Source organism: Manis javanica, chromosome 12 (assembly GCF_040802235.1).
Source record: "Manis javanica isolate MJ-LG chromosome 12, MJ_LKY, whole genome shotgun sequence".
NCBI classification, from domain to species: Eukaryota; Metazoa; Chordata; class Mammalia; order Pholidota; family Manidae; genus Manis; species Manis javanica.
The window spans coordinates 27268324-27412502 of record NC_133167.1 but is presented as its reverse complement, the minus strand read 5'-3'; the positions used below and the strand labels follow the sequence as shown (position 1 = coordinate 27412502).

The 144179-nt window shown below is 41.5% G+C and overlaps 2 protein-coding genes and 1 long non-coding RNA gene across 23 annotated transcripts; 1 reads left to right on the top strand and 2 right to left on the bottom strand.

Annotated features, from left to right (window-relative positions):
- Positions 1 to 47033: 47033 nt before the first annotated feature.
- On the bottom strand, positions 47034 to 71990 carry LOC140844980 (putative malate dehydrogenase 1B). Of its 7 annotated transcripts, XM_073218271.1 has the most exons (11): positions 71865 to 71990; positions 67984 to 68096; positions 63614 to 63748; positions 63269 to 63411; positions 60835 to 61331; positions 57574 to 57715; positions 56047 to 56210; positions 53781 to 53920; positions 53431 to 53482; positions 50760 to 50837; positions 47034 to 47198 (listed from the first exon to the last, which is right to left on the bottom strand). In XM_073218271.1, exons 1-11 carry the CDS (start codon positions 71884 to 71886, stop codon positions 47176 to 47178), a joined length of 1509 nt encoding a protein of 502 aa, XP_073074372.1. In that variant the 5' UTR covers positions 71887 to 71990; the 3' UTR covers positions 47034 to 47175. The 7 variants fall into 7 exon arrangements, 6 of the variants coding, with proteins under 6 accessions (XP_073074372.1, XP_073074373.1, XP_073074374.1 ...); XR_012123593.1 differs by lacking the exon at positions 53781 to 53920; XM_073218272.1 differs by lacking the exon at positions 50760 to 50837.
- Positions 71991 to 72154: 164 nt separating this feature from the next.
- Positions 72155 to 103747, top strand: LOC118970215 (FAST kinase domain-containing protein 2, mitochondrial-like). 15 transcript variants are annotated; one of them, XR_012123591.1, is made up of 12 exons: positions 72158 to 72255; positions 72895 to 73702; positions 74076 to 74196; positions 75926 to 75992; positions 76678 to 76786; positions 77096 to 77219; positions 77483 to 77622; positions 78721 to 78893; positions 81810 to 81973; positions 89993 to 90124; positions 90340 to 90391; positions 91224 to 92331. XR_012123591.1 is itself a non-coding variant. In XM_073218261.1 (11 exons), exons 2-10 carry the CDS (start codon positions 72989 to 72991, stop codon positions 90112 to 90114), a joined length of 1734 nt encoding a protein of 577 aa, XP_073074362.1. In that variant the 5' UTR covers positions 72158 to 72255; positions 72895 to 72988; the 3' UTR covers positions 90115 to 90124; positions 91224 to 92331. The 15 variants fall into 15 exon arrangements, 11 of the variants coding, with proteins under 11 accessions (XP_073074370.1, XP_073074362.1, XP_073074364.1 ...); XR_012123590.1 differs by lacking the exon at positions 81810 to 81973 and adding an exon at positions 99178 to 103747 and having other exon boundaries at positions 90340 to 91435; XR_012123589.1 differs by lacking the exon at positions 81810 to 81973 and having other exon boundaries at positions 90340 to 91435; positions 91575 to 92332.
- LOC140844981 (uncharacterized) lies at positions 93289 to 98225 on the bottom strand. Its single transcript, XR_012123594.1, has 2 exons — positions 94306 to 98225; positions 93289 to 93908 (listed from the first exon to the last, which is right to left on the bottom strand). It is a non-coding gene; the product is annotated as an uncharacterized lncRNA (long non-coding RNA).
- Positions 103748 to 144179: the final 40432 nt, after the last annotated feature.

Below are 144179 nucleotides of genomic sequence, written 5' to 3'. Positions count from 1 at the left end.
AAGTCAGGTGCCTTCCTCCCTGGAACTCTGTGCCACAGGTTCAAGTCAAAGCCGAGAATCAAGTATATCAGAGAACAGCAAGCCACCGGACTAGTCTCTCTCCTCACTCACTCACTCACTCACTGGCCTGTCCGGTGCTTAAGTACACCAGTAGGGCCCTTATGACGTGAGACAGGGTTCCGTAGCATTCTGACCCGTGGATCAGGGCGGACCACTGACGGGTGGGGACCCTTTTACCCAACACAAACTCTACCATCGACTTGAATTTTTATCTTGCACTTCATATCCAAACTTGAGAACCAATGATATGGATTAAACCAAAGACAATTACTGTATGTATGTATGTATGTATCTAGGGGAACCACGTCACCAAATCTCCCCAAGGGTGAGGATAAGGCATCAGGTGAGAGAACCAGGCCTAGACCCATGCCTGCCCCATGGAACATGGTGAAGTGTCCTATCTTACGGGTACCATGTAACTTATGCACACATGTAAGGCTCCCCAGAGCCTTCAGCGAAAGAGGAAGCCCCTGAAGAATAGAATGTTCAGAATATCACCTTTTAGAGTAGCCCCAGATAGAAAGTAACCCCAATGCTCGTAAACGTTATTATCAATAAAGACACTATTTGTGTGCCAAGAATGAAGGAGGTACAGTCACAGATAACACGGATGATGAGTACAAACACAAGTACAGAGAGTGAAAAGGAGTAGACGCGATGCATGTATTGTGCACTCGTGTTCACATAGCATTAAAACACAGGGCAACTAATGCAGCACTTTTGTATGGTCGGGACTGAAACAGAGTAGAGAACTTGGGTGCATGTGGAAGATGAGAAGGAAGTGAATGATGAGGATCGCGGGTGCAGATGGGTCTGTGTAGGGCTGAACTTGAGAACATCGGCTATGAAAAGATACCGTTGTGCTGGGGTCTCGGTCCAGGTATGTCTATCCTCAGGTCAGGACCTGAGGATCCCGCTACGTTGGGCCTGTTTTAGGCTATTGTTGCGGTCACACCTTCCTGGTAATATAACCTGTCCTTGCCCAGCTCATACTGACATGTTCCTCCATGTTTCTCTTCCACCATTTCCTCAAATAACTCTCTGCCCTCCACTTGTCTCCTTGGGCTCGCTCCAATCCTAAGGATTTTCCCTTGGAATTTACTACTTCCGCTGTGGATTGTATTAATGAAGATGGAGAAGCATTTTGAGTTTCTTTCTGTACTGGGCAGCCTTGTGCTGACTGATGAGCAGAATCACTCAGCTCATCTCTGGGCTCTGCCTAGATCCCCACTGTCCTTTGCATCCCATTCAATAGTCCCTTCTTACGAGTGCCGGCAAGCGTGTCCTCACAAGGGACGCAGGAGAGGCACTCTGAAGAAGCAGCAGCAGCTTGCATTGTTGTTTTCTGGCCTTGGGTTAGGGCCACTGTCCTGTGTCCATGCTGTAGAGCTGCTTTTGTGGAAAAGTTAAATAAAAATGATAGATGTGGTCTGTGCTGGGTGTTTGTGTATTTATCCATCCATTAATAAAACAATAAGAGTCTGCTATGGAATGTCTTCAGTGATTCCAGGTAGCCTCCATTTACGTGGGTAACCTAATGGGGCTTTCCTTTGAAAAGTTTAAATGTGTGGCAGTATTGGTTGTGCCACTATAGATCATGAGCGACTGGATTTTCACAAAGTGTGTCTTTGTAAATGGAACAGAGATTCGTAGCTAGCTCTAAGGAGGGAGGTAAAACAAGCTCCCTGTGTGAAGGGGTGTACTTTATTTATGGATTAGTGTGTAGACAGCTGAGTCTGAGAATGATTGCCTGAGGAGGGAAGGTGGAAGTGTGTATCTGGGTAACGCTCGTAGAGAATCTGAAGGACGCATCTGGAATGAAGGCATGTGTATATGGGAGAAAAAGTGAAAGGAAGGAATAATGGGGCTGTATCTGGTATGAAGGAGTATAGGGTGTGTGTGTGTGTGTGTGTGTGTGTGTGTGTGTGTGTGTGTGTGTGTGTGTGAGTGAGTTTGTGCTGATCTGAGGGAAGAGGTTGTACTTGAGTTCCCACACTGTTATCATCACAGCCCACTGTCTCACAGCTGTCCGCGTGTTCATATGGGGGAACTGTCCTATCCTTGAAAGCACACCCACCGGTTTGTCCCTCTGCAGAGGCTTCAGTCTTAGTTCCTCTGCCCTGAAGCCCTTTCCTGTTTTTTGAAGGGAAAGTGAAATACGTAGGGATTGGGCTGAGCAGCTCAGCTCTTCATCCTGCCCAGCCTCTGTGATCTGATCTCGCTTACCATCCTCAGCAGCGGCACGAAGCTTTCCTGGTGTCTCAGTGTGGCCTGCGACCACCACACGTGCTCCGGGCTGAGGAGAATCCTCTGAGGTGTTCTCGAATTCTGAGGAATGAATACAAAAAAACAGATGTGGCATTTTCTGGGATCTGTATCCATTCAAAAAAGACATGTTGAGTAGACAATCGTGTTAGGCATTGAAACCCCCCCCATGAAATTAAGCACTTGAAACTTCAGTTGCTCCAAAACATAAGGAAACAACAATGATGAAAATTGTGTGTAGTAGATGTCAGTGATATTGGGTATCTTGTATGTGATATATCCAAAGATGTACAGAAAATATCGAAACTGCTGACTACAATCTAGTTATTAGCTCCTTTTTCCTCATGAGAAATTATATAATCAGAGGACATGGGGTACAAGATTTAAAAAGAATTCTGTGTGTCTACCTGCCTACCTGTCTATCTAGATTAGTATCTATATTGATGTAGATATATAGAAAGGTAGAGAATATCTGTATAAATACCGAGAGGTGGACAGATACAGCATTTCGCAGGGAATTCCTGGACTGTAGCCGTGGTGCTGGAGATGTTCAAAGGAAGACCTTTCACACTTGTCCCAGACTCCTCTCTTCTGGGAATTGGATTTGTGTATTTCTCCAAGACTGTTAACCTCCCTATTCAGAGCTTTTAAAAATCCTCTTTCATAGGAGGCTTACACACACCACATGATACATTTCTGCCCATGGATTGGAAGTCGGACACCCCTGAGCAGGTCTCTGGGCAAGAGTTCGCTTATGGCCACTGCTGAGGGAAGAGACTCAGGTCTGCGCCTGGGCCATCGTGGTGACCCCCGTCTGCCCACCTGGCTCTTCCTCAGCCCCTTCTTGCTCTCGGCCCGCCACCATAGTGAGTAAAACTTGTCTCCAGCAGCGGTGGTGCAAGCTAGTGTGTGTGCCCGGCCGGGGGAGCGTGAGCCGCCAGTGACTGCAGAGAGGAAAAGCCTTTCTCTCAACCACCCCTTTTCCTGGATTTATCGTCCTCTCACTGGTGTCACAGGGGGACTGGGCCCTGGGCAGGGAGCGCGCTTCCTCCAGAGCTAAGGTAGTTCTGACTATGTGATTAACTTTACTGCAGTGGGAAATGAGTGGCAGCCAGGCATAGGCATGAAGTCCTCCTCTGTGCCCCGCCATGTCCTTCCCTTTTCTAGCTAACTGGGATGTTGATAACCTGGGGTCTATTTGAAAGCTGAGTGTTAATGATAAAAAGTTTCTATCAGCAGGGAGACTTGCCTTATTCCTTCACATACACTAATTGTCACATAAGAAATAGATTCCTTCGTGTATTAGTTACTAAGGCCTCTTCTACTCCAACTAAGGATTCTGCTCCATTAGTGAGGTAATGAGTTTTGAGAAGCAAATAGTTGGACCTGGTACGTATTAAGCAAGCCATTATCTTCGAAACTACTCTGTGTCTTCCCTTGCCTTATGTATGCTGTATATGTGTGTAGGTGTGAATTGGTGTGAATGTGTTTTACGTGTCTTATAGTTTACACTAAAAATATCTCCGATCATGCACTGTTTGTATGGAAGCTGAGTTGAAGACAGACTCACTTTCCAAGCCTCTCTCCAAGGCCCCAGTGGAGTGTGCTGAAATCCCAAACATTGTTGGAAATGTCACGTCCTCTTCATGAGCCACCACTGGGACCCTCAGTTTTTGTCCTGACCCGTCCCCTCCCACCTCTGAGCACCTGGTCTTCCTATGAGGTTTTTAAAACCTCACTGTCACCACAACTATTTCAGTTTCCCGCTTTTCCCAAAAGAGCCGCTTTCTCAATCCAGCCATCGTGGTTACATGGTATTGTGTGTACATGTGTGTGCAAGTGTGTGTGTGTGTGTGTGTGTGTATCCTGCTGGTTTTTTTCTAACATTTCATCAAGGAGCCTCACATTTACATCTCTATAGTCTGAGGCAGTGAGAGAAAGGTCTCAATGTCTGAGATGATCTAAGAAATCAATTCATTTTCTGTATGACTTTACACCCTCATCCCTGCACCTCCGATTTTAGGTAGTCAAAGTTTTTTCCTAATTTTTCATTTACCTCTTTGAGCCACACTTTTTTCATTAACTGGAAAAAGTATCACTGGAAAATTTGTAACATTGTAGAAAAGGAAATAAATGGAAATACATTCTATAGGAGATATTATACCAATCAAGCACTCCCATCTGTGGTAGAGGAACACAGAGCGGCACCATGTGGGGAGCACAGGTCCTGAGCCACAGAGACAAGGACCTGGTCTCGGGAACCTCCTCTCGCCCGGCCCGCGGGTGATCTGTTCCTGAGAAGGAGCGGTACACCCACGCCTCCTCCTCCTTCCCGCCTTCCTGCCCGTTCTCTCCCGTAAGTAGGAATCCTCGCTCCTTTTTTCTTTAGAAGACCGTTTCTAGCTCCCCAGTGCTCAGAGAATATCACTGACACAAACCTCCTGACATCCTGGCCGCTTTGGGGGCACGTGTGGTTTCAAGGTGTTTCGTTTTTTGTTTGCGCTTCATGGCTCAGCACCTCAGAGAGTGACCGAAGGCAGGTGCCTTCCTCCCTGGAACTCTGGTGCCACAGGTTCAAGTCAAAGCCGAGAATCAAGTATATCAGAGAACAGCAAGCCACTGGACTAGTCTCTCTCCTCTCTCCTCACTCACTCACTCACTCACTGGCCTGTCCGGTGCTTAAGTACACCAGTAGGGCCATTATGACGTGAGACAGGGTTCTGTAGCATTGTGACCCGTGTGTCAGGGCAGACCACTGATGGGTGGGGACACTTTTACCCAACACAAACTCTACCATCGACTTGAATTTTTATCTTGCACTTCATATCCAAACTTGAGAACCAATTATATGGATTAAACCAAAGACAGTTACTGTATGTATCTAAGGGAACCACATTAGAAATCTACCCAAGTGTGAGGATAAGGCATCAGCTGAGAGACCCAGGCCTAGACCCATGCCTGCCGCATGGAACATTGGAAGCTTCTCTTGCTCCTTCTATAAGAATAGCACAGTTATTAAAATTGTGTGTAGTAGATTTCAGTGATATTGGGTATCTTGTATGTGATATTTCTAAAGATGTATACAAAATATCAAAACTAGTAACTATAATTAGTTATTAGCTCCTTTTTCCTCATGTGAAATTATGTAATTAGAGGACATGGGGATACAAGATTTAAAAGAATTCTGCATGTCTACCTGCCTGCATGTCTATCTAGAAAGTCAACAAAATATTAGCAAACTGAATTCAAAAATACATCAAAAGGATCATACACTATGACCAAGTGGAATTCATCCCATCAATGAAAGGATGGTACAACATTCTAAAATCCATCAGCATCTTCCACCACATAAACTAATAGGAAGAGAAAAACCACATGGTCATCTCCATAGATGTTGAAAAAGCATTCGACAAAATTCATCATCCATTCATAATAAAAACTCTCTGTAAAATGGGTATGGAGGGCAAGTACTTCATCATTATAAAGGCCATATATGATAAGCCCACAGCCAACATCATACTGAACAGCAAAAAGCTGAAAGCTTTTCCTCTGAGATCGGGAAGAAGACAGGGATGCCTGCTCTCCCTACTGTTTTTCAACATTGTACTGGAGGTCCTAGCCACAGCAATTAGAGAAAACAAAGAAATACAAGGAATCCAGATTGGTAAAGAAGAAGTTAAACTGTTGCAGATGACATGATATTGTACATAAAAAACCCTAAAGACTTCACTCTAAAATGAGTAGAACTGATAGTGGAATACAGTAAAGTTGCAGGATACTTAATTAGCACACAGAAACCTGTGGCTTTCCTATACACTAACAATGAACTAATAGAAAGAGAAGTCAGGAAAACAATTCCGTTCACAATTGCATCAAAAAGAAAAAAGTTCCTAGGAATAAACCTACCCAGGGAAATGAAAGACCCATACCCTGAAAACTATGAGTCATTCTTAAGAGAAATTAAAGAGGATACTAGCAAATGGAACCTCATCCCATGCTCTTGGCTAGGAAGAATTAATATCATAAAATGGCCATCCTGCCCAAAGTAATATACAGTTTCAATGCAATTCCTATCGAATTGCCAACAACATTCTTCAACGAACTGGTACAAATAGTTCAAAAATTCATGTGGAAACACCAAAACCCTGAATAGCTAAAGCAATCCTGAGAAGGAAGAATAAAGGGGGGGGGGAATCTTGCTCCCTAAGTTCCAGCTCTACTACAAAGCCACAGTAATCAAGACAATTTGGTACTGGTACAAGAACAGAGCTACAGACCAGTGGACCAGAATAGAGAGTCCAAACATTAACTCAAACATACATGGTCAATTAATACACAATAAAGGAGCCATGGACATACAATGGTGAAATGACAGTCTCTTCAACAGATGGTGCTTGCAAAACTGGACAGCTACATGTAAGAGAATGAAACTGGATCACTGTCTAACCTCATATCCAAAAGTAAATTCGAAATAGATCAAAGACCTGAATGTAAGTCATGAAACCATAAAACTCTTAGATAAAAACATAGGCAAAAATCTCTTGGACATAAACATGAGGGATTTCTTCATGAACATATCTCCCCAGGCAAGGGAAACAAAAGCAAAAATGAACAAGTGGGACTATATCAAGCTGAAAAGCTTGTGTACAGCAAACGACACCTTCAATAGAACAAAAAGGCATCCTACAGTATGGTAGAATATATTCATAAATGACAGGTCCGATAAAGGGTTGACATCCAAAATATGTAAAGAGCTCACACACGTCAACAAACAAAAAGCAAATAATCCAATTAATAAATGGGCAGAGAAGCTGAACAGACAGTTCTCCAAAGAAGAAATTCAGATGGCCGACAAACACATGAAAAGATGCTCCACATCGCTAGTCATCAGAGAAATGCAAATTAAAACCACAATGAGATATCACCTCACGCCAGTAAGGATCGCAGCCATCCAAAAGGCAAACAACAACAAATGTTGGTGAGGTTGTGGAGAAAGGGGAACCCTCCTATACTGCTGGTGGGAATGTAAATTAGTTCAACCATTGTGGAAAGCACTTTGGAGGCTCCTCAAAAAGCTCAAAATAGACATACCATTTGACCCAGGAATTCCACTTCTAGGAATTCACCCTAAGAATGCCACAGCCCAGTTTGAAAAAGACAGATGCACCACTATGTTTATCGCAGCACTATTTATAATAGCCAAGAAATGGAAGCAACCTAAGTGTCTATCAGTAGATGAATGGATAAAGAAGATGTGGTACATATACACAATGGAATATTAGTTAGCCATAAGAAGAAATCAAATCCTATCATTTGCAAAACATGGATGGAGCTAGAGGGTATTATGCTCAGTGAAATAAGCCAGGTGGAGAAAGGCAAGTATCAAATGATTTCTCTCATGTGTGGAGTATAAGAATAAAGAAAAACTGAAGGAACAAAACAGCAGCAGTCTCACAGAACCCAAAAATGGACTAACAGTTACCAAAGGGAAAGGGACTAGGGAGGATGGAAGGGAAGGGAGGTATAAGGGTGTGGAAAAAGAAAGGGGTCATTATGATTAGCATGTATAGTGTGGGAGCGTCATGGGGAGGGCTGTGTAACACAGAGAAAAGAAGTAGTGATTCTACAGCATCTTACTATGCTGATGGATAGTGACTGTAATGGGGTTTGTGGGGGGGAGTTGGTGAAGGGGGAGCCTAGTAAACATAATGTTCCTCATGTAATTGTAGATTAATGATAACAACAACAAGAACAAAAATACTACTCTCTTTTTCAATTGCAAACCTGCATGAAGCCAGGTTTCTTCATATCCTTTAACTAAAACATCTTGCAGCATATTGAATGAAGTAGTTATGAAAATACAGCTTCCTTTTTTTAAGCCAGATATTAAAGAGATATGTAAAAAAAAAAAAGTAATACAATGCCACTTTTGTAAGTTTTTTTTAAAGTATCTACTGTTTAAAAATGTTATATATGTAATGGGTTTATACTTTTCATTTTAAAATTCATTAATAAAATAAATTTAAACCACTTCTCAGTTTTAATTTTGATTATGGTAAATAAGCAATAAATATGACCCATAAAATCTCCTTAGGATCCTCAAAAAACTAAGAATGTAAAAAAACAAAACAAAACGCTAAACTAGAAGGTTTAAGAATCAATCCTATACACTATTCACAATATCCTAGACATGGAAGCAACCTAAGTATCTATCAGTAGATGAATGGATAAAGAAGATGTGGTACATATACACAATGGAATATTATTCAGCCATGAGAAGAAAACAAATACTACCATTTGTAACAACATGGATGGAGCTAGAGGGTATTATGTTCAGTGAAATAAGCCAGGCAGAGAAAGACAAGTACCAAATTATTTCCCTTGTTTGTGGAGTATAACAACAAAGCAAAAACTGAAGGAATAAAACAGCAGCAGATGCACAGGCCCCAAGATGGGACTAGTGGTTACCAAAGGGGAGGGGTGTGGGAGGGCGAGAGGGTGGCCTGGAAGAGAGGGAGAAGTGGATTAAGGGGCACTGTGATTAGCACGTAATGTAGGGGAGACACGGGGAAGGCAGTATAACACTGAGAAGACAAGCAGTGACTCTATAGCATTTTACGACACTGATGGACAGTAACTGTAATGGGGTATGTGGGTAGGACTTGATAATAGGGTTGAATGTAGCCACAATGTTGCTCATGTGAAACCTTCATAAGATTGTATATCAAAGATACCTAAAAAGAAAAGAAAGGAATCAATGCTGTAAAGATGCTTTGTCCCAAGTCTGTTGTTTCTAAATGGTACTAATACTGTTTTCTTTGAATGGCACTGCCTCCATGAAGGGGAAGGATTCAGTGTAAAGGAATGAAAGTGGGAGGAGGTCTGCATATGGAGAGAAAGGGGAAAGAAGACGTGATCAACGTGAGGTGTGAAGCTTTGGGCTACTGTCCTCCCTTGGCCAGAGGATTCAAGGTCAAGCTTCCAGATGGTCCAGAGGGCCAGTGTCTCCCACATTTTATACCTGTAGATGCTGTCCCATCTACTGGAGCTTGGTTCACAGACTATCCTGGTTGGTTGTGAGTTCCTGAATCTTTGTTTCAGATATGTAAATTTTTTCTCTCTGGGAGGTGTATATGGCTTGCAGTTTGTCTTTGTATTGATTTAACTGTTTTTTAAGGACCCTGCAAATAGCACAGGTTTGAGTGGGTTTGGAGGCCAGCACACTAACTAGAAGCCTGGCGAGATGTACCCTGGTTCCACCCTGTGAGAGAAGATGATGGAGAAGCCTTTGCCTGAACTTTTATCTAATATTGATCAGTAGTGTTTGACTGTTTGCCATGCACAGCTGCCCTTTGTGCCCATTATACACATAACTCCACTAAGAATCTCACTGGCTTTAGAGGTGTTTTAGAAACACATCATGCATATGATGGGTTACTTTTGACAGCGTATCTTCACAAGCTTCTTAAATTTGAATATTGGTGTTACTAATTTCCCTTTTGTCTAGAATGACTCCATTTAGAATAATAGTATACACATCATGGCTAAACACCTACTACCTAACCAGGACCACAGAAAAGGAACAATGCTGTCTTTCATGAATTGTGGGTCTGTTTTGGCTTCTCAAGTCTAGCTCTGCATTGGCTTAAGAATGAGCTTAGCAGTCAGGGCAACTCTTTTATTACATAGCCAAATCATGTCACACCTCTGCTCAAAACACTTCAGTGGTTTTCCCCGTTTTATTTAGAATAATCCAAGGCCCTTACAGAGGCAGACAAGGCTTGACAAGATGGCCAAGACCCCCTTTCCCTCTCTGACCTCCTCTCTGCTTTCTCCTCTCCCTCACTGCCCTTCAGCCACTTGGAGATCTTGGCTACAGAAACCCACAAGGCATATTCTCAACAGACTGCTCTTTGGCCACTCAGCCTGCAACCCTCCTTCCCACAGTCTCATGCTCTCCTCACTCCATCACCCCTTCAAGTCTTTGTTCACTGTCATATTTCCAACAAGGCCATCCTTAACTACCGACCTTGAAATTGCAAACCAGAATCCCCAACCTCACCTCCAGCACCTACCATCTCATTCTCTAATTTGTCTCTCCAGGTTTTTTTTGTTTTTTTTTGAGAGGGCATCTCTCATATTTATTGATCAAATGGTTGTTAACAACAATAAAATTCTGTATAGGGGACTCAATGCACAATCATTAATCAACCCCGAGCCTAACTCTCAACAGTCTCCAATCTTCTGAAGTATAACGAACAAGTTCTTACATGGTGAACAAGTTCTTACATAGTGAATAAGTTCTTACATGGTGAGCAGTGCAAGGGCAGTCATATCACAGAAACTTTTGGTTTTGATCACGCATTGTGAACTATAAACAATCAAGTCAGATATGATTATTCATTTGATTTTTATACTTGATTTATATGTAAATCCCACATTTCTCCCTTATTTTTTTTCTTAAATAAAATGCTGAAGTGGTAGGTAGATGCAAAAGAAAGGTAGAAAACATAATTTAGTGCTATAAGAGGGCAAATGTAGATGATCAGGTCTGCGCCTATAGACTTAAGTATTAATCCAAGCTAGGCAAGGGCAACAAAACATCCACAGATGCAGAAGATTTCTCTCAAAACGGGGGGTGAGGTTCTAAGCCTCACCTCTGTTGATCCCCAGTTTCTCACCTGATGTCCCCCCTGCGACTGTGCCTGTCTTAGGTTGTTCCTCCCTTGAGGAATCTTACCCGTCTCTGGCTGTCTCTCCAGGTTTTTGCCACTCATAATTGCTACAGAACTTGAAGAGGTCAGATTTCAACATCAGCCTTCAAACCTCTGGACAGTCACATTATGTGACTCACTACATGTTTTACTTATTATTTTATTTACATGTTACTTATTCGATTTCTTAATAATTGCTTATTATTTCTTTATTCTGGCAACTTTCTTTTTTCTATTTTGCTTGTTGCCATGTTTCCAGGCCCAGACCTAAAATAGTCCTGTTAAGAGTATGTATGCAATTAAAATTGGCTGACTAAAGTACAGCCTTATCCTTTCATCAGTGCTGTTAGCCTATTTGTAGAAACTGGCTTTCTGGTAGGAAATGCAGCAATAGTTCTCAAATGTTATAACATTTGGAGTTCCTCATTGCTATAGATCTTGGAGAGGTCTTGGAATTTAGTTTGGGCTCCCATCCAAAGTGGGCATCTCCAAAGGATAGCCTCAAACTTCTAGATAGTCACACTCAAGTTAAACAGGAGCCTGACGCTGAAATCCTTCATTGTAGTTGGAGTTTCAAGTGAGTCTTTATGGTGGATTTGTCAGAGAGGAGGCTAACCGGGTATTTCCTAGCAGACAGCAAGGATACATTCTCAAGAGTTCTTTAGATTGCATTGTATACAGTGTTATGCTTGTTGTGAACACTGTTGATATCAGTTTCGCTCTTCTTCCTGTGCAGTCCACCACTACATCCAAAATGTAATATAATTAGCTAGGTGATTTATGTTGTATGTAAGTACTCAAACTGAGTCAAAGCACGCTTTCCTCTTCATATTGGGCATAGTATTTCTCTGTTTAAGGAATGTCTCCCAAATTATAAAAAAAGAGTATTGTAGAATCTTTGTAGACACTTTTCCTACAAAAGCAAAGGGAAATGTTCTTGATTTGTCTCTGTCAGTGTTTGTGTATTCACATGTGAGTTCCGCCTTCGTTCCTTGTAGAGACCATTACTGGGCTCACAAGTCCTCCGCAGTTCATGCTGATGCTGACAATGGCCTAGAGAAGCAAGAAAGAGAGAAAGTAAGTTTTTGGTTTAGATTTAACCCATGTTCCTAAAAATTCATTGTAAGAACACAATAATGATATAATTTTTAAAAATACAGTCTACTTTGAAAAGTGACTGGTGTTTGGGTTTACATCCATCTACAGTCATGTGATATTCATGTGCTCAAAGGGCAGTCACATAATTTTGTTTTTGCACAACACTTTTCTTTAAAGAGATGTGAATAGAAGCCAGATTTTTAGGTTTTAAAAATAAGTTGCATTAGTCTTTTGCCTGAGTTAGGTCACTGCCCAGAACACCTACAAAGAGCAATTGGGTCACTTTCTTTGTGGCTCAATAAATGACTTCTACCTTTCACCTTTCTCTTAAACATTCTTGTCTTCCTTTGCTTTGTACTTGGAGCCATCATTTCTCTTTGAATTAATTAAATGGTCAGCTCAGCTGTCACTTAGGACTCTCCCACCAAACCTTGTCTTTCCCATCACACTCTGCTCCCTGAACTGCAGCCCAAGTGCAGGTCCTGACCTGACCCAGCCTGGCACAGACTTCTGGGGCACCATGTACCAGCTCCCTACTTCTGGATGGGAGATTGAGCAGCTGTGGCAGTAGTCTGTGGCCTTCTCTCCTTCCTGCAAATGATCTGAAGAGGGGCTAGCCACCTTGGAACATTCTTCCATAAGAACAGCCTGAAAGAGGAAGAGGGAAGGGCAGGAGGAAACCAAGCTATAGATATAATGTCACATTCTCTGGTTGGTGTGCTGTCTTTCTGTCTTCTTCTGACCTGTGCCTGTCTGCCTCTCCATTTGCATATTCAAAAAACTTCCACATTCTTTTGAATCAGTGAATTTCGTATTACTAATATCGTTGTTATCATATTGTTCTGCAGTTGAGAAGCACTTTCAGGTTAGCATGTATTGACCTACCATGGTATATCCATAGATAGGTACCATGGTTTACTTAGTCATTCTCAATTGAAGGACACAAGGCTGTTTCCAGTTCTTCAAATGAACAATCAGTACTGCAGTGAACAAAGCGGTACATGCTTCCTTGCACATACATGTTCTCAGGTTTTAAGTTTAATAGATACTGACCATTTGCCTGCCCTCTTTGGGTACACACATACATGTGCAATACATATATGCATATTTGAAAATGGATAGAAAAAAGTCTGCAAAGATATACCCCAAACAGACTGCCTCAGACTTCCTAACTACCTAGGTTGGGAATTGTGGTTGAAAAGGACTTTCTCTTTATCTGTAATATTTTAATGTTTTTATAAGGCAAACAGATTCAGGTCTTGTTTGTATAACTAAGTATTTTTTTAATTAAAGAGAGCAGTGTACTATATACCTAAGATAGGCTGAAGCAATTTTAAAAATGAAAAAGAAGTGAGAGGGAGTAAAAGTGAAATAAAGAAGGGAAACCAAAACAGCAAAACCTGCTTTAACTTGTTCCCTCAGAACAAATACGTGTGAAGGTAAAAAAAAAGTCTGCACTGTGAAAATGGCTCTTCTTTTATTCGAAGCAGAAAATAAAGCAACCTTTCATTTGTCCCCAACTGAGTACCTGCAGCCCTCTGCCAAGCAAGCCAGTAAGAGGTGTTGTTAGGTGTGAGTGAGGGTGTGGGTGGCTCTGTCTATATGAGCTGATGATGAAAGTGCACACAGGCCTGAAACTACATCACGTTGAGGAGCTCACACAGGCCATCTGTCACTTCTTCACTCGTACTTCTGCTGAGAACAACTGCAATATGGGAACTATTAATTTCTCCTTGATGATTGAAAAGCATTACAGATATTGAAGACCTTCCTTAGGATCAGACTGTCCTGATTACAGTGACTGAGGAAAGCCTGCAAGTGGGGTTACACATGGGAGGGCAAATAAACAACTGACTGAAAACATGATAGAGTATTTGCAGGATGTACACTGAAGAAAAACAGCCATGAGAGCCTTTTTAACCCCTTTGATGAAAATATTTCATTGGGATTTTCTGTAGTTTTCTCCCTCATTTTATTTTTCTTTCACCTCCTCCTCACATCCCTTCCCTTGTAAAAATTCTTGGTATTTTCCTTATGTATGGATGCACTGGTTTTCTTTTTATATTTTTCCAACTTTGTAATAGCATCAACTTGAATGACACTGAGTTACCAAGTGAAGGCCCTATGGTCAGAAGAAAGTTTTTTGGTAAATAAGTTATATTCAGAAGTTTTGGGCAGAGACTTTATATCTATGGACACTGGAGTAGTTTAAGATCAAAGTTGAAAGCAGTTTGCCTTTAGGATGTAGACTTAGGCAGAGTTCCCTCAAATGCAAACTTCATCAACTAAGGCAGTGTACAGTTCATATTGCTTAACAGAGGTAGTATTTTTTTATTGGGTTAGAATTGCCCACTCTTTGGGAGCAACAGGTAAGAGAAAATTCATGCTGCTCAGCTACGCGTAAATGAGGATAGATTTGTGTCTTCTTAAGGATGTCACTACTGAGTTCTACAAAGCTTGCCACAAATGAACAATACAAATTACAATTACTCATGTGTACCACTGTCACTATTAATTCATAGTTCCTAACAATGAACTTTATCCTTGCCAACATCAGGTTAACCCAATGTATTCTACTCTTCAGGAAAATCTATGCAATTGATTACAGTAAATGCATCAAAGTCTGACCTAGTAGTTTTGTATTTTGAGAATTTTATAGGTTTTCTTAACAGATACTGATTTGATACTAATGATATAAATGTGACTGTTCTTTTGGGGTAAAACTTGAGCATATTTGAGTTGAATTAAAGTAGAAATTTGAAGATTTAAAAGAATGAATAAAATGATAAGCTTAAAATACCTTAACAACTAAATTTGAAAATGTTGATGTAGATAATTTTCTTAAGAAAATTAAACTATTAAAGTTAACTGAAGAAAGCATGAATAGACCATTAAACTTGAAGAAATAGAAAAATTTATCTAAATATTATAAAGGCTCCAGTGTCCCTAGGGTTTTACTCTTAGATTCTGACAATTGTTAATTGTTAAATAAGTAAATAGTTCTTATGTTGGATAAATTGTTTTAAACACAAGAAAAGATAAAAAAATAACTAGTTGTGTAATGTAACCATGAAAACTTAAATGCTCAAAACTAACAAAGATATGGTATTGAGAGAAAGAGACTATTTTGACTCATAAATGTTGTAATTCTAAATAAAAGATGAGCATATCAGATTTAAGGTGTATTTAAGGAATCATCCACTACAAACAAGACGTGTTTAGTTTCAGCAATGCCACGAATATTTATTATCAGGAATTCTATAATGCAATACTTCCAATGAGAAAATGTGATCATTTCAAATGATGTTAAAAAGGGATTTAAAATAAATAAATTCAAAATCACTTCTGGTTGCATAAATCCCCCAGAATGTTAAAGGAATAGGTAAAGAAAATGACTTCCTTTGACAATAAAAAGAATCTCAAACCAACAGCTAGCACCATAATATTCAAGAAAACCTAGAGAAATGCCCCCGTTAAATCTAATCACATTTAAAATAAAATAAGCTGCCCCATCATCTTCTGCATTATTCAGTATTTTTATGAAAGATCTGGAGTCTCTCAGGAATGAAGACATCAAACAGAAATGAGTGGTTTAAATATTGGAAAGAAAGAGACTAAAGTACTTTTTTTCCCAGACTGCTTGATTGTCTCTCTAGAAGCATGATTGATATTTGAAATTATTAAGTGAGTTCAGATAGGTTTCTTTTTATAAGGTAACTCCAAAACTTTCCAATAGAATATCATCAGTGATTAAGGAAAAGATTCTACAGGTAAAGCCTTTATTCACAATAAGAACAACAAACATAAAATACCCAGTGTTCCCTCTGTGAGAAACATAGAAGAAGTAAGCGACATACAGCCTCTTACTGACAGAGATAAAAAGTCTTGAAAAAAGCAGAGAGACTTAAATACTGCAAAGATGACAGATTATTTCCACCTCAGCATGAAGGTTTAATGCAAATCACAATGCTAATATGATTAATTTGGCACCTTACAGATGATTTGAAGTTCTTCTAGAAGAATAATTGTTTAATAATAGCTAACACTTTAAAAGTAAGAGTGATGTCAGCAAAATGGTGGAAGAGAAAGCCCTGACCTCCACCCCTACTCCTTGCCACCAGACACACTGATTAAACAATACAGAATGAGCTCAGCTTCTGCCTGGGGGAAGTGGGAAAGGACAGGACCATATGTCTAACATTCTGATTCTTGTACCTGCACAGGTAGCCGCCTTTTGGTGGAGCCCCACAGATTTCTCATGAACAAGGAGAGAAGCCTGAGTCCCTCAGTCATGACCTGGAGTGTAGGGACTAGACTGAGGAATGAGAGGTTAAGGAGAATGGGAGTTTGCAGACCAAAGTAACGCAAACTAAATAGACACAGGACTCTTGCTTCCCCCTCAAGGCTATAGCTAAGCTCTTGACTCATGTATCCTTGAGATGTTTTAGAGGAACTTAGATCCCTACCAGGTGGGTCACCTCCTGACAATAAGCACATAGACCCCAGACTGGGTGGAGCCAGAACACTGATACCTAAGTTTCAGGAAACAGTCCCTTGTCATCTCACCACTGACCAGTCAGAAGAATGTGCATGAGCTGATCACTCATCCTACAGCCCTTTCCCATGGTTTTGCCCTTAAAAACCCCTGCTTGTTACCCTAAAGGGAGTTCGGACCTTAAGCAATAGCTACCCATTCTCCTTGTTTGTCACCCTGCAATAAATGCCCACTTTATTTCACTACATCATTCTGGGGGCTGCCCAAGGCACAGATTTCTATCTCACCTGTCTTGGAGCACTGACAGGACCCAGCATACTCTAGATACGTGGGGGCCACTGAGGACAAAGTCAGAAGTTTGAGCTAGCACAAAGATTTGATAGGTCATGGGGGAAAAAATAAGGTTTTATATATATATAAATAACACATATAAAGAACTCCTACAACTCAATAGCAAAAAATGAACAGAAGATCTGAACAGACGTTTTTTTTAAAAATACAAACAAATGGGCTACAGGTACATGAAGACGCTCAGCACCACAAATCATTAGGGAAATGCAAACCCAAATGACGAGACATCCCGTTCGCACCTGTTACAATGATTATTACCAGACAGACAAGAAATAACAAATGTCAGTGAGGATGTGGAGAAAGGAACATGGGCACTGTTGGTGGGAATGTAAATTGTGCAGCCACTATGTGAAACAACACGGAGGTTCCTCAAAAACTTAAAAGCAGAAATACCGTTATGATCCAGCAATTCCACTTTTGGGTATTTATCTTAAGGAAATGAAAACATTAACTTGAACATGTATCTGCACCCCAATGTTCATTGCAGCATTATTTACAATAACCAGGACATGGCAGCAACCTAAGTGTCCACTGATGGATAAATGGTTTTTAAAAATGTGGCATATATCTACAATGGAAGTTTATTCAGCCCTAAAAGAAGTAAATCTTGCCATTTGCGACAACATGGAAGGACCCTTATTATGCTAAGTGAAATTAGTCAGAGAAAGATAAATTTCATAAGAACTCATTTATATATGGAATCTAACAAAAGCAAAAACCCAAAAAACAGGCAGGTCACAGATACAGAGAATAAATTTGGTGGATCCCTGAGGCAGGATAAAGGGTGAAAGGGGTACAAACTTCCAGTTAAAAAATAAGTTGTGGGAATGTAATGTACATCCTGGTGTCTATGGTTAGTAATACCATATTGTACATTTGAAAGTTGTGAAGAGAGTAGATCTTAAAAGTTCTCATCACAAGAAAAACAAATTCTAACTATGTGTGATGATGAACGTTAACTGGCTTGCTGTGGTGAACGTTTCACAATACATACAAATGTTGAATCAGTATGTGGCACACCTGAGACTAATAAATGTTTCATGTCAATTTTATCTCAATAGAAAAACACAAACAGAAAACTAAACTAGCAACTTTGGGTTACTTTGTGAATGAGCCTATATGAATTAAATCGATGGGGTAAAAGAACATAAGGAAATTCAGTTCGGATAGAAAAAAAGAGGAAAAGAGAAAACTTGCTCTATAATATATTAATTAGTATCACACAGCTAGAATAATTCAAATAATGTTCTTATGTAAAAATAAAAAGAAATTGAGCTATATAGAAGGCAGTAAAGCACACCCTAAAATGGTGAAAATTTTAGTATCTACTAAAGGAATTACTACACAGAAATAAAGGAAAAGATTTATTTGAGAAAATTAGCTATTTAAGTAAAAAGGAGGGGAACGCCCTTCCCTGCTAACATGAATTACAATAAAAGCCAGGTAGATTTAAATGTTATATGTTGAAAATAATCAAGCCACAATACAACAAATACAGCTAACAAATCATCTGATTTCTTAATGGAGAACATTTTCCAAGCATAAAACTGTGGAAGAAGTCAGAAAGGAAAAGATTGATAGTGTTTTTGTAAGAATTGGAAATGTCTCTATAGCAAGTCATATTATAAAGAAGACTAAAAGCAAATAACTGAAGAAATGTTTCCCAGAGTTAAAATTGGAAAGTTCAAATACATTAATAAATCATTAGTAAAAATGGATAGAGAACACCAACAGAAAAGAAAATATAGTTGCATTCTAAACTGTGTGGGGAGAAAGAACTTTCACCCCCTAATCAGAGTGGAAATTAAGGCAAATAAAATATATTCTGCTAATAGAATTGACAAATTTTAAGATATGGTAAGAGTCAACATTGGCAAAGATCAAGTGATATAGTTACTCGATTTCACTAGGAATGTAATTTGGTAAATCCTTTCTAAACAGCAATTTTGCAGTAAGCATGAAGAGTCTTAAAAATGTTCCTATTTCTCATTCTAGTGATTCTACTTTAAGAAATATGTCCCAATAAAATAATTGGGAAAACATGTACAAAGAATCACATGCAAGGATTTGAATAGTGAATTTTTTAAATGATAGCAAAAATTGGAAATAACCCAAATATTCAACAATAGAGGAGGGGCTAAATAAATGATGTTACATTCATTTAAACAAAAAGTACATGACCATTAAGATGTTTCTGAAGAATTGTAATGGCAAAGGAAAATGCTCACATTATAACTCACACTGATACAGAACTATATAATCAGATTTTGCCCTGTGATATACAGGATATTAAAAATGTTTGCAGAGAAGGAAGTACACCAAAATATTAATATCATGACTTGGTTGTAATACTAATTTTGTTCTTTGCTCTTTTCTGACTTTTTCAGATTTTCCATATAAATATGTCGTATTTTATGAATGGTGATAAAAAGTTATTTTTAAAAATATTTAAAAATATTGATCACATTAACATATAGAAAATATTACCCAAACTAAGGAATAGTTCACCAAATCTCACTGCACCATTACCAAGTGGTCTGGATTCATTGTACCTTAGCAATGGTTCCTTTCTCTTTGGCCTCACCTGATCATGTGGGCTGCTATCCTTGGCCGGCTGAGCATGAGATTTTCCTTGAGGTACTTGTTTGGAGACCTCTTGGCTGCTGATCCAGTTGGACTTCCATTTGTTGGTACTCTAGAGCTATTGCACTGAATGGAGAGCCTGTTACAGAGTTTTATAAGAAGTTGTAATGACTTTTAATTAGCAGGTGTGATGCTGAGGGAAGTCTTTTTAGAAAATGTTATATCAGATAATTTAATGTCCAAAAAATGGCAGTAAAGTAGCCCAACTTTTTTATTTGTGCTCTTCCAACTACTTGGGTGATAGGGAGTTAGTTAGCCAAGGAGAGGAATGAAAATTCCATTTCTCTCTCCCCTGCTCCCCACCCCGCATTTTGACAATCTAGACATGAGAATGCAAAGAAAGTCAAGGATAACTCAAGAAGATCCCCCAGGTCATCTTGTCCAGGTCAGATAGTAAGGATTCTAATCCTAGGTGTATATTTATTGTGTCATATCTGAAAGAACACAGAATACAGCAGACTCATTTAAGGTCAGACATACTCCATTTTATACAATTTGGTTTAGTTTCATTCCTTTATTCAAAAACTATTTTTAAGGCATCTTACCGTCTTAAGTTATTGCAGATAAAAAGATTACAAATAAAAGCAGAGAGCTCCTTGTTCAAGGAGACTTCACGTTTAATGAACAGACCAATACACAAATAATCATTATTGATGTACTGTGACGATTTCTACAGAATGCAGTGAAAGCACAGGGAAAGAAGTGATTATGCTGTGACACACTTAATTACGTGTTTAGGCAGAGGGCATTTGCAGGTAGAAAAAGAAGGTAGCTCATAGCTTGTTTGTCATGCATTTTATTAGTGACACACTCTATTCCTAACCCCATCTGAGATAATTTTAATAACTTTGGATTGTTTCACCCCATTTTCTGTACTAATACAAACATCGAATACTTATTTAATTTGTTTTTGAAACAAAACGGCATCATTTTGTATACATTATTCTGCCACTTGCCCTTTCTCTAATGTAAGATGATGAATGCCTTCTAGTATAACAAGTATTAAAATTTGTTCTTTTAAGTAGATTCATTATATTCTGTTGTATATCTGCATCACATATGTTCCAGCAGTTTTCTACCAGTGGACTCTTAGCTTATTTCTATTTTATTGTGCCCCACCCTCCAATGTGACAATGTTTATCCTCATTTACTATGTAGTGATGCTTTTATTCCTATAGGATAGAACTCCAAAAATGGAATGAAGGGACAATTCTGCATGTATTTGTTTTTATTTTGGTATCATTAACATACAATCACATGAGCAACATTGTGGTTACTAGATTCCCCCCATTATCAAGTCCACACCATGTACCCCATTACAGTCACTGTCCATCAGCGTAGTAAGATGCTATAGAATCACTACTTGTCTTCTCTGTGCTATACTGCCTTCCCTGTGCCCCCCCCCACTACATTATGTGTGCTAATTGTAATGCCCCTTGTTCCCCTTCTCTCTCCCTTCCTGCCCCCTCCAGTTCCTTTCACTTTGATAACTGTTAGTCCATTCTTGGGTTCTGTGAGTCTGCTGCTATTTTGTTCCTACACATTTTGCTTTGCTGTTATATTCCACAGATGAGTGAAATCATTTGGTACTTGTCTTTCCCCGCCTGGCTTATTTCACTGAGCATAATACCCTCCAGCTCCATCCATGTTGTTGCAAATGGTAGGATTCATTTTCTTCTTGTATCTGAATAATATTCCATTGTGTATATGTACCACATCTTCTTTAGCAATTCATCTATTTATGGACACTTAGGTTGCTTCCATTTCTTGGTTATTGAAAATAGTGCTGCAGTAAACATAGGGGTGCATATGTCTTTTTGAGACTGGGAAACTGCATTCCTAGGAGTGGAATTCCTGGGTCAAATGGTATTTCTATTTTTAGTTTTTTAAGGGACCTACATACCGCTTTCCAAAATGGTTGAACAAGTTTACATTCCCACCAACGTTGTAGGAGGGTTCCCCTTTCTCTGCATCCTCACCAGCATTTGTTGTTCCTAGTCTTTTCTATGTTGGCCATCCTAAGTGGCATGAGGTGATGTCTCGTTGTGGTTTTAATTTGCATTTCCCTGACAATTAGCGATGTGGAGCATCTTTTCATGTGCCTGTTGGCCATCTGAATTTCTTCTTTGGAGAATTGTCTCTTCATATCCTCTGCCCATTTTTTAATAAGGTTATTTGCTTTTTGGGTGTTGAGGCATATGAGTTCTTTATATACTTTGGGTGTTAACCCATAGTCAGATATGTCATTTACAAATATATTCTCCCATACTGTAGGATGCTTTTTTGTTCTACTGATAGTGTCCTTTGCTGTACACAAGCTTTTTAGTGTGATTTAGTCCCATTTGTTCATTTTTTATTTTGTTTCCCTTGCCCGAGGAGATGCGTTCAGGAAACAGTTGCTCATGTTTATATTCAAGAGATTTTTGCCTATGTTTTCTTATATGAGTTTTACTGTTTCATGACTTACATTCAGGTCTCTGGTCCATCTTGAGTTTACTTTTGTGTATGGGGTTAGACAGTAATCCAATTTCATTCTCTTGCATGTACCTGTCCAGTTTTGCCAACACCAGCTGTTGAAGAGGCTGTCATTTCCCCCTTGTATGTCCATGGCTCCTTTATCGTATATTAATTGACCATATATATTTGGGTTTATATCTGGGCTCTCTAGTCTGTCCCATTGGTCTCTGGGTTTGTTCCTGTGCCAGTACCAAATTGTCTTGATTACTGTGGCTTTGTAGTAGAGCTTGAAGTCAGGGAGTGTAATCCTCCCAACTTTATTCTTCCTTCTTAGGATTGCTTTGGCTATTCGGGGTCTTTTGTGGTTCCATATGAATTTTTGAACTAATTGCTCTAGTTCATTGAAGAACGCTGTCAGTATTTTTATAGGGATTGGATTGAATCTATAGATTGCTTTAGGCAGGATGGACATTTTGACAATATTAATTCTTCCTATCCCTGAGTATGGGATGTGTTTCCATTTATTGGTATCTTCCTTAATTTCTCTCATGAGTGTCTTGTAGTTTTCAGAGTATAGGTCTTTCACTTCCTTAGTTTGGTTTATTCCTAGGCATTTTATTCTTTTTGATGCAACTGTGAATGGAATTTTTTTTACTGATTTCTCTTTCTGCTAGTTCATCGTTAGTGTACAGGAATGCAACAGATTTCTGTGTATTAGTTTTGTATCCTGAAAGTTTGCTGAATTCAGATATTAGATCTAGTAGTTTTGGAGTAGATTCTTTAGGTTTTTTTATGTACAATATCATGTCATCTGCAAAAACAGTTTGACTTCTTCCTTGCCAATCTGGATGCCTTTTATTTCTTTGTGTTGTCTGATTGCCATGGCTAGGATCTCCAGAACTATGTTGAATAAAAGTTTTTACAAAATTATCTATTAATTCTTTATTAGACTCTCCAAAGCTAATCAACAAAAACAAAAGATACAGAACACAGTATTCTAATATTAAATACTTTAATATTAAAAATGTTCTGTATCTATCTGATGCCTTTAGTTGGAATATGTCTAAATGATTGGATGGGCCACTTGAAGGCATTTTTGCCTCTGTTCTATTTTAAAAATAAAGGTCATTTCTAGAGGAGATAAGTCTTAATACCTCTCCCACCCCACAGCCTGCCTGCTGTAGGCTCCTGAACTTTATGAAAACTGCTGCATATGTCCCGTGCTGACTGTAGGACCCAGCATCTGGGCCCCAGGGCGGCCGCTGTGCAGGACTGCCACTCACAGACACACACCTGGCCTGTGTATGGTTAGCCATGTGCTTTGGTTTCACCTGCTCCAGAAGCCACAATCTTCTCAAAGCTCCTTTTTTCCTACAGCATCCTTGAAGCAAGTTGTTTCTGAGGGTCCTGAGGAGGAGTTTTGTTTTTCCCTTTGCTGACACCTGCTGGAATGGCCAACGTTATAAGGGGTGTCAGATCAATCTAACCATGGTCTTTTTTCCTTGTTTGGGTGGACTGGCCACCACGAAAGTATTTGAAATTATTTCACTTACTTTTGTCCTCAGACAATCCTTATTTTCCTACTACTTAAATTTCTTCACATTCTCTCTGTCTACATTGCACACATTTCAGAAATCTCCAAATTAAATACTCCCCATCTGCAATAACTCCTCTTCCTTAGAGCAATCCACTAATGTGGAGTTCTAAGGCGAGAAGCGAGCATGAACAGAGCTAAGCCCACGGTTGTTATTTGGAGTATGGATTCCTTGAGAACTGGATGATCATCCATGGATTCTTGTCCAGAAAAAAGCAAGTACATTTAACTCTGCATAAAATGTCAGTGGATTCACAGACCATCTGAAGTCCACCCATCAACTCTATATTAAGAACCTCTGTCAAAAGGACAAAGAAGATATGAGATGTTTTATTAAAAGATTTTCAGCTCTTGAAATCCGAAGTATAATAAAGTGACCACGTGGTGTCAGTCTAACATTGATGAGCCCCATTTCTCCCCAGCCATTTAGAAACAGGAAGATCATAGGCTAATGAACCTGAACAGGATCTGGGTTGATAAAGTTTAGTGGCAATGGCCACTGGAAATTATTTGCTAAGACCCAGGCACCTGACTTCCGTGGACTATTCATCTTAAATAGAAAATGAGGGAAAACTGTACTTGGTAGAGCTAGTTAACCAACCTCCTTCACTGTTGTGGTATGAGAAGATGATGCCGTCTGTATGGAGAATCTGATTCACAAGAACTTAGTGATGAGAAGGTGTTCATTATGGAAAAATTAAAACGCTCTTTGCTTAAAATTTACTACCCTACTTCTCTTTCTTCTTAGAAAGACCCAGATTCTCCAGCTGAGTACTCACAATTTTCTTAAATAAGTCATTTGGATGGCAGCTCTTGGTTTTACACTCTTCCAGTCAAAACTGGGATAGTAATCTTTCTCTTTCCCTAAAGAAAAAGTATTTTAACTTTAGGGCTCAAGCAAAGACATGTTCAAAAAAAGAAAAATTTCCCAACATGTCTGAGCCACTAGAAGCTTTGTTTCATCATTTTTTATCAAATCCTTTTCTTTTAATCCACACCTATTTCCAATGCCTCTCCCCTTCTATCCCTCAGATATTCCCTAGTATATGGTATAGGATTGGCAGTTTTCAGATTGGACTCTGGCTTTTTCTTGTCCCCAGAGGTTTGATTAAAATCTACTATGTAAAGAAAGCACATTTATATTGAGAGATATTTGAGGTAGAGTTTGCCACTTCCTTAGTTTTAAATATTACAGTGTATGATAGCAGAATCTGTGCTCTTACTGAAGGGAAAGTTTTGAACTGCTGCAGTTTACATGGATTCAATTTATGAGTCGTTTGGTGCATGGCACCAGCTGTTACCTGGACGCAGTGGTCAGTCACAGGATAGGACTTCTGGTGGGAGTTGCTGTAAAGACCCAATAAGAAACACATTTGGCAGATGTCAAAGTTGAGACATTTCAGACAGAGATATCTGCCAGTGAAGGTGGAGGTGTGGAATATATCACTACTAGTAGGTGAGCAACCGAAACCACATTCAGGTGGGGAATGAGCACTCCAGAACATACAGGAGCTGTTGGAGCTATCTAGCGCGTCTAAAATTTCTCCTAAACTTTGTAGAGATGTTAAATGACTCTGATGTGTTTATTTAATCAAAGAAATCTTTTGATAGTTCTTTTATAGTATGCCATTAATTATTATAGTTTTATCCGACAAACTGTAGTACGAAAATCTGATTCAACCCCCTCAAAAAACACCAAGCACTTTCCATGTGGAGGGTAGGTACTGTGCATTGCAGCCCTGGAGGATACCCTTATGTCTACAGCCACAGTTTATGTAGCTGCACAATGTGTTCAAGTAGTTCAAATTTAAGTTGCCAACTTAACAGAAAACTGGGAGATTTCAATAGAGTTTGAATTCTGACTTTTCCTGTAAGTTTGCAAGATGTGATGATTCCTGCATGGTGTTGGGGAAAATAAGACCAGAGATAAAGAATTTAAAGTAAACTTTTTTCATTTTCTAAAACTTTGTTTATAGGAAAGAAAAAAAAGGGAAGGAGGGGGAGCTCCTCTCCAGCCAGTGCAGAGGAGTGACCACCACCTCCATTTCTTAACATGTCAACATAGTATGTTTTCTTTTATGAAGAGTTGCCACCTTTAATCTGAGGTCATAGGAGAGGAGGAATCTTGAGACACTGGTAAGAAGGGTGTCTTATAACACTCGGGGCAAGTTCTGTGCTATCACAGGTGGCCTGGTGGGACCTCACAGTCATGAATTAGTGACTTTTAGGGATATCTGAGTGGGAACCTACTGTTTGTCAGAGATCAGGGATCTATAGTTTTTTTTTCTGATATTTGAATTCTCTTCTCCAAGCACAGCGTATGTGGCATAAAGCTTTGTGTTCTTTGTCAATGGCAATAATCAGTGAGCACAAGGTGGCTGGAGATACACTCTTCAGCTCGCCACAGTCCCTCCTAGCCACTTCCTCCTTTATAGTACTTGCCTTGCGCCTGTAAATGCTTGCGTTTTCAACCCTTGTCTTAAGAGTTACCTGAAAAGAAGTATGAACATGTCGCTATTCTCTCCACATTTCATATCTCACTTCAAAGCGATGGTACGGAAGCTCAAGGTCCTAACTAGCAAAGTTAGGTACATTATACCAAATGAGGGGCACAGGAATTAAACCCCTCTAGAAGAACCAGAGAGGATCTCTGTGGCCCGGAATGGTCTGCAAAGTTTTCTTGGAAGAGGTGAGGCTCCTGCTATACATAGAATGCTGGAGAGTACAGTGGAGGAAACCGGAGAGAAAGAAGAGGAAGAGTCAGGGAATGGAGGCTGGAGTGAAGAAGGGTTTAGAGACATCAACTCCTTCAGACCTGCTGATTACCTAAAGAACAGAGGAATAAAAACTTGGAATGCCCCTAAGGCCAGATGGTAGGTCTCAATGGAGAACCACCTGAATGGAGAGCCAGCTATTCCGGCCACTATAACAGATCACCAAGGTAGGAGGCTGGAGGCTAAATTCACACATTAAGTCTATCAGTGACCTTGAGGTTGGAAACTTAAGCTCATTCTCCTGGAGGATACCTGATATGTGGTAGATTTTTCAATGAACATGAACTGAATGAAGTTAAATGAATGACTTAGTTTCTTCATAAGGGACATGGGACTAGTAAATCCTGCTCTCCTGGCCTTGCAAAGTTTTATCTTTATGAAATTTTTTACTCCATGAAAAATTTTCAGCACACATCATTGGGAAGATTCATTCTTTACATGAGAGATATAACATAATAAAGTACTTTTAAAAGGATTATTTTATGAGCCACCTGTACTTGCTGTGTCCAGCATTACTATGGGGTTGCTTTTGACTTATTTAGAACAATACACTGACCCTAACCTTGCATAAGTTCCCCTCTGCTCTGAAATTACCTGCAGGAATAGGAGAAAGGGTGTAGTGTGGATAATGAGATTGGTCTGTTTTGATGGCTATACCAATAGAGAACCAAGTGTTTTCCCCAACCTCAGTCCAACCTTACATGGCTATTACAGGGCAAAAAATGTGACACGTCCTGCTAAAATTAAACCTTTGACTTAGGAACAATCTCTGGTCTTTGTACTTCTCTTACTTGAGGAGGTCAAGCCTTTGCTTTCTTTGTCCTTCTTCCATATCTGCAAACACTTCTGCTCTAAAGTGGTATTATTAATCTCACTAAAACAAAAGCCTTGAGGCTGTTGCTTAAGTTTGTGAGAACCAAAAACAAAGGCTTAAGGTTACGTTTAAGCAATGTCTAACAGACTCGGACAGTTAACAGCTAAAGGAAGGCTAAGACATCATTTCACCCACCTCTCCTTATTTTGCTTACAAAGAAACTGAGGTCCAGAGAGCTTAAAGGCCTTGCCCTGTCACCTGCCATCTACGTGTATGAGGACTGTATATTGCTGTGAATGGCTAGGAGGAAAGATGGTTCATATGAGGTATTTCTAAGAGGAAGTTTAATCTCATTCTCAGTAGATAAGGACTAATTGAAAACTTGAAATATGACATTTCTTGCCCTCTGCCTTTGCTATTTTTTTTTTTGAGTAAACTGAGCAAGTGATTCAAGCTCTTTGAGACTTGATTATAAAATAGAAATAATAAAATCTGTTTTATGTTACACATGATGATTTTGAAAATATATTTTAATATAAAAGCTGTGTTTGATATAATTGCAAAGTGAATTCTATACTTGGCCCAGTGCAGGACATGTATTTATTTATTAATTAAATGACTATAATGTGCATATAACATGGTAAATCATATTCATGCTCCTCGACTGTCCAATATAAAGAGTTCATTTTTCAGTGTAGTGTGGGGTTTTCTTTGGTTTGGCTTGCTTGGTTTCCCACAGTCCTGTCCATTTATGTTTTATTGTTTAAAGTTCAGTTGTTTACAAAGAGTTTTCATGAGTGAAGTTTTACTGTGTCCTCAGAATTCTCTACAAATCCAGCTCATTTTCTCAGCAAAATTAAAACCTGATTTCCAGTTTTTTAGTGGATCCCAGCCAATCTACTTTGTATCTTTGGGGAGCATGTTTAAGGGCTCAGTTAGGTGAGATCTGGAAGTACAGGAAGAGAAGAGGAACAGAGTAAGTGGGAGCCAGCCCCTGAGTCCTCACCTCTCCTGCCCTCCTTAGTGTCCCCTCCTGGGACTTGTTTTTAGCTGCTCAGTTGTTCCAGCTCATCAGCCGGCACTTCTCCAGCCTATACACTTGTATTCACTTACCGTGATAATGGCCTCTCCTGCTGGTGTCCTTTTCTCCTCCCCATGTCATCACTATAATTTCACTTCCTATCGTTTTATTCATGGGAGACCTACAACACCCTTTCCTTAAGATGGGATTATGACTGTCATCCACAAAGCTGTGGAAAGATCTGAGTCTCCTACCTCCAAACCTCGCTTTCACATCTGCCCTTTCTCTAGGTAGAGAGGAGATACAGTGTGAGGCGCTCCCACAAAACCTGACCATCCGTTTGGGTCCTGGGAGTGTGTTCTCAGTTGTGTGCACAGGGAGGCAGTATAGCATCATGATTGCAAAGCAGGGCCTCGACTCAGACTGCCAGCTTCTGCTCCTTGCTAACCATGTGAAACAAGTTATTTAGGTTCTCTGCAATTTGTGGATAATAAAAACACCTTTTACATAGGATTACAGCAAGTCTTAAATTAAATGATCTATGTGATCCTGTCAGCCAAACACTTAACACTTAATACGTGTAAACTATTATTACTTTATTGTACTTCTTGTGAATGGCGCCAAAGTATTTAAAAGGTTTTTCTTGTAGCAAAATAAAAAAAATTTCCCCTTAGAGGAATAAAAATGTCTATGGATCAGATTATGTGTCAATGGAAGAATTTAATATTCCCTAAATTAGAGAAGATAAACTATAATTTGTTATCAACCAGGATCCCTCAAACAGAAAATTGCTGATCCAAAAATATCAAATGAATTCCAGATGCATGAAAAGGACCCCAGAGAGAATCTGCAGATGCAGCTCCAACTCTTGACCTATTTGCAGAATGACTGCCCATGAAATACTGGTGAGTGACTGTACCTTAGTCCTGTGATTGGGAAGTTCCTGCAGATTCTACACCGAACAAGGTGAGTGACCATTTCAGTAGCTGGTGATTGGCAGCAAGTTGGGAGCCAGAGAAGGGTGGGAGGCTCAGCCTGTAACCAAGGTAGGAAATTCTCTTCTTTAATTGCGGGGCTCAACACCTGAAAAATAATGGTGGATTCTGATGCATTTCTAGGCATGGTACTGGTCTCTAGTATAGATTAAAATGTATTTTCATCTACTTTGTCAGCTTTGTCAAAGAAGTTTATCGCATGAAAAGTCAGAAGCAAGTCTACCTCCTAACTTAGGTTGTCTGGGATGTTGTGTGGAGTAAATAGTGTCTTTAATTTAAACCAGTCAGTAAAAAATGTGTTTGTCTCCAACTCCCAGGGACATTTGCTTGGTACTCACCCCTTGGAAACAGCTGTGGGTAGCGCTTTCCATGGTCTACAGAGCTCAACTCTCTCCCGCAACAACTGGGATCTACAACAGAAAAGAAACCCCCTGTCAGCTGTTACAAAATGGAGAAATATGTGGCCACCAGCATCGGCAGGCTTGCTGTGGTGCTTATAGCCACGGAATCACAAGTTTTGGTGTCTGAGAGTGGATGAGTCTCAATCCAAGCAAACAAGAAATGTATATGGGGTTGTGCAATGTATGAATTGAAATTATTCATGCATTGATTGACTGATGCATGCATGAATGAATGAATGAATAAATGAATGAACAGATGGGAAGAAGTGGGGCTGGAGAGAGAGGAGAGAGAGGAGGAGAAAAAGTCTGGCAATTGTGGCAGTGCAGAAATACTTCCCATTTTTCCACTTTCTATGCTCCTAGTCAAGTCATGTTAACCTTGCTTTGCCCTTTCTTTACTTATGAATTACATATAACAACAATACTGTATTGAAGTTCAGAGTCACTTGCAGAAAACCTTTTCAACCACTTTTGCATCATCTCATTTTAACAAACAAGCCAATTTCTGAGGTCAAGCAGAAACCATTTTCCTTGTTTAAAGCAGGGGGTGATTGAGATTGGTATTTTGCTCAAGGTAGGAAGAAAAGGGAAGGAGCAGTTAGCTGCAGAATTGAGATCTCAGTCCAGGACTCCTTACTCTGTTGAGGGATTCTCCCAGAGCTTTGTCACACCTGACCTTATATGTATTCCAGTGTCTCAGTCGGCACCACCTCACTCAATGGTCCATCTTTCAATCATAGTCACCACAAAGAGTGTAACTAAGGGACTAAGAACCCCTTGTGACTGCCAAGATGGCCAGGGACTTGGCTCTGACATTATCTATATGCACAGATATGTGTACCTGTCACCTCCATTTATGCCCGTTTGCTCATGGGTCCTAATTTCATGTCAGATATCTTCCACAGCAAGGCTGTCAGAAGGCAGTGCCTGCAAGCTCAGAAGTAATTTCAGAGACCCCCCTGCTGAGTCCATCAACTCGAATAAACATTCTTCTAATCAGGAAAGTGGCACTTAGACCCACTCTGCTGACAATTAGCCAGGCAGACGTCAACAAACATTTGCGTAATAGTGACAAGATGGCTCCTACTTTGAATCAGTAATAACCCTGCCACCAACCGAATGCATGTAACTGCTCCCTATTAGATTTAGCATTTGCCTGAAGAATGACTCATTACTCCTACTTCGGTTTGTGAGTGAGGACCTAACTAGACCACTTAGACAGTGTCCTTGAGCCCCGGGAAAGGAGCTTAACTTCATTTATAAAATAAGGGAAGTGGATCAGATGAGACCAAGTTGCCCACTCTGTGATTCTGACTCCACTCAGAAGAAAGTTCACCTTTGTAGTGGGTTTTAACCTATGTTTTTGGCTCTAAGTGTGTGCAACAAAGATTTTGTGGATTAATTGCCTATTTGACAAACTTTTTGCAGGTGTTCTGTGGGAGAATGAAGTGTAGGTAGATGGTGAACTGGCACAGGCAGAAGGCCCTTTGAAATGATAACTAGAATTCTTGGGCAAGGGGTTTGAATTGCACAGTAGCACCCAGAATTTTCTCTGGGAATCCATCTCTGAGTTCTTAATGGAAGTCAGTGGGATAATTTACTGCTTAAACCTCCACCTCCCTAACAGATTTCTCAAGAGCATTCTAATACATTGTGGGGAGCTCTCTGCAGAGAGCTGTCGTAGCTGCCATTTCTGCAGTGTATTGACCCCCAAGAGGAGTCAGTGGACCTCGAAGAGGAGCAGATTTTTAGGGCCCCTTGCAAAGGGTGCTAACCTGGGGCCAGTTGTAGTAGTCAGGAAGTGAGCACAGTATTTCTATAGGAGAAGGAAAATGCCCTTCAGTCTTCTTTCATAACACCCACCCAAACACTCTGGTCTTACTAGTCTGATTCAATAAATGGATGGACAGGTTTTCCTACTCTACCTGACTCCCCACCAGCTTGAGTGCTAAGATGTGGGGATTGTTGGGGAAGTGCCTCCACGGTGATGGCTCCTTGAGACAGGCCTGGTCAGCAGAAAACTGGCAATGGAATCCACGTGCTACTGTGGTCCCTAGAACAGCTTTGAAATGACTGTACCTGATGCCTTAACCTTACAAATTGAAAAAAAAAAATCACTGCTCCACTTAAGAAATAGGAACATCTTAAATATTGTTGGGAATTTCCAGAATATATTATGATCAATATGAACATAATATATTAATATTAAGACCAAATCAAAGCAAAGGTAATTTCAGAAAGGTTTTTCTAAACCACGTTCTCTGTCCTAGACTTCTGATAGTCTTCCTTTTCACCCCTTTCATAACTATTCTGTTCAGAATCCTTGGCCCTGAAGGGTAACAGAATATGCCCCTCCAAAATGTGCCTCTTTGGCATATGGATTATTTTGAGCTAAAGGCCATGAAGAACCAGCAGATAATGCAGGAAAAGCTGAAAAAAAGATCACAAGTTTTTCCTGTGTAAAGGAAATGTACATTTATAAAGGATATTTCCTCTTGTAAAAGGCATCTCTGTCTCCCTATCAGGAAAAGGAAGACCTATATTAATGGAGAAGACATTGACTTAAATATGCATAACAAACTCTACTAAATCAGCCTTGTTTACCACACTTTTCCAGGTCACTTTCTCATAACTTGCTTCATCCAGAAACCCAGACCTCTTTCCCTTTGTTTAGCCTAAGATGGTATATAAACCTGAGTTCTAACTACCCCTTTGAGTTACTCATTGTTGGATGCTCCCATGTGTATTCCCCATGCATCTGTTAATAAACTCATTTCTGTTTTTTGCCAGTCTAATTTACAGGGCCCCAGCCAGAGAACCTAAGATGGGTAGAGGAAAAGATTATTGTTTTCCTCCCCTGCAGCCTAGACTTAAGAGACAAATGACCGCAAGTTACTATGGCTTCACAGTGCAGACAACCTACCTACCTTGGAGATTTCACACGGGCTGAAAGAAGGATAGGGACATACTGAAGACAGGTGTGAAAGTTATAGTGAGAAAGCAACAATTTACACAAAGGACAATCCACAGTCTGCTTAGTCAATGTGTAGATGTTCTTGCTTGGTTACCTTGTTTTACATCATTTTAACACTTAAGTAACATATTTTCTTTAAGGAGGTTAAATTGTCTTACCTAGCAAGGACAAAAACAATGTCAAACTTGCACATTCTTAAAGCCCAGGAAATGATGGAAAACCTAACTATTTGACTATTCATTGTTGCACTTCACTTATGTTTTCATTAAGTGTTTGTGGAAAGGCTTAGTACTAGGCACTTTTTAAGCCATTGGTAACATAAACATGAATGAGATAAAATCCTTGCCCCTGAGAAGCAGTCTAGTAAGGAAAATATATATCTAGGTAATAACTGTGACAAAACTTGACGAGAGCTAGAAGAAAGTTATGTACAGGGAGTTATAGAAGCTTTTAGCGAGGAGGTGACTAATAGTTGACTGATCGTGAAAGACGAGCAGTGTTTGTCAAGGGAAGGGATGGACAATGGTGTTACAGAGAGACAGACCTGCGTAAAGCAGGCATGGGGAGCTTGGCACAGGCTGGGCAGAGTAACGATTCTATATGCAGGAGTGAAAAGGTTTAAGGAGCGTAAGGAAAAATTAAGCATTATGGAATAAGCAAAAGATATCCCTGGCTATGTTTTCAATGGCGATTATCTGAACCTCTAGAGATATGCATCATGCCTTTGACTAGGCTATTTACAACTGCATAAAAATTAAAGTTGCCTTGTAGAAAACTGGTGAAAATACAAGTAATTCTTATCTATAGACATGCAAGTAAATAATTCTGTCCTGGTTGAGGAACAATCCTTCCCTTCCACCAGAAGACAGTCTTGCATCCAGCTGCAAATTCATTTTAGTATTCCTAATCCATCAGCCTATTCTTTGGTTTTTGCCTTCAACTAGTTGTAACATCTTAGTGGTGCTCTCTTTCAATTAATAAATTAAATGAATTTTTGGACATATGTCCATTTTATATTTTTATAAGAATCATGATTTTGACCCTTTTTGAAATGGTAAGAATTGGGTCAAATCATTGAAGTTTTTATCAGTATGCTAAGGAGTTTAGGCTTTATTTTATAAATATGAATAGCCAGTGCAGAACTTCAGGCATGAGAGTGACATGTGCATTTTGGAAAAGTCACTGGCTTCAGTGTGGATGTAGGGTTGGAGAGAGGAGAAGCTTGAATTGGGGAAACTGGTTAGGAAATTATGGCAATTGATCAGACCTATACACAGATAACACAGTGGCTACAGAGGGCAGAAGCTGCAGGAGAACTACATTAAGAAAGAATTGACACATAAAACCAGAATCTTTAGTAATAAATGTTTACTCTTGAACTATTCTTTAGCTATTTGTAACTATTCTTTAGGTAACACTTAGAATTCTTAAGTATTAGAGATTTACCTGCTGTAGATCTGTTAGTAGGTTTCTCAATGCCCTTTGATTCATGCATGCCCCAGAATCATGACCACCCCTGTCAGTTTCTGCGTAGAACTGAAAAAGAGCTACACAAAAAGGGGAAAAGAAGTCTTTAAACTGAATACTTGCAATGTATCTTGGAAGAGTATTTTGAATTCTAGACAGTTTATTCATGGGCATGAAGGGAAAAGGAAGGCAAAGTTATACTTCTTGATTCTTTGCTTGCTATTTTGAAGGATTCCCAACTAGATAATGTGTAACTAATAATGAAAATCCATTCACATTTCATCCCATTGATAATTCAGCACATTCATGATGAAGACCATGAAGTCGGTAAAAGGCAATGTGAAGGGGGTGCCAGCTTTAGTGGAATAATAAGTACTTGTATCTGAACAATCCCCATGCAAATAACTATCAAGGATAACCAAGCTATGAGTAATTAAAAGGCATTGATCAACATCCCTTGAGTAATTCTAAGGTGCGCTGAGTACATGCTGAACAAGCCATAGAGGAATGAGTGAAGAAGATAACGTTTTGGAGATTTGGGGGTCACTGCCCCTCAGACACTCGCATCTGTTACCTCTGTATTTTGTAAGAGGGCTGTCCCCTGAGAGGGCGATCAGGCAGTGGCTGCAGATGAAAGCTTGAGAAAACCCCTTCTTATGCTGCTTGGAAACAAAACACAAAGACAAGAATGGGGAAGGCAGGGTTATTCTCAGTGAAGTGGTTTCTAAAAACCAAAACTATTAGTGGAGGCTTCTGACACAGTGTTACAAGTTCAAACTTTTCATGGTCTGATTTCCTATATCTAGAAATTGCCAGGCTAAGAATTTAATTAAAATGTTCATTATTCATTTATTCATCCTTTCATGTGTTCAAAAACATTTATTTGGTTCCTCCTCTGAGCTCAGAGCTGTACTAGGCACTGGGGGTGTAGGGCTACATGCTGCCTTCCTGGAGAAGGCAGTCCCGCTCCCCTGGGACTCACGTGCCTGGAAACCAACCACCAAGACAAGGATCAAGAGGCAGGTGAAAGGAGAAATCTATGTTAAAAAAAATCCACCAGTTCCCAGGCCCTCACAGCCTAGTGTCCCTTGCCTACTGGCCCTGCATTTTGCAAACCTACAAAACAGTGTATCAAAGGCAAGAGGTTTGTTAGAGGCAGGCACTGATGTCAGAATGACAGTCAAAAAGCTTAATGTTTAAGGAGGTTGATATCATGGGAAAAACAACTTGAGAACATGTTTATATATTATTTGTGCAAGGAAAACAAAACAAAACAAAACTAGAAAGGGAATTACTGGAGGGGATTTGCCAGGTGGTTAAATTGTGTTTGCCTCTGCAGGGCAGAATAGTGGGTGATATTTCTCTTTGTTCTTTTCTGCACATTCTAAATGTTTTATATTTACTGTGACTTTTTAAAAGTCCATTTTAAATGATGAGACCTACTGGCTCAAGATCACAGAAAATAGAGAATAAAGTGGGATAGAAGAATGGTAAACCCCTGAGCCAGTGTAACACAGAGAAACACATACACTGATGCCACTGACTCCGGGATATGCATAATCAAGCCTCTGATTGGTCTAAACTGACTTATAATACAACAGACTAAATGTTTAGGTCCCCGCAAAATTCATATGTTGAAATCCTAAGCCCAATGTGATGGAATTTGGAGGTGGGACTTTGGAAGGCGATTAAGTCATAAGGATGGAGCCCTTATGAAACTGATTTAGTGCTCTTAGAGAAGTGACCTCAGAGAGTCCCCTCACCCCTTCCACCATGTGAGGACCTAGCGAGAAGATGGTCCTCTACGAACCGGGAAGTGGGTCATTTCCAGACACCAAATCTTGACCTTGGACTTCCCCAGCCTCCAGAACTGTAAGACATAAATATTTGTTGTTTAAGTTATACAATCTGATGTTTTTGTTGTAGCAGCCCAAACAAACTAAAGCAATAGGTTAGCAATCCACCCACAGGTTATTCAACCTTACTTCACCTAAGAAACAAAACAAAACAAAATAAAAAATTGATAATTGGTTACAAAGAATGAGCAAAGAAATAAGCTACCAATGACCCAAGAGAAAAGTAATTTTTCATCTGTATAGATATGTAATCACCCTAGCAAAAAGTGTGCATGATTCACTAGGGTGGAAATGAGTTTGTATGAGAGAAAAGTAATGTGGTGTCTTTTTTACCATTTTTGGTATCCATGGGTCTGTTATATTCGTGAAGCTGATGAACGTCTACTTCCTCATTTTGAGTAATACATTTGTGGACAACAAACACAGAAGCCTTCTTATGTGTCAGACCTTAAGCTAACATTTTGTGTATGGGGTTAAACAATAGTCCAGTTTCATTCTCTTACATGTAGCTGTCCAATTTTGCCAACACCAGCTGTTGAAGAGGCTGTCATTTCCCCATTGTATGTCCATGGCTCCTTTATCATATATTAGTTGACCGTATGGTTGGGTTTATATCAGGGCTTTCTAGTCTGTTCCACTGGTCTGTGGGTCTGTTCTTGTCCCACTACCAAATTGTCTTGATTACTGTGGCTTTGTAGTAGAGTTTGAAGTTGGGGAGCATAATTCCCCCTGCTTTATTTGTCCTTCTCAGTATTGCTTTGGCTATTCAAGGTCGTTTGTGGTTCCACATGAATTTTAGGATGATTTTCTCTAGTTCATTGAAGAATGCTGTTGATATTTTCATAGGAATTGCATTGAATCTATAGGTTGCTTTAGGCAGGATGGCCATTTTGACAATATTAATTCTTCCTATCTAGGAGCACGGAATGTGTTTCCATTTATTGGTATCTTCTTTAATTTCTCTCATGAGTGTCTTGTAGCTTTCAGAGTATAGGTCTTTCACTTCCTTGGTTTGACTTATTCCTAGGTATTTTATTCTTTTTGGTGCAATTGTGAATGGAATTGTTTTCCTGATTTCTCTCTCTGCTACTTCATTATTAGTGTATAGGAATGCCACAGATTTCTGTGTATTAATTTTGTATCCTGCAACTTTGCTGAATTCAGATATTAGATCTAGCAGTTTTGGAGTGGATTCTTTAGGGATTTTTCTGTACAGTATCATGTCATCTGCAAACAGTGACAGTTTGACTTCTTGCTTGCCAATCTGGATGCCTTTTATTTCTTTGTGTTGTCTGATTGCCGTGGCTAGGACCTCCAGTACTATGTTGAATAGAAGTGGGGAAAGTGGATATCCCTGTCTTGTTCCCAATCTTAAAGGAAAAACTTTCAGCTTCTTGCTGTTAAGTAAAATGTTGGCTGTGGGTTTGTCACATATGGCCTTTAGTATGTTGACGTACTTGCCCTCTATACCCATTTTGTTGAGAGTTTTTATCATGAATGGATGTTGAATTTTGTCAAATGCTTTTTCAGCATCTATGGAGATGATCATGTGGTTTTTGTCTTTCTTTTTGTTGATGTGATGGATGATGATGATGGATTTTCGAATGTTGTACCATCCTTGCATCCCTGAGATGAATACCACTTGATCATGGTGTATGATCCTGTTGATGTAATTTTGAATTCGGTTTGCTCATATTTTGTTGAGTATTTTTGCATTTATGTTCATCAGGGATATTGGTTTGTAATTTTCTTTTTTTGTGGTGTCTTTGCCTGGTTTTGGTATTAAAGGGATGCTGGCCTCATAGAATGAGTTTGGAAATATTCCTTCCTCTTCTATTTTTTGGAATACATTAAGGAGAATGGGTATTCGGTCTTCACTAAATGTTTGATAAAATTCAGCAGTGAAGCCATCTGGTGCAGAGTTTTGTCCTTATGTAGTTTTTTGATTACCAGTTCAATTTCTTTGCTGGTAATTAGTCTGTTCAGATTTTCTGTTTCTTCCTTAGTCAGCCTTGGAAGGTTGTATTTTTCTAGAAAGTTGTCCATTTCTTCTAGGTTATCCAGTTTGTTAGCATATAATTTTCATAGTATTGTCTAATAATTCTTTGTATTTCTGTGGTGTCCATAGTGATTTTTCCTTTCTCACTTCCGATTCTGTTTATGTGTGTAGACTCTTTTTTCATGATATGTCTGGCTAGGGGCTTATCTATTTTGTTTATTTTTCTCAAAGAACCAGCTCTTGCTTTCCTTGATTTTTTTCTATTGTTTTATTCTTGTCAATTTTATTTATTTCTGCTCTTATATTTATAATGTCCTGCCTTCTACTGGCCTTGGTCCTCATTTGTTCTTCTTTTTCTAATTTTATTGATTGTGAGTTTAGACTGCTCATATGGGATTGTTCTTCTTTCCTGAGGTAGGCCTGTATTGCAATATACTTTCCTCTTAGCACGGCCTTGGCTACATCTCACAGATTTTGCAGTGTTGATTTATTGTTGTCATTTGTCTCCACATATTGTTTGATCTCTGTTTTTATTTGGTCATTGATCCATTGGTTATTTAGGAGCATGCTGTGAAGCCTCCATGTGTTTGTGGGATTTTTCATTTTCTTTGCGTAATTTATTCCTAGTTTCATACCTTTGTGATCTGAGAAACTGGTTGGTACAATTTCAATCCTTTTGAATTTACTGAGTCTCTTTTTGTGGCCTAGTATATGATCTATTCTTGAAAATGTTCCATGTGCACTTGAGAAGAATGTGTATCCTGCTGCTTAGGTTGTAGAGTTCTGTAGATGTCTGTTAGGTCCATCTGTTCTATTGTGTTGTTCAGTGCTTCTGTCTCCTTACTTATCTTCTGTCTGGTTGATCTGTCCTTCAGAGTGTGTGGAGTGTTGAAGACTCCTAGAATGAATGCATTGCATTCTATTTTCCCTTTTACTTCTGTTAGTATTTGTTTCACTTATGTAGGTGCCCCTGTGTTGGGTGCATAGATATTTATAATTGTCATATCTTCTTGTTGGATTGACCCCTTAATCATTATGTAATGTCCTTCTTTGTCTCTTGTGACTTTCTTTGTTTTGAAGTCTATTTTGCCTGATACAACTGCAACTCCTGCTTTTTTCTCCCTATTAGTTGCATGAAATATCTTTTTCCATCCCTTCACTTTTAGTCTGTGTATGTCTTTGGGTTTAAAGTGAGTCTCTTGTAGGCAACATATTGATGGGTCTTGTTTTTTTATCCATTCAGTAACTCTATATCTTTTGATTGGTGCATTCAGTCCATTTACATTTAGGGTGATTATTGATAGGTATGTCATTGCAGGCTTTAGATTCGTGATTACCGAAGGTTCAAGGTTAACTTCCTTACTATCTAAGAGTCCAACTTAACTCACTTAATAAGCTATTACAAACACAATCTAATGGTTCTTTTTTTCTCCACCTTTTTCTTCCTCCTCCATTCTTTATATATTAGGTATCATATTCTGTAGTCTTTGTCTATCCCTTCATTGACTTTGGGGATAGTTGATTTAATTTCACATGTGCTTAGTAATTAGCTGCTTTTCTTTCTTTACTGTGCTTTTATTACCTCTGGTGACAGCTATTAACCTTAGGAACATTTCCATCTGTAGCATCCCTCCGAAATAGACTGTAGAGATGGTTTGTGGGAGGTAAAAATTCTCTCAGCTTTTGATTATCTGGAAATTGTTTAATCCCTCCTTCAAATTTAAATGATAATCTTGCTGGATAAAGTAATCTTGGTTCCAGGCCCTTCTGCTTCATGGCATTAAATACATCATGCCACTCCCTTCTGTCCTGTAAGGTTTCTGCTGAGAAGTCTGATGTTAGCCTGATGGGCTTTCCTTTGTATGTGATCTTATTTCTCTCTCTGGGTGCTTTTGGCAGTCTGTCCTTATCCTTGATCTTTCCCATTTTAATTACTATGTGTCTTGGTGTTGTCTTTCTTGGCTCCCTTGTGTTAGGAGATCTGTGGATCTCCATGGCCTGAGAAACTATCTCCTTCCCCAGATTAGGGAAGTTTTCAGCAATTACCTCCTCAAAGACACTTTCTATCCTTTTCTCTCTGACTTCTTCTTCTGGTACCCCTCTAATGCAAATATTGTTCTGTTTGGATTGGTCACACAGTTCTCTCAATATTCTTTCCTAGAGATCCATTTTTCTCTCTGTGCCTCAGCTTCTTTGTATTCCTCTTCTCTCATTTACATTTCATTTATCACTCCTCCACCATGTCTAATCTGCTTTTAATACCCTCCATTGTGCTCTTAAACTATTGGATCTCTGACTGAAATTCATTCCCGAGGTTCTTGAATACTTTTCTGTACCTCCATGAGTGTGTTAATGATTTTTATTTTGAAATCCCTTTCAGGAAGATTCATGAGGTTGATTTCATTTGAATCTTTCTCAGGTCTTGTATTCATAATTTTACTTTGAACCAGGTTTCTTTGGAATTTCGTATTTGTATATGGCACCCTCTAGTATCCAGAAGCTCTTCTCTCTGGAGCTGCTCAGCCCCTGAAGCAATGTTGGGGGTCTCAGGGCAGCGGTATTGGTGCCTGGGGGGAGGAAAGAGCTGTTTCCTGCTTCCTGGCTACTATGCCTGTTTCCACTGCCAGAACCAGTGGGCTGAGCACAGCAGTACAAGCTTCTATGCTTTGCATTTGTAGTTGCTGTAGATGGGGCTTCCCTCTGGCTGGCCTAACACCAGAGTAGGCTTTGCTGGTTTGCGAGCCAGGTGGGGCTGGCTGGGAGAAAGGCGCTGCAGGCTGCGTATCATGGAGGGGGTCCTTCGAGCTCTGTAGCCAGCCAGGGAGCTGGAGCGTCTGAAGATTGAGAAAGTTCCCAACCTGCTGGGCAGAGTGCACCCGGACAGTTTTGTCTACCTGTCCTTCTCCTGAGCAGTAAGCTCTGTGCAGTCCTTGCCCCTTTAGCAGCCCTCTTGCTGTTAGGAATGCTCTCAGACTGCCCACTTTTCTTTTGTCCCCAAGCAGCCAGATATGGATCCCTGCTTTCCACAAGTGGCTGGAATCTCAGTGTCTCCAGGTATTCTGCTTGTCTCAGCTTTCCAACCCCCTAATCAGGAGAGTGCCATGAAAGCACCATGAAATGTAGGTTTGTGCTCCCAGAGCAGATCTCTAGGGTTAGGTATTCAGCAGTGCCAGGTCTCCATTCCCTCCCCACTCCATTTCTTTTCCTCTCACCAGTGAGCTAGGGTGGAGGAAGGGCTTGAGTTCAGCTGGGCCATGACTTTGGTACGTTACCCTGTTCGGTGAGGTTTATTCTTTTCTCCAGGTGTATGCAGTTTGGCATAGCCCTCTTTCCTGTTGCTCTTTCAGGATTAGTCATATTAATTATATTTTCATATTATATGTGGTTTTAGGAGGAAGCCTCTGTCTCACCTCTCATGCCGCCATCTTTAATCCCCACCACTGCCTCAGCTTATTTTTTAACTTTACCTATATATTGTTGTTTTTTTTAACCTTTGGTCCTGATGAAGTAGTTTGCAACCTAATTTAGCATTCAGGCCCAGCCATAAACAGCATAGTAAAAGGCAGGAAGGATTCCATCTTAAAAATAAGATTGCATTTTAATACCCAGGAAGTTAGGAAGATTCTTAACTTACTCTTTAGCAAAAGGACAATAACTCAGCCCACCTTGGGGGCTGGGCAGTCAGTCTTGTTAGATATGCTCACAGACCAAGATGCTGGAGAAATCAGAGCATGAAGTTCCTTGTGTTAATTCTGAATATTCAGAGACCACTTAACAAGTCTGCATCCCCAGCCCTTAGTCACATTCCTGAAGAATCCTTAAAAGGGGTAACCCCCAACCTTTTGGTGTACTCCTCTCTCTGAGGCCACCTGCACTTTCTAAGGGCATAACTTCTCAACTTTAAACTCTCTCTTTTCAACCTGTCAGGGGCACTCCTCTATCTGTAGTCGCTGATACTTTCTTAAATTTTTTCTCTCCAACCTTTCAGGGTGCCTTTCCTTGCTGGGATGGCCTGTACTTTTTCTCTCTTTAAGTAACTTTAAATAAAACTTTATTTCACTACTGTGTCTCTGCCTTTCAGTTCTTTGTTGTGGCAGAGAAAAGGACTGAGGAAAATACACAATGCTCCCCCAAGACTTTTGTTGACTTGGTTGTATGAGGATCACTAATGGTGCCTGCAAACTACATTTCTAATGCTGTGAAAATGAATAGGCTTTGGTGGTATATTCTACCAAGATAATATTACTCCAGTACATTATCTTCTCAGTTCTTTAGAGATTTAGTCATTTTCCATTTCTTTTATATTTCAAAAAATAATATTGAATACCATTAGAATTTAGAAGAGAGGGATCAAAAACATATATTTGGGCTTGAGATCACTAAGAGGGGTAGATTACAATATTAAATAGCTGGTACATTTAATAAATTTAGGAGCTTGTGAAATTTGAGCAAATACTTGAAGGAAATGAAGGTGTTAGCCAAGTACCATTTAGGGAAAGATTTCCAGGGAGCAGCTCTGAAGTGTGAGTGTGCCTGGCAGATGTAAGATAGAGCCAAGAGGCCAGAGCGGCCAGAGCACAGTGGGATGAGCTGGGGGGAGTGGTGGGAGAGAGCAAAGAGGTGCAGAGGTGGGGTGGGAGCAGACTGCATGGCATTTGAGGCCGTTGTGAGGACTTTGGCTTTGACTCTGAAGTAAATTGAGAGCCTCTAAAGACTTTTTGAACATAGATGAGGTATAATTTGATTTGCGTTTTAAAAGAAAGGATCACTTTGGCTGCTATTCTGAGCACAGTCTGTAGGAGGCCAAGGATAGAAGAGGGGAGACCAATGAGGAGCTCTGCAATAATGTAGAAGACAGACAGTAGTGGCTTAGACCAAGGTGGTAAAGCAGAGATTGGCTTCTGGCAAATTAAGAATATTTTGAAGATAGAGCCAAAAGAGTTTCCTAAGAGATTGGGTGTAGAAAGTGAAAGAGAAGACAAGGATGACTCTAAGAGTTTTTACACAAAAAGAAGAATGACGTTCGCCTTTATTGAGGCTTTGTGGGAAGAGTAGGTTTGGGATGGGAGATTTTGGAATTAACAGACAGATTTGGAATTTGCCAATTTCTTTGCCTATTAGTCATTTAACTGGAAATCTCAAGTAGCATAGACTTGTTTGAGGATTGAAACAGGTGACAGTCTGGACATATAAATTTAGGAGTTACCTACATCGAAATGGTATGCAAAGTCATGGGATTGAATGGGATCATTAATAGATGAGTATAGAAAGAAAAGATATCAAGGTCAGATCCTTGGAAGCACTCCAACATTACGAGGGGATAAGAGGAAGAACTAGCAAGGATACTGAGAAGAAGTAAGGCCCTTCATGGGGATGAAGTAGAAGAAAAGCAGGAGAGTGCCATACCCTGGAAAGAAAATGTATCAGAGTGAAGGAAATGATCAATCATGTCAAACACTGCTCATAAGTCAAGTGAGCATGAGGACTGAGACCTCATCATGGGATTTTCCAGACATGAAGGTAATTTTGGGAGAGTGGAGATAAAAACTTGATTTGATGGCATTACTTGAGTGTGACTATTGCATGTTGTTTTTGAGCGAGACACACCTGGTTTTGCAGGCACTTTCCCAGTGATAGGGAGCACGCCCCCAAGGAGGGAGGAGCCGGCATGCGACCTGCAAACCCTTGCTTATGGCCCCTTTGCCCAGGAATCATGCTTCTTTGTGCCAGTGAAGAAAGTTGTGATTAGATCTCTTTGTGGGCTCATAATGCCTGCCCAGAAGAAATTAATAGGGGCAGAGCAGCTGCTCACTCTTAGGGTTATGGTATTGCTTCCAGCAGCTGAGTTGTAAGTTCTGGTAACCTTTCTGGGTCCTCTGCAGAATGAGTAAACATTAAATTCTAGGCCAGGGCCACTTGAGAGTTAAAGATGCTCAAGTAAAGGCCAGCAAAGGAGCAAACGCAGATTGTACATTACATTTCCCACTTGCACCTGCTAGGGAGTAGAGGGAGGAAAAAGGCTCTTTAATCTATTTCTGTCTGTTGGAGTCTCATAATTTTCATCTGTCTGAAATAAAAAGAATGAAATAATGATTTGAGCAAGAGAGGGAAGACCACCCCATTGTGTCAGACTTAAAGAGGGTTCAATGAAATAGGCAGGACAAATGGTATGTGCAAAGGCAGGGAGGCAGCAAACCTAAGCTGCAAAGGATTGTGGCAAACAGTCAGGATGAAATTAAGAAGTCCTAAAACAATTTACTGGTAAGTATGCAGAGGAATCTTGTGGTCAGAAAGTGAAATTCAGACTAAAGTATCTGAGGTGTAGGTGTGGGCAAAGGGAATTGGGAGATGGCTTACTTAGGAGGTGACTGCCCACAGGTTAAGGCAGCAGTGGTCAAAGTATGGTCCCCATGAGCAGCATCGTTATCCCCTGAAACTTGTTAAGGATGCAAATTCCCCAGTGCTACCTAGGACCTGCAGAATCAGAAACCTTGGAGATGGGGTCCAGCACTGTTTTAACAGATGATTCTGATTCTGCTAATGTTGAAAACTACTGGTCTAGGACTGAGCTAGGCTGATGGCATTTACTAACTGGAACTGGGGAGAATGTTAAAAATGTAGGAGTCAATACAGGTTTTAAGCTTGGATGAGTGGGAGAAGTCACTTGTTTAAACGATCTAACTATATTACTTATTCATTCCACTAAAAAAAAATAACAAAAACCTATTGGAAGATATTTTTCTAACAAGCTATATAGCTCTTGACTGTAAGTACAGATAGTCATGTACATAAGAATATATTCATTGGATATAAGTAACAGAAGCCACAAGTAACAGGGGCTTAAACCATAAAGTTATTCATTGTTTATTTGGCAGAAATTCTGAAGTTGGTCCAGGGTTGGTTCAGAGGCTCTTTGAGACCACCAAGTCCTCAGGCCAAGATGCCAGGCTTTTCTCTCTTTCTGCACAGCTTCCCTCTTGTTGGCACCCCGCTGGTGATGTCTCTCTTCATGGACACAAAGTAGCTGCCCAAACTGCAAGCATTATATCCTGGTAAACAGTACTGAAGTAGGGAGGAAATAGGTGGAAGCCAAAGTGCTTTCTCCTTGCATACCACTCTCTCTGTCTCACACCTCCAGAGACCTCTTTATGTGTCATTGTAGAAAACTGGGTCACATACCCATCCCTAGACAATCTGTGGCTTGTGGGACTAGCTTAGATCTATCAAGATTCATGCCTTAGGTTTAGGCCCATTGCCCATCCCAACAAAATCAGAGCTCAGTTGGTAAAGAGAATGGGGACAGGGCTGTAGAGAGGGCAACTAACAGTGCCCACTATAGTTACAAGGATATATACACTTAACCTCTATTTCCATGACCAGTAATTATTTTACTCACACAATGCCTTTCTCTAAGTAATATTCTAAAATTTCTACAGAATATTTCTCCTGCAGACCTTAACCATGACAGTTTTAATAATACAGAGAAAATCATTTTTAATAACTTCACATTCAAGTTACTCTAAGTGGGATGATGAGATGTGAGATTTCCCAAGTTGGGCCACAAGCTACCGTGTGAACTAGTGCATTAGCTGAAAAACAAAATAAAACACCTTGCTGAGAGGTATTTTTGAAATGGCGTCATCGTTATTAAACAAATAGCAAACACTAATACTTCCCTCCTTGTGTAATTCCTTATCTCATATTAATTTGGGACAAATGTGTATAGTAGGTATAGTGATTAAAATCAATTTGTTCTATTCTCCTATGGGAGTCTATCCTAGAGCATCCCAGTCATCCTATAGTGGTACAAAATAAATGATACCTTATGTTCAGGCTGGAAAGTACAGTCTGTTGGGGGAGGGCCTGAATATTTCCTACAGTGTCCCTAAAGGGAAATTCTCATGTCTCTCTCTCTGGTCCTTTTTTAGATGTCAACCTTTTAGAAAGTGTTGACTGTCTGATCGGTCAGAGCTTGACACCACTGGGAAGAATATCATTAAGAGGCAGGATTGCTACCTTGAAAAGCCATGTATGTCTGTGGTCGTATTTTCTGTTCTGGCTTTTCCACCTGGTTTCTGCTGATAAGTGACTGGTGTATCGGATTCAAGGCAGTGGGGAAGCTGTGCTTGGGTGAAGAAGCCCTGCATGTTACGGGGCAGCCACCGCCTGCCCTGCTGTGAGCACAGCAAGAGGCAACTTCCCATTTGGGTTCTGTTCTTTGTGTTCACCCTCCTCTGGTTGACGATCCCACAAGGAGAAGCAGGGGAAATGGTAGGATTAAAGACACAACATGTCCTTAACATGGGCAGACATTAAGTTTTCTTCACAGTAACATCAAATGAGGTGCTGATTTTGAAACAACCAAAAGTTCGTCATGACTGTAATCTTTACTTAAACCATGCAACTATATAGTAGAAATATTATGCTTTTCTTTCAAAAGTCAGTTTATTCAGGCCAGACCTGGTGTCAAGAAACAGAAACCTATTCAGTCAAAGCTAAAGTAAAAATGTGATGAATTGTAAAGATAACTATCCTAGGCAAATCCAAGGAAAACCTATACACAGCCAGGCTGTATGGAGACGGCGGCCCTGCCTAGCTCTCACAACCTCACGGGCAGGACTTTGTAGCTGGCTTTAGTTCACTTCCATCACTCAGACACCAATTTACTCACCCATTTTTCTCAGTTCAAATTTTTTGAAAGAGCAAGAGAATATCTGATTGATTCACTTTGAGTCAGGTAAGTCTATTCTGGCCCAATCAGTTGAGGCCAAGGTAGCTTGGACATCTGAGCAAACAGGGCCATGGAGGCCCGTGTCTTAGGTATGGCCTGAGGAAAGAAGCAGCTTCTCTCAGATTGTTGTACAGGCAGGGATGCAATGACTGATGCCTCTATTTTAACTTAGTTAAAAGGATAGCAATTGGCACCAAATTATTTATGAGAAAACGCAACAGTAAGCAAGCATGTGAGTGGATACAGGTAACACAAAGTGATCGAACTCCGCCCTTCTGTGTGTTCTGTCACTGTTACTCGTCTGGCATAATATTATCTGAGACTGAAATAAATCTTTCATATTATTCTCTCCTAAATACAGACATTCATGGGTCTTTCTCTTTGATATTGGTCTCTTCTACCCAGTTCCATTTACAGATTACACTCCCAAAGAGTTTTATAGTTCGTCTAATCAGATCTGTTCCTGTTACACAGTTTTGCCTTCAGAATCTGTAAAAGGAAGAAAATGAAAAGATATAAGTATTTTAAACATACAATACTGATTTGTGTTTTTATAAGCCTATTTTTCATTCTCTTCTTCCTTGTGTTTGCTGGATTCCCATATGCAGTCCTACTCAACAGCTGAGGAGAGTGCATGTGAGAAGGATTCGATGAGGAAAGTCAAACCACAGCCCTGTCCTTGGACATTTTCATAGAGCAAAACTAAGTTCTGGCCTCTGCCCTGACCTCAGGCTATTTCACTGAGCAGTTTCTCTTGGCTCCTTGGCTTCTCATCCTGAAGTCTGCAGCTGCACTGTCAGTTCCACGTCCTTTCCTGTTCCTGCTTCTCCTCTGTGGACCAGTTTCAATCCCCCATGTCTAGCCCCACTCCAAAGCCCATCATACTGTACGTTTTCAGAGATACAAGTTATATCTTTTGAAAATCTGGGCTTGTGGACATACCTGTGTCCATTTCCTTACTTATTCATTCTGAGGAAAGGCTTCAGTTGTTACTGACATACCTGGGTTATAAGAGTAGGAAGTGAGGTGCTAGGAGAGTCAGTAAGCAAGGCAGAGTCCCGCGGATGTGGGAAGAGGGAAGGTTTGAAAAGAGCTGTGTTGTAGGGACAGTTAATTTCTTCTACCCAGTTCCTTGTAGAGAATAAGAAAAGACTAATGTTTTGTCTATCACCTGCCGCTAATGAGTTCTTGACCTTGTGGCTTTTCAGAAGTGGTTTGAGGAATCAGATCTAAGAAATCCACTGCAGTAAATAGAGAATTAAAGGAGGGGAGTTGTTAGCATTTAAAGCACATGCTGTTTGCAGTGAGTCTTTCTCCCCTATCTTGTTCCTTCTATCCCAGGTTTCTCTAAATGCCTTGCTCTGTGTGGGAGCTGCAAGATGCCAGACCACTTTTATTCAGAGTCTCAGTGCATAACAGTGGCTTATCCATGGGCTTATACACATCCACTGGCTTACACATATGTATACACATCCTTGAGGAGACAAAAATTCCCAGGTTTTCCTTCTCAAAGAGAATTCTAACCAGGCTTTCTCAGTCTCTTCCTTTCGCTCACCTTCTGAGGAGGAGGCTGACTTGCCACTTCTGCTCCTTGGAGCAGTGAAGAATTGAGAAGGAAAGGGAAAGGCCACAAAGGGGAGACACAGGGCTAGAGCTGAGATTACAGTCTCTGGGGAAGGTCTGAGGTGAGTATGACATGTTCCAGTATTTTTTTAAAAATCGTTGACGTTTTTTATTCCTCCTTCAAAATGTTTATGGAGTATAAGAAAAGAAAGACTTATTTCAAAATTACTTTGCTGGACTATGTTCTTCTGATCACAGCATTGTTCTGTAAGATTGGACAATGTGAGTCATGACAGCTAGCATCACAGGGATTGTTTGTAACTCGCCTGACTTACCCTCTGACATAACTGGTTCTTTTTTTCCTTCTTTGATTAGATCAGCATACATGCTGTCCTTTTGTTCTTGCAAAATTAAATAATCTGTTGGTTTTAGAATATCACTAACAACTTGTGAGATGTTCTAAGCCAATGTTTATCAAACTTGCTTGGCCATGACCCACCGTGAAAAATGTGTTTTATGTTAGAGTCCGGTATGTGCACTTGTGTGCATGAAATGAAACAAAATGTTATGTGAAATAATACTTGCCCTTTTATAATTTATTCTTACCTTTTTCTTATGTTTTCTACTTGTCTTCTTCTTTTTATTCTATTCTATTCATTGGAAAAAAACTTCTGGTCTCCTTACTTATCCTTTTCTTTTCAATTTTATTCTAGGAAGAATGCTAGTTATTAAATTGATTTCATGACCCACTAAATTTTTTTTAACCACATACCTAACCCACAAAATGGGAAACACAGTGTTGTATCTGATTCTAATGTTCATTCAACAAACAACCCTCAAAACAACCTGAAATCAACCCTATTTTCTCCACTTTATCACTACTAAAGTTTTTTGTCTATGTACAATCAGGACTTAGTAGAGGGTCTAAGAACCTAAAATTTTCATCAGCAGAGCTAATTCTGATGCAAAGACTTGGGAATACCTAGTCTACAATCTGGCTTCTTTTACTCCGCCCTGGAAAGCTGCCTGTTGCCTTCCTCGGATCATGTCTCCGTTCTTGCTCAGCCCTCTCACAGGGGCTCAGAGCCCTCAGTCCTGCCCTTGAGTATCGCATAATATAATAATGCTGCCTCCCAGGTAGGTCCCTAGGGACACCTCTCTGACTGGGCCTTCCCTATTCAGACTGGAACTGAGCTCACAGTGCTCCTCTGGATGGTGAATCGGTGCTCGGTCATCCTCTGTTGGGCCAGTGATAAAGCCAGGTTGATAATGATGAGCCTGACCCCATTGATTTCATGCTTTGTCCCACCACCCATCAGTCATTTTGCTGAGTTCTTAGTAATTCAGGCAAACAGCAGATGGCCTCTACCTTCCTTTTCTAGGGTTTCTCATCCTTTATGGATCCTCTGCTCTAGCCCAGCTAGTCTACTTATCTTCTAATACAACTGATACTGCCTCAGGCTCACACTTCGGGTCAAACCCTGGTCACCTGAAAGGTCTCCTTTGCCCGTGTTTTTTCCTTACAATCTCTTTTCTACCACCCCTCCACTTGCATGCACTCTTCTCACTAAATTACGCAAGTAATTCCTCCTCATCCTTCTAGACTCACCTCCCATTTTCTCTTTTCCTGAAAGCCTTTCCTAACACTCCCAGTCTACGTCAGGAGGCCCCCTATGCAGCCTCACTATACCTTGGCCTTTCTATCCTGACAGTTCTCTACTGAGCTGTGTTCATTTTGCTTTGTTGTTTCCCATGCTAGACAATGAGCACTTTGAGGCTAGAATAATGTTTAAGTTTACGTCCCTAATACCCAGCACAGTCTCATTCTGTTTTTTGAGGTAAAAACAATATAACCTGAAATCTATCTTAACAAAATTTTAAGTGTACAATGCAGTATTATAAACTATATGCACATTGCTGAACAGAAGATCTCTAGCATTTTGTCATCTTACATGACTGAACTGGCATTGTTTCTGAATAAATAAATGACTACTTGATTATCTTTAGCCATCTGAAATCCCAACAAGATCTCAGAATTTTATTAAATTTTATCCCTCTTACATTACAAGAATCTTCCCCTTCCCTGTGAGTTTCTAGATTATTACACTCTTTCTTTTCCTTTTATCTGTCTTGCTCCCCTCCCCCACCGTTTTTTGAGCTCTGACTCATTGTGTGTCTTGGCATTTACCTCTTTGTATTCTTATGGCTCCTTCCCCCCAGACATGTTTGTATGGGCGTAAATCCATGATTGTGTTCTCCAATGTCTCTCATAGTGACCAGCATATAGAAGGTACTCAATAACTAACTGGTAATTTCCTTTGAAGATTTCAATAGATTTTAAATATGACCTTACTTTGGGGGTATAGGATGAGGGTGATGAAAGACTTAACTCAGATTTCATGGCTACTGGGTGATCAAATTCCTTTCTTTGAATTTAGTGTTAAGCTTTGGATAAGAAGTGCATTTTTTTCCAGTTGACATACCCACCATCTGAGTCTCTTTGATTTTCCTGGTTGCCATTTATGGTACGTAAGGACTTTTCATCTTTTTTGGCTAAGTCAGTTTCTAAAAGTCAGGAAACTAAGTATCAGTTAATTGCAAAGATTAAAATAACTGAATCATCTCGATAAGTTCATAAGCAGAGATATCTGAACTCTGCAAAGGTCTGATTATTGTCAGTACTCTGACCATGTATATATACACACATATACACATGCTTTGACCTTTCTTAAAAAAAAAACAGCATAAAATCAGGTCACTTTCTTTCATGAAACCATCCATAATGCAAGTGTTATGGGAAATTTAGAACTATCAGTCAAGAGAATAAACTTTAAAATGACTGCTTGGTCGTTCCTTTCCATGAAAGCACTTTGCAGCTCTAGACTGCCACATGCAGGAAGCTGTACAAATGGCCTTTAACCTCTGAGAGTGAAAGAGTTCAAGTTAAAACCGTTTGCTCTCTGGGCTTCTGAGCCCACCCCTCCTCCTCCTCCGTGCTGCACTGGGGCTTTGCTTGGTTTGGCCCATCGCTGGTGACTTGACCACCTGCCCAAATTGCATCTGAATTCCCAAAGCCCACCCTCTGCCCATATAACCCTTTTCCTCCCTGTCTCCCTGCCCTTCCTACCACTGCTGGTATTTTGGCCTCATTAAACCCTCTCTGTTCAGGACCAAGAGCAGTCCTGTCTCCTGCCAGGTTCTTTTTACCAGTGAATCCATTCTGAGAGGTGAGCAACTGTTTTAATTGGGTGGCATCTGTACCATATTGGTTGTTAAATATTTCCATATCACCCTGCCTTTTATTTCTATTTATTACTCCCTTCTTCATCTAAATTAGACCCTTGTAGTCCATCACTTTATCAGTTTTCTTGCAATTATCTCCAATTTCTTTGCCTCACCTCCCTCCTTCTCAAATGCTATGTAACAAAACTATACTCATTTTTTATTCCCATATTCAATGCCAATAACCAAATCACCTTAGGCCCCATAGAGTGACACTAAAACAAGCACACACAAAAATATGAGAAAAATAAATAGTTGGGGGAGATAATTTGGTATTCTAAATAAGATCATCATGGAAATATTCAGCATTTTGTTGGAATGCAGTGTAGTGTTATTTTTATTCTAATTGCATTTGTTCTAATTTCAGGGGTGGCAATACACTCAAATACTTCCGGGCTTACTACAAACCATGCATCTAGGTTCCCACTTTTGCTTTTAGGCAGCCGAGCACCTCTGCAGGAAATAACAAAACTCTACCTGGGAGTCACTACCAATTCAGTCTCTAACTTCCACTGAGCCCCTAGCTCTGAAAAATAAATGTTTTTTTTCTGTTGTCCTTCTTTCCTTTTGTCTTCAAAGTTGTTTCAGACCTTCACCTCTTTCCCTACAACACTAGCCTTTTCTCTAGTCGTTGACCTTTGGGACCTGGTCTTGCTGCCTAGTTGTTCTGAATCCTTCCATTCTACACACTTCCTTATACCCACAGCCATCATCTCTTTTTCTTGGGCCTCAGCAGTGGAGATACCTTCTGCTGGAGGCTGATCTTGGGCTCTGGTTTGTTTTCCACTGCTGTCCTGAGGACCTTCCTCCTCAGCCCACTCCATTTTCATCTTCTTCCTCTCCAATGGTAGTTAAACGTTAACACCCATTCATCTAGCTGTCTGTCTACCTATTTATACTTTTGAATGTCTGAAACATGCACATGGAACAAAATTCAAAAGGTATGAGAAATCATGCAGTGAAGTCTTCCTTGCCCAGAGGATCACCATGGTTATCAACTTTTAATAACTGATGACTCCATATCCTCATCTCCAGCCCATACCTCTTTCCTGGCCTCCAGAGACATGTGTCATCACCCCTCAGACATTCTTACTTAGATGATAGTACTTCCTTGTGAGTTTATGGTTACAGAAAATGCCAATAAGAAAAATGAGCTTTTAAGTTTATTTAAAAGTAAATGTAGTGTTGTGGGTTGAACTGTGTCCCCAAAAAGATATGCTGAAGTCCTAATTCCTGGTAACTGTGAATATGACCTTATTTGGAAATAGTGTTTCAGCAGATATAATCAAGTTAAAATGGGGTCATACTGGCTCTAAATTCAATGACTGGTATCCTTATAAGGAAAGGGGGATTTGAAAACATAGACATACACACACACACACACACACACACACACACACACACACACACACATATATATATATATGTGTCTATATAAATACACACACTAGAAGAGGGAGGGGAAGGTTCTTTCCTAGGCCCTTCAGTGGCAGCATAGCCCCGGAAACACCTTGATTTAGGTGTTCTATTGTCCAGTCCATGAGAGAATAAATTTTTGTTTTAAAACATCCAGTTTGTGGTAATTTGTTATGATAGCCTTAGGAAACTAATACATATGGTGCACACCAAACTTAAAAGGTCATGGTGTTTTTAAGATGTGCCTTCTCTAGCATTCTTATGAAATGCTTTATTTCAAAGGGTACACTGAACCTGGAAATTTATTTTGTCGGAAATTTATTTTGTGTCAAATTATGGATTTATTTAAGTGTCAAAATATGGATTATAGTTACCTGTATTAAGTAGTGACTCAGTTTTAACAAATATTTCAATACTCTTTCACTAGCAGCCCAATAAAACATCACATCTAAAAGTTTACCTGATTGATATGGCTGAAAACTTATCAAATCTCCAAGAGCAACAAGTTTTTCCTGTTGAAAAATTTTATAATCAGAGAATTAAATGGCCACAATGACTAACTTAATTATTCTTTAACAAAAAAACACTCTTAATTTTTAAGTAACCAACAAATATTTTTTAACATACCAGAAATTACATAAAATAATGAGTAGTGTTCTTTTGCTGATTTCTTCAAACTTTTATCCTCCTTACTGTTTTAGGAATATGATGAACACTGAACCCACAGAAAATCACTGTATGCCTTGGCCTAGTGGACTCAAGTTAAGGTCATTATCAAAGTCAGTTCCCTTGTATCTATTCTGACATTACCTGAAGTAGATCACTTGTTATTCTGGTCATTATTTTTTCATTTATTTTGATATCTTTGAGATCTGTAAGAACCACCCAAGTTCCATTCTCAAACTTCACAGGCATAGAAAAGACGATCCCTTCAGGAATCCCAAATTGGCCTGTAGTGAGCGATCCAAGCACAGCCAAACACAAGCACCGTTAGGCATTGTAGACAAGGACAGGCAGCGTACATGATTTTTAATGAAAATGGTGGGATCACATTTCTGGAATTCCTTCCCAGGGTGGCCTGAAACACCTACCCTAGAAGTATTGATTGGGCACCTCTCCAAGTTCTGACCATTCCCCTTCTGTGTGCCACTCAGCAGGAAGAACCACAACTCTGTTTTTTTATACCTTTTGGTCTAGCACTTCAGATCCTCTGCCTCTGCCTCAGGGGCTCATGTTGTCTTTCTCTTCTGCCTTGTCTGGATCCCTTTAATCTTGCTTCCTGGGGCTTTTCCTTGTCCTTCTAGGTACCCATGAGCCCCAGGCATTTGTCCAATCTCCTAGCCTACCATAGCAGTCCCACAGCTAGCATGGGATGACAGGGCTTGGAAAAAGAGAGGGCGGGAAACTTGATGACTTCCTCGCAGCTCAGTTCCAAGTTTGGATGTGCTCCAAATAAAAAAGACTGATAATCCTTAGTACTAACTGAGCAACATTCACATTAAATTGCCCACCCCACCCATTTTTGTGCCTCAATCAAATAAGAAAATTATTCTTGCCATTCTAGTCATCAAAAGTGTCACTAGAGCAAAAAATTGAGGATAATCAAGAAGCCAGGATCTAAAAGACTTCCTTAAAGGTACCTCAGGTCCTCTATTCACTCTCCATTTGCTGTATCTGTAAAGAGCCAGACTTATGGGAGGACACATAAGAGGGTTTCCCTGTATGGTATGGTTTCAGGGACACAATGATCACCTGCTCCTTGACCTCAATATTGCATTATTTATTGATGATTCCTAAAGAAGTTAATTTCTTTTTACAAATAAAGATAAGGCCTTAAATGCCTATTTCAGTGAAAAGGCCACATATTGATATGAATTCACATCATGGGGGTGCTCGTGCATCTTAACTCTAATTGAGCTGGCTCCACTGAGCATCTACCCATGAAGGAGCAGCAAGAAGACCCAGCCAAAATGCTGCCCTAGGGCGCACACACACTAACAGAGGGAACAGATGCAGCTAAGCACATCACCAATAAATGCAGGCTGTAATATGTTCTCTGATAGAGGATCAAAATGATCAGTGAGTAGAGAGGAAAGACAGATGCATGTTGACTTGGGGGATTTGAGGATATTTCCTTGAGCTGCACTGTGTCATTGGAACAACTGGGAGGATGGTGGTTCCTCTAATAACATAAGGAGCACAAGAGGTGGATCAGACTGGGGAGGAAGACCATAAGTTCAGTTTGGTGTGTGTTAGTTTAAAGTGACAGTATGACATCCGGGTGACAATGTTTCAGTCTAGGGCTGAGAGGGATGTCCAGGCCTGAAGCTTCGGAAGTGAATGAGCTCGCACAGGGAGAAAGAAAAGCACAAAAGGAAGAGATGGTTTAGGTAAACCCTTCAGAACAGGACACACCAACTGTTCTCTGATTCCTACTTTTCAAAAATGGTATAAGTCCTCTGAATAGTGTTTAGTAGATTAAAGCAGTAAAGCTGTAAACATGCTTATACAGAATTTGTAGATGGAGAGCAAGCTTTCCGCATTCTTGTTGCCCTAACACCTGGGTCCTGATGGGCTCTGCATCCTGCCTCTGTCTTTGCTCCTATGGCTCCTGTGCCCGGATGTTGTTCCCACACTTAACAGCAAGTAATCACTACTCAGACTTGAAGGCTTCCGCAGTGTCATCTCCTTTATGAAACTTGTCCTGATTCTTCCAGCAGCCTGCCCAAATAAAACTGACCATGCTCTCCTTTCCTCAGTTAGGGTACAGCGAGAAAAACTTGATAGAACTATTTTGTTTATGTATCTGGCTCTCTTGTACTCTTATAGGATTCCAGAAGGTGGAGGACAGATCTAATACCTCTGAGTGTTCCCAGTGCATGCATACAAAATACTGCTGAATTTCTGAATGGATAACTGAATGCATACATGAATAAATGAATGGTTGTGGAATTATGAAAATCCAGACAGCTTACAGACCATGTTAAAAGGTAGACAGGTGGGGATGCAGAAGTAGGAGTACATGGAACACGTGGAGGTTTTAAAATATTACAGGATATGAAAAACCCAGATTTACCTTCACTTAATACTCCTAAAGACACAATCTCCCCCGGTGGTGAGCCATGGTACCAGTATTTCAATGTAGTGGCTATGCTGTGTGCTGCTAAGATGCCTCCAAATTGTCTTCCTGTGGTGGTCAACTTTTTAAGAGTTGCCACAAATTCCTGGTTTATCCACTCACTATAAGGAGAAAAAGAAACAATTTTACAACGGAGGGAGGAAATGGAAATGAAAAAGAATGTTCTTTGGGTCAACGGATCTAACTATAAGAAAGCATCTCTCCAAAATAGAAATATGACTTTTTGTGACCCTTCCTCAAGCTTCTTTAACCCCATTAAAAAGCCAGCTGAAAAGTGATGAGATATAGCAGAAGGGAGTCCCAAAGTTTCCTAGTAAGCATCTGATAATATAAATATGGCACACAGAAAAGTGGTCAAAGGCTGCAAGACAATTACTTTTATTACAAGGAATTTATTCTATGTAGATGCTATTTTGGAACCAGTGGTATCCTTCATTTTAAATAAAATAATATCATAAAATGTTAAATCATTCACATTGAGAAATAGGGAACTAATTAAGTTTTTATAATCTGAAATGTAAACTCAGGGACTAGCCCACCTGGGCTAGAACAAACACTAAATGGCTTCCCCTGATGAGGCAGCGCGATTCAGCTCCACGAGACACGGCCCTTATGTGGCAGCCAGCACGCAGGCACCAGGCTCCAAGAGGGTAGACCCAGGACACACAGTTTCTAGGCATGGATGCAGTGCCTATGTTCTGAGGAAGGGAAGGTGAGTAGGGACGACGGAAGGAAATGCTGCATCTGAGAATGTACTGCAAAGTTTAGAAAAATGCTTCCAGGCCCTCTTCTGCCTCATCATAATGGTACCGTTGACTGTGACAGGTGCAGTTCTAAGTGCTTTGCATACGTGAATCCATTTCATCTTCCCGACAACCCTATAAGGCCCATACTATGTCACCATTTCGACTTTGCAGATGAAAAACATGAGGCACAGAGAGGTTAAGGAACTTCTCTGAAGTTGCACAGCGAATAATTGTCTACGTGAGAATTCCAACCTAGGGGCTTGGTTCTAGACACTGTGGTCCTCACCACTTCTTGATTCTGCCTCTTCTGGGACCAAGCACTCAGCATGGCCTGGGCCTGCTCAAGATCCTAATCCCTTATTCCCAAAAGTGCTGCAACTGATTTCAACTTGTATAAATATCTCTGTCTTTATGTTAAATAAGACTCACTTTACATATGCTTGCTTTAGAGATAATCTTAATGGAATATATGAGCTGCTTTAAGGATAATCTGAAATAAAAAAATGCATAATTTCAAAATCAAATAAATTGGAGGTGGGGATTAGCTAGTTGAAATTCTGTGAAATTAGCCATTTGTTCAACAGAGAGTATAAATAAAGATGAATGTGAACAATGCTAAATTATTTTCGTACAAAGATTTGTAAGATGATTTAAGATTACAACAACTAATACACTTATTCAACATTGTTAGCATACTTCACTGAAAAATTTACTATACCTATCAAAAATCAAGCTTAAAACAGGGCGTGAATAGTGAGGAAGTCCCCAAATAGCACTCTCATATCCGTAAACTTTGGCTTTTCTCAGATCAACATAGTTATTTCCAGTAATATTACCCCAAATTATCACATCTTTGATGCCTGTGAATAAAAACAATAGAAAATTAATGTACCAATGGGTGTTAAAATTAAAAACTTGCCTGCAAACTATTTTTTGTTTGTGTGTTTGTTTTAGGAGTGGTCCTTTTGCTGTAAAACAGATCTAAGTTTATGCTCCCGAAAAATGTGCAAATGATGGGGATCACCTCCTTAATTATTAGACTGGCAATTCCTCATAATGTCTATAAATAGTGTAGGCATATGATTGAATTCAAGAACTACTGAAGGAAATGTTCCCTGAAGAATATTATTACTGAAAATTATACCACTGGTCTGGTCCTAACTTCACTACTCGTGTTTTCCATTAGGAGAAATTTTGATCTGCTTTGATTCTGACAGAGTCTTTGATTTTAGACTGGAAGAGAAATTTAGGCAAATCGCTTTAACTCCCGGTGGGTTTCCTTTCCTGCGGAATAAGGGTGTTGTAATAAAAAGACCCTGAGAAACATCTTAATCAGCAAACAGTTAGTGAATTAGCTTCTATGTGTGAAGCACTTTCAGATGGGAGGCTTAGCAGAAAACAGATCAGCCCAAATCCTCGCAATATTCTCGGGTTGAGGAGAGTGGGTGAGAAAACAGCTACTATAACACGTGATATACACTATGAAAAAAAAATTAGGAGGATGGGATTAAAGAGAAATAAGGATTGGTGTTTAATATGATTCCATAATTGTGGATTTTCTAGGTATGTCATATCCAAAGTAAAAATAAGTAATTTTATTGACTTATTAACTTATTTGCTTAAAAACTTAATTCTCTTATACTGTCATACCACATCCTATTGTGGAGATTAAATTCTTTCCTGTTCTGTATGAGGTAAAATTGTTGTTGGCTTCAAGTAACAGAATATTCTACCTGCTTGGCTTAACTAGGAGTTTACTTTTCTCAGATTAAAGTTTCAAAGACATTAGTCTCTTAGCCTTCCTCTCATGGTCCTAAAATGGCTGCAGCAGCTCCAAGTATCACATTCTCACACAGCTGTGTTCAAAAGCAGGCAGCTGGGGAAATAATTTTTCCTATCAGCTCCAAGGCTCTTCAGAGCCTTAAATGCCCTGAGTTATGCTGGAGAAAATTATAATGGACACCTGCAGTTTTTTCTTCCTACCATCTCTTCCTACTTTCTTTCTTTAACAACATCCTGATTTTTCTTTAAATAACTACCCTTTTGCCAATTTCAGCCCATATGGTTTGGGTGGAGCTGTCCTCACCCCTTAGGTTTATCAATAGGCACGAGCCCCAGATTCTAGATTCTTGGCTACAGTGATTGATTTGGAGATGGGTAGGTAGTCCCAGAACAGCCAATGTGATATCACGCTAAGGCTTTTGTACAAAGAATTGAGAGAGAGAGCCCTCTTTCTTCTGGGGTAGGTAAGCTACAAATGTACGAGTCTGGGGATGTCAGTGGCCATTTTGCCGCTTTTTAGAGAGAGCCTTCCTGAGAATCAAACCAATGCTGAGGAAAGCAGAGACGAGTGATAAGCCAAGAGAGAGCACAAGCCAGACTTGACATCATCATTTGAGCCCCAGCATCCAGCTGTGTCTGCAGTAAGAACTACCTTTTGCACTTTTCACTCACATAAGAAGTTCTCTATCTGACCCCAGTGACTTTGAGCGGAGTTTCTGTCACTTGCAACAGAACTAAGCCAATGCACATGGCCTGAGAAACAGGGTTATGTGTGACTGAACTCAAGGGATGTCCTGAAAGGGCATGCTACTCACTTGGCATCTGTAATGTTCCCTGACTGATTCTCTTTGATGGTTGTTCTATTTCATTCCCTTTGTTTAACTTCTTTGTTGTTGTTGGGTTTCTACTTTGACTGCTGATCCTCTAATGTCTCTTTTCTTTCCCTAACTTTTCTGCTTCTCATATGCTTATTGGCTTTGAGTGCAGCAGGGCATAGAATTTATGGCCCCTCACCAGCCCTACAAAAGAGCAGCTTTCTAGTTGAAAGCCCCTGTCATGTTTTAAATTGTGCAACACTGCCTTTTCTTGACATGTTCATCAGTGTATCATAGAGCTTTTATGATAAATCAGTGCTACAATACACAACAAGGTTGACAACAGAGATAAAATGATTAACAAATGTTTTCCTTTCCTACTGAACAATTTTGGTATCAGTTTGGCTGAGGTATGCAGTGACACTGGGGTGAGACACTCAAGATTTATGTGCTAGAATACCAGAAGTTATGATTCTAGGGCTTCAGTGTAAAGAAATGGGTAATACAGCCCATGTTGTCATGTGTTAGGGACTTAGAAGTCCTTTATGCCCTGATTTAGGGCATCCTAGGCTCACATCACTGTCTTCCCAATTTTGCTTGAGGGATGCCTTGCACCTCCTAGCATTCCCAACAGACTCTGCTGGGACTGTGCTGCACCTGCTCCATAAGGGCCTGAATAGCTAAAATTTGTCAAACATGACAAATATTTTTGAATACAGCACTCCCTTTTTAAATACAACGATCCATATTCCGATCCAGTCTCATCATCCTTATAGGATTCTGATGACTACAAAGAATAATAGGAGAAACTGATTGGATCTCACAATCTCATTGACAAGTTTAATATCCTTGCAAATGTTTATCAGGTGCCAGCTGCTCTTCTAAGTGCTTTAAAAATATTATCTCTTTGAATCCTCTCATCAGTTCTAGGAAGCAGGTGCTATTAACACCCACATTTTACAGATGAGGAAACAGAGGCATGGCAAAGTTAAGTGATTGTCCATTGTCACTCAGGTGGGAAGTGGGATAGAGCCACTTTAACATAGACTTGATTACTTTTTTAAAAAGCACTGATTATTTTAGTTGACTGTTATCATGGAAAAAATTAATATTAGGTTTCAAAGTATTACTTGAAAAATATTAATCTTATATTAAATATTTCTTTTTTAGTATTTTATAATGATGGACAAAGTCAGATATTCATGAAAGACAGAAACAAAAACTATTTGCACAATAGTCAAATCGCACAATGAAGTTCTTTGTGTTTGCTTCATACTTCCTATTCCAGGTATCCCAAATGATCCTAGAGGATACAGGGTTCTTCCTAGCTGCTTTGAAATCACATTATTTAAAAACAAAAACAGACACAGGAGTTCACTCACTTGAGGGAGTTGTTTTCAGTTTTCTGGCCAGCACAGCTTTAGCTTCACCTTCCACCCCCAATGCAACAGCGATAATATTACGGGCGATGCTTGGGGCATATTGCATAAGCAAAAATGTCTTAAGATTCACAAAGGTTTTTCCTCCTACAATAACTCTGACGGAAGCATGCGCGTTCTTCTCAATCAGGTACCCGTACAGCCTACACAAAGGAACCCTGCTTTGGATGCAGTCCTCTAACGTGTATACCTCCTTGTTGGTACACTCGTCCAGAATGATGACTACGTGGGCCTGGCGGAAGGCGTCCTCCACTCTAGTGCAGAAGGAGACACTCCGGAGTAAGGGGGACACCAGGTCCCGAGTCTCCGTCAACAGGAGTTTCAGATATTCTTCTGCCTGCTTATTGTCAAATAGATTTATGCTAATTTCTGTTTGCATTCCAAACACTTCACCGCTTGTCAAGATGGGAATTAGGTTGTAGCAGGCAGGAGTAGAAGCACTGATAAAAATACAAGGCCAGATTGTGAATGGTTACAACTTTCACCCCATTTAAGCCTTTATTCTCAAGAGACATTTCTGTATGTGCATTAATAGGGTGATTTACTATGTTAAATTGGCATACACAGTTGAATAGGCATTTTTAAGGCAGAAATCAAACCAGGACAAAAGAATTCTCACTACTAGCCCCTGGCTCTGGCCATCTAAGAATAACGTCAAAATTAGAAGTGCACCTGTTTACAAGGCTTTTCAAATGAAATAGAATATTCAGAAAGTGAAATTTAAAAGAACTTTCACATCACGCTAATTACATGTTCATATTTTGTCTTAAAAGGATAGAAAAATAACAAGTTTAATTTAACCATAGCTCTTTTCTATTTTATACCTTTATCTACAAAGCAATGACATTTTTTTGAAAAGGACCATCTTTTCTGAATCCTTATGAATAAGCCTCGGCCAACATCAGTTAGGCGTCATGTACCTGCACCCACCTTTCAGCAAGTATCCAGGTACTCTGTAGCTTGGCTACCAGCCGGGGGCTGAGTGACCCCTGAGGGGAGTTCAGAAATGCACCTGGGCATTTTTGGTTTTCATAGTGGGTTTGGGGAGGAGTACAACAGTATCTCTACAATTTTAATCCTTAAAAAATTATCTAAAATTAAATATGGGTTTTAGGTTCATGTATTTTTACTATATCATTCTTAGGTTTTTTTTTCTATATTCGATACATTTTATAACAAAAACTTTTTCAAGTGAGTGTCTATATTAGAATACACACATGTGTGGTGGGGAGGGCAGTTTGCGAGGTGGAAGTTGGGGGAAGGAAACGGGGAGAGAGCAAGAAGAATAGCAAGACAAAGAGAGACAGCACGCAAAGACAGAGAGAGCAGGCGATGACATACGGCATGCCCCAAGACCTAGAGTAATGAGGGGCGAAAGTGAGGGGTGGGGTGGAGGTGTAAACCCTGACAGATTTTTTTTCTTTTAAGTAATGCAAATTCCTGACTTAAACTTTGACTGCCAGGGAGGCATCCTCTTCAAAGATGGCTGTCTTGAATAAACACACTGCCAGCCACTGACTAGATAGACAGCCAGGCCGCCTCCCCACATGGAGGCTCCTTTGTTTTAGCAATCTTGGTGATTTCCGTAACTGACCACTCGTTTTGTCTCTTCCTGAGCTTTAAATTCCTGCTCTTGGTTTTAATTTCCCCAGTAAGAAGTGAGCCTGCGAAGCCTAAGTCCCTGAGTGCTTGCATGTTCTTGCTCTTAACCTTCTCTCTCCTGCCTCACTCTGTGCCCTCAAGTGTGCCACATAATTTCCAAAACTTTGAAGTAATAAACCCTTATTTTCCAAGTTTCCTGATGGTTAAGGGTGAGGGCATCTTGCAATCATAAGATCCACACAGGCCAGTCCAGCCTCAGCATTAGTTACTGATAGGCTGAGCCTGGCACACAACAAGGGGTTACAGAGAATGAGCGCCAAGCAAGAGCCAAGGAGGGCGCTGGCAGGCTGGAAAGAGGGAGAGGGCAACAGCCAGTGCGATGGGGGTGGGGAAAGTAAGCAAGGGGAAGAGAAAGAAGGACAGCAAGGCAAGGAGCAGGATGAGAGCCGCAGAGCATGAAAGACACAGGATGAGGGGACAAGAGCTGGAGACAGTCACCAAAGTAATTTCTTCACTATAAAGTTGCACTTAGATTCACTATGTGTGTATATAAATATTATCTAAAACTCATATATGGGGCTATAATGGGGGACATATATGTATAAATACACCTATCTATCTAACTAGCTAGCTACCTATTTATCTATCCATCCATCCATCCAAATCTCAGACTTGACATTCAGCTATTCTTCCATCATGGAATTAATCCCACATCATTGTCCTTTCTAAATACAAAAAAACCAAACTCATAGACCCTGGGGTTTGATTCTCCCACCTGGTGATCCAGACCTGCAAGGGGTTGATGAGACCTTTCTGGTCTTCTTCCTCCAGCTCTTCTGCTATGTGTGTCTCTAGGTTCTCTTGAGCAACTACCTTCATCAGCTCAGTCGTCATGCTAGGGGTGACACTGTAGTAAAGCTAAGTATCGGAAAAGGAAAAGTCAACACCAGAGAGAGAGATAATTAGATGACAATGGCTATGATGGAAAGTTCTTGTTTAAAGCCAGAACAGAGTTAAAAAAGAGAGCTGAGAGAATACCTTAGAAAGGAAGACATGTGAAAAATAATGAGAGAGAATGACAATGTTTCAATAAACAGAGAAGTCAAATTAATTTATATACCTGGGCATGCTCCAGGAATTCATTATATCCTCCCAAAAGCAAACCTTTCCCTCCACGATCCAACAGCTCTCTCCAGATGATGGGGGAATTTCGGTGACTCCACTTATTCTTTTCACACAAATCTTTCAGCCATTCCTATTGGGTGATATTCCATGAGAAGTCACACACTGAATCTGCCTCAGAATTCAATACTTTAGAATTTAAACACTAACTACCTTGTTTTTTATTACTACTGTGCATAAGAAAATTTAGATATCTTTAGACTGTCAAAATGTAAATATAGAAAATAGTAGCATTAAGTAACAAATTAATCAAATAAGAAAGAATATTCTTCAAATCCCTTGACCGAGTAAAGGCCAACTGAATAAAGGTACTGACAGTTGCTCTCTTTGCTGAGGAGACAAGAAGTATAAGTGTTTAGCTTAAAGAGAGACCAACTCTTCCAACTCAACTGATTTCAAAAATACTTCAGCTGATTCTTTGCTTTTCTACTGTATGAGATATTTCCAATCTTAGGGCCATAACAATATGATATTGCTTTCAAATGTGTAGATATAGTTTACATCATTTAGATTGAATTGATTAGCTCAAAGTTACCTGGGGATGTCTGACAATATTTATTAGAAAAAGTTTAAATCATCATTATCCGATTTGTGTAGACTAGGCCTCCCAATGACAAGAAGTGGGTAGAGACAGAGAACAACATCCTATGGGTAAAGGACATGATAGCATTCTTATCTTTGGAGGCATATGTAATGAAACTACTTACAAATCAATCTTAGAAACTAATTCCTTTTGCTGATGTTGAAGAGATCTCTGCCTTTATCCCACCTTAAAGCAAGTAGTGCTGCTGTGAGGCTTCCACCAGAGTCCCCCTCGTCACAGCAGAGCCGGACCAGCGAAGTGCTGGGCTGCTGGAGGAAGGGGCTGTTGCCGGGAAGCTGGTCCCTGAGCACTAGGAGAAACCTCAACCTGGACCGGCTGAGGGCTCTTGACTCTGGACGGGAAAGAATTCTCCAACGGGTCAGACGAGTATAGGTAAGGAAGGAATTCATTAAAGTGAGAGCTGCCTCTAGGCAGCTGAGAACAGGGAGAGATCTTGGCCAGCCCCCAAAAGATGACACTGGGGTTCTTGTTTACAGAGTCAAAGAATGAACCTTGCAAACGCTCAAGGTAGGCAAGCAAGCAGTTAGCTCTCCATTGATAGAAGCAAAAATACCGAAGTCCCAGGCACATACTGGGAGGAGCAAGGCTGCCTGCCCCTTACGGGCTCAGGTCTAGGGGTTTTATGCCTGTTGCATGGACTAGGCATGTGAAAAATAATGAGAGAGAATGATTCTAGCCAATCATACTAAAGGTCATTTCTATTTTTAACTAGTATTCCTTGGTCAAGCTAGTGAGCTACGTGACTTAATAGTCAGTAAAAATGGTTCTTTATTACAGAGGTTCAGTGAGAACCTTCTTATACATTGTTGCATTGTTTCAGCTGCAAGTCTCCTTTTTCACATTTCCAAGGTCCTTAGTAAGCGTCTCGTTTGTCCTTCCCAGGGCCCTTGTCTTGCTCTAACTGGACACGGGCTGTCCCCCTGTTCTTCCCTGTGTCAGGACTTTAACCCAGAGGGCCTTCAGCACCAAGCACGGCATGTTGATGTCCTGGCAGGAGCTGGGGGAATATGTATAGGATGGGATCTGAGGGGCTAAACAAGACTGGATCATAAAAGTTGAACAAGGGAGAATTAATCAATAGGAATCACTCTTCTGCAATTCAAGAGTGTACACCCTGGCAAGGACTTCACAAGATAGTGACAACACATTGCTAGGATGGCTTTCTGAAGTTTGGAGAAAGTGATGGTTCACACTGTGAAAATTAATACAGGGAAACCTCCCTGACGTGACACTGGCAGGCCAAGCCAGTGCTACTTCACTACCAGCAGGAGGGTGGAAGATTTGGGTCTCCTCCTGAACAGCTCAGCCAATGAGAAGCCACACACTTGGAACTCCTAGTTTATTTCAGTGGATATTTTGTTTATAACAGCGCTTCTCAACTGGGTACGTCCTCTCTGAAAGAGTGTTCCTATCTTTTGTTCTCTGGACTTGCCCATGGTTTTGCCACAGATTGCATGTCCTGAAGTGCAATTCTCTGCTATTCCTGAATAAAGACATTTTTGCTGGTAAAATAATGGACTGTTTTATTTTTAAGGTAACAACATGAAATGAAATAGAAAAATAAAAATGCCAGAACTGCCATGGAAGACAATGAAAGAAGGAATCAAAAAGCTTACAAAAAGTGGACATGCTGGAGTGAATTTGGTACAATGCAAGGTTGGAAAACCTGCTAGTCAACTGTGTTCTCAGCCTACAGTCACCAAAACGATAAGGACTGCACTGGGGAGAGGGGTCTCAGGATCACTGAGAAGTGTGGCGCATTCTAGGCCAGGGCTGTTAAAGGACATGTTGTTGTAATGCTGGACTCCCTGGCAGTTGGGTTGATAGAATCCTGAAACAAAACAGGTCAGGAGGCAGTGTCCATTAGAGAATTAGAGAACATCTGTTGTGAAAGAAGCGTGAGACAACCAAGCAGGTAAGATGATTTAGATGCTGAAGGTGTGATGGGCTTACAAAGGACACAGCCCTACGGAGGGAGCTACCGTTCACCAAAGCTGATCTAGCCAGCCTGCTGCTGAACATCCAGTGTGCCAGAACAGAGACCAACACTGATGCCCTGATAATGGCACTATCCCTTGAAGATGCCAACTAGCCTCTTGGTGACTTGTTGATTACATTGGGCCCCTTCCACCTTGGAAAGGGCAATGATTCCCTTTGACTTGATTCAGCACATATACAGCTAAGGAAGCTGCAGGCAGCAGCTTGGAGGCTAATACCTTGCAAGGATGGAGCACCATCTTTCAGGATGCAATATATACCATAAATCAGCATAGTGTTTTGCCCAAATAGGTAGAATACATGAATTCAGAAGCCAAGGGATGAAATTAAGAGTGAACCTGTCTACCATTGCTCCTCCTTGGGGAATCTGTGCTTCCCTCAACCCCCTCCTGTAGATACTATGGGTCTGGAGATTCTAAATCCCATGGTAGGGCTGCTTTATCAGAAAGACTCCTATTAAAGTCTAAGCTATGGCTGCCACTTGGTCACTTTGAGCTCTTGTGCTAAGAGGCCAGCAAGCAAGGAAAGGAGTTACCATCCTGGGAAGGGTAACTGGTCCTGCTAATTGGAAGCAAGTAGGGCAGCTACTACCCCATGTGGGCAGGAAAGACTTTGCCATCTAGGTGATCCACTGGGGCATTTTTGGTACTGCCTTGCTCAATTTTACAGCAAACAGGCAAGTACAACAGTCACATCTTGGAAAGGAATAGATACTAAGGCTCAGATCCCTAAGGATATAAAGCTAGTCAATAGAGCTAGTAAGTCACCTAGACCAGCACTGAGTGAGGGGAATCTATAATGGAGAGTAAAAAAGAGGTGATGAGTATCATTAAAGCCCTGAAAAAATGTGCAGGGGAGACTGCAGGCCATTTGATGAACCTTGCTCTTGTAAAGCTGCCCCAGGGAAAGACGCCAACTGGAATCCCAGAAGGGCTATTCTCAGATGGAGCGCGTGTGAACTTACATGGAGCGCATGTATCCAAAAGGCACAACTGGATAGTAGAGCAGATCCATCTTGTATAGTCCAGATTCCCCTTCATGATCAAGGCACTCATTCCCTCAGCCACCAGGTAGACTGGCTGCTGATGGCTCAGTGCTCAGTCTCCAGGAATTGACCTCAGTCCAAGGAAGTTCCCTTGCCTAAGGTTAATTCCCTCCCCCAAGGGCAGCCCCAACCGTTAGTAACTGTTAGCTGTGGGAGTACAACACCCCAGCCCCCTTGCCTATATTTGGGGTCGCTCTGGAGGGTCAGCCCAACTTCAGGGTCCCTTCGTGGGGCCAGCTGAGCCTTCTGTTGCAGCTCTTAGGCACTTCACCTTCTCCTGTTGCCCAGCCCTGCTGCTCCCATTCCTTCCCAGGATGTTGTTCCCAAGGGCAACTCCTCAGTAAAGGAAACTCCTTCACCCAGATATCCATCTCAGGCTGTTTCTGGGGAAACAGTCCCCCAAAAGGGTATTTCAGATGAACAAGTCCCTGATGTCATTAGAAATCACTATGAAAGAGAATTAACAGTTTAAAAATTCAATATAAGCTACCTGGTTTCTTGGGGGGGAAACCAGCCAAATTTATTCTACATATTGGTTAGGGTCTTCTTTGTTCTACTGGGTATTAGGGGAAAGTGCATAAATAATATTTTGAGACTGATAACTGGAATTTATTAGTATTAAAACATCAACAGTACATGGGCATGTATTGTAAAGGCTTACCTCCCAAACATGAGGATGTTGTGTAATTTTAGGTATCCGAAAGTCAGGAAGATTCTTTTGCAAGTAGTCTGCTAGAAGTTCTGCTTTAGCATAATATGGGCAATCTGCTCTACCTAAAAGAGTTCAAAGTAGCGATGTTTTTTTTTCATCACATAGCAATTATCACATAGTTATAAGTATTTGCCATATAATTACAGAATTAATCAGTTGTGATAGGTTTTATAACAGAATTAAAGTATAAACTACAACCACATAAACTTTTGATTTTTATTATATTGCTAAAAATAAAACAAATTTCATAAGAGGTCAGATTCTCAAGTAATAAAATGTGGAAAGGAAAATAGACTACTGAATATTTACTCTCTTCTAGTTCTATGCTTAGACCTCACCTCCTCTAAGGGGCTGCCATGCTACTAATTAAGCATGAACCACTGAAAATGAACCACTCATTAGAAGCCACTAAAAGGCAAAGTGTGAAGTGAGGAGTGGTGGTAAAATCACATACAGATTTGATACATGTGGTAGGGAGTATTGGGGGAAAGAGAATGAGGGAGAAAGGAGTCTGGGATAACTTCTATTTTCAGGCTTGGGTAGGTGATCCTGACCTTGCTGGAGAGAAGTTTAGTTATAGACAAATTTAGTTGGAGATATTTGTAGTTTATCTAAGTGGGTAGGACCATCAGGTAGCTGTGTGTGTAAGTCTGATGTGCAGGCCCCACGTAAGGGATTAAGATGCAGACTTTGCAGCCATCAACATACAGGAAATTAAGCCACTAAGTGGATGGGATTGGGTGTCTGATAGGAGAGAAGGGGCAGGGGCCAAGGGCAGAATCCTCTCTATAGCATTCTACCCTAGTTACTCCTGACCAGTAATTCTTTGACCTCAGGACAACTTCTAAGTCATCAACCTCATAATTCCCCCATGTCTAGTAGCTTTCTTGTCTAATTCAAATCCATGGTACATGCATTCAAACCACTCTCTGGCTCATGCCTTAAACTATCTTGCTCCACTGTGCTTCTGGCAATCAGCCTGGTAAAAGCCCCTGGTAAACCTGATTACCTGCTTTTTCTGTGCCTGGATCCCATCTCCCAGGTACCCCTGGGGAAACATGGTAAAACCAAGCAGAGAGGTGGCATTACAGATTCATGGTCACCAGCCTCACTCAGCCTTCAGCACTGCTTGGAGATCCCTTCGTTTCCCTTAGTGGCACTCTTTTGTTCTTCACAATTACTGTGCCAAACTTTGTCCACTTTCTGCAGACTTTTTCCTTCTCTCCATCTTTCTGTCCTATCAGAAGACAATAGACAGCCTTGCTTTCTACTTTAAAAAAGCTAAGCCACATCTTACAAAAGGCATCAGTTGGGAAATCCCCTAGCCTCCTGCCACCACACCTACAAGCCTGCCTGCATTTGGACTCATCCTTTCCTTCCTTCTATTCCATGGGAGAAGGAACCTACCTTCTGTCTAGGTCTAATCTCACCACTTACGCCCTGAAGACCACCCTCTTCTGCCTTCTGAATTGCCACTAATTCTGCCCAATTGGTCGTCCTCTTTCTAGCATGTTATCTCTATTTGTAATAGCCCTTTTCTATCATCTTTAAATATACTCATCATAAATTTAAGTTCACCCTGTCCTAAAAAACAAAAGGCCCATGTCTTTTTCTAGCTATTGACTTCCACCTGTCCCTTTCTATTAAAACATCTTGAAAGAATTCTCTACACTCGCCATCCCCAGTTCTTGATTTCCATTTGTTTCTCACCCCACTGCAATCTGGCTTTTTCCACAATTCTTTAAAAGGGCACCAAGGACCTCTGTGTCACTAAAGCCAGTGGATACTTTTTAATCCTTCTCTTGTTGACCTTTGGCAGCTTTTGTTCCCCCTCTACCCTTTTGAAACCCCCACGATGGTGGGGGTATTCTTCAGGATTGCTTCCTCCTTCTCTGGCCACTCCTCACTATATTTTGTAAGTTCTTATTACTCTATCAATCCATTAAAAGGTTAGCATTCTGAAAGGCATCTTGTCTTCACACTGTGCATTTTCCTGACTAGTCTCCTCCACTCCCTTGGTTTCAAGTAGCAATCTGTATGTCCAGTTCAGAACTTTCTCCTTGTACAGAAGTCTATGCCCTCCTATATTTTTCCATCTCTTTCTGAATGTCTCAGAGGCACTCCGCATGTCTATGACAAACTTTGCTACCACTTCCTCGCTAAATCTTCTCCTTCTCTTTTGTTCTTTCTGTGCATCTACCCAGTTATTTAGAAGTATTGAGAGTATCCAGAATATTAAGCCTACTCTTCTTTTTTCCAGACTCCTTCTCTACAGTTATCCAAACCAGTGCTTGAGAACAATCTTAACTTCTTCTCCCTTACTTGCCTTCCTCCACACCATTAGACATCTAGTTCTATAGATTCTGTCTTCCCAGTATCACTCAAATCCACTCACTTCTTTCCATTTCCATTGCCTACCATTGTAGGCCAGGCCACCATTATCTCCTTCTTGGACTCTAGCACCTAACTAGGGTCTTTGCATCTACTATTTCTCTTCCAACACTGCAGAGATAACACTCAGATAAAATGTAAATTTGATTATGTTCTCCCCTTCCAAAACATCCCATGTACTTTGGATAAAGTTTAAAATACTGGACGTGTTTCACAAGAATCTGCATTATCCAATTCTGATCTCAGCCTCTGATACGCCTTCCTGTACTTTTTGCTCCAGTGTTACTGAATCTTTTAAAATTTTTTGCTTATTGTAACCTCTCAATCATCACCAAACTAGCAAATTAGCTCCCCTCATTCCAACCACACGCCTTGCCATTCATGCCTATAAATTACTCTCCTCCTTTCTACCTCCTTTCTGCGAGACAATTCTTTCTCATCTTTCAGATCTGCTTAAAATTCACTCCCTCTGGCAAGTCTTTGCCTGACTAAATAAAGTCCCCTGTCATGGCTCCTATAGAGTTCTGCCCGAACACTGCCACACATGCAACCTTGTCTGTAAGTTTATTTACCACCATCTTCTCAGCGTACAGTCTGTCAGTGCTCAAAAAAAAAAATTCTTCTGAATGACTAAAGAAGCAAAGGAAACAGATTCTCAGACAGATGGGAGATGTCAATTGTGGTAATGCATCAAAGAGGTTAAGTAGGACAAGTACTGGTAAGGGCCATTTATGAAGGAGGTAGAAGCTAGATGAGTTAGAGTAGGACCTAGAGATAGAAGAGCAGTCTACTCTTTCAAGAAACTTGCTGAGAAAGGAAGGAGGCAGGTACAATATTCTGTTGTAGTAAAAATCTCTTTAGTGGTTTCTCGGATGCCACCGACATTTCCAATCCTTCCCTCCACTGCTGATAAGGTGGGCTTCCTAAAATGTAAACCCATTAAGGATACTCTCCTTGAAAACTTTCACTGACCCCTCATTGCTTTCAAGATACAGTTTTTACAAGAGTTTGCTTGGTGCACTTGAGGTGCAAAGATCTGGCTCCTCAGGTCGTCATTTTCACCATATCCAGAGATAATAGGGTGTTCTAGCCTTTGTATTTTCATCTGGAATGGCATTCCTATCCCAAACCTTCACAAATCAGTTCCTGCAACACCTAGAGTTCTGTGTACGTCTCCCTCATTGCATAAATCACGCTGTTTCAAAACTACTTGCTCACATGCTTCTGTATCTATCAGACTGAAAGGCCCTCTAAGGGAGGGATCTGTCTTCCCTCTACTGTGTCCCCAGGGTCAACAATGTTTTGCACATTGGGGTGGTCCATACAGAGGTTGGAGTTAGCAGAACAGAAGCCAGTTAAGATCACTGCCAATCGGCCACAGGGGGTGAGAAATGGTAGGCGTTTTGAGAGCTCTGTGGGCGGACGCGGGAATCACTCACCAGCCAGCACGAATTTGGCCATGGTGAAGCCGAGACCCCCGCCGCGAAAACCCGGCTCCGCGGTTTCCTGGCAACCATGCCGCCCGTGGCATGGCGCAGGCGCTCTTTGAAGCTGAGCGCGGCGGTCTGGAGCTGGGCAGGAAGGGTTAGGTGCTGCGGGTACACGATCATACACTGCCTTTAAGAATCTCTGTGATCTCTCTGGTTCCTGTTCCTGCAGCTCGAAAAACTTGTTATTCTTTTTGGTAGACTTTCTTTTCTGTAGACTTTCTCCAACCGCCGCGAACCTACATTTTTTTGACCTATGAAGGATCCGTAATTCGCGATACGCGCAGCTGCCGGGGACGCAGTCATGGCGGCGCTGTGCATGATCAAGGGGTTCTGACCTAAGGTGAGTGGTGGGCGAGCATAGGCGGGACAGTTGGTGGTACTTCACCCTAATTTATTATTTTTCGGGTGAAAGTTTTAGGAGTTTCCCTGGGCATTAAATTTGGGGGCGGGGGGGTTAATACTGCGCGGCCAAGCTCCGGAAGGACCGGCTTCTGACACTGGTTCTGACATCTAGTGAGACTGGCTGGTTGCATCTTTTTCACGAGCGCAGGCCACATACAAGCATCCCTTCAGTTTGCTCCTTCCCCTCCCGATCTGTCTGAGCCTCTATACTTACTAGTCCGGGTTCGGCTGTTGCTACATCTTTATGTTTTAAAGTATCCATCAACATTCAACTCTTAATTTTCATTGAACATATGTTCAGGGGAAGCTTTATGGGAACACTTGATGACCAGAAATCCAGGGTTTTTTTTTTTTAAACTTATTTATATAACGACTACTTCCAAAGTATCCTGACTCCTTTAAGACAGCTTACACGTTGTGGTAGAGGTAGGAGACGCTCTTATTGGTAAAAATAGTTGTACGGTTTTAATGTAAATCTTCATTGTCTCCATAGGTTCCTGTTTTTAATTAAAGGCATTTTATTTCTTGAAAAGCGTCGCTTTAATTTTTATTCCTTTCGTAATCCTTTCCTCTATAGGAAAACAACCGCATGTTTGCTCATTCACCAGTAGAAGCAACGTTTGTGTCATACAACTTGAAAGCCATTTGAAAGTGTTTCAGTGGATAGCAAAATGAATCACAGAGCAGGTTCCTTTTTATGGAATCTCAGACAACTTAATACTTCAGTTACAACAATCAGAACTGTGAGGCTGTACAGTTTGGGATTTTGCAGACCAAATATTGTTTATTCACACTGGAACCCAAGAAACCTCTTAAATAACTTTGATAATGGAGTGCAGTCATCTATTAGATATCTCGTGCAGGATTCCTTAATTTTTAAATCAGGAGATGACAACTTTCAAATAAAGGGCATAAGCACGGTAACAGTTCCTGCAGTTGACAGACTGCTTTGTCTTAGAAGACTGTCCTTTGACTCAAAACACTCTCCTGTTCCTGATGATGATTTGAAGAAAATGAATGAGGCCACTTATGAAGATGTTCTCATCAAAAAACCCAAACCAACCCCTAACAAATGCAGAGAACTGTCTCAGGAGTGTAATTCCCTGGTTGATGTGTTAGATAAATACTCAGAAGTACCAAGATATCTTAGTAATAACTATCTCTCAGCAATGTGGTCAATTGCCAAAAGGATGTCTGAAGACCAGAAGCGCTTTGAAAAACAGCTGATGTTTAGCCACCCTTCATTTAGCCAACTGTGTGAACAAACAATGCGAGAAGCCAAGGTCATGCCCTTTAACCAGTTGCTGTTCAGTCTTCATGCTGTGGTGAAGCTTGGAATTCCACAGAACACTCTGCTGGTACAGACTTTGCTGAGGGTGGTCCAGGTAAAATCTAAAGGAGACTTAAATCTCCTTTTACTCAATTTGGCATATCATTAAAGAAAGGGAAATAGAGATGTAGCTTCCTTGAAGGAGACTATTGGGAAATGGTAGCTTCCTTTATATTTGTTCCTGCACATACATGATTTAGAGATCATAAATTAGCGAGGTCTTTCCTTCTGTTTGCTATGGAAATCTATGAAAACTTGCTCTATTTTTCTTTTCCAAAGCTGAGTAATGAATAATAAGCTAAAATGAAGAGAGATACAAAATGTTCAAGGGAAGGTTGGGCAGTTGAAGGAAGGAGAGAAGAGAAGGGAATAATATTTACTGACTACCTACACCTTGTACCTATATAATGCAATTTAATCCTCAACAGCCCTGCAAGGTCAACGTTACCTCAGTGTTGCAGATGAAGAGACAGACTTGTGATGTTAAGCAACTTGGCCAAAGTCACACAGCTAATGGAATCATTTATGCATGCAGTAAACATTTATTGGGTATGAACTTGTTACTGCACTTGTCACTAGGGATATAAAGATGTAGAAGACATGATTCCTGCCCTTGTATTCTAGAGGGGAAGACAGGTATTTTGTAGGGAACTACAAAAATAACCAACATTCATTTAATGAATCATACAGTTACTGTGTTATAAGCACTATGGTGAGCACAAGGGGATATAATTACGAATAAAATATGGCCACATAGAGCTTTTAGTGCAATGAAAGAAAAATAGAATCTTGTGAGAGTGTATAACAGGATCCAAACTAGTCAGGAGAAGGCCTTCATGATGAGAAGTAGAGTTGTGAGAGGAGGATACAGGATTAGTATCTGGTCATAATTAAATAATTTTTAAAAAGACAGTAATTTCCTGAGGATTATCTGGCATAAATCTATCAAACTCGAGAGCTGGGTACATAGGTGTATGATAGTTTTTAACTTTAACTTTTTACATTTCTAATTTCCATATGTTCTCAACCAAGAACTGATTTTCAATTTGTGTGTGTCTGTTTAAACTACAGAATTTCCATGTTTATTTGATGGACTGTGTTCCCTATATAGTTACTGAGAAGAGATTATAGTAAGTCACTTTACCTCATCAATGATGCTCTTACTAGATCTTGATAGGTGTTTACATCAGTGTAGTATCTGCATTGGGGAGATTGAAGCAGTTAAGTATTTGGAGTCAGAATATCTGCGTATATGATCGTAACTCATTGACCTGTTGGGATGTTGTGAAGATATTTTAGCTAGAAATGAAAGGTTAGTCTGTTGTCAGTGAATTTGCCCTTCAAACACATAGTCAAATGATCTTTCCTTTCACAGCAGAGAATGATGGAATGTTGTAAATTGTTACGGAAACCCTTCTACAGGAAGTGAGACCTATTTTTTTCTCTCAGCCTTATTCATCTCATCTGGTTCTGACTTGAGATTTTTGTGCCTTGTTAGTCTTGTAATTTTAGCAAAAGAGTGTATCTCTTTTAACTTATTTCCCAGATGTAATCACAACTACTCTTGTGAGGTGTATAGACTAGTTGGGATTAAATTGTAGAGCACTGGTAAGCTATGTTGTTACTGTTCACTTTCCAGATTATGCTTATTGCTATTTCTGGAACCTAAATTAGTATCCTAACCCAAGGGGCCTGAAGGAATAATCTGGGCCCTAAGGCTCTTCTTGAGACTGAGATAGTTGTGGTAAATGTGACAGCAGATATGGATCAGAAAATTCACAACTAAACTTAACAGTTTGATACCAAGGAGAGGATATAGGGAATTTATAGGGGCACAGCTATCTAGGGTTCTTTAGGGATGGGCAAATTGTTCCATATACCTCAGTGGCTCTTATATTGCTACACTTGCTATCTTCATGACCTTGAGTCCTTAGAAGAGGTAAAAATAATGTTAGATAAAGTTACTTCAGAAGCAAAGAAATATAATCAATATCAAATGGATTTTCAGCAAAAATGGTGAATGTAAAAAAGTGTTGATGCATAAAAAAGTGTGTATTGGGTGTTTGGAAAATGCACTATGTATGACATCCCAAAGGTGCTTTTATTGCGGACTAACTGTATGAATTGCTGGTTTGATACTTAATTCTTTAATGGAAAGCGTCATTTCAGTAGATTGGCTTGGGTAAGATGCTCTACTATGGGCTCATTACCAATAGTGCTTTTGTGATTATATTTCAATAGGAGCGTATCAATGAGTGTGATGAGAAATGTCTTTCAGTTTTGTCAGCTGTTTTAGAGGCAATGGAGCCATGCAAGAATGTGGACGCTCTTCGGATAGGACTGAGGTGAGAAGACTATCCTGTGCTTTCTTCACGTGGCATTCTGTGCTCCTCTTACATCTCAAATCAAAAACTGAGATGAACGCTGAATTTTATTGGGGTAGGAGGACACTTTGTTAGTACCTATAGCCTCTAATACCTTAATGAACTTAAAATCTTGACTCTGTATCAGGTAGAGTTGTAAATAATGCTGCTTTTAGGGTGCACCAGAAGAAAGATGTGGGTAATATTGACATTTAAATTGATCTTAAAATGTAGTACTGAGGTGGGCTGTGGGAGAATTGACATGTATTCAATTCATAAGAGTTATTTGGCTGCTATGTGGAGGTTGCATGACACTGGCCCACCTTGAAAAAGGAACTTGAGTTTTAAAATCAGTGCAACTGATCTAATGTCATAGGTCAGTGAGAATAATAACTAATTCCCTTTTTCATTGATTGTGCATTGGGATAGCAGTATATCTCCTGATGTGATTTTTTGTTCGTAATGATAGCAGAATAATGTGAGAAGAAACAATGCTAGACTGGTTCTGGATCTTTCACTAATTATATGTAATTTCTTGGGCAGGTAGGTCATTCCTATGGGCTTCTTATTTCTTGCCTAGTCGTAGGAGCTGGACCAAATGACTTTTAAGATTTCTTTTCTGGTTTTAAGATTCTAGGATTGTGGTATTTATCGTGTTTGATTACAGGATACTAGTTGATCAGCAACTTTGGAAAATAGAACATGTCTTCACATTACAAGTTGTGATGAAATGTATTGGAAAGGATGCACCAGATATTCTTAAAAGGAAACTGGAGGTATACACCTTCTGAATTTTCTCTAGTGAGTGAGATTTGAAAAAATTTCTTGTGACCTGCTATCACTTTCTGAAGTCAGTTTTAGGAGGATGTTGTGCTTTGGGGTTAAACTTTGCTAAAGTAAAATAAGAGAAGTAGATTTATATTTATTTGTGTATTTAATGTCCATATATTTAAATAACTTAATCTACATATTACTTTATAGTTTATATATTTGAGTCATTGTGTTCAACTTTATACTTTTCATTTCAAAATAAAAGTTTAACATATTTTGCTACAAATGATAAATTTAAGTTTGTTTTTTTTTAGATGAAAGCCTTGAGGGACTTAGGCAAATTTTCTACATTGAATAGTCAGCACATGTTTGAGGTACTAGCTGCCATGAATCACCGTTCTATTTTACTTCTGAATGAATGCAGTAAGATGGTCATAGGTAAGAGGATTTTTCTTTCATGATTTTTAGCATCTCACCTGTTTTGGACTACATTTGCTTTATTTTAGAAACTTTGCTGTTACATGAAAAATATCTGATGATATGGTTAGATCTAAATGTTATATTTGCCTGTAGATTTTTATTTTTTAAAAAATACAGTACTTTTTTTTTTTTTTACAAAGAAACAAAAGTATTTAATATAGAGAATCTTGGATCTAGTTTTCAAAACTAGTAATTTTTGTTTATTTAACTCATTTTTAAAGATAACATCTATGGGTGTCCTTTAAAAGTATTGATCAACATACTGCAGTCTTGCAAAGAACTCCGATACTATAATTTGTATCTTTTCAAGGGAATAGCAGATTATGTGGCTACAACTTTTGACATCTGGAAGTTGAAACATGTAAGTATGTTGAGAGTTTAGAATAAACCTTTAAACTTTCAAGAAGCATATTACTTTGTTTAGCATTCTAATTATTTCTCTATCAAGGTTATGGCAGTTATGACCAAAATATTCTAATGGTAAATTGACTTGAACGGCTAGCTTCTTCACATTTCTATCTGGAGTTACCTGTTAATATTCTATTCAATATTTTGCTCCATCTTTCTATCTGAAATAAAAATTTTGTTATCTAAAGTTTGCCCTTGTATTTGTTTTTCAAAAGGTTGGATGGTATTTTGTATAATTAGGATCATTTTTGTCTTTCTACTTTTTCTTTGTTAGATTTAGAGTAATAAAAAATGGTTGATGTGACAGGTTTTTGAAGAATAAAATGTCATTACTTCAGTGATCCTGTCTGTTTTCTATTTATGGATATTAACTTGTGTCCTTAGTAAGAGCCTTTAAATTTGGGGGAAATATTAGTAATGTAAACATTTAAATGAAGCAGTTGGTAAAAACTTGTTTTCATAGTAAAGCAGTGGTAACCATGTAAGATCATGAGGTTTGGTATACTTTAGAGGAGAAGGTGAATATTGAGTTTGCTATGGAAATTGATTTTGGAAAAAAAAGTGCTAATTGTGAGAAATTCCAAGAGGTGAACTGGAAATTTTATTTTAATCATATTATTTCTGTTCCCATTTATAGCAATTAGTACTGAATATAGAAATTTTTGAGTTATCTCTTATGTATTAGAATGGAGGAAGTGGAGCAGTTCAAAATTGAGTTGGTCATTTTGCAAACTTTAGAAAAGGTGTATTTAAAGGAGTGTTCAAATCTATTATATGAAAAGCACATAAGAAAGGATTTATCTTTAAATGAAATGGAAATGTAGAAACCATTGTTTGCTCTGGTTCTCAGCTAATAAAAAGAGGTTGCTTATTCTACCTATTCAAGAATTACTGGAACGGATTTTGTGGGGAAAAGTTAATTTTGTTTTTAGGGTAGTCTCTCAATCAGGACAATTTTACTGCTGTTTAAATTTTTTGAGATCTAAAGATATTGTTACTCGCATATTGTAGTTACTAAAAAGTTTTCCCTCAATTCACTCTTTTTTTAAAGGTTATTTCTCTCCTCATTTTATTTGCAAACCTTGGCTTTCGACATACCGGTTTGATGGACTTACTTAAAAAGAAAGTAATAGATGAACCTGACTGCCTAAACATCAAAAACATTGTTCCTATTCTTCATGTGTATTCTTCTCTCAATCACTTCTATGAATGCCAGGCCCGAGAGTATGTACTTTCTTTTTAACTTTTTATTGCCAAATAACATTCTTACAGAAATGATTATAAATCATTATAAGCTCAGTGAATTATTACAAGTGAACATATCCATGGCTAGAAATAAAACAGTACTCCTGATTCATGAAGTTCAACAATTTTATCTTATTTTATTCTTGCTATCCTTTCTCTTGCTTGTTTCTTTGTTTTTTATGATGTATGTGTTAATTTAGCATAGGAGTCCTCATTTCAAACTCTCCCAGCTTATTCTCTTAGCTCCTGAGTTCATAGTTCAGTTTTGACCCTAACTATTCATTTGGCCCCAAACTACTGCTTTCTATTCTTTCCATTTTAACTACAGCCATGCACTTCTACTATTAAATACAGCAATTCCTCAGTTACACTAGGTTTTAATACCTCTGCTTTCTACCCAGAATATCTTTTCTTCCTCTCAAGATCAGTTAGGGTTCATCAAAAACCAGAAACACAAATAAAATGTCATTTTTTACAAGAGTGGTTAAAACCACAGACTGGAGACATCTTGTTTAGGTTTGTATCCCAGCTCTGCCATTCACTGTTGGCAAGTTACTTATCTGTGCCTCAGTTTCTTCATCTGTTAAAATGGGGATTAAAAAATAAGGGTTGTTTTTAATTGCAGTGAGCTATAAGGATTAAATGAGTTAACCTATGTCAGGTTCTTAAAACGGCTGGTACACAGGTTAAAAAAAAATTTAGAGTGTGGGTCACAGAGGCCTTGGAAAAATAAACTGGGGCAGTTCTGAGAGTCTCAGTAGTAAGATTCACAGACCATCTCTTTGCCATTATGTGGCTTGACTCCAATTGCTTTCTGTCCTTGTGGTTTTCTCTCAAAATTCAGATTTCCTAAAGAGAAAATCTGGTTGACTGAGTTTGGGTCAAATGCCCATCCCTCTCAGGCAGGTAATCAAAAAAGTGATGCTGGCCCTGCTAGGAAGCAGCTGCCCACTGTGCTCTCCACTGTACTGGAAGACTCGGCACCTACTGCCCTGCCTCGTCGCTCTCAGAGCCCCTGTGCTTGTCGTGTCTTATACACGTCTCTGGTGGAGCTCTAATTATTTGTCAGTGAGCCTGTCTCTGCTTCTCATTTGGAAAGTCCTCTAGAATTACACCCAGCTTCCTGTTACTCTGAATTTAGTCCAGGGCCTCGCACAGAATAGGCATTGTAAAAAACAGGATGAACTGAATCCCTCTTCCCTTGGCTTGGTTTTCTTTTGAGGCTCCTATGTACCTCCTATAGTTTCTTGACAAATAATGTCAAGCTGGGTGGTAACTAATATTCCAGAAACAGCTCCACAAATTCCATGGGATTAGGATTGGTTGGTTAGAGAGTTTTTCAGCTATAGGCATCCTAAGAGATAACTTGGTCCAATAAAATTGTTATATTTGAAATAGAGGGGGTATAACAAAGAACCGTAACCAGTAACAAAGGTTGAGAAATTGAATAAAACACACGAGGAGCAGAATCATACAGAAGGGGAATCATGAATATTGTACTTCTGTCTGACATGCTTTCATGTATCCCATGGTTCTCAACTGGGGGTGATTTTCCCTCCGAGGGGGCATTTGGTAATAGCTGGAGGCATTAGTGTTCATGGCAGGGGAAGGGGAAGAGAGGAGAGTTCTCTTGTCCCCTAGCAGGTAAAGGCCCCAAACGTCTTCTGGTGCACAGGACAGCTCCCCGGCAAAGAACTGCCTGGCCCAACATGTCAGTAGTGCTGAGACTGAGAAACCCTGATCTAACCCTTACTCTCCCACTTCAGCATTTTGCCCGTAAAGAAATTAGGGCAGTGAGAGTGTGGCTGGCTGATCACTCAAGATTAATCAGTCAGTTTCCTGAATGCTCATGAATGTGTAGTTGTCTGAATTTGGTATTCTGAGGATTATAGAAAAAGCAGTTTGTGTTCCCTGTCCTTCTTGTCATTTCAGTCCTTTGATTTCTTCTTTTCTTGTTCTGAATTTACCACCTAAAGATAATCCCAGACTTGCAGCCTAGTCATTAGTGTGCCTCCGACCTCTGGGACTCCTTTGGGTTGCAATGTGGCCACTGTAGATCCACAAGTGTCTTACGTTGAGAAATTCTGAAAGTCAGCTCATTCTTTTTCAAACCACTTTATTGAGGTATAACAACATGTTAAAAAGCTATGCATATTTAATATATACAATGTGAGTTTTGAGCTCATTCTTGACACATCCTTTTCCACTAACATTGTACTCATCATGTCTTCCTCATCTAAGTTTGTTTATTTAGTCAGAAAACATGTACCAAGCAGTCAGGTACTTAGGACAAAGATGAAAAAGATAACCATCCTTTTTGCCAGAAGATTCTGTGTAATGGGTAAGGTAGACACATAAAATGGCAATACAGTGTAGCACAAAAATTGGAGTGATGAGTTTTATACAGGATATATGGCAGGAGAGGAGGGAATTGTCAGGATGCTTGCCAGGAGAAGTGGAGGGTCAGAGTGGATGCCAAACAGTGCTGCTGTGAGGAATGGTACCTTAGCAGACTTAAAGATGGATAGATGGGAGTTAACTGTGGGCAGATAAGCAGGAAAGAACATTCTGAGTAGAAGGACTTTATATTCAAGCGAGGCAGGAAAGAAACAGCAGAGCAGGTGCAGGGAATGGCATCTACTGGGTGTTGCTGAAGCATGAGGTACAGCAGGAGGAGGGGATGAGAGAAGACTGAGGTACTACCACTTACTCAGTATGTGTATCTGTTATGAGAAGGACACTGCACCTGAAAGACGTGTGCACACCTACTGCAAGCCTACTTTTCTTCCTCCTTTGAACTCCTTAAACTACTGGTTGTATGGCATCTCGCTAGCTCTACCATGACTTTGTCTTCTGTTCATGTTTGGAAGCTGACCTTTCTTTGTTCCCCTGCAGGTTTCTAGAAGTTATGGCTAGTGCTGTGACTACTTATCTTTACCATGTCTCTTCTGAAAACCTATTGAATGCTGTGTGTTCATTTTGTATGATGAACCATTTTCCCCTGGTCCTTATTAATCAGCTGCTCCAGAAGGACGTCATCAATGAGCTGCTGCTGTCAGGTAGGGTGTCAGTGCACAATGGTGACTGAAACGGGCAGTACCATGAACTACTACCTGTGATTCTGAATGGTGTCTTAGTTGGAGCAGTGATAGTTAGAATGAACAGAGCAGACACTACTAAGGAAGGACTGAGAATGGTGGAGTCAAAGGTCAGTGCTTAAACCTGCAAACCTATGGAGCCTTATTTTTTTTTTTTTATTTTGTTATCATTAATCTACAGTTACATGAAGAACATTACGTTTACTAGGCTCCCCCCTTCACCAAGTCCCCCACACAAACCCCATTACAGTCACTGTCCATCAGCATAGTAAGATGCTGTAGAATCACTACTTGTCTTCTGTGTTGCACAGCCCTCCCCGTGCCCCCCCCCAACTATACATGCTAATCGTAATGCCCCCTTTCTTTTTCCCCCCCTTATCCCTCCTTTCCCACCCATCCTCCCCAGTCCCTTTCCCTTTGGTAACTGTTAGTCCATTCTTGGGTTCTGTGATTCTGCTGCTGTTTTGTTCCTTCAGTTTTTCTTTGTTCTTATACTCCACATATGAGTGAAATCATTTGATACTTGTCTTTCTCTGCCTGGCTTATTTCACGAACATAATACCCTCTAGCTCCATCCATGTTGTTGCAAATGGTAGGATTTGTTTTCTTCTTATGGCTGAATAATATTCCATTGTGTATCTGTACCACATCTTCTTTATCCATTCATCGACTGATGGACACTTAGGTTGCTTCCATTTCTTGGCTACTGTAAATAGTGCTGTGATAAACATAGGGGTGCATATGTCTTTTTGAGACTGGGAAACTGCATTCTTAGGGTGAATTCCTATAAGTGGAATTCCTGAATCAAATGGTATTTCTATTTTGAGCTTTTTGAGGAACCTCTATACTGCTTTCCATAGTGGCTGAACTAGTTTTCATTCCCACCAGCAGTGTAGTAGGATTCCCCTTTCTCCACAACCTCGCCAACATTTGTTGTTTGTATTTTGGATGGTGGCGATCCTAACTGATGTGAGGTGGTATCTCATTGTGGTTTTAATTTGCATTTCTCTGATGACTAGCGATGTGGAGCATCTTTTCATGGGTCTGTTGGCCATATGAATTTCTTCTTTGGAGAAGTGTCTGTACAGCTCCTCTGCCCATTTTTTAATTGTATTATTTGCTTTTTGTTTGTTGAGGTGCATGAGCTCTTAATATATGTTGGATGTCAACCCTTTATCGGATCTGCCATTTATGAATATATTCTCCCATACTGTAGGATACCTTTTTGTTCTATTGATGGTGTCCTTTGCTGTACAGAAGCTTTTCAGCTTGATATAGTCCCACTTGTTCAATTTTGCTTTGGTTCCCTTTCCCAGGGAGATATGTTCATGAAGAAGTCACTCATGTTTATGTCCAAGAGATTTTTGCCTATGTTTTTTTCTAAGAGTTTTATGGTGTCATGACTTACATTCAGGTCTTTGATCCATTTCGAATTTACTTTTGTGTATGGGGTTAGACAGTGATCCAGTTTCATTCTCTTACATGTAGCTGTCCAGTTTTGCCAGCACCATCTGTTGAAGAGACTGTCATTTCCCCATTGTATGTCCATGGCTCCTTTATCATATATTAATTGACCATAAATGTTTGGGTTAATATCTGGTGTCTCTATTCTGGTCCACTGTTCTGTGGCTCTGTTCTTGTGCCAGTACCAAACTGTCTTGATTACTGTGGCTTTGTAATAGAGCTTGAAGTTGGGGAGCAAGATTCCCCCAGCTTTATTCTTCCTTCTCAGGATTGCTGTGGCTATTCAGGGTCTTTGCTGTTTCCATATGAATTTTTGAACTATTCATTCTAGTTCGTTTGAAGAATGTTGTTGGTAATTTGATAGGGATTGTATCAAATCTGTATATTGCTTTGGGCAGGATGGCCATTTTGATGATACTAATTCTTCCTAGCCAGGAGCATGGGATGAGTTTCCATTTGTTAGTGTCCTCTTTAATTTCTCTTAAGAGTTTCTTATAGTTTTCAGGGTATAGGTCTTTCACTTCCTTGGTTAAGTTTATTCCTAGGTATTTTATTCTTTTTGATGCTATTGTGAATGGAATTGTTTTCCTGATTTCTCTTTCTATTAGTTAATTGTTAGTGTATAGGAAAGCCACAGATTTCTGTGTGTTAATTTTGTATCCTGCAACTTTGCTGAATTCCGATAGTAGTTCTAGTAGTTTTGGAGTGGAGTCTTTAGGGTTTTTTATGTACAATATCATGTCATCTGCAAATAGTGACAGTTTGACTTCTTCTTTACCAGTCTGGATTCCTTGTATTTCTTTGTTTTGTCTAATTGCTGTGGCTAGAACCTCTAGTACTATGTTGAATAACAGTGGAGAGAGCGGGCATCCCTGTTTTGTTCCTGATCTCAGAGGAAAAGCTTTCAGCCTCTCTCTATTCAGTATGATGTTAGCTGTGGGTTTATCATATATGGCCTTTATTATGTTGAGGTACTTGCCCTCTATGCCCATTTTGTGGAGTCCATTGTGATTTTTCCTTTCTCATTTCTGATTCTGTTGATGTGTGTAGATTCTCTTTTTCTCTTAATAAGTCTGGCTAGAGGCTTATCTATTTTGTTTATTTTCTCAAGGAACCAGCTCTCGGTTTCATTGATTTTTTTTCTATTGTTTTATTCTTCTCAATTTTATTTATTTCTTCTCTGATCTTTATTATGTCCCTCCTTCTGCTGACTTTAGGCCTCATTTGTTCTTCTTTTTCCAATTTCGATAATTGTGACATTAGACTATTCATTTGGGATTGTTCTTCCTTCTTTAAATATGCATGGATTGCTATATACTTTCCTCTTAAGGCTGTTTTCGCTGCGTCCCACAGAAGTTGGGGCTTTGTGTTGTTGTTGTCTTTTGTTTCCATATATTGCTTGATCCCTATTTTAATTTGGTCATTGACCCATTGATTATTTAGGAGCATGTTGTTAAACCTCAATGTGTTTGTGAGCCTTTTTACTTGATTTGTACAATTAATTTCTAGTTTTATACATTTGTGGTCTGAAAAGTTGATTGGTAGAATTTCAGTCTTTCTATGGAGCCTTCTTTAATGACAGGTCTTCCATATGGAAGGCAGGAGTAAGAGACATCATTATTGTTCCTCTTACTTATATTTTGTACACTTATACAAAAACTAAATGTTCTCTTTATGCCTTGAACAAAGGTATTTGTACTTCCTAATCCTTAGATGTCACATTTGAAGCCAAATTAAGTGAACTTTTACAGCTATGAACATTTGTTTTTTTGTATCATTAATCTACAATTACATGAGGAGTATTATGTTTACTAGACTCCCCCCTTCACCAAGTCCCCCCCACAAACCCCATCACAGTCACTGTCCATCAGTGTAGTAAGATGCTGTAGAATCACTACTTGTCTTCTCTGTGTTGCACAGCCCTCCCCATGCCCCTCACACACATTATACATGCTAATCGTAAGGCCCCCTTTCTTTCCCCCCACCTTATCCCTCCATTCCCACCCATCCTCCCTAGTCCCTTTCCCTTTGGTACCTGTTAGTCCATTCTTGGATTCTGTGATTCTGCTGCTGTTTTGTTCCTTCAGTTTTTCCTTTGTTCTTATACTCCACATATGAGTGAAATCGTTTGGTATTTGTCTTTCTCCACCTGGCTTATTTCACTGAGCATAATACCCTCTAGCTCCATGTTGTTGCAAATGGTAGGATTTGTTTTCTTCTTATGGCTGAATAATATTCCATTGTGTATATGTACCAAATCTTCTTTATCCATTCATCTTCTGATGGACACTTAGGTTGCTTCCATTTCTTGGCTATTGTAAATAGTGCTGCGACAAACATAGGGCTGCATCTGTCTTTTTCAAATTGGGCTGCTGCATTCTTAGGGTAAATTCCTAGGAGTAGAATTCCTGGGTCAAATGGTATTTCTATTTTGTTGTCTCATCTATTTTTATTCCTAGCAACACCCCGGCACCCATAATGGTAGCTCTGTAAATATTTGTCAAATGAATCAAGGAGTGAAAGAAATACTGAAATATTGTTTTACAAAAGTTCTTTCAATACCCACAGATTTTACCCATCTTGTGAAATAATACCACATCTCCTCCTGTGTCCATAAACACAGAGGAGGTGGGATGGTGAGTGGTTGGGGGTAACTTACAATGTCTATACAGGGGCACATTTTCATGATGCATCTGACTGATCATACATTCCTAAGATTTCTGGTTGACAGACACCTTAACAAGCCAGTGGCAGCAGTCATACTAGTTATACTTAACAGTTATTGGGCACGTTAGTCCCCGCACTGTGCTAAGGGCTTTATCTGTGTGAACTCATTGAGCTCTTACAACCAGCCTTGTGGGGGAGGATTAGTTTTCTCCATTCAGCAGCAGAGGAAACTGAGGCGCAGAGAGTTACATGAGCAGGACTCTGTGAAGCCTCACAGGTGTGTGCAGGGCTTCTAGGCTGCCCTGAAGAGGAGAGGAAGGGGCAAGGCCTGTGCAGTCGGGGGGACACCATTAGGCAAGAAACTGACTGCCTCCTAGATCCAGAGCTGTTACGCTGTTAACTATTTTATACACTGGGCTTCTGCAAAAGATTTCTTAGAGGAACAGGGTTTTGTCTAGCTAGAAGAACAGGCTTCTGAAAACAAACAAAAACATAGATGTTTCACAGTTTTACAGAAAGGAGAACTAAGATTTCAGGCATGTTAAAACCCTTGGCAGTCATTACCAGTGGCTGAGCCAGTTCTAAGCTTCTTGACCCCGACCAGCACAGAAGCTTGTTCCCTGTGCCACATCGCCCGATGTCTCCATAATGGCACTTGAATTTGGTACACTCATTGATCAAGAGACTTGTTTGTCTAAAACTTTGATTTACAGAGGTATGTCCTGAGCAATATTGAATAAAATGAGGTGAATTATAAATTAAATTTAGAAATATTTGTCTCACGGAGTTGTTAGAGGAAAACAGGAAGGACAAGGCAAGGCTAGACAAGGCAGGAAGTGGAAAGAGCACTCAGGGGATCTGAAACTGACCAGGGCGAGTGTGAGTGTGAGTGTGAGTGTGTGCGTGTATGTGTGTGTGTATGAGGGGTGGGGATATGGCGAAGAGGACGACTTATTGTCCTAGAATAAAAATGACAACAGTCATAACAATAACATTACTTTTTGAATGCCTAACATGTGACAAGTTCACAAAGCTGAATACTTTACATGCATCATCACTTCTAATATCGAGGTCAGTCAACTCTCCCCATGTCCTGGAAGAGGAAGCAGAAGCACAGTGAGCTGAAAGGGGCAGAGAGAAACTCAACCAAAGCATTAAAGTGCATGCTCTGAACGTCTCAGCTATGTCACCACTTCAAAGCCGCCAGAATCAGGGATTCAGGTGTTCTTGCATCCAGCAAGATGGGACAAGGCCTCGCTTAGAGCTAAAGCCCCCTGGCTTAGAGCTAAAGCCCCCTACCCCGACTCAGGGACACTATGGAAGGGTTGCACTAGACCTACCTCTAGGTCAAGCTGAGCCAGTCTAGGTAATTCAGCCACCTGCTGCTTGGATGCCTGAGATTCTTTGACCTGGGGACCAAGCCTTCCATTCCCATTAGAGCTGACATGCAGAGACTCCAGGTGGCCACATTTTAGTCTGCATACAAGTCAGAAACAATGGCTGAAAGTAAGCCCTGCATTTGCACAGCCCTTTACATTTTTCAAAATATTTGTGTTTTTTCAAGGTCATTAGGGCAGGTGTTATAACCCCTACTTGACAGAGCCAAGAGTTGGATCAGAACAAAGGGGAACTTCACGGAGGGTCACACACATGCCAGAGGGAACCGACCTAGAACCCAGCCTGTGTCTTCACAGGCCATTTCCTCTTTGTAGGGCAGCAGAGCACAGACAGCGCCGGGAGGGGTCAGGGGTCTGAAGGGCAGGAGGAAAGTCTCCAGCATGACAGGGGTCCAGTGTGGAAGGAAAACTGTCTGTTCAGAGGGCACAGTGCTGGCTGCCCGACTCCTCCTCCGCAGGGCGGGGCCCGGAGGAGCTGTGCCCAAAGGTATTTTTGTCTTGTTGCTTCAACCCAGGCAGCTCCACTTGGAAGGATTTATGATTTCTTGGGTTTGTTTTGTAAACAGAGCCCAAACCACAGGAGGGAACATTCCCAGGGTCTTCCTTCGTGCTGATGTTGCTCTGAAATGATTTTGCTTCAGGCTAGTATTACACTGTAAATGTTCTCAAGTTGTTGAACCTAGAACATTAGAATGGCGAGAGGCCTCGCAGGTTACCCAGCCTATTTGCCTCATTTTAGTGAGTGAAACTGAGGCCTAGAGATGCAGAGGGAGCTGCCTGAGGCCTGTGGCCAACTAGGGCACAGGGCTGCACTCCAACGCCTCACACCCCCCAGTGCCGCTTCCCCAACCTTGTGGCCCCAGAGCGGTGACCACAACAGATGGAGTCCATAGCTTCATGGAGCTTTGACTCTATAGGGGAGATCGCCTTTAAACAAATAATTAAAGGTGAGCAGTGAAGGCATAGAGAGGCTTTGAGGGCTTCTAACAAGGGGCATAACTTGGCCTAGAGTTCAGGGATGGCTGCCTTAAGGGCATGGGGCTTCCAGGGGAAGGAGGGGTGGTTCCCTGGAGCAACAGGAGAGGCCTTGTCTGTGCAGAGCGACCAGGATGTCTTCAAGATGTGTGGTGGCACAGGTGCAGGAGCTGGGGGGCCTGAGGAGGGGCTGGGGGCAGGTGGGAGTTCAGTTCATATTTTAAACACAGTGGAAAGTTTACAGCAGAAGAACAGGAAAGTGATGGGGTTTGGTTTGCTTTATACATAAATCTCTCTGGCTGCATTGAAGGCAATGAGCTGGGGACGACCTGTCTCCTGACATGGAGACTGGCCTAGTGACTCAGCACACCCTCAGTGTAGGCACAGCTGGGAGAGGGGATCCAGCTATGATTTCTCTTAGGGCAGGTGTTAAACATAGAGCAAGGCCCAGGACACATGCCCTCTAAAACTCTTGTGGCCTGAACTGGGGCAAAAGCCAAACTGGTGTCCTTGCTGGTGTTCCAAGGACATAGTGGAAGCTGGCGGGGCCTGAAAGAAATGTCTTGGGTAGAGGAGGGGATGCCAAGGGGTCAGGGTGCAACTTGGTGGACCTTGGAGGCTGGGCTGGCCTTGGGTTTGTGGCCAGGTCTGTTGACTTTGATGGGGGCAAAGCTGAGCCTGCCAACCTGCAGTTAGAGAAAGAGAAACATGTTTTCAAGTGCCTGTGAATATGTCCTGAACTTTGGAGCTATGAAAACCCCAACTCAGACTGTCTCTGCATACCAAATGGGACACTGGAAATTTGGAATTTTCCACCACTGACTTCTGGTGTAGAATACCTGGACATAACTGGTCTGGGAGGGCCCTGCTCTCACACTGGTCCCTGTGCTTTCTCAGTTCAGAAAGCTGTTTTAATGTTCTTTCCCCCTTCTCTTTGTCTTTCTATCTGCCCACTTGTCTGTTTGTCTTTCCTTTTTTCCTTTAGGAGACAGTGTGGGATTTAGATATATGCAAGTCTGGGTTTGAAATAGGGCTTTTCTACATACTGGTTAAGTCACTTTTCCTAGCCTCTTGGATTCTCAGTTTCCTAATCTGTAAAATGGGTATGTTATTATTTTAATCATAGAGTTGTAAGGTTTGAATTAAGCAGTATGTGTAATACACTTAAGAACCTGGCACATAGTAGGTGCACAATAAGGTACTATGGCTCATTCATTGGTTTAGTGTTTATCTGGTAGCTACTGTGGGCCAGACTCTAGCTAGGGTCTGGGGTCATAATGCTGACCTCCAAAACGCCCCTTTCAAGTCTCAGGTAAGGATTAGGATCCCCGCACCTCAATGGCAGCATTTGGGGAAAATGACTCCTCTCGGGGGGCATCTGGAAAGAGGCTCACAAACTAGGGATGGAACTAGATGCTGTCTAAGGGCTGCTGTCAAGTGCCCTGATGCTCACTTTTTTGCCATTTTTTTCTTGTAGTTTCTTTGTTCAGTTCCATTCAAATGATCAACTATATTGTGCCTGCTACCATGTGGCAGGCCCTGGGCGAGGTCTGCCGAAGGACACCGAGGCTGGTCAGCTGTGGGCCTTGGCTAAGCTGATTATGCAGAGGTACGGTAACTGAGACAGTGACAGGACAAGCCCTTCCCATGAGGGCTGTCCATAGGAACAAGTCTCTTGGGCTTGTGGTAGAAGACTCACTGGGTCTCCTGATTTCTGAAGCTTATCATAGGAAAGGATGTCAGATGTCATTTCTGGGTCCCGTGGATGCAGAGCCAGAGCCCGTGGTAGAAATCTCCATAAGGCCCATTTTATCTCATTAACAGGAACAGAGCTTTCTTGTATCTTTGGATGTCCAGCAAGAGAAAAGACTGTCTGGTAAGCAGAGCGGGCATGCTATCTCTGCAAGTGCTCAGGGAAGGCTGGATCAACACCCACCGGGGTGTTGTGAAGGGAATGCCTGCTTTGGGTAGGAGGTTTAATGGGATGACCTCTCGATTTCCAAGTAACTCAGAAATGGAAACGTTCTAAGTTTCCATTGTCACCACCTTCTCTTGGATACTTGCCAGCTTCCCCCCACTGTGGCTAACCCTGCAGTTTACCTCACTTCTTCCTGAACCCAGCTCTGAACCTTCCCGCGGCACCCTACCAACTTAGTCCCAGTGTGTCAGGCTGCTGGGGCATGTGGGAAAGAGATTCCCGTTGGAATTCTGGCTGGACAATTTAGTTTTGTTATCTCATCAGGTCCTCTTAGAAATCTTCCCCCCTTGAAATATTTGTGATTTCTTTCCTAGATTTAAATTTCACACACATTTCATATGATAAAAAGACACATACACCAGCATCTGTTACTACACTTTCAAGCCTGATATTTTGAAAAATCAGTAGCACAGTAGACCTAGAGTCAGGCTGCTGGATTCAAATCCCAGCCTTCCTACTTACTACCAATGTTTCCCCAGCCAAGCTACTTACTCTCTCCAAGAGATTAATTTCTTAGTATCTGTAAAACAAGGTGCTAATAACATCTAGCTTAGAGAGATGCTGTGAGACTAAATGGATAATAACATGCAAGGAATTTAGAACAATGCCTGGAATATTGTTTTCCAATAAATGTTAATGGTAAACAGGTAATCATCAGATAATTATTTTGTTCACAATCCTTCATTTACTTTCATGTATTAATTTTAGAACTATTTCTTACACTTTTTAGATATCAGAATATCAGCATTGAAAGGATTCTGGAAGTTTCCAAATCCAACCCATCTTTTTATTGCTAAGAAAACTGAGCCCCAGAGGGGTGAAATTACTTGCTCATCTAGTGTGCAGAGCCAGGAAGAGAATGCACGGGTCTCTTCTCATCCGATGCCCTTTCACAAATCATCATTTCCTTTACGAAGATTAAATAAGGGTTCTGTTTCTCTGGTAGGTTGCTTATAAAAACAAACAAATCATAGGCATGTAATTAAATAAGTACTGAAACCCTTTCAATGAAATTTGTTGTTTAAATAATTGGAAAGAGGAAAATGAGATTTGCATGAAACTTTCTGTTTCTATGCTTCAGAGGACTTCGGACGTTGGCTTCCGGGGGTCAGCAGCCCTGCACCACTCCCTTCCTTAGGCCTCCATGCATCTTGAGGAGCAAGGGCCAGCCCCAGGATAACCTTGTATTAATGCCTCTTCTCAACAGTCCTCCTAGTTTACTTCTTGGAATACCAGTTCCAGGGCCCATGCTCTCATCCTGTGTGGTTTAAATCATTTACAGATGTGCTGCCAAGCTTCTTCATTGTGTGTAAAATTTATTTTTGCTTCAGTTGCACACCATACTGTTGGGGAGAACTCTGAGCTAAGTGAGTGGTGTGATGTCCTGCAGAGTGGGGCCAACTGGCTGCAAAGAGGTATGATGTGATGTCAAGGCATTTCAAGGAAGACTTTCCTGGAATAGGTGCAACTTGGTTTTGAGAGTTTATAAGAAAGCAGGATCAGGGTAGCGACAAGTTTAAGTCAACCTTCAGCTCGACTGAGCAACACTGAGTGAGCCATGCATTTCTGACTGTCCTATGGAGAGACCTTGTTACCCACTAGACCTGCCTATGCACATTGCCTATGTTATTGATTTCAAGTGCTGCCACAAATTCCAGAATTTGAAAGTGAACAAAAATGTCCAAGAGCCATAGTCCTAAGCAGGACATGGAAAAAGTGTTCCTTGGTGACATAATTTTGTGTAATACTGGGTTGAACAAAGTTCAAACTGATTCCTCACTGCAGGATTTGTCAGTGTCTTAACGTGTTAATATGTATACTGTATATGTATATATGTGTATTATATGAATATGTATATATATGATGTACTAATATGTATAAATGTATTGTTGGATTCCCCTGAGGAAGGCGCCGCCCCAAATCACTCACCAAAGACGTTTCTTGATGCAACAAGCAAGAGGAATTTATTCAGAAGCCAACTAGCTGGGGTCCACGTCAGCCCGTCGCAGCGGGTCTCAACAAGGACCCAGAGCACACAAAGCCAGAAGGTTTTATAGCATTTTCAAAAGGGGTAAAATTTTCCATAATTACAATACAGGGTTTTTTCTATAGGCTCATAAATCTTTTGCTGGCGCCACATCCTGGGGTCTGGTTAGATGAGATCACCTTCGGAATGTCTAGGGTGGTTCTAGCAAGATAAGCTAGGCATGTATGATTAACTGATTTACGGTTGGCTAACTAAAGGTCACTACAATTGACACAGGCTAACTAACTTGTTTTTCAAGATTCTAATGATTTTCCTTCTTCTGGGTTAGGGGGTGGTATTTAGGCCTTAAGATGGCTGTACTTATGCTAACTTTTGATTCTTCAGATCCTACATTTCCCCACTTCTCTTTTTGGGGCATTCCAATCATGGAATGTTTGTATCTTCTTGTGAGGTGAGTGAGTGGTATTGTTGCTTCAACATTAGTACATGAACAGCACTCACTCTTTTTCTAACAAAAGTTATCAACCGGTTTAATATGCAGGGTCTCAAAGTTAGGAGCAACACAAGGATGAGTAGGGGCCTAGTCAGAGTGGATATCAGGGTTGTAAACCACGGGGACCTAGTGAACTAAGATTCAAACAGTCCTTGGCCTGCTTCTCGCTCTCTCTTCTTCTGATCTAGCCTTTCTCTAAGTTTTGACATTGAATCTCTTACTATCCCGGAATGATCTGCATAAAAGCAGCATTCTTCTCTTAAAGCTGCACACAGTCCTCCTCCTTTTAGGAACAGCAGATCTAGCCCTCGTCTATTCTGTAAGACTACCTCAGAGAGGGAAGTCAGAGATTCTTCAAGTTTTGTAATGGATTGCTCTATGGTTTTTAGGTCTTCATCAATAGCAGTCCTTAGTCTTTCCTAATGCTGGTTCCCTTGAACAATAGCGGCTGCCTCCGTTCCCACTCCAGCTGCGACTCTTATCTCTAACAACACGGCTAAGGTCAGCGAGACCGGCTCTCTCTTATATCTCTGCTTAGGTTCAAATTCAGCTACGAATGAGAGATCATCATGATACATCAACCTGGGCACCAGCTGGACCATGATACAGAAATCACGGGAGGAGTTGAAGGCAGAAGTAGAGACACATGGGGTCACTCCAGTGTTACAAGCCCACTATCCCTCGGGAGGAGGGATTAAATACCTGTTTTTACCAGGGAAGGCTATGGGTATGGTCTCATTCTTTCTTCTACAGATAGAGACTCTAGCTGCTGCTAGGGAAGAGGGGTGATGACCGCTCTGGCTGCTTCATGCTGAGAAGGGGGCGCAGTAAAGGGTGCAGCTAGGTCTCCATCACTGGTCAGTTGAGAGGGCTTCAGAAGGCTGGCGCTTCTATTCTGGGTTTCATTTTTATTACTATTTGCAGTTTTGTGGCTTCTAGGCAAGATAAAACAAATTGTGTTATTAGGTTATGTAGCAACATCTGGAGTTGGATTTTTTATTCTGGAAGGAGGCTGCATTATTGAAACGATACTTCTCTCTAAAATCACTCTCATTTTTACTAGAAGTAACTAGGTTAAGAAAATAATTAACAGCTGGCTTGATTATTTGCACAGGTGCAGCAAGAAGAGCAATTGATTACACAGGCTCTTTTAAATATGCTTTGCTGGAACTTTTTGTAAGGAATTTCAGATTGAACTTTTAAAGGCCTCTTGAGGCCAGACAGCCAAGCCAGACTTGCCATCAGGCTTTGCCTGCAGTACCTGTAGATTTGGATGAATTCTTCTCTTCTCGAGGTCTCTGCACCTGCCAGGAAGTGACCTTCTTTACTCACCTGGTAAGGCTGCTGGGAACTCTGTAAGCAAGGTACCAGGCCAGTTCTTCCAAGGGGCTTTGTTGGCTTTATAAAGTCAATCTTAGTTCTTTAAAGTTGTTCACATCTGAGTTTATACACATGTCTCTCAGGTACGACATTCCAGTCAAAGCCCTGGTAGTATAACCAGTGTTCTTAAGTAGTCTTCTCACAAGGAAAGCAGATTCTTATTGAACTCGTGCAAATAAACATACTGCCATGGAATACAAAAACAGTCACTGAAAGTTTTTAAACTCTGGAGGGATCAAGTAGAGAGAAGGATGTTTCAATTCTGCTCATAAAGATAGTCATTTACTAAACTGTTGTCAGTTTCAGAGAACAAGGTTAAAACACTTTACCAGCAACATTTGAAACAAAAAGACACAAAATCATTTTCTTTAGTTTATGTAATCTTATGTAACTAATACCTGTTCTGCTGAAATCTAGTTCTTTACCAGTTTAGGGATAATACTATAAATGACAAAAGACTTACAAATGACAATGGTTAAAGATATGGTGAGAGCTTACTGTAAAACAGTTGACATAAGGAAATTCTGATATTTCTGTAATACAAAACATTCAGTAACAAAGTTTAGCATCATTCTCTTTGACAGTGCTTTCTTGGTAAATAAATATATATATATATATATCAGACAAATAAGCCAAATTAGTCAAATACTTTGTCTAGTGAGAAAAAATTCTTCTGACATGTTCCAGGGGCCCTCTGGAAAATATCAGAGTTAACTAGAGGTAGAAGCACCTTTTTGCATTTAATTTTTTTAGAACTATCATTACACATTTATTGTCTATATACTCAGCACAGTAAACGAGATATCTTAAAAAGTGGGGCAGCAGGGGAGACTGCTGCTGTCAATTTTTAAAGACAACATACAGAAAGTCAAACTAATTCTAGGTTACTAAGCATTCTTGAGAGAATGGTAGCAGATGGTAGATTCTTCTGCTTTCATCTTCAGGAGGGGAAAAAAGCTACAATAAGAATTCATATTTAGCTGAAAGAACTGTCTAAACTCAAGGCAGAGTATAATATTACTAGGCATACAAAAGACCTGTTAGAGATACATACAAAGAATGAATATGGCTATAGTCAAATTCAACTTAAAAGTTTAAGCAGAATCTCAAATTTAAATGTCTCTTTCTTTCACACAGATATTCAGATATGACCAGAAATATGCTTTGAGATGAAAGAGATCAGGCATTTTACTTTTTCATTTAGGGACTGAGAAATGATGACCTTTGGCTTACAATCAATAGCTTACAAACAGTGAAAATAATAAGAACATAACTCAGCATAAGTGTCTAAGACCAGATACAAAAAACAGAGAAAGTGCTTAAGTTTACAGGTCTTCCCTGAAAGCTTCAAGAATGTTTTACTCTTTAATAGTAGATTCCCCCATGTTTTTTTTTTTTTTTTTAAAACATACAGCATATAAATTAAACAAGAAGACCTGGTGGTTCTCAAAAAATCTATTACAACTTTTTTCAAAAGTGGTCACACGTTCGTCTATCTAAGCCTTCACAGTGAAACCTGTTTTTCTGGGAGAAACATAATCTTGTCCAGATTCTACAGTTTAATAAATTTTGGTTTGTTAACTAAGTGCATTTAATCAGCTGAAAAAAGCTTTGTTACTATTCTGCTTAGGAATTCAATTTTTCAGGCCATGCAATCATTTTTAATAACAAAATATTTCAAAGGCAAATAAAGGTTATACAGTTGTTAACAAACTTTAGCTTTTAGTCCCTTTAACATTACGATTTCATGGCAACTCACTGAGACTTTAAGCATGAGAAACTGCTGTGATCTTTCAACATTAAGAGCAGACTAACAGTTAAAGAAAACTGTTTAACTGGAAATGAGATTTTAATTTTGCTGTGCACTTGATATCAAGACTCACTTGCTTTAATTTCACTAGGCATGACTATATCTGTAAGAATATAGTAATTTATTCTTCATTTGCCCCATGGTCCCAAGCACATAAGCCGGTGAGAATTATGCCTGGGCTTGCCTGCGGCTTGACTGGGTTTATCTCACTTTATCTCTAAACATCCTAACCCTCCCCCCAAAGCAACAGGCTGAGCGGATCTTCTACAACAAAAGGCACCACGCTGTTTTCTCTCTTTGTCTCTCTTTAAATAAATAGCTGTACTTTAGAACAAAGTTACTTTCTTTTATCACAAAACACATTCTTTAGCATGCAGAAGAGTTTTCATTTTTTATACTTTTTCTTATTAAAACATACATCTTTTAGCATAGAGAAATGTTTTTCTTTATTACTTTAAGTGGTTTTAATTAGAACTTAAAACCATTAGAAACTTTAACTTCTAGTGAACACTGAGAAGCAGGACACTGCAAACTGTCAAACTAACATTTTCTAGACCAACAAACTCACGAACACATTCTACAATTTCTGCAACCATGAGCTTCACAGCACAATCTCCCAGCAAACACAGAGCACATCTTCTCAACTTAACAAAACTCTAAGGCTTTAAGTTACTACAAAGATTCTCAGGCTGCAGGTAGGCATACACACTGCAACACACAATTTAAAAGGTGTTCACTTGCCACACTTATCCAGTTCACCTACCTGCAACAACTATGCTAGCCTACTCACAAGACCCCCACTGAACACTAGACAAAGCCAAGCTTCTAAGCATTCTATTCTTAAAAGATTTAGCAGATAACATGACTCAAATGACTCTAGGTAAACTCAGGCAGCCGACAACTACCAGGACATGCCCGCCTCAGGCAAACTCAAATTAGCATTAATGCTTAACACTTTTTTACCAGGTTTTCTGGAAGTTTTAGAACACTCAATTTTCACAAGCGCTTGTCTTTAAATCAATTTCATTAATACCATCCGGAGGTAGAAAGATATATTCATTTACACACTTAGGGGGTTGTCTGAGTCTGTCCCATTGTCAGTATAACAATTATTAGGCACATGAAAGACACAAAAAACAGAGACACACACAGATTAGACACACAGCGGCCGCTTTTTGTTTTTTCTCAGATTTTCAAACAGAAACCGAAAGGAATCAGAGGGTTGATATTCCTGGCACCTGAAAATCAACCCTATCTCATCAGATTCACCTTGCCGGAAAAACAGACGGGAGGCTACCAGGCGTCCCTGGCCTCCCAACCTCCCCGAGGCGTCCCCCAGGGTTGCAGCCTGCGGTGCTCCTAGTACGTCTACCGACCGCAGTCTCGACCCCTTTACGGGATCGGGACAGCTGCCAGACAGTGGGTACCCCCTTTCAGAATTCTGACCGGTCTCACTGAAAAACAGAAAACAGAACACAGACAAACCAAGGCGCCACTAATCTTACCTCTTCCTCCAAGAGCGACTTCGGGAGTGAAGCGGGGTGAGCGCATGATCCCGGACGAGCCCCCAAATGTTGGATTCCCCTGAGGAAGGCGCCGCCCCAAATCACTCACCAAAGACGTTTCTTGATGCAACAAGCAAGAGGAATTTATTCAGAAGCCAACTAGCTGGGGTCCACGTCAGCCCGTCGCAGCGGGTCTCAACAAGGACCCAGAGCACACAAAGCCAGAAGGTTTTATAGCATTTTCAAAAGGGGTAAAATTTTCCATAATTACAATACAGGGTTTTTTCTATAGGCTCATAAATCTTTTGCTGGCGCCACATCCTGGGGTCTGGTTAGATGAGATCACCTTCGGAATGTCTAGGGTGGTTCTAGCAAGATAAGCTAGGCATGTATGATTAACTGATTTACGGTTGGCTAACTAAAGGTCACTACAATTGACACAGGCTAACTAACTTGTTTTTCAAGATTCTAATGATTTTCCTTCTTCTGGGTTAGGGGGTGGTATTTAGGCCTTAAGATGGCTGTACTTATGCTAACTTTTGATTCTTCAGATCCTACAGTATATAGTGGCTCCCTGAGAGCAGGTTTAGAATGCAGCACTTATCCTTCCTTCTTGGTCACAGAGCCATGTTTTTCTTTCCAAGAACATATGTGGGATCAGGGTTCTGAGAACACACTTCAGCAGATATTGCTCCAGAAGGAATTCACCTCTATTTTGTCCAAGCAAAATCCAAAGGCTGTTACACAAAGGGTTAATCCAAAGACTGACCCTTTGTGCTCCCTGGTACACAACTCAGCCACTCACCCAGACACTTGAATCTACTAAAGGTGCTTTCTGCATCTGCCTGAGAAGATTCAAAGGTCCACTCTCTCCCCTTGAGGAGGAGATGGGGCCACTTACTGCCAAGGGAAAGACAAGAGCTCATACACTCTCCCTGAGGGTTGGAACTTCTTCTGGGGACTTGGCCTCTTGAGCCAGATACTCTTGTAAATCCCGTTTGTTTACAAGGCTGTTTCCAAGATGTAGCTGCCAGGCTGCCCCTGCACAGGACAGGACACGCTGTGAGTTGGAATTCATTTCTCTCCATCTCTCTGTGTACCATGGAGAGCATTTCATGTTTTGGCCTGAACATTATGGGGTGGAGTAAAACCTTCAGCCAGCACGTCATTAGGCTGAGCAAGTTAATAGCTTGGAATCTTTTTCCAGTTTTGGGGATTCATTTTTTTCACATTGGTAAAATGAGGAGGTAAGAGTAAGTGCAAAAAAGCCCCACTCAGAAACATTCACTGCGCTACCCGAAGCTGGATGCCATGCTTTGGCAATGCAACAGTGGATAGTTTTTTTTAATAGATGCATGACAATAAGTTATAATACAGCATGCTATTTGCAGAAAGTACTCCAGAAAGAAAGGAGGAAGTGATGAATTCTCTCTGGATGATCTTTAAGATCCCTTCCAGCTCTGGTAGTCTTAGCTATCATGCCTTCAGGCTCTTTTCTTCTTGTTGCAGCTGGCCCAGAACCTTCTGATTCTCGAAGCAGCAGAGGACATTCAGTATTGCTGTCTTTGGGTGCTAGGTGACTGTCAGCTGATCTCCTCTTGACTGGACTTCATCAGACATAGACCTTGACTCAGCATAGCCCAGCAGGCTCTCCTGTCCCACTCCCCTGAGCAGGGGTGGATGCTGTTCCTGAACACAGGTCTCCTTAGCCATTTGGCTAGAGTGGAGTAGGTACTGTGTGCATGGCATTCATTCTCTGGAGCCAGCCTCTGAGCGTGAGAGAAAGAGGATGTGTCCCTCCTGGAAACCTCAGGCTCCCAGCGCGTCTCAGTGCCCCGAAGAAAATGACTAAAATTCTTCACCCAGTGTCCTAAATCTTCCCGATTTCCTGCAGGGCACACATTCTGCTTTATCCCCTTGCCCTCTTCACCTCCTTCTAACATTTGGAGATGCACCTTCTCCTTCCCTATTCCCATTTCTTTTCTCCTTCTCGTTTTCCTCCTTCTCTCCTTCCACGTTCCAAGTACCATTTGCTGAGGATGATTTCAGCAATAATGAAATCACCAGTATGAGTGAGTACTGCCTATAGTTTCAGACAGAAAAGTCAGAGCACATGTTCTGATAACCTCCAGCTGACCAGGGTGTGAGGAAGGGCTTGAGCTCTGGGAGCCTTTTGGCCCTTCTAGTATCCTCCAGAAAGCTTCCACCATTCCTCCTCCCTGAACAAAAAAAAGTATTCCACCAGGGACAAAAACACCCGGAAGCAGCATTGTTAGTAGCTATAGCCACAGGCCACCCACCCTTTGCCCTTCCTCGGCTTCACATCCCCAGGAACGCTATAGAAAACAAAGTGCTGTGACTGGACAGAGCCAAAGGTGGCTTGGTGCAAGGCAGCCTGGAAACCTGGAGTGGGGAGTCCAGGAATGGGGGGGGAGGGGCTGCCTGGTCCGCCAGATGGAAGCACCTTGGCTATGGGTGAGGAAGAGGGTGCTACCTCTCATCTTGCCTGGGTACCATCAGAAACCAGGTCCCCCAGCCGCCAACCTGAGCTCACTGCCCCATTCCACCTCACCTGCATCGGGAAACCCCTCCTGTGCAGCTTACTGAGAGGTCTGAGGCCATCAACCATTTTCCCGTAACAGGATTGTCAGCCACTGTTCCCCTCCCCCCTCCATCTTGCCTTCCCTCCTCCACAAATGTATCCCTTCCACTATACTGATCTTATTTATCCCTTTTCCCTTCCCTTTGGGGCTTCTGCAGTACCCTCAATGTCTTTCTTTTCTGGCTCCTTCTCCTCCACCTGACATACAGGCAAAGAATAGCCTTGTGTTGGCCCCACTTTTCACCCTACTCCTTTGCAAATTTCCTCTGGGCCACCACTCTGCGGCTTAACCTGCCTTTTTATGGGTGTGGGTAAAATTGCACTATTTGCAGAATCTCTCATCTGGCCTTCATGCATCTCTATAGTAATAGGTGTTTCCAAGAGGTGGACAGAAGTAGTCCATCTCCATGTCAATAGGTGATTACAAGGGTGAGCGAGGGCCTATCTGGACCAGTGAGGTTGGGTGGGGTCCCTTTTTCTGCAGCCGGGTAGCAAGAGACATGGGCGAGCAAACGTGGACAAGGGCTTATATGCAATAAATAGGGTTTCTCCCACTTAACTTCCCCCTTTGACTGATTTCAGCTTCAAAGGTAATTTGCCCCAGGCTAGGAACATATTTTCCCTCAAGTTGGAATGGGTAAACAATGACCTCCCAAGAGCCTCTTTTCATTTTTTATCATATTCAACTCCTTCAGGCCATTATTTAACATAAATTCTTATAAAAAAATACCAAAAAATAAAACCTCTTGTTGTAAAGAATTCAAACACTGAAGAAGTAGGTAGAGTAGGAAGTGAAACATTACCCACACTCACCCACCACACCATTCCCTAAAGGTAGGTAACTGCTCTAAACAGTTTGGTAAAAATTCCTCTGTACTGTTACTTATGAATTTACAGATTTGGGATAATTTCAACCTATCCTTTTGTAACTGGCATTTTCTTTTTTTAAAAATTTTATATTAAGGTATGATTGATATACACTCTTATGAAGGTTTCACATGAAAAAACAATGTGGTTACTACATTACCCATATTATCAAGTCCCCACCCATAACCCAATGAAGTCACTGTCTATCAGTGCAGCAAGAAGCCACAGATCATGTAACTGGCATTTTCTTTTTTTTTAATTCACTTTATTATCATTAATCTACAATTACATGAAGAACATTATGGTTACTAGACTCCCCCCTTCACCAAGTCCCCCCCCGCACAAACCCCATTACAGTCACTGTCCATCAGCATAGTAAGATGCTGTAGATTCACTACTTGTCTTCTCTGTGCTGCACATCCCTCCCCATGACCCCCCAACATTATACACGCTAATCTTAAGGCCCCCTTTCTTTTTCCCTGCCCTTATCCCTCCTTTCCCACCCATCCTCCCAAGTCCCTTTCCCTTTGGTACCTGTTAGTCCATTTTGTGTTCTGTGATTCTGCTGCTGTTTTGTTCCTTCAGTTTTTCTTTGTTCTTATATTCCACAGATGAGTGAAATCATTTTATACTTGTCTTTCTCTGCCTGGCTTATTTCACTGAGAATAATACCCTCTAGATCCATCCATGTTGTTGCAAATGGTAGGATCTGTTTTTTTCTTATGGATGAGTAATATTCCATTGTGTATATGTACCACATCTTCTTTATCCATTCATCTACTGATGGACATTTAGGTTGCTTCCATTTCTTGGCTGTTGTAAATAGTGCTGTGATAAACATAGGGGTGCACCTGCCTTTTTCAAACTGGAGTGCTGCATTCTTAGGGTAAATTCCTGGAAGTGGAATTCCTGGGTCACATGGTATTTCTATTTTGAGCTTTTTGAGGAACCTCCATACTGCTTTCCACAATGGTTGAACTAGTTTGCATTCCCACCAGCAGTGTAGGAGGGTTCCCCTTTCTCTGCAACCTCGCCAACATTTGTTGTTTGTCTTTTGGATGGTGGCGATCCTTACTGGTGTGAGGTGATATCTCATTGTGGTTTTAATTTGCATTCCTCTGATGACAAGCGATGTGGAGCATCTTTTCATGTGTCTGTTGGCTATCTGAATTTCTTCTTTGGAGAAGTGTCTGTTCAGCTCCTCTGCCCATTTTTTAATTGGATTATTTGCTTTTTGTTTGTTGAGGTGCATGAGCTCTTAATATATTTTGGATGTCAACCCTTTATCGGATCTGCCATTTATGAATATATTCTCCCATACTGTAGGATACCTTTTTGTTCTATTGATATAGTCCCACTTGTTCATTTTTGCTTTTGTTTCCCTTGCCTGGGGAGATATGTTCATGTAGAAGTCACTCATGTTTATGTCCAAGAGATTTTTGGCTATGCTTTTTTCTGAGAGTTTTATGGTGTCATGACTTACATTCAGGTCTTTGATCCATTTCGAATTTACTTTTGTGTATGGGGTTAGACAGTGATCCAGTTTCATCCTCTTACATGTAGCTGTCCAGTTTTGCCAGCACCATCTGTTGAAGAGACTGTCATTTCCCCATTGTATGTCCATGGCTCCTTTATCATATATTAATTGGCCATAAATGTTTGGGTTAATATCTGGTGTCTCTATTCTGTTCCACTGGTCTGTGGCTCTGTTCTTGTGCCAGTACCAAACTGTCTTGATTACTGTGTCTTTGTAGTAGAGCTTGAAGTTGGGGAACAAGATTCCCCCAGCTTTATTCTTCCTTCTCAGGATTGCTTTGGCTATTCGGGGTCTTTGCTGTTTCCATATGAATTTTTGAACTATTCGTTCTAGTTCATTGAAGAATGTTGTTGATAATTTGATAGGGATTGCATCAAATCTGTATATTGCTTTGGGCAGGATGGCCATTTTGACGATATTAATTCTTCCTAGCCAAGAGCATGGGATGAATTTCCATTTGTTAGTGTCCTCTTTAATTTCTCTTAAGAGTTTCTTATAGTTTTCAGGGTATAGGTCTTTCACTTCCTTGGTAAGGTTTAGTCCTAAGTATTTTATTCTTTTTGATGCTATTGTGAATGGAATTGTTTTCCTGATTTCTCTTTCTATTAGTTCACTGGTAGTGTATAGGAAAGTCACAGATTTCTGTGTGTTAATTTTGTATCCTGCAACTTTGCTGTATTCCGGTATCAGTCCTAGTAGTTTTGGAGTGGAGTCTTTAGGGTTTTTTATGTACAATATCATGTCATCTGCAAATAGTGACAGTTTGACTTCTTCTTTACCAATTTGGATTCCTTGTATTTCTTTGTTTGTCTAATTGCCGTGGCTAGGGCCTCCAGCACTATGTTGAAAAACAGTGGGGAGAGTGGGCATCCCTGTTTTGTTCCCGATCTCAGAGGAAAAGTTTTCAGCTTCTTGCTGTTCAGTATGATGTTGGCTGTGGGTTTATCATATATGGCCTTTATTATGTTGAGGTACCTGCCCTCTATACCCAATTGTTGAGAGTTTTTGTCAAGAATGGATGTTGAATTTTGTCGAATGCTTTTTCAGCATCTATGGAGATGTTCACATGGTTTTTGTCCTTCTTTTTGTTGATGTGGTGGATTATGCTGATGGATTTTTGGATGTTGTACCATCCTTTCATCGCTGGGATGAATCCCACTTGGTCATGGTGTACGATCCTTTTAATGTATTTTTGAATTTGGTTTGCTAATATTTTGTTGAGTATTTTTGCATCTACGTTCATCAGGGATATTGGTCTGTAATTTTCTTTTTTGGTGGGATCTTTGCCTGGTTTTGGTATTAGGGTGATGTTGGCTTCATAGAATGAGTTTGGGAGTATTCCCTCCTCTTCTATTTTTTGGAAAACTTTAGGGAGAATGGGAATTATATCTTCTCTGTATGTCTGATAAAATTCTGAGATAAATCCATCTGGCCCAGGGGTTTTTTTCTTGGTAGTTTTTTGATTACTGCTTCAATTTCTTTGCTGGTAATTGGTTTGTTTAGATTTTGTGTTTCTTCCTTGGTCAGTCTTAGAAGGTTGTATTTTTCTAGGAAGTTGTCCATTTCTTACAGGTTTTCCAGCTTGTTAGCATATAGGTTTTCATAGTAGTCTCTAATAATGCCTTCTGTGTTTCTGTTGGGTCCGTTGTGATGTTTCCTTTCTTGTTTCTGATTCTGTTGATGTGTGTTGATTCTCTTTTTCTCTTAATAAGTCTGGCTAGATGCTTATCTATTTTGTTTATTTTCTCAAAGAACCAGCTCTTGGTTTCATTGATTTTTGCTATTGTTTTATTCTTCTCAATTTTATTTATTTCTTCTCTGATCTTTATTATGTCCCTCCTTCTGCTGACTTTAGGCCTCATTTGTTCTTCTTTTTCCAATTTCGATAATTGTGATGTTAGCCTATTCATTTGGGTTTGTTCTTCCTTCTTTAAATATACCTGGATTGCTATATACTTTCCTCTTGAGACTGCTTTTGCTGCATCCCAGAGAAGTTGGGGCTTTGTGTTGTTGTTGTCATTTATTTCCATATATTGTTGAATCTCCATTTTAATTTGGTTGTTGATCCATTGACTATTTAGGAGTGTGTTGTTAAGCCTCCATGTGTCTGTGAGTCTTTTTGCTTTCTTTGTACAATTTATTTCTAGTTTTATACCTTTGTGGTCTGAAAAGTAGGTTGGTAGGATTTCAATCTTTTTGAATTTACTGAGGCTCTTTTTGTGGCCTAGTATGTGGTCTATTCTGGAGAATGTTCCATGTGCACTTGAGAAGAATGTGTATCCTGTTTCTTTTGGATGTAGAGTTCTATAGATGTCTATTAGGTCCATCTGTTCTATTGTGTTGTTCAGTGCCTCTGTGTCCTTACTTATTTTCTGTCTGGTGGATCTGTCCTTTGGAGTGAATGGTGTGTTGAAGTCTTCTAAAATGAATGTATTGCATTCTATTTCCTCCTTTAGTTCTGTTAGTATTTGTTTCACATATGCTGGTGCTCCTGTGTTGGGTGCATATATATTTATAATGGTTATATCCTCTTGTTGGACTGAGCCCTTTATCATTATGTAATGTCCTTTATCTCTTGTTACTTCGTTTTGAAGTCTATTTTGTCTGATACTAGTACTGCAACACCTGCTTTTTTCTCCCTATTGTTTGCATGAAATATCTTTTTTCATCCCTTGAGTTTTAGTCTGTGCATGTCTTTGGGTTTGAGGTGAGTCTCTTGTAAGCAGCATATAGATGGGTCTTGTTTTTTTATTCATTCAGTGACTCTATGTCTTTTGATTGGTGCATTCAGTCCATTTACATTTAGGGTGATTATCGATAGGTATGTACTTATTGCCATTTCAGGCTTTAGATTCGTTGTTACCAAAGGTTCCAGGTTACCTTCCTTACTATCTAAGAGTTTAACTTAACTCACTTAGTATGCTGTTACAAACAGAATCTAAAGGTTCTTTTCTATTTCTCCTCCTTTTTCTTCCTCCTTCATTCTTTCTATATTACGTATCAAATTCTGTACTTTTTGTCTATCCCTTGATTGACTTTGAGGATAGTTAATTTAATTTTGCATTTGCTTCGTAATTAGCTGTTCTAGTTTCTTCACTGTGGTTTTATTACCTCTGGTGACAGCTATTCAACCTTAGGAACACTTTCATCTACAGCAGTCCCTCCATAATAGACTGTAGAGATGGTTTGTGGGAGGTAAATTCTCTCAGCTTTTGCTTATCTGGAAATTGTTTAATCCCTCCTTCAAATTTAAATGATAATCTTGCTGGATAAAGTAATCTTGGTTCCACGCCCTTCTGCTTCATGGCATTAAATACATCATGCCACTCCCTTCTGTCCTGTAAGGTTTCTGCTGAGAAGTCTGATGTTAGCTTGATGGGCTTTCCTTTGTATGTGATCTTATTTCTCTCTCTGGGTGCTTTTGGCAGTCTGTCCTTATCCTTGATCTTTCCCATTTTAATTACTATGTGTCTTGGTGTTGTCTTTCTTGGCTCCCTTGTGTTAGGAGATCTGTGGATCTCCATGGCCTGAGGCACTATGTCCTTCCCCAGATTGGGGAAGTTTTTGGCAATTACCTCCTCAAAGACACTTTCTATCCCTTTCTCTCTCTCTTCTTCTTCTTCTGGTATCCCTATGATGCGAATATTGTTCCGCTTGGATTGGTCACACAGTTCTCTCAATATTCTTTCATTCTAGAGATCCTTTTTTCTCTCTGTGCCTCAGCTTCTTTGTATTCCTCTTCTCTAGTTTCTATTTCATTTATTGTCTCCTCCACCGTATCCAACCTGCTTTTAATACCCTCCATCATGCTATTCAGTGATTGGATCTCTGACCTAAATTCATTCATGAGTTCTTGGATGTCTTTCCATACCTCCATTAGAATGTTGAAGATTTTTATTTTGAATTCCCTTTCAGGAAGAGTCATGAGGTCCATGTCATTTAAGTCTTTCTCAGGAGTTGTATTAATAATTTTACTCTGGACAAGGTTCCTTTGGCATTTCATGTTTGTATATGGCACCCTCTAGTGTCCAGAAGCTCTATTTTGGAGCTGCTCAGCCCCTGAAGCAATGTCGGGGGTCGCAGGGGAGCGGTACTGGTGCCTGGGGGGAGGAAAGAGCTGTTCCCCGCCCTGGCTGCTCTGTCTGTCTCCACTACCTGAGCCCGTGGGCCGGGCACACAGGTATAAGTTTTTGTCCCAGAGCAGCCAGATATGGCTTCCTGCTTTCCACAAGCGGCAAGAATCCCAGTCTCCCCAGGAACTCTGCCTGTGTTAACTTTCCAACCAGGTAGTCATGTGAGTCTCATGAAAGCACCATGAAATGTAGGTTTGTTCTCCCAGCACATATCTCTGGAGCTAGGTATTCAGCAATCCCAAGCCTTCCACTCCCTCCCTGCTCCATTTCTCTTCCTCCTGCCAGTGAGCTGGGGTGGGGGAAGGGCTTGGGTCCTGCGGAGCCACAGCTCTGTTACGTTACCCCGTTCGGTGAGATCTGCTCTTTTCTCCAGGTGTGTGTAGTCTGATGCCATGCTCTTTCCTGTTGCTCTCTCAGGATTAGTTGCGCCAATTAAATTTTCTAATTGTATCCAGTTTTAGGAGGAAGCCTTTGTTTCTCCTCTCATGCCGCTATCTTTGTAACTGGCATTTTCATGTAACAGTCTGCTACTAATGTTTTTCCATGTAAGTATATACATATGTATATTATTTTAAAAAATGCCCAAACAGTGTTTCATTATATGGCCATGTCATAGTTTATTAAACCAATCTTCTGCTAGATACTGAGGTTGTTTCTAGTTGCTTGTTTATTTACTTACGTATTTGTATATTCATTCATGCACATGTTCATTTCCATTACAAACAATGCTGTGTGATGAATTCCCTGTACACACGTCTTTGCATACTTGTGCTCAGAGTACAGGACATTGGTGATCACTTTCATTATTGGCCCTTCTTGCATCCCTAGCTTCTGCCTTGGTTCTCCTCTGTCACAGCAAACCACTCTTTACCCTGAACACACAATGCACATTCATCCCTTCTTGCTTCAGTCCAGTGTCTTTTCTGAAAAGACTATTTCCTACTTTCCCTTCTTGCCCAAGTCTTTGCCCAAGGCTTGCCTGGACCAGCCTTCCCTAACAGCTTCCATTTATGTGGTGCTTACTGTGTGCTAGGCCATGTGCTGGAGCAGACATTATGTCATTCCACCTATAATGGTGGGAGGAAGAATGGACTACATTACTGTCAGCATTTCAAAGTGCCAAAAACTGAAGCCCAGAAAGTGAAGGAACCTGTCCATGTCACTCATCAAAGGAAGAGCCAGGATTTAATCTCCAGCCTCTTCTACTATATAATCCATGAATTCACATGACCACTGTGTCATACTGTGCCTTGGGCTCTGGTATTCACAGGGTCTCTGGCATGCGCCTTGTACAGCATGTACTGAATTGAATTATGGTAACTTACTCAGAAGTCTTCTCCCATTCACTAGACCAAGCACTCCCCGAGGGCAGACCCTGTGTCTCTGCCTTCTGCATTTCCCATACTGAGTACAGAACCTGTCATATTGTAGGTGTTGATAGGTGCTGATAAGGATTTGAATGAATGACTTTGTGTGCTGAACCCCAGTACCTCCTGAGCCAGGTCAACAGTCAAACTTCAGCACTCAGTAGTACGTGCTGAGATTGGTGTTTATTTTCTGCGAATTCATGAAAATAAAATACCATTTTCCCGGGGCCCTAATTAACTAAATTATAAGAAGGTCTTTAGACTGGCAGGCAGTAGAACTTAATGTGTAAGAAACAGGCTCTTAAGTAAGATGACCCATGTTCTGATCCCAGTTCTGTATCCATTGAGCAAGTTATTTTATTTTCATAATCCTGTTACCCAACTAGTAAAATGGAACTAATGACAGCTGCTTGCTAATTGGGTTATGATGACAATTAAAGGAGAATGTTGATCTAAACACTGGGTACAGTGCCTGGCACACAGAAGGTGCTCAATAAATGTTAGTTGCACTACTGTCACTAACATCAGCACTAGTCCTCAGTATTGGTTCTAAGTGGAATAGATTTCCTTTCTTGCCCTTCAAAGCTTTGATGAAGATGACTTTTTTCCTAGACTTTCAATTTCCACAAACAATTCTTCTTTCCTTGAGTTGTGAAAGAAACATTTGTGGAGTGCCTTCTATTTACCAACGTCCTTCCTGGTTGGTCTGTCATCTGAGGGGGAGAGGCTCTAGTAGGAGGGTCAGCCTGGCCCCACTAGCAGCTCAGGGGAACATAACATTTTCTTGCTTTTTGGTTTTGAGAACATTACTTGATTCTCTGGAAAACACACCCCTTTTTTTCTTATAAAATTTCAGAGATTTGTTTTAAACATTTCTCATGAAGGCTTTGTACCTGGATACATGAAGGGATGGTTAGGAAGTTTCTAGAGTTTCATAGAGGTGCCTGTGCTCTCTTTGTTCTTTGGGATAAAAGCTTCCCTCTATCAGCAGCTCCTGAAGGTGACTTTAGGAACCAGCATGTGTTTTGTTGTGATTCTGTGCATGGTTCCTACCTACATCCAAGTATTAGTTTTTCAGAGGGTTTTTTTTTCTGTGTGTGTGTGTGCTTCACTGGGTCTTTCAAAGGACTATACTTGGGAAGTACCCCACCCCTGGCAATCGAAAATGGACATAAGGAAAAACTTCCCACCCCAAACTCAAATCCCAACAAAAGTAAATGACTCAGTACAAGCAAGCTTTCCAGATTTAATATATAGGTTATTCAATTCCCGAACTGTATGTTTTCAGAAAACCATGCTTACCATGTTAATTAAATTACTTCAAAAGGGGGAAATTCCTTAGTAATGCTGCTCGCTTTGAAACTTGGGATTGTTTTTCCTTGTACCTTATGTAGATTATGGTATCCCCAAGCCAGGAAACATATCTGTTCAGGAAATCCAGCTTCAGAGTTGCAGAACAGCATGAAGGGGGACAAACTTACTTCTCTTTTGTGTAGGAAGTAGGCGTGGCTTCAGGTTATGCAAGCACCTGGCTGCAGGGACCAGGACTGTGCTGTCTGGGACAGACCTCCTGGGCTGTCAAGAGCTCCCAGCAGCTAGCTCAGTCAGCTGGCTTCTTCTCACACCTGGGATCCACGGAGTGCTTCTTTATCAGATGCTCTCTTACCCAAATTGTCCAGGCCACCTTACTAAGGTCAACCGAGACTGTGAGCCAAATAGAGCCAGCCCTCACCTTCAGCCCACGTTGTGACCTTGGAAAAGCCCCCTTTCTCCCTGAGCCTCAGTTAGGTAAGGAGCTTCATCAGAGTGTTTCTGAGCTGCCACCCAGCTCTGATAGTCTGGGGTTCCAGAGTCCATTCCCCAGCCAGGCCAGTAACCTAGTTGTGAAGGACAGTGAGAGTGGGCCGTTGTTCAGAATTCATAGGTGGGGTGGGAGCAGCGCCTTGCGATAAACTTGACTGAGGATTGGAGCAACCTGTTTACCCAAACCTCTGGCGAGGGCTGCCTGAAGCCTGCCACTCCTCTGGCATTGCTGCAGAGACATATGGAATGCACTTATATCAGCGAGCATCAGGCTCATGAACCTGACACTTCACCATCTGAACACCTCGAAAGATAAAAATTGCACAAGATGTGGAGCCCAGATGATCTGCTTATCAAATCAGCATTTCAACTCTGTTTCTCTTAGGAGCTCCTGGCTGAGGTCGCACCCTTTGCTGCCATTTCAAAAGAGTTTTTAATACAGTTTTCTCCTTGAGTGATTTTTGTCCTCAAGAGGGACTGTGGGAGGACCCAAGGGGATTTCAGAAGCTTAGTACTGAACTAATTCTGTTCCGTAATGATTTTGAAAGCCCATGTAATTAGGGAGGCAGTGGCAGGGAGGCTGGGGCTGGGAGTCTGGAGATGCGGGTGGCAGTCGTGGCTTTGCCGCTACCTGGCTGGGCAGTCTCGTGCAAGTTGCTTCATCTCTCTGGGACTCGGTGTCCTCATAAAGCAACTTCTCTTGATGGTCTCTTCCTGTCCTGGCACACCACACCTCAGCCCCAAAGACAGAAGAGTCCCATCTCAGGCATAGACCATTTCTTCTCTGGTGTAGAGACATATCTCTGGCTTCTAGTTTATAGTCCCTTCCCAAGCCCCTCCTCTTTGAAGGCCTTTGGGATATAGTCAAGAAAGTAGGAGAGCTGCATGGACATTTGCAGCTCGGAAGGGGCTTGGAGGAGAATCACTGAGCTATTTCAAGAATGCCTCTTGCCCCAGTTGTCTGGTAGGAGATGCTTGGCATGTTTGGGCAGCAACATTTCATAAAAGTTAAGAAGCCTGGCCTCAGAGGCAGCCAGCTCTTCTTTCACTCCCAGCCTTGCCAATCATTTCAATTCATTATTCAGAAAATATTTATCAAGTGCCTTTTTTTGTGCCAGGCACTGCCACCAGGCTACTTTGCATACATTAGTGCACTTAATCCTCACCTGTGAAGCAGATACTGATTTTATCCACACTTCACAGATGAGGAAACTGAAACTCGGGGAGGTGACTAGATTTATCTAAGTTCACACAGTGAACAACCTGGTGCTTGGGGCAAGTGGCCAGCCTGGGGCTTGGGTCCAGGGCCAGTGACTCTAAAACGATGGCCTTCAGCTGCTACACTCTGCCTTCTCCCAAACCTTCTCCTACTTAATCTTCATTTCAGTCCACATTTGCTTTGCTGCAAAGCTTCCAGAATAGCCCCTGCGACCTTGCCGGCCCACATCACAGATGAATGAGTGCATCCACTTCTGGAGGAGGAGGGTGGGGACAGACACCAGATAGTACAGTGGGAAAGGCCCTGAAGTAGGTGAGAGTCCAACAGGTCAGCTTCTAGACCTGCCTGGCCTCTGTCAGCCATCTGACCTGAGGCATTTCCACTCTCTGAACTTTACCAGCCTTGATTTCTTCATGGGACATTGTAAGCATCAGTTGAGAGCAGGGCTGTGGAAGGACTTCCAAAGTCAGAAAGTGATGAAAGTCGACTCATTATTTATTTGGTAAAAAACTCTGTTGTCACTCACCACACTGGATAGTTAGACTGCACATTCCCTTAAGAATCTGGAACTACAGCATCTCACGTCTGAGCCCTGGGGTCCCCCAGCAAAGCGGCACGAGGAGGCAGGTTTTGCTCTCGAACATCCTGTGTTCCCTGCCTGACTCACTCTGCAATGCCATGTTCCCGGATGTGCGGTATCACACGGCTGTCTCCGTGACATGTGGTGGGCCCAGAGAGGCTGTATGTGACATTCCTAAACAGATTCAGGCATGAGGAGAGAGAAAAAGGAAGCACATTTGTAAACAGACAGCCTGAGGTTTCGGGGAACCCGACAAGACATTGCTCTCTTTTCATACTTGATTTGGAGCCTGTGGGATGTGGCTGTCTGTCCGGTGAGGGTGGGGCTCGCTGCCTTCTGGGAGGCATGCCTTGTCACCTGCCCGAGGGCTGCCTGGCCCCAGGGCCAGGCGCTCTCAGACCTCCGATTCTGAAAGGGCTGGGTAGGGGACTCTCCTGCTGACTTTACCACTCAGCCCTTTCAGGAACAAGAGGAGACGGTAGCTGGAGGGGCTGCCTGCAGGGGGGCACGGCAGCTCTGTGCCACTTTTCACCAGGTTTTGGTGCCTGTGTATTTTTCTCTCTCCTCTTGCCCAGCTGTGCTTAGGGTGGTACAGGAAGAGGATTTTACATATTTGAGACTTTGTCCACTTTGGGGCCCAAGCAGGAGAGAGGAGAGCAGACTCACTGGTGGGGCTTGGGATAAGAGCGTATCTCTTTACTTTAAGTACAAAGGATGCCAGGGAACAAGTCAAAGAATTTCTGAGGCACCGGCTGCCTCTAGCAAGGCAGAGGGCATGGTGGGGCACACTGGCTCTCCCAGGGAACCCCTCTCCTGTCAGGGGAACAGGAGTGTGGGGCCACACAGACATCCCTCCTGCCTAACAATTAGCAATTCATCAGCTGCTGGAAAAATCCTCTGCTTAGCCTACCAGATAGGCAGCGTAGCCCTGGAATTAGGAAGGCAATCTAGAGGATGCTGAAAGAGAACGCCATGGAGGCAAAGGCCTGCAGGGATAGCTGGTGACCTGGGCTCCAGTCCCAGTCCTGCCACTGGCCTCTGTGTGAGCTTGGCCAGGTCACTTGCCCTCTCTGGGACTGTTTGTGAAAGAGGGTGAGGCAATGATTGCTATGGCCCCTTCCAACTAGGCTGAACAAGCATCTCTGTTTGCCCAGGATGGTCCTGGTTGTCCCTGCCTCTCATGGAGCTGTCCCCTTCAGACTGCTCTTTTCTTCCCCTCTCCCTCTGGGCTCTCAGCCCTTCCTCTCGGCGCTGGAGTCTCGTCTTTGGGTTTGATGACTGTGGGGATAATTCCTTGTGCTGAAACGGTGGGGGCAGAGATGATGCTATAAACATGAAATGCTCTTTACATCAGGGGCCCCGGTGCCCCAGAATGGACAGGGCCATAAACTCCAGGCTGTTCTGGTGGCCCCCTGACCCCAGCGGTGGGCAGCCCCACATTGAAACTGGGCTTCAGTCCCCAGCTCTGTGGTAATTCCACCTCTTTCTGCAGTCATGCCGGTGATGTCAGGACCAGATCTGAAGGATTACCCAGCTTTGCAGCCCGCAGGTGGTGACTCGCCGGTTCACCGTCACATTGGCATCAGCCTAGTTTCTTACAGCCTTTAAGGGGCTGAGTTTAAAGGATCGCTGCTGACGAAACCCAGGAGTAATTTTTCCCCGGATGGGCTGCCAGTTTCTTTATCATTTAGCGAGGAGCCTCTGCAACGTTTGGGGTGGAGGACTTTTAAAGTTCCAAGTGATGGCTACTATACACGTGTCAGAGGGCAGAGGAAAGCAAACTCACGTGGCCTCGGGCTCTCATTCACCTCCGCCCCCGTGGACCCCACTTCATGTGACTTCCAGGCCTCTTGGTCCCTCCTTCAGGGTGTCCTCGCATGTTCGTGCTGCCGATGTCGCAGGTCGAGCACTGTCCCTTCCACCAGGCACCGTGTTAAAGGTGAAGCAGCACTTGGATACGGTGATGCTGGGGCGAGGCAGCGCAGACCCATGTGACACCGGCCAGTCTGGATGGGGCCGTGTGCTCTGACACCTTTGAGTGCCGTGGCAGCGTAAAGTAGGGTGATTCATTGTCCCTGGGGTGACATGTAGGCTGGGCCTGGAGCTGCAGGTGGATCGTGTGTGGGAGGCAGTCAGGCACGGGAAATGGCACACGGTGCACCCAAAGGCATGAGCTTTCTCCCACTCCCTCTACCTTTGTCACCCACTGTGGGTGGCGCTGTGGGTGGCATTGGGTCAAGGGCTACTGGGCCAGAGCCCCAGGCAGGTAGAGTCAGCCCTGGAGGCTGCCAGGACCAGGGAGCTTTGCACACTCAGGAGCCTACCTCATATTTCCCAGAGCAAATGGAGGTCGCAGAAATGCGTGTCCTTCCTTTCCTTCCAACTCCTCAGAATACTGTCTCCTCCTGTGGGAAGGACCAGCTCTGACCCCATCCTGATGCCCCAGGCCCTTCTCCAGTCCATCACCAGCCATTGCTGATCCTTTCCTTGCCTTTGGGCCTCCGCTCCCTCTTTCCGAGCTCCACACCTAACACCTTGAGTCAGATCCCAGTCATCTACCCCACTGGGTTTGTTCCAACAGTCTTCTCATTTAATCTGTGATTCAGGACTCTCTGGGGCAGGCAACAAGTTCTTTTCCATATGCATATCTCCCACCCACATTGGGACACAAAGTGAATGTCCTTACAAAACCAGGCCACGTCTACAAACGAGTATAATAAAATGAGCATCTTGAACACCTCCAGAACCTGGATTCCACAGGAGAGCGCAGTTCCGGCGCGTGGCCCTCTGCTCCGGAAGTGGTTCCCCTCAGTACGGCTCTTCACGTCCGAGCCGGTCTCGCTTTTCCCTAGGCGTCGGCCGAAGCCGCCTGCAGACGAGTTTTGGACGGAAGGGCCTGCCGTGCGGGGACGTGGCCACGCAGCCGCAGTCCGGCCGATGCGGTTCACGTGCCGGCGGCGACGGCGGCGGCCCTTCCTGGACCCGTCGTGGTTCCGCCGGGGACTCCGAGCCTCAGCAGCGAGGTAAGTGCCGCGGTCCGGGGGCCTTTTCGGGCCTCGGAACGGCCCCTCTGCGTCCCTCCGGCGAGCGCGCGGTCTGGCGCGGAGCGAGGGCGGGAAGCGCGGCTGCGGCGGGTGTCCCGGGGCGTGCAGGGCGGCGGCGGGAACGCCCTCTGTCTGCAGGCGGCTGCAGCGAGGGGCGTGTGTCTGGCCCCGCGGCCCCGTGGGTTTCTGTGTGTGGGGGGGTTTTGTGGAGATGATTCAGTCTCTGCATTCGGTGCCCTTGTCTGTACACAAAGCTCATGGTGCTCTCCTCCCAAGGTCGTGAGAGCTGTGTTGACTGGAGTCCGTCAGGCGCGCGGTGCCAAGGGGAGGGCAGGATTGAGACCCGTGGGGTGTTCCTGACACACGGCTGCATTTGCATGGGACCGTATCGTTTATAACTGTATGTTCGTTGCCGCATTTCTTCTCTCCATTCACACCGAAATTTTAAGAGAAAACTGTTTATGCGTGCTGTATCCAGTTCTCTTCCTCATTCGTAAATCCAGCCCTAAATCAGGCAATTGCTCTCATCACTTCCACCATAACGTGTCAATATCAGTAGGCTACCCTTTCTGCACCTATCGTCTTTCCAGTTTCCGCTTCTCTTCCAAGGGAGTCTTAAGTCATCTGAAGACCTAAAGTAATCTGGGAAAGCAAGGGTCACATGAGGGTCTCACAGCTACAGCAAAGGAGGTTTTTTGTTATCTTTATTTAGTGGGTATGAAGGTGTCTGCCCGTAAGTAAGTCATTGTTCATACTTTATGTAGTTGTGTATGACACTTTCAGTAGTCAGGCAAGCCACACTCAGATAGGAAAGGGTAAGAAACATCCACCTATGATACAGAATAATGCCCAGAGCAAAATGAGGTGAGTGATATTTGTTCTTGGTTTTTAAGGATCTTACACAGGAACCGCAGTTGGTGATTAAGGAAGGGAAGAGGGCATTCCAGGCAGAGGGACTGGAATAAGCAGGGAAGAGGTGGTAGTAGGAAGCCTCTTGGAAGGTATAGGGCTAGATAACTGTCCATTGATGGGAACTTGTGGGGTGAAGTAGGAAATAAAAACTGAAATGTTATTGCTTTGCTGCTAGGTTTTAAGCCTGGATTTCATTTTAAATATATTGAAAAGAGAAACTGTGAGGGCATTTAGTATATATTCATAAGCATACATTAAGCTTGTGCTAGTTCCAGAAAACATTTGTGGGGCTTTTACCATTAGATTACCTCTGAGGTAGTCTGAGACCTCACCTGGAATGATATCCCTGGGAGTTCATGGAAAATGCTAGTGAGCTTCCGTTCAATTCTGAAATTACTCCGAGAGTAGGAGTGATAGTCATTTACCACTCTTCACTTAAGGCTCTTTTTCTTGCACTTAGTTTCCAGGCCCCTTCAGAACAGTTAAAATTTGACTTTCAGGGAGTCTTGACTAATTCTCCTCAGTCTGGGCGAGGTGTCTGTTCTGTGTGCAGCCAGAGTGCTTTCTGCTTTGGAAACACTTGTACCTCTCTGTTTTGTGTGTATCTCTCTCCCCTACAACATAGGTGCTCTGTAAATGTTTGCTGGATGTCTGAATGAACTATACACATCCTACACTGAAGCAAATTGTTTGTGTTTTAGTATGAAGGCGGTAGGGGGGGAGACAGAAAAAAGTGGAGAGGAGGGAAGGTGTTGAAATGGAAAATAAAGAAAAACTACAAAGGGAAAAAAATATGGATACATCTACAGAAAAACTGAAGAACATGCCAAGGAAAAAAATTGGACAACCAATTAGAAAAAAGAAATAGCAGCAATATGACATAAACAGTTAATGTCATTACTATAAAATAGCTCATGAAAATTAAAGAGAATGTGTCATAGAAAATTGGCAAAAGAATTAACTTCAAGGGAAAAAAATGTATCTGAAAAAGAGTTCAAATTCACTATTGTCTTTCAGACCTCTGCATTACTGTTTACTCAGCACCCTCATCCTAGTCTAGGTTGTATCTCCCACCAACTCCTTTCCTTGACTCTTCACTCCGTCTAATCTGATCTCTCTAGTGCAGCTGGCATGCTGTCTTCAAACATAAATCTGATATGTGACCTCCCCACCCCTTTCTTGAAACCTTGGTGGTAGCTCCATTGGTTTTGGTGAAGAGCAGTCTAAATAAGGCCAGTCTCTCCCCTTGTGTCATATATACCACATCCTCCTCAGTCTCTGTGCTTCAGCTGCGCTGGCCTTCCTCCACTGTCTAGCACAGCACCCTGTAGATCCTTTGCACATGGTGTTCCTTTTACCTGAAGCTCTTTTTCCTCTCGTTATTACATTTCATACTTCTAGTTTACTTTTCACTTTTTCAGGGAAACCTTTCTTGACTTTCATTTACCCTTTTTTATAAGCTCTGTTGCACCATTTATTTAGCCCTTCTAGTCATTGCTCTGTGTGTGTGCGCGTAAGAGAGATTTCTTATGCCCTCCGCCTGTCAGTAAATTTTTGCTTACTGATCATATTCTCAGTGCTAATCTGTTGAATGAAAACTTGAGGCATTATTTTTATGATCCTTAATAGCTCATTTTTCTTCATACTGCAGGCTTCCCTAGAAGAGTACTAGCTCTTGGAATAATTGTTTTCTAAGAACCATGGGGTTTGGTTGCAGGCTAATTAAAATGCACACCAGAGTCAGTGCATCACCAAGAGAGGCCGTTTAATTGGCTGGCTGGCAGACAGCCGACTGAGGGTCGGTTCACAGCAGTTTACCTTTACGTTTGCTCTCAGCTTTGTAGATCGGACATGTGTTATCAGTGTCACCCCACAAGTATAGATCATTCTCTCAAAAGCAAATTCACATTGACCATAAGCTTATAGAAGTCTACATACATGAAAAAGCTGGTTTATTAAGAAATATATCTGATGTAGATAGGAGCATTCACCTTGTAAAACACATTATTTTCCTTTCCTTTGACCTACATTAGCTGCTTGGCGTGTAGAACCACAGAAAGGGTTTTGTTTTAGTTGCATAATGCAAGAGCTAGTTATGACACATCTGTCCCCATTATTGAGTTATTCCAGTACAAATTGGATTTCTTAAGTCTCTGAGCAGGGGATCTCTTCTTGGAATCTCCTTGAGTTGGACACTGCCAGATTTTGCTCTTGTGGTTCCCTTTTTGTGTCACTGTCCACCGAAGAGGTGATGCAGGTTACATTACCAGGTTACCTGAGGGCATCCGCACGGCTGGGTTCTCGGTGACGCCTCCCTTCCGGCAGCTGTGCTGTGCGCTCCTGTGTGCAAGTGCCCACTCCTCCTCCTGCTCTCATAGGTTATATTAAATGCGTTCTTTTGCTGTTTGGAGATGCTCAGCTTGGGCTTGTCAGTCTTAGTGATGACCTACAAATTTGTCTTTCAGTTTCTGTCTTCATATTTTTTCCTGTTGTTTCTCTTTCGTTTTATTTCTTCTCTGTCAGCACATAGGATTTCCATTATTATGCCACTGTTTTCTCCCGCTCACTTTATTATTTCTCTTTCCTTCCTTCCCCCCCATCAAAATCATACTTTTTCCCATTTCTAACAGTGATAGTTCTGTGTGCGTTTGGTTGAAGAATCAAGAAAAAAAAACATTGGTCTTCAAACAGTGCATGGCCTTCTGATGATATTGGGTGTTTTAGGCCTGTTTGTTGACTTTTGGGTTATCTGTCAACGAGCTTCATAGTAGGTACAAATTCATTGTCAACCTTTTAAATCCTAACTGAAAGGCTATTGGTAGCTAGCTAGCTGTTAGTTGAACAAAAATGTAAATGCTTGGAAGAAACTAAGTGCTTGAGGTGAGTAGGTGAGAGAAAAATAAAACTAACTCCATTTTTACGTGAAGTGAATATACTTACGTTTTTTAATATACTGAGCTTTTCAAATTTTCTTACTGCCTACGCACTGGTACTGTAAAAGTCATTATACTGAAGGAAAAGCACTGAAGTCAGTATACATACTGAAAAAAAAAGGCTAGGAAAGCATTTTTTTGGCATCAGCATGAAACTAAGTACATGAAACATTCCCTTTGCTTTTAAGAATTCCCTTATGCAGTACTGGCAACCATAGAACTTCTTACATTGGAATTTTAAAATTGGAGTCTAGTTCTCCCGTGATTGGAATGCAGTGCAACTGAGGACCAACTCTGCGATTTATTAGTTAAGTTTGTTTTACAGTGGTTAGCAAATGCTGTATAGTCACCTCATGCACCAGCAGGGGTATACCACTTAGAAACATTTGTTAATAAATCTTAATGCATAATTTATCACTTGTTATTAATTATTGTATGAATAATGTAATTTTCAAAAAAATGTGTCAGAAGTCCCTATTTTGCTTATAAAACGTAGCAATTCTTTTTTACTTAAACCTAGTCTAAATGACTTTTCATTGATACACATATCTTATTAATTGGGATACCTACAATAAAATGCACAAATCTTAGTGTACAGCTTGAGGAATTTTGATATGTGTATATATTCATGTCACTGTCACTGAGTTCAAGATATCAGACGTTCTAACTGATTTTTTTCCCCTTTCGTCTGTTTCACCCATCCCCCTATCTCCTTCCTCGTGGCAAACATCAGTCTCTTCTCTGTGTTTATGGATCTGTTTCTGTTTTGTTTGTTCATTTGTTTTGTTTTTAGGTTCCACATACAGTATTTGTCTTTGTCTTATTTCACTTAGCTTAATATCCTCTAGGTCCATCTATGTTGCAAATGGTGAGATTTCATTCATTTTTATGGCTGAGTAATACTCCATTATATACATATGTACCTCATATTCCTTATCCATTTGTCTGGTGATGGACACTTACATTGCTTTCATATTTTGGCTATTGTAAATGATACTGCAGTGAACATAGGGGTGCATATATCTTTTTGAATTAGTGATTTTGTTTTCTTCAGGTTAAATTCCCAGAAGTGGAATTACTAGATTGTATGGTATTTTTCATTTTTTGGGAAATCTCCATACTGCTTTCCTTAGTGGCTGCACTAACTTACATTCTCATCAACAATTTAGGAGAGCTCCCTTTATCCACATCCTCTCTAATTCTTGTTATTTCTTGTGTTCTTGGTATTAGTAGCCAGTCTGACTGGTGTGAAGTAAGTATGTCATTGTGATTTGATATGCATTTTCTTGATGATTAGTGATGTTGAGTATTTTTTCATGTCTGTTGGCCATCTATATGCCTTCTTAGGAAAATGTCTATTTGGGTACCGTGTACACTTTTTAATTGGATTACTTGTTACTTTTCTGGATTTGATTTGTATGAGTTTTTTAATATATTTTGTTTATTAGCCCCGTATTGGATATATAATTTGCAGATATATTCTCCCATACAGTAGGCTGCCTCTGCATTTTGTTGGTGGTTTCCTTTGCTGTGCAGAAGCTTTTTAGTTTGATGTCATCCCACTTGTTAATTTTTGCTTTTGGTTCCCTTGCCTGGGGAGACACATCCCCCCAAAAATTACTAATGTGAATGTTCAAAAGCTTTCTGCCTATGTTTTCTTCTAGTTCTATAAAAGCTGTGTTTTATAGTGTCAGGTTTTATATTTAGGTGTTTAATACATTTTGAGTTTATTTTTGGATGTGGTATAAGACAGTGGTCTGGTTTCATTTATTTGCATGTAGCTATCCAATTTTCCTAACAACATTTACTGAAGAGACTCTTTACAGTGTGATTTTTTTCTAAATGGATCTAACTTTGAAACAAATTCTAAAGAGGTTAACATATCTAGTGGGAAAGAAACCTGATTACTCTGCATTCTGTTAGTATATACTCTGCACTTGAAACAGTGAATGAACAAGTGAGTATTGCAAACTTTCTGGTTGTTGATTTAACAAATATTTATTGAACAATTGCTATGTCATCCACTGTGTTAGGTGGTAAGATTCAGTGTTGAGTAAAACCAGATACTTGACCTTCATGGAATTATAACCTACTGGAAGGAAGACACATTAAACATAATTAGACTAAAAGTAAAATTAAACTAAATTAAACTAACAGTCACGGTAAGTTATAGCAGCACTCTAAGTGCTCATAAATGGAATGTTTTACCTTCTCCAGGAGGCCAGAAAATATTTCCCTGAGAAATGACAGTTGAGCCAACATCAGAGGGATAAGATGTTTATAAGGTAACTTGGGGAGAAAGAGCATTCATACCAGAGAATATTGCAAGTGTAAAGACTTGGAGGTAGATGTGATCATGGCGAGTATGAAGGAATAAAAAAGGCCCATGTGACCATCCTAAGAGCAATTGGAAACCACTGGGGAGAGTTAAGTAAAAGTATGACATCGGATCTGCATGTTAAATAATGTATTATGACTGAATTGAGAATAACTGGGGAGGGACAAGTGTGAGTTGGAAATAAGTTTAAACACACTCGAGGAAATACCAAGTAGGCAGTTGCAGTTGTATATTTAGATCTGGACTAAAAGAGAGATCTCAGACAAAGGTAGAAATTTTTGAGTCATCTTTGGTTAGGTGGCAAATTAAAACAATATGTACATGTACATCTTTAGGGTTCAAAAGTATATTGTGAAAAGAAGAGTTGGCCTTGAACTCATGACTGATTAGAGGTCTGTGAGCCTTAGAAAACCAAGATAGAGTGTGTAGAGAGGAAGGAGGAAAACCAGGGGAGTGATCTGTCTTGGAAACCAAGGACAGAGTGTTTCAAGGAGGAGGAGGCAGTCAGCAGTGTCAAATGCTGCTGAGATGTCAAGTAAATGAAGTCTGAAAAAAATACCTGTTGAATTTTGTGATAGCTTTAATTTTGTGATAGCTTTAAGTGGACCGTTGGGAAGGGAAACTGGAATTATGTGGAATGCATGAAATAGTTTGAACTCCTTAAAAGCTTAGCTCTGAGGCAGTTGAAGAGAGAGGGTGCTCCCAGTAAACTTTGTAGTGTGGATGTTTTGTTGTGTCTTTAGTGGAAATGATCCTGGCATGATGAAAAATCACTGGGAAACATCCATTTAGAGAGATTGACAATGCTAGAGGAAAGGAATAATCTATAGAAAGGGTTCTAGGAAGGCAGAAAAGGATGGGCTCCTGAAACACAATTAGGAGACTAACCTGATATATGTTGTAGGGGTATTTCTTATAACTTTATTAAAGAGGATGAGGATGCAAGTAAATTTGTATTTGTGTTAATAAAAAATGATGGTTCTCATCTGATACTTATTTTCTCCATGAAATTGAGAAAAAGAGGAAGAAGGTCATATGTTTTAGGAAAGCACATGAAGGTTTAAAATAGTCATTGTAGAGTGTATTAACCAAGAAAGTAGAGTAGAGTTGCTAGGAAGTGTAGAGGCCAGTCAAGGTTAGCCCTGGGGGATTTATCGTAGAATCTCAAGTATTTCCTGCCTACTGGAGTGCTGTGAAAAAAGACTCAGAATGTTGCTTTCGTCCAGGATTAACTAGAGGGGGTGGAAGGTATTGGCAAGTGTTGATCATGTACCCAAACTGGATAAAAGGAAAATTTAAAGGCCTAACCATTTGAGAGAAGGTGAAAGGGGTCAGTGAACTGGTAGTTTCAGTGAAGTCACAGACCAGTGTGGTGGATGAAGTTGAATAAACAAGCTGATGGAAGTTGTGATCTCATTGTGGAGTATTTGAATTCATGATTTTAGAAATGGAGTAGTTACTAGTGATGACAAGGGCTACAGTGTGACCATGGAATTGTGGGTGGCTGAGATGGAAAAGATTAGGTCTTCAGAAAAGAGGAAGTCAAGAAGTGAGGATATAATATCAGATGGGTTATTCAAGTGGATATCTACCTTACCCAGAATGATAGTAAAACTTAGGATGGAGAGAAATTATAAATTGGTTGCCAATATCTTCAGTGGATAAGGGATGAATGATACTAATAGGAGATAAGAGAAGCTGTTAAGGCTAAATCCAAGAGCCTTGAAGAAACAGGATGAGGTTGATAATACTATTTTGGTGAGAAGAATTTGAGGGCTTGTGTGTCTCAGGCACTCTTGCAAGGCACAGAAAACACTGTGTAAATATTGCAAGGCCCTGTCCTCTGAGAGGAGGTCAGACTATAGAAGAAGGCAGCCTTACATGTGCAGTTAGTGACAGTACAGTGAGATCCTACCTTCGAAGTATGGTGGGAACCTCAAGGAAGAACAGGTTGTGTTTTAGCTGAAGAAATCATTGAAGGTTTCACAGGAGAGATTATATCTGAACTGAAGTTTATGTAGTTCCTCAAGTGGAGAAGGAGAAGGACATCACAGGAAGAATTATAAGATGTATGGCTCGTAACAGTGACAGAGAAACATAAACTCAAAATGATGGCATGCCTTCTTATAGTAAGCACTGTCGTAATACAGAGTTCTTTATCATTATAATGTCTCCATCTCTTTGGCAATAGTTCTATTTTTTTTGTTCTAGAGTTCAACATTGTTCTCTAATGGGATGATTGAAAGCATGTATCTGGTGTGTGTATGTACTTTTGTCTTTGGTGTTTCTTTTAAAGTAATGCTTGAAATAATATATTACCAAAAATAAATGCGGAGGTGCTCTATAAATAAATACAATGCAATCTTTGACATATTTGCTATTGTTGTTACAAACACTCCTTCAGGAAATTAAATGTCTCCCATTATGGGTGAAGTTCTGTTTTAAACTACAAGGACATGAAGATGAACATGATGGTCTCTGACCTCAGGGAACTCATCGTTTATTATGATCCGGGAACAGGATCTATTGGTGATATCAATATACTAACCACAGGGAATGCTGTGACCTTTTTTAAAAATCATAACTTATTTCTCTTAAATCCTCGGACATGTTTTTAGAATGTTGATTTATTCCTTTGCTCTTTATGGAAGAGGTTTGATTTCATCAAACTGAATATAGTTAAACAAAAATTTGTTTCAATTGGTAATCTAATAATAAGACTCAAAACAAAGTATGTTTCTTCTTGAATTAACAGCCTCCCTAATTTTGGCTTTATTCCTCACAGGTCATGAAGATGAGAAGTGAAGAGAATTCGACTTTTTATCTGAAAACTTGTCAGGAGTGTGAGCAGACTGGAGTCCAAAAAGTAAGTCACTTAAACTAATGGTCCTGAGAGTAATAAATTGTGAAAAGTTGTTTTTATTCAGTACTTACAAAAGTAAAGGGTGGAACCTAGAGGAAAAATTAAATATCTTACTCATGCAGCACTTTGTTTTATATGTGGAAAGGATGTGAGTGAGCTAAAATGTGCTGTGTCAGCATGTCATTATATGGTTTGGACCTTATTTACTTTAAAATATGTGACGAATTCTTGTGATTTTTTTCCCAAACCACAAGCCCTTTGGGGTTGTTTATGTGTTTTATGTTATTGGAAGTTACTTTAAGATGTTGCTATAGTTTAACAAATGTGCTAATGCTTTGGATCAGTTACAAAGATTTTGTATCACTTTATTCCTTGAATTGGTGACTGATTTGAAATTCTCAGTGTCTTGTGAAAGTGCTTATGAAAATGTGTTCAACCTAATTTTTTTGAAAATGTGCTTTGTAATTTTAGTTTCACTAATATTAGAGGATTAAATATGCTATTTATAGTTTTTATGCTTTAAGATGTGTTTTATTCCTGATTAACTTCTTGTTCCTTCTTAATAAATATTTCAGAAGATAGCCTTCCTCTCCAGTATAATCAGATTTTTAACTTAGAAATTCTGTTAATTCCAGAGAACAAGTTTTCATTTAATAAAATTTAATTCAACCTTTAATTATAGCTTATGAAATTTGTATAATGTTAAAACAAAGTGTTATTTATCTGTTAATTAAAAAATACATTTGGCCATCCTATTAAGGAATAGAAGACAAACTGTTAATGTTAATAGTCATTAATATAATGCTGGGACAATGCTTCTTTTTGCCAAAAACTTGAGTTTGTTGGTGGAATTGAGTTTGTTGAGGACAGTACAGGATGATAGAGTGTTATTTAGAGATTTATTGTACCTTTTTCAAAGAAATGAAGAAATTTTTCATTTGATACGAGTCTTAAGAGAAATGCTTTTCTTGGCTACATATTGTATTATCTGCAGGGGCACTGAAGATGCACTGTTAAAAAGCCAGAGACGAGCACATGTGTGTGTCCATGTCTCCTGTCAGCCTGTACTTTGTGGGTGTGCAGGGGGTAGGGGTAAGTGGTGTTATTTACTTGAATATTAGTTGGAGTTGACTAAGACTTATTTATATGGGTCTGTTTGGTGCAGAATGTAGCACATTTAGGAAATTGTAATGTTTAAGCTTGCATTTTTTCATATTTTTTCTGGAATTTGTTAAAGTACTAGACTAATTTGAGCCAAACCATGTCAAACTAAACTCATCTATGTCTAATGATGCCTCATGCCTAAGGTTTTTGTTTTTACTGTAATGTTAGCCATAAAGTCTAAGAAGTTCAAGCATTGAACATTCATGCTGTGTGGTTATGTGGATGGTGATATTGGAGGCTGACGTCATGCTTTGCCTATTGCCAACTCAATACATTTTTGTGTGGTGGTATCAGCATTTTATTCAGCTCTGTAGGAACTTGTAATAAAATTAGTGTTGGATCAAAATGATCCATATTTTTGTTTCTTTCAGCCAGACTCTTCACTAGCATAATTTTTAGGTCTTCTCACTGCTGTTACTTTGTGGAAACTTTCATTTACCAAGTGACATACTATTAAATGTCTGGGAGACTGTTTTATTGCAGAACTTAAAAACAACATTTGGTACCAACAGTTATCTTACTTGTAGGATCATTTTGCATGTATATTTGACTATTACATTTTGGTATTCTAAGTTTTGAGAAAGATAAGAAAGCAAGATAATTCTCCAATAATATTTTAATTGAGTTAGACTATCAAACTTCTCACCATGTTTTCCTTTTGAAGAGATGATTGTTTTATAGGACAAAATTACCACAGTTAATCTGAGTGGAAGTTGTAGGACATGGTTTTTCTTTGGTGTGAGGTATGTTTTTTGTGAGGTATTTTCATTTGTTTTATTTTCACAATACTGCTGAGTTCATGGAATCCATTTGATGCATCATTCTCAAAGCTCCAACCCCCTTCTTATCCAGTCATTCAGTAACAATACCCTATATTTGACTTCTGATTATCATTTGTGTCAATTTGAGTTACACATTATTTAGGCTTTTTTGTATACTCTCTTTTTCCCTGTGAAATTCCTATTGAAATAAAGTCTTCAGAGACCTTTGTTGTGAAGATGACACTGAAATGGGAATCACGATTCATCCTTTTGCCTCTTTCACTTTCTCTTAGCCGAGGCCCTCACTAAATAACATTCCTTTACCTAGATTTTTCCATATAATTTCCTAAATTATCCAGAGGCTTTGATGTATCATGGAAGGATAAATTATATGTAATAAGGCTGTGTGCAGTGTGTGAAGAGTTTGAGAACAGAAGATTGATTACTCTTCAGAATACTTTCCTTCTGTAACTCTCAGTAGTTGCTTTGATTTAATTAAAAAAGGAAATCCTATTTGATCTATATGTGGAAGTTGTTTTTTCTTATCCTTAAATTTCATCAGCAGTAAGAAGTCAGGCCCAGTCATAGAGTTCATAGGTTTATAAGACCTTTATGGAAAGGTTTTGTTTTGTTGCCTCATAGAAAGGTAAAAGTCATAAAATTAGTAGTGTATATATTCTTTGAATTTGTGGTAGTGGTTAGGGTAGTCTAGATGGGTTGCTGTGACTTCAACACTTTTTGTAATATTATTTGAAAATTGTACTAAGTTCAAATGTAGAAACCAGAATAAAAAGAGTAGGAGGAAGACTGTGTTTGCTTTCGTTAGATGTCACATTTCATTTCTCATTCATGGTTCTTTTACAGAATTGGTCTTCCTTTCTAAGAGAGGCAAATAGAGTATTTTTAAAAATTGAAAGTTCATCTCTGATTTCTTAAGGAAGTGTTTATCATGTACATGGGAATATCAAAGAAATGGTCACAAGACAGAAAACTCACAGTTTCAATGAAATTTGGAGAAATACCTCTACTTACTCGTTTTTTCCAGATGGATTTTTTTCCTTGGCTCATATACCACTATGTTTTTTAAAATAAAGGTTTTATTGATAAACACTCTTATGAAGAGGTTTCACATGAAAAAACAATGTGGTTACTACTTTACCCATATTATCAAGTCCCCACCCATACCCCAATGCAGGCACTGTCCAGCAGTGTAGTAAGATGCCACAGATTCGCTATTTGCCTTCTCCATTGGTCTATGGGTCTGTTCTTGTGCCAGTACCAAATTGTCTTGATTACTGTGGCTTTGTAGTAGAGCTTGAAGTTCAGGAGCATAATCTCCCCAGCTTTATTCTTCCTTCTCCAGATTGCTTTGGCTATTCAGGGTCTTTTGTGGTTCCGTATGTATTTTAGAACAATTTTCTCTAGTTCGCTGAAGACGCTGTTGCTAGTTTGATAGGAATTGCATTGAATCTGTAGATCGCTTTAGGCAGGATGGTCATCTTAACAATATTAATTCTTCCTATCCATGAGCACGGATGTGTTTCCATTTATTGGTGTTTCCTTTAGTTTCTTTCATGAGTGTCTTGTAGTTTTCAGAGTATAGGTCTTTCAGTTCCTTGGTTAGGTTTATTCCTAGGTATTTTATTCTTTTTGATGCAACTGTGAATGGAATTGTTTTTCTGATTTCTCTCTCTACTAGTTCTTTGTTAGTGTATAGGCATGCTGTAGATTTCTGCATATTAATTTTGTATCCTGCAACTTTGCTGAATTCAGATACTCAACCGAGTAGTTTTGGAGTTGATTCTTTGGGGTTTTTTTGTGTACAATATCATGTCATCTGCAAACAGGGACAGTTTAACTTCTTCCTTGCAAGTCCAGATGCCTTTTATTTTGTGGTTTCATCTGATCACTGTGGCGAGGACCTCCAGTACTGTGTTGGACAGAAGTGGGGAGAGTGGGCATCCTTGTCTTGTTCCCGATCTTAAACGAAAGGCTTTCAGCTTCTCGCTGTTAAGTATGATGTTGGCTGTGGGTTTATCATATATGGCCTTTATTATGTTGAGCTACTTGCCCTCTATACCCATTTTGTTGAGAGTGTTTATCATGAATGGATGTTGAATTGTGTCAAATGCTTTTTCAGCATCTATGGAGATGATCACGTGGTTTTTGTCCTTCTTTTGTTGATGTGGTGGATGACGATGGTGGATTTTCAAATATTGTACCATCCTTCCATCCCTGGAATAAATCCTACTTGATCATGATGGATGATCTTTTTGATGTATTTCTGAATTGGGTTTGCTAATATTTTGTTGAGTATTTTTGCATCTATGTTCGTCAGGGATATTGGTCTGTAATTTTCTTTTTTTGTGATGTCTTTGCCTGGTTTTGGTATTACAGTAATGCTGGCCTCATAGAATGAGTTTGGAAGTATTCTGTCGTCTTCTACTCTTTGGAAAACTTTGAGGAAGATGGGTATTAGGTCTTCACTAAATGTTTGATAAAATTCAGCAGTGAAGCCATCTGGTGCAGGGGTTTTGTTCTTAGGTAGGTTTTTGATTACCAGTTCAATTTTGTTGCTGGTAATTGGTCTGTTCAGATTTTCTGTTTCTTTCTGTGCCAGCCTTGGAAGGTTGTATTTTTCTAGAAAGTTGTCCATTTCTTCTAGGTTTTGCAGCTTGTTAGCATATCCTCTAATACTTCTTTGTATTTCTGTGGTGTCCGTAGTGATTTTTCTTTTCTCATTTCTGTTTCTGTTTATGTGAGTAGACTCTCTTTTTTTCTTCATAAGTCTGGCTAGGGGTTTATCTATTTTGTTTATTTTCTCGAAGAACCAGCTCCTGCTTTCATTGATTCTTTCTATTGTTTTATTCTTCTCGATTTCATTTATTTCCGCTCTAATCTTTATTATGTCCCTCCTTCTACTGACTTTGGGCCGCATTTGTTCTTCTTTTTCTAGTTTCATTAATTGTGAGTTTAGACTGCTCATATGGGATTGTTGTTCTTCCCTGAGGTACGCCTGTGTGGCAGTATACTTTCCTCTTAGCACGGCCTTGGCTGCGTCCCACAGATTTTGCAGTGTTGAATTATTGTTGTCATTTTTCTCCATACAGTGCTTGATCTCTGTTTTTATTTGGTCATTGATCTATTGGTTTTTAAGGAGCATGTTGTGAAGCCTCCATGTGTTTGTTGGATTTTTCATTTTCTTTGCGTAATTTATTCCTAGTTTCATACCTTTGTGATCTGAGAAACTGGTTGGTACAATTTCAATCTTTTTTGAATTTACCGAGGCTCTTTTTGTGGCTAGTGTATGATCTGTTCTTGAAAATGTTCCATGTGCACTTGAGAAGAATGTGTATTCTGCTGCTTTTGAGTGTAAAGTTCTGTAAATGTCTGTTAGGTCCATCTGTTCTAATGTGTTGTTTAGTGCCTCTGTCTCCTTTCTTATGTTCTGCCCGGTTGAACTGTCCTCCAGAGGGCCTGAAAAAGTCTGTGTAGTCTCAGGAGGATGTCTTCTTGATCCTCCTTTTCCTCCTCCACATACGGCCCCACCTCCTCCACATGCACCTCCTCTTCCTCCACAAAGGGCTCCACCTCCTCCACCTGCGCCTCCTCCTCCTCATATGGCTCCACCTCCTCCACATATGCCTCCCCATCTGAGTCCTCCTCTGATGACGACTCCTCCTCCTCCTCCTCCTCCACATCCGGCCCCACCTCCACATACGGCTCCTCCTCCTCCACATCCGAGTCCTCCGAGGACTCCCACTGCTCCTCCTCCTCCGCCTCCTCCTCCACATCCCAGTCCTCCAAGTACTCCCAGGGGTCCTCCTCTTCCTCCTCCTCCTCCACATATGGCTCCACCTCCTCCACATGTGCGTCCTCCACATACGCCTCCTCCTCCTCCTCCTCCATATACGGCACCTCCTCCTGCACATATGCCTCCACATCCGAGTCCTCCGATGTCTCTGAGGACGACTCCTCCTCCTCCTCCACATATGGCCCCACCTCCACATATGGCTCCTCCTCCTGCACATACATCTCCGCATACCGCTCCTCCTCCTCCACATACGCCTCCACATCCGAGGCTTCCGACGACTCCGAGGATGACTCCTCCTCCTCCTCCACATATGGCCCCACCTCCTCCACATATGCCTCCACATCAGAGTCCTCCTCCGATGACGACTCCTCCTCCTCCTCCTCCACATACGGCCCCACCTCCACATACGGCTCCTCCTCCTCCACATCCGAGTCCTCCGAGGACTCCCACTGCTCCTCCTCCTCCTCCTCCTCCACATCCGAGTCCTCCAAGTACTCCCAGGGGTTCTCCTCTTCCTCCTCCTCCTCCACATACAGCGCCACCTCCTCCACATGTGCCTCCTCCACATGCGCCGCCTCCTCCTCCTCCACATATGGCTCCTCCTCCTGCACATACGCCTCCACATCCGACTCCTCCGATGACTCCGAGGACGACTCCTCCTCCTCCTCCTCCTCCACATATGGCTCCACCTCCACATATGGCTCCTCCTCCTGCACATACATCACCGCATACTGCTCCCCCTCCTCCTCCACATACGGCTCTACCTCCTCCACATGCGCCTCCTCCCCATGCGCCGCCTCCTCTTCCTCCACATATGGCTCCTCCTCCTGCACATACGCCTCCACATCCGAGTCCTCCGATGACACCGAGGATGACTCCTCCTCCTCCTCCTCCACATACGGTGCCACCTCCACATATGGCTCCTCCTCCTGCACATACATCACCGCATACTGCTCCTCCTCCTCCACATACGGCTCCACCTCCTCCACATGTGCCTCCTCCACATGCGCCTCCTCCTCCTCCTCCACATACGGCTCCTCCTCCTGCACATATGCCTCCATATCCGAGTCCTCGGATGACTCCTCCTCCTCCTCCACATATGGCCCCACCTCCACATATGGCTCCTCCTCCTGCACATGCGGCCCCACCTCCTCCACATGCGCCTCCACATCCGAGTCGTCCGAGTACTCCAACGGCTCCTCTTCCTCCTCCTCCTCCTCCTCCTCCTCCTCCACATACGACTCCACCTCCTCCACATGTGCCTCCTCCTCCGCATACGCCTCCTCCTCCTGCACATACGCCGCCTCCTCCACATACGGCTCGACATCTGAGTCCTCCAACGACTCCGACGGCGCCTCCTCCTCCAGATACGCCTCCTCCTCCTCTGCATAAGGCTCCTCCTGCACATATGCCTCCTCCTCCATATACGCCTCCGTCTCCTGCGGGACTTTGCTCTTCAGGTGTTCCCGTGCACACAAGGGGCTGGATGTTTTTGGAGCCCCTTCCGCTCTGGTCTTCTTTGAGGAGGGCTCCAAGACGTCCACCTCATCGTCGTCTTCTTTCTTCCTTTTCAAAGAAGAAAAGACATGACGGAAAACCTGGGAGCTGCAGCCGCTGTCCAGGCCCAACAGCTCCTTAGCCGTCTCGGCCCTGGAGCCCTCCTCGCGGGCGGGGTGCTCGATCTCAGCCAGGTGTTCCTGTGTGCACAAGGGGCTGGATGTTTTTGGGGCCCCTTCAGGAAAAGCAAAGTCTTCCGCTCTCGTCTTCTTGGAGGTGGGCTCCAAGATGTCAGCCTTATCCCAGGAGACAGCCACACCTCTTTTCACCTGGACACGATGGCCAAAGCGTGCCATTCCCCGGTGTGGTGGAGAGGAGTCTTGGACAGAGAGGGAGGAAGCTTCCCATTCCCGCAAGACCTGGGGTGGAGTCATCTCACGAGGCACACTGCTAACAGTATCTGGAGGCAACTGAGGGACTCCTGGGAACAGAAATTTCACACATGAGAAAAGTAGAATAACTCTGTGAAGTAGGAGTTGATATGGTCATGTGACTATTCCTATATGGGCACATGGCCTGGAAGTACAAAAATATGTGAAATCACAGAATGCCGTGAGATGAACATCTTATCAGAGGTATGTGTGTGGTGTGATTATGTGGGATTCAGGGTGTGAAGGTCTGTGTATGTTCTGGGACATACCCGGTGAGAGTTCCTGACATTGGTAAGGGGGTGGTGAATGACGGTGTACATGTCTGTGTCGTGCGACAATACACATGAACGGGTGGTACGTGTTCTTCTTGTGAAACAGTTAAAGACGGAGCGTGTTGGTGCAAGTGTACTTGAGCTTTCAAGAAGAGCAGCTCTCTGAAAGGCTGAAGGCTTTCAAATGAAGGCTTTGTGGGTGAAGTGGAATGTGGAATAAAAGACTATACAGGAATGTGCATTCATTTCAGGGCACAAGAGATGTTGAGGGCTTAGGCTGGCTCTAAAGGGGGAGGCAAAACAAGCTACCTGTGTAAAAGGGTGTACATTCTTTACGGGTTAGCCTGTAGACAGCTGAGTCTGAGAATGATTGCCTGAGGCGGAAAGGTGGAAGTGTGTATCTGGGTAACGCTCGTAGAGAATGGGAAGGACGCATCTGGAATGAAGGCATGTGTGTATGGGAGAAAAAGTGAAAGGAACGAATAATGGGGCAGTACCTGGTATGAAGGAGTATAGGGTGTGTGTGTGTGTGTGTGTGTGTGTGTGAGTTTGTGCTGATCTGAGGGAAGAGGTTGTACTTGACTTCCCACACTGTTATCATCACAGCCCACTGTCTCACAGCTGTCCGCGTGTTCATATGGGGAACTGTCCTATCCTTGAAAGCACACCCCCCAGTTTGTCCCTCTGCAGAGGCTTCAGTCTTAGTTCCTCTGCCCGGAAGCCCTTTCCTGTTTTTTGAAGGGAAAGTGAAATACGTAGGGATTGGGCTGAGCAGCTCAGCTCTTCATCCTGCCCAGACTCTGTGATCTGATCTCGCTTACCATCCTCAGCAGCGGCACGAAGCTTTCCTGGTGTCTCAGTGTGGCCTGCGACCACCACACGTGCTCCGGGCTGAGGAGAATCCTCTGAGGTGTTCTCGAATTCTGAGGAATGAATACAAAAAAACAGATGTGACATTTTCTGGGATCTGTATCCATTCAAAAAAGACATGTTGAGTAGACAATCGTGTTAGGCATTGAAACCCCCCCATGAAATTAAGCACTTGAAACTTCAGTTGCTCCAAAACATAAGGAAACAACAATGATGAAAATTGTGTGTAGTAGATGTCAGTGATATTGGGTATCTTGTATGTGATATATCCAAAGATGTACAGAAAATATCGAAACTGGTGACTACAATTAGTTATTAGCTCCTTTTTCCTCATGAGAAATTATATAATCAGAGGACATGGGGTACAAGATTTAAAAGAATTCTGCGTGTCTACCTGCCTACCTATCTATCTAGATTAGTATCTATATTGATGTAGATATATAGAAAGGTAGAGATATCTGTATAAATACCGAGAGGTGGACAGATACAGCATTTCGCAGGGAATTCCTGGACTGTAGCCGTGGTGCTGGAGATGTTCAAAGGAAGACCTTTCACACTTGTCCCAGACTCCTCTTCTGGGAATGGATTTGTGTATTTCTCCAAGACTGTTAACCTCCCTATTCAGAGCTTTTAAAATCCTCTTTCATAGGAGGCTTACACACCCACATGATACATTTCTGCCCATGGATTGGAAGTGGACACCCTGAGCAGGTCTTGGGCAAGAGTTCGCTTATGGCCACTGCTGAGGGAAGAGACTCAGGTCTGCGCCTGGGCCATCGTGGTGCCCCGTCTGCCCACCTGGCTCTTCCTCAGCCCCTTCTTGCTCTCGGCCCACACCATAGTGAGTAAAACTTGTCTCCAGCAGCGGTGTGCAAGTAGTGTGTGTGCCCGGCCGGGGAGCGTGAGCCGCCAGTGACTGCAGAGAGGAAAAGCCTTTCTCTCAACCACCCCTTTTCCTGGATTTATCGTCCTCTCACTGGTGTCACAGGGGGACTGGGCCCTGGGCAGGGAGCGCGCTTCCTCCAGAGCTAAGGTAGTTCTGACTATGTGATTAACTTTACTGCAGTGGGAAATGAGTGGCAACCAGGCATAGGCATGAAGTCCTCCTCTGTGCCCCGCCATGTCCTTCCCTTTTCTAGCTAACTGGGATGTTGATAACCTGGGGTCTATTTGAAAGCTGAGTGTTAATGATAAAAAGTTTCTGTCAGCAGGGAGACTCGTCCTATTATTTCACATACACTAATTGTCACATAAGAAATAGATTCCTTCGTGTATTAGTTACTAAGGCCTCTTCTACTCCAACTAAGGATTCTGCTCCATTAGTGATGTAATGAGTTTTGAGAAGCAAATAGTTGGACCTGGTACGTATTAAGCAGGCCATTATCTTCTAAACTACTCTGTGTCTTCCCTTGGCTTATGTATGCTGTATATGTGTGTAGGTGTGAATTGGTGTGAATGTGTTTTACGTGTCTTATAGTTTACACTAAAAATATCTCCGATCATGCACTGTTTGTATGGAAGCTGAGTTGAAGACAGACTCACTTTCCAAGCCTCTCTCCAAGGCCCCAGTGGAGTGTGCTGAAATCCCAAACATTGTTGGAAATGTCACGTCCTCTTCATGAGCCACCACTGGGACCCTCAGTTTTTGTCCTGACCCGTCCCCTCCCACCTCTGAGCACCTGGTCTTCCTATGAGGTTTTTAAAACCTCACTGTCACCACAACTATTTCAGTTTCCCGCTTTTCCCAAAAGAGCCGCTTTCTCAATCCAGCCATCGTGGTTACATGGTATTGTGTGTACATGTGTGTGCAAGTGTGTGTGTGTGTGTGTGTGTGTGTGTATCCTGCTGGTTTTTTTCTAACATTTCATCAAGGAGCCTCACATTTACATCTCTATAGTCTGAGGCAGTGAGAGAAAGGTCTCAGTGTCTGAGATGATCTAAGAAATCAATTCATTTTCTGTATGACTTTACACCCTCATCCCTGCACCTCCGATTTTAGGTAGTCAAAGTTTTTTCCTAATTTTTCATTTACCTCTTTGAGCCACACTTTTTTCATTAACTGGAAAAAGTATCACTGGAAAATTTGTAACATTGTAGAAAAGGAAATAAATGGAAATACATTCTATAGGAGATATTATACCAATCAAGCACTCCCATCTGTGGTAGAGGAACACAGAGCGGCACCGTGTGGGGAGCACAGGTCCTGAGCCACAGAGACAAGGACCTGGTCTCGGGAACCTCCTCTCGCCCGGCCCGCGGGTGATCTGTTCCCTGAGAAGGAGCGGCACACCCACACCTCCTCCTCCTTCCCGCGTTCCTGCCCGTTCTCTCCCGTAAGTAGGAATCCTCGCTCCTTTTTTCTTTAGAAGACCGTTTCTAGCTCCCCAGTGCTCAGAGAATATCACTGACACAAACCTCCTGACATCCTGGCCGCTTTGGGGGCACGTGTGGTTTCAAGGTGTTTCGTTTTTTGTTTGCGCTTCATGGCTCAGCACCTCAGAGAGTGACCGAAGTCAGGTGCCTTCCTCCCTGGAACTCTGTGCCACAGGTTCAAGTCAAAGCCGAGAATCAAGTATATCAGAGAACAGCAAGCCACCGGACTAGTCTCTCTCCTCACTCACTCACTCACTCACTGGCCTGTCCGGTGCTTAAGTACACCAGTAGGGCCCTTATGACGTGAGACAGGGTTCCGTAGCATTCTGACCCGTGGATCGGGGCGGACCACTGACGGGTGGGGACCCTTTTACCCAACACAAACTCTACCATCGACTTGAATTTTTATCTTGCACTTCATATCCAAACTTGAGAACCAATGATATGGATTAAACCAAAGACAATTACTGTATGTATGTATGTATGTATCTAGGGGAACCACGTCACCAAATCTCCCCAAGGGTGAGGATAAGGCATCAGGTGAGAGAACCAGGCCTAGACCCATGCCTGCCCCATGGAACATGGTGAAGTGTCCTATCTTACGGGTACCATGTAACTTATGCACACATGTAAGGCTCCCCAGAGCCTTCAGCGAAAGAGGAAGCCCCTGAAGAATAGAATGTTCAGAATATCACCTTTTAGAGTAGCCCCAGATAGAAAGTAACCCCAATGCTCGTAAACGTTATTATCAATAAAGACACTATTTGTGTGCCAAGAATGAAGGAGGTACAGTCACAGATAACACGGATGATGAGTACAAACACAAGTACAGAGAGTGAAAAGGAGTAGACGCGATGCATGTATTGTGCACTCGTGTTCACATAGCATTAAAACACAGGGCAACTAATGCAGCACTTTTGTATGGTCGGGACTGAAACAGAGTAGAGAACTTGGGTGCATGTGGAAGATGAGAAGGAAGTGAATGATGAGGATCGCGGGTGCAGATGGGTCTGTGTAGGGCTGAACTTGAGAACATCGGCTATGAAAAGATACCGTTGTGCTGGGGTCTCGGTCCAGGTATGTCTATCCTCAGGTCAGGACCTGAGGATCCCGCTACGTTGGGCCTGTTTTAGGCTATTGTTGCGGTCACACCTTCCTGGTAATATAACCTGTCCTTGCCCAGCTCATACTGACATGTTCCTCCATGTTTCTCTTCCACCATTTCCTCAAATAACTCTCTGCCCTCCACTTGTCTCCTTGGGCTCGCTCCAATCCTAAGGATTTTCCCTTGGAATTTACTACTTCCGCTGTGGATTGTATTAATGAAGATGGAGAAGCATTTTGAGTTTCTTTCTGTACTGGGCAGCCTTGTGCTGACTGATGAGCAGAATCACTCAGCTCATCTCTGGGCTCTGCCTACATCCCCACTGTCCTTTGCATCCCATTCAATAGTCCCTTCTTACGAGTGCCGGCAAGCGTGTCCTCACAAGGGACGCAGGAGAGGCACTCTGAAGAAGCAGCAGCAGCTTGCATTGTTGTTTTCTGGCCTTGGGTTAGGGCCACTGTCCTGTGTCCATGCTGTAGAGCTGCTTTTGTGGAAAAGTTAAATAAAAATGATAGATGTGGTCTGTGCTGGGTGTTTGTGTATTTATCCATCCATTAATAAAACAATAAGAGTCTGCTATGGAATGTCTTCAGTGATTCCAGGTAGCCTCCATTTACGTGGGTAACCTAATGGGGCTTTCCTTTGAAAAGTTTAAATGTGTGGCAGTATTGGTTGTGCCACTATAGATCATGAGCGACTGGATTTTCACAAAGTGTGTCTTTGTAAATGGAACAGAGATTCGTAGCTAGCTCTAAGGAGGGAGGTAAAACAAGCTACCTGTGTGAAAGGGTGTACATTATTTATGGATTAGTGTGTAGACAGCTGAGTCTGAGAATGATTGCCTGAGGAGGGAAGGTGGAAGTGTGTATCTGGTTAACGCTCGTAGAGAATCTGAAGGACGCATCTGGAATGAAGGCATGTGTATATGGGAGAAAAAGTGAAAGGAAGGAATAATGGGGCTGTATCTGGTATGAAGGAGTATAGGGTGTGTGTGTGTGTGTGTGTGTGTGTGTGTGTGTGTGTGTGTGTGTGTGTGTGAGTGAGTTTGTGCTGATCTGAGGGAAGAGGTTGTACTTGAGTTCCCACACTGTTATCATCACAGCCCACTGTCTCACAGCTGTCCGCGTGTTCATATGGGGAACTGTCCTATCCTTGAAAGCACACCCACCGGTTTGTCCCTCTGCAGAGGCTTCAGTCTTAGTTCCTCTGCCCTGAAGCCCTTTCCTGTTTTTTGAAGGGAAAGTGAAATACGTAGGGATTGGGCTGAGCAGCTCAGCTCTTCATCCTGCCCAGCCTCTGTGATCTGATCTCGCTTACCATCCTCAGCAGCGGCACGAAGCTTTCCTGGTGTCTCAGTGTGGCCTGCGACCACCACACGTGCTCCGGGCTGAGGAGAATCCTCTGAGGTGTTCTCGAATTCTGAGGAATGAATACAAAAAAACAGATGTGGCATTTTCTGGGATCTGTATCCATTCAAAAAAGACATGTTGAGTAGACAATCGTGTTAGGCATTGAAACCCCCCCATGAAATTAAGCACTTGAAACTTCAGTTGCTCCAAAACATAAGGAAACAACAATGATGAAAATTGTGTGTAGTAGATGTCAGTGATATTGGGTATCTTGTATGTGATATATCCAAAGATGTACAGAAAATATCGAAACTGGTGACTACAATTAGTTATTAGCTCCTTTTTCCTCATGAGAAATTATATAATCAGAGGACATGGGGTACAAGATTTAAAAGAATTCTGCGTGTCTACCTGCCTACCTATCTATCTAGATTAGCATCTATATTGATGTAGATATATAGAAAGGTAGAGATATCTGTATAAATACCGAGAGGTGGACAGATACAGCATTTCGCAGGGAATTCCTGGACTGTAGCCGTGGTGCTGGAGATGTTCAAAGGAAGACCTTTCACACTTGTCCCAGACTCCTCTTCTGGGAATGGATTTGTGTATTTCTCCAAGACTGTTAACCTCCCTATTCAGAGCTTTTAAAATCCTCTTTCATAGGAGGCTTACACACCCACATGATACATTTCTGCCCATGGATTGGAAGTGGACACCCTGAGCAGGTCTTGGGCAAGAGTTCGCTTATGGCCACTGCTGAGGGAAGAGACTCAGGTCTGCGCCTGGGCCATCGTGGTGCCCCGTCTGCCCACCTGGCTCTTCCTCAGCCCCTTCTTGCTCTCGGCCCACACCATAGTGAGTAAAACTTGTCTCCAGCAGCGGTGTGCAAGTAGTGTGTGTGCCCGGCCGGGGAGCGTGAGCCGCCAGTGACTGCAGAGAGGAAAAGCCTTTCTCTCAACCACCCCTTTTCCTGGATTTATCGTCCTCTCACTGGTGTCACAGGGGGACTGGGCCCTGGGCAGGGAGCGCGCTTCCTCCAGAGCTAAGGTAGTTCTGACTATGTGATTAACTTTACTGCAGTGGGAAATGAGTGGCAACCAGGCATAGGCATGAAGTCCTCCTCTGTGCCCCGCCATGTCCTTCCCTTTTCTAGCTAACTGGGATGTTGATAACCTGGGGTCTATTTGAAAGCTGAGTGTTAATGATAAAAAGTTTCTGTCAGCAGGGAGAGTTGCCTTATTCCTTCACATACACTAATTGTCACATAAGAAATAGATTCCTTCGTGTATTAGTTACTAAGGCCTCTTCTACTCCAACTAAGGATTCTGCTCCATTAGTGATGTAATGAGTTTTGAGAAGCAAATCATTGGACCTGGTACGTATTAAGCAGGCCATTATCTTCGAAACTACTCTGTGTCTTCCCTTGGCTTATGTATGCTGTATATGTGTGAGGTGTGAATTGGTGTGAATGTGTTTTACGTGTCTTATAGTTTACACTAAAAATATCTCCGATCATGCACTGTTTGTATGGAAGCTGAGTTGAAGACAGACTCACTTTCCAAGCCTCTCTCCAAGGCCCCAGTGGAGTGTGCTGAAATCCCAAACATTGTTGGAAATGTCACGTCCTCTTCATGAGCCACCACTGGGACCCTCAGTTTTTGTCCTGACCCGTCCCCTCCCACCTCTGAGCACCTGGTCTTCCTATGAGGTTTTTAAAACCTCACTGTCACCACAACTATTTCAGTTTCCCGCTTTTCCCAAAAGAGCCGCTTTCTCAATCCAGCCATCGTGGTTACATGGTATTGTGTGTACATGTGTGTGCAAGTGTGTGTGTGTGTGTGTGTGTGTGTGTGTATCCTGCTGGTTTTTTTTCTAACATTTCATCAAGGAGCCTCACATTTACATCTCTATAGTCTGAGGCAGTGAGAGAAAGGTCTCAGTGTCTGAGATGATCTAAGAAATCAATTCATTTTCTGTATGACTTTACACCCTCATCCCTGCACCTCCGATTTTAGGTAGTCAAAGTTTTTTCCTAATTTTTCATTTACCTCTTTGAGCCACACTTTTTTCATTAACTGGAAAAAGTATCACTGGAAAATTTGTAACATTGTAGAAAAGGAAATAAATGGAAATACATTCTATAGGAGATATTATACCAATCAAGCACTCCCATCTGTGGTAGAGGAACACAGAGCGGCACCGTGTGGGGAGCACAGGTCCTGAGCCACAGAGACAAGGACCTGGTCTCGGGAACCTCCTCTCGCCCGGCCCGCGGGTGATCTGTTCCCTGAGAAGGAGCGGCACACCCACACCTCCTCCTCCTTCCCGCGTTCCTGCCCGTTCTCTCCCGTAAGTAGGAATCCTCGCTCCTTTTTTCTTTAGAAGACCGTTTCTAGCTCCCCAGTGCTCAGAGAATATCACTGACACAAACCTCCTGACATCCTGGCCGCTTTGGGGGCACGTGTGGTTTCAAGGTGTTTCGTTTTTTGTTTGCGCTTCATGGCTCAGCACCTCAGAGAGTGACCGAAGTCAGGTGCCTTCCTCCCTGGAACTCTGTGCCACAGGTTCAAGTCAAAGCCGAGAATCAAGTATATCAGAGAACAGCAAGCCACCGGACTAGTCTCTCTCCTCACTCACTCACTCACTCACTGGCCTGTCCGGTGCTTAAGTACACCAGTAGGGCCCTTATGACGTGAGACAGGGTTCCGTAGCATTCTGACCCGTGGATCAGGGCGGACCACTGACGGGTGGGGACCCTTTTACCCAACACAAACTCTACCATCGACTTGAATTTTTATCTTGCACTTCATATCCAAACTTGAGAACCAATGATATGGATTAAACCAAAGACAATTACTGTATGTATGTATGTATGTATCTAGGGGAACCACGTCACCAAATCTCCCCAAGGGTGAGGATAAGGCATCAGGTGAGAGAACCAGGCCTAGACCCATGCCTGCCCCATGGAACATGGTGAAGTGTCCTATCTTACGGGTACCATGTAACTTATGCACACATGTAAGGCTCCCCAGAGCTTTCAGCGAAAGAGGAAGCCCCTGAAGAATAGAATGTTCAGAATATCACCTTTTAGAGTAGCCCCAGATAGAAAGTAACCCCAATGCTCGTAAACGTTATTATCAATAAAGACACTATTTGTGTGCCAAGAATGAAGGAGGTACAGTCACAGATAACACGGATGATGAGTACAAACACAAGTACAGAGAGTGAAAAGGAGTAGACGCGATGCATGTATTGTGCACTCGTGTTCACATAGCATTAAAACACAGGGCAACTAATGCAGCACTTTTGTATGGTCGGGACGGAAACAGAGTAGAGAACTTGGGTGCATGTGGAAGATGAGAAGGAAGTGAATGATGAGGATCGCGGGTGCAGATGGGTCTGTGTAGGGCTGAACTTGAGAACATCGGCTATGAAAAGATACCGTTGTGCTGGGGTCTCGGTCCAGGTATGTCTATCCTCAGGTCAGGACCTGAGGATCCCGCTACGTTGGGCCTGTTTTAGGCTATTGTTGCGGTCACACCTTCCTGGTAATATAACCTGTCCTTGCCCAGCTCATACTGACATGTTCCTCCATGTTTCTCTTCCACCATTTCCTCAAATAACTCTCTGCCCTCCACTTGTCTCCTTGGGCTCGCTCCAATCCTAAGGATTTTCCCTTGGAATTTACTACTTCCGCTGTGGATTGTATTAATGAAGATGGAGAAGCATTTTGAGTTTCTTTCTGTACTGGGCAGCCTTGTGCTGACTGATGAGCAGAATCACTCAGCTCATCTCTGGGCTCTGCCTACATCCCCACTGTCCTTTGCATCCCATTCAATAGTCCCTTCTTACGAGTGCCGGCAAGCGTGTCCTCACAAGGGACGCAGGAGAGGCACTCTGAAGAAGCAGCAGCAGCTTGCATTGTTGTTTTCTGGCCTTGGGTTAGGGCCACTGTCCTGTGTCCATGCTGTAGAGCTGCTTTTGTGGAAAAGTTAAATAAAAATGATAGATGTGGTCTGTGCTGGGTGTTTGTGTATTTATCCATCCATTAATAAAACAATAAGAGTCTGCTATGGAATGTCTTCAGTGATTCCAGGTAGCCTCCATTTACGTGGGTAACCTAATGGGGCTTTCCTTTGAAAAGTTTAAATGTGTGGCAGTATTGCTTGTGCCACTATAGATCATGAGCGACTGGATTTTCACAAAGTGTGTCTTTGTAAATGGAACAGAGATTCGTAGCTAGCTCTAAGGAGGGAGGTAAAACAAGCTACCTGTGTGAAAGGGTGTACATTATTTATGGATTAGTGTGCAGACAGCTGAGTCTGAGAATGATTGCCTGAGGAGGGAAGGTGGAAGTGTGTATCTGGTTAACGCTCGTAGAGAATCTGAAGGACGCATCTGGAATGAAGGCATGTGTATATGGGAGAAAAAGTGAAAGGAAGGAATAATGGGGCTGTATCTGGTATGAAGGAGTATAGGGTGTGTGTGTGTGTGTGTGTGTGTGTGTGTGTGTGTGTGTGTGTGTGTGTGTGTGTGTGTGTGTGTGTGTCTGTGTGTGAGTGAGTTTGTGCTGATCTGAGGGAAGAGGTTGTACTTGAGTTCCCACACTGTTATCATCACAGCCCACTGTCTCACAGCTGTCCGCGTGTTCATATGGGGAACTGTCCTATCCTTGAAAGCACACCCACCGGTTTGTCCCTCTGCAGAGGCTTCAGTCTTAGTTCCTCTGCCCTGAAGCCCTTTCCTGTTTTTTTTGAAGGGAAAGTGAAATACGTAGGGATTGGGCTGAGCAGCTCAGCTCTTCATCCTGCCCAGCCTCTGTGATCTGATCTCGCTTACCATCCTCAGCAGCGGCACGAAGCTTTTCCTGGTGTCTCAGTGTGGCCTGCGACCACCACACGTGCTCCGGGCTGAGGAGAATCCTCTGAGGTGTTCTCGAATTCTGAGGAATGAATACAAAAAAAACAGATGTGGCATTTTCTGGGATCTGTATCCATTCAAAAAAGACATGTTGAGTAGACAATCGTGTTAGGCATTGAAACCCCCCCATGCAATTAAGCACTTGAAACTTCAGTTGCTCCAAAAACATAAGGAAACAACAATGATGAAAATTGTGTGTAGTAGATGTCAGTGATATTGGGTATCTTGTATGTGATATATCCAAAGATGTACAGAAAATATCGAAACTGGTGACTACAATTAGTTATTAGCTCCTTTTTCCTCATGAGAAATTATATAATCAGAGGACATGGGGTACAAGATTTAAAAGAATTCTGCGTGTCTACCTGCCTACCTATCTATCTAGATTAGCATCTATATTGATGTAGATATATAGAAAGGTAGAGATATCTGTATAAATACCGAGAGGTGGACAGATACAGCATTTCGCAGGGAATTCCTGGACTGTAGCCGTGGTGCTGGAGATGTTCAAAAGGAAGACCTTTCACACTTGTCCCCAGACTCCTCTTCTGGGAATGGATTTGGTGTATTTCTCCAAGACTGTTAACCTCCCTATTCAGAAGCTTTTAAAATCCTCTGTCATAGGAGGCTTACACACCCACATGATACATTTCTGCCCATGGATTGGAAGTGGACACCCTGAGCAGGTCTTGGGCAAGAGTTCGCTTATGGGCACTGCTGAGGGAAGAGACTCAGGTCTGCGCCTGGGCCATCGTGGTGCCCCGTCTGCCCACCTGGCTCTTCCTCAGCCCCTTCTTGCTCTCGGCCCACACCATAGTGAGTAAAACTTGTCTCCAGCAGCGGTGTGCAAGTAGTGTGTGTGCCCGGCCGGGGAGCCGTGAGCCGCCAGTGACTGCAGAGAGGAAAAGCTCTTTCTCTCAACCACCCCTTTTCCTGGATTTATCGTCCTCTCACTGGTTGTCACCAGGGGGACCTGGGCCCTGGGCAGGGAGCGCGCTTGCCTCCAGAGCTAAGGTAGTTCTGACTATGTTGATTAACTTTACTGCAGTGGGAAATGAGTGGGCAACCAGGCATAGGCATGAAGTCCTCCTCTGTGCCCCGCCATGTCCTTCCCTTTTCTAGCTAACTGGGATGTTGATAACCTGGGGTCTATTTGAAAGCTGAGTGTTAATGATAAAAAGTTTCTGTCAGCAGGGAGAGTTGCCTTATTCCTTCACATACACTAATTGTCACATAAGAAATAGATTCCTTCGTGTATTAGTTACTAAGGCCTCTTCTACTCCAACTAAGGATTCTGCTCCATTAGTGATGTAATGAGTTTTGAGAAGCAAATAGTTGGACCTGGTACGTATTAAGCAGGCCATTATCTTCGAAAACACTCTGTGTCTTCCCTTGGCTTATGTATGCTGTATATGTGTGTAGGTGTGAATTGGTGTGAATGTGTTTTACGTGTCTTATAGTTTACACTAAAAATATCTCCGATCATGCACTGTTTGTATGGAAGCTGAGTTGAAGACAGACTCACTTTCCAAGCCTCTCTCCAAGGCCCCAGTGGAGTGTGCTGAAATCCCAAACATTGTTGGAAATGTCACGTCCTCTTCATGAGCCACCACTGGGACCCTCAGTTTTTGTCCTGACCCGTCCCCTCCCACCTCTGAGCACCTGGTCTTCCTATGAGGTTTTTAAAACCTCACTGTCACCACAACTATTTCAGTTTCCCGCTTTTCCCAAAAGAGCCGCTTTCTCAATCCAGC

What these genes read in the sequence shown, in the direction of transcription:
- LOC140844980 (XM_073218271.1), bottom strand. Translation starts at nt 71,886, where the DNA reads ATGGCCAAATTCGTGCTGGCTG. An exon ending in GGCCAAATTCGTGCTGGCTG is followed by an intron (nt 68,097 to 71,864) that starts GTGAGTGATTCC and finishes GAACTCTTTTAG; the next exon opens with GTAGAGCAGATTGCCCATAT. An exon ending in AACATCCTCATGTTTGGGAG is followed by an intron (nt 63,749 to 67,983) that starts GTAAGCCTTTAC and finishes ATCACCCAATAG; the next exon opens with GAATGGCTGAAAGATTTGTG.
- LOC118970215 (XM_073218260.1), top strand. Translation starts at nt 72,989, where the DNA reads ATGAATCACAGAGCAGGTTCCTTTTTATGGAATCTCAGACAACTTAAT. An exon ending in GCTCTTCGGATAGGACTGAG is followed by an intron (nt 75,993 to 76,677) that starts GTGAGAAGACTA and finishes GTTTGATTACAG; the next exon opens with GATACTAGTTGATCAGCAAC. An exon ending in GCTAAGCTGATTATGCAGAG is followed by an intron (nt 90,125 to 90,339) that starts GTACGGTAACTG and finishes TCTCATTAACAG; the next exon opens with GAACAGAGCTTTCTTGTATC.